The following is a 144,179-nucleotide window of genomic DNA, read 5'->3' as shown; positions in this document are numbered from 1 at the left end:
AGAGACAAGATGGGGGTCACAGAAGATTGGTTAACTGAATCATATGTGACCTGTTCTGACAAAACCACGAACAAGTCGCATTTTGACATTTCATGATTTGAATAAAATGTAAGCACAGGACAATAAGCTTCAAAATGATACCAACATTATATACATAGCATCGATACTTTTCAAAATATGGATAATTTTGTAAATGATACTTGATATTTTTGCCGAACTGCTATTCTGAGATATTGGCTAATTAGTTTCCTGCTTTACACAGGATTGAATAGGGATTATCATAGTTCAACTGTTAATTATTGATTAAATATTGCCTCTTTGTAATAAATACTTTCAAGGATTTGAAAGTCCACTTAGTCCCAAGTTCAAATACCATGAAATTAAAAATTCCAAAATTTGACTTTTTTTATGGGAATGTCATCTTTAAAGGCCTTTAACTCAAAAACATGCCTGGCGACTTGTTCCGGGTTTTGTTGGAGCTGGTCACATATGGCTGTCCTTGACAAATGGCTATAAAGTCAGCATTTTCCTTTTATGAAATAATTGAATGAGATAATTGGACAGTCAAATTCTCCTAAAAACAAGCTTTACAATAATATATTGCATCCCCATATTGCTAGTTAGAAAGGTAGTAAAAAAGAAATATAATGGCCCGAATGAAAAGCATTTAATTATCTTTCTAATCACCCATGAAGCATTTTGTGTGAATTTTACATCCAAATTAAAATCTATTTATTTTTTGTGAGCCATTTTATTTTACATGTAAAGTCTGGGGAGGAGGGGGGGGGGGCAAGGATTAGAAATGGATGTCAATATTAAAATTCTTTATTTTGGGCCAATGTAGTAACTGTAGATAAACTCTTTACACTCTATCATGACAAAATACATACCGACGAGTTGTTCCAATTCTTGTATTCTTTTCTCCGAGGTGAGCCTATCGTGATCACCCTTTTCCACTCTCTGCAGAAGATTGGCAACATCCAGTACAGCACCTTGATAGGTGACTAACCCCTCGCTAGCTATAGGCTCGCTCTTTTCTTTTTTATCACTATGTTGGTTTCACCCAATAGGCCTTGATTACCTGTAGGTATAAAAAATATGTTCAAATTTAACCCCATATGCGCTAATACTCTTCTTACAGTGCCCTTGATTGGTCAATTGCATGATATAATCATTTTAGCAACCAATCAAGATAGACCTTTTAGATCTCTTAGCATTTATAAATTATAAGCTTAATTCCCTCCAGCCCGCTCAATACATGATAGTTCCCTCTTTGCAACCAATCAAATTAGTTGTTAGAGGCTGATTATTCTGCCAGTAGTGCCCGGCTAATTTTTATGATTTGGATTTAGACAATGGGTTAATGTTTCCACTTCATTTGAAATCTGTTCACCCATGTGTAAAACCAAACATTTCAACATGTTGAGTCATTCTTGATCCACACAATGTTTCACATCAAACCAGGGAAGGTTCTGTCATACTTAATTACTTATGGGTTGTAGGTGCGGAGTATTTTGGAATTCAAAAGTTCAACTGTGTGTGAACAAAATCAGTTGAAATTGAACTGGTCCATGCATGTGGCAACGTTTCAACTGTCTATTGTATGCAATACAGATTAACTGAGAATATTTGACTTTAATAATTTAACAGTATTCAACTGAAGTCCCACATAAACAAAAGTAAGCAATGCGAGGGAAAAAGTTACAGATTTTTGTGATTTTATTAAACAAAGCAAACAAAAAACGCCTGTCAGATCAACCTGACTTGAAAGGTCCGTCCGTCTGTAGAACGTGGTTTGTTTTATTCATCCCCCAACAGCAAGAATTTATCAAAAATGTAAGCATCCTGCCATTTAGAAGCTCCATTTATTTAGAGCAGTCATCAATTAATTTCACAAACTATTTGAACCTACCTCTGGCAAGTTCCTCGTCGTTAAGATTTCCGTTGATCTCCACTTTGATGGCAGCTTGAGTGCTATCCGAGTCCTTCCTATCCTTAGGCTTATCTGTGAAACGTCTATAACTCCAGGAATCCCTTGCAATCACTTTCTGTATCAGCTTGCGCACCTGCAAAAAAAACCCCATTGATTATTGAAGTATTACACTGTTTACACATGGTGGTTTAATTTTTCATTCAACAAACTTAAAAATCAATTGGTTTGCTTATCCCCTCTTCCCTCCCCCCTCTCTCTTGCTTCCTCTCCCTCTGTCTCTCATATAAGTGAGTACTCCATTTTTACCATTCAACACTTCATACAAATCATGTAATATAATTTAAATATAATTTCACTCTAAATTTAATTAGTCTTTATACAAGTCTTTGGGCTTGATTGTCACAACATACAATAAAAAATACAGGAATTATATGACATTTTGTAACAATTAGGAAAGTATAGGAAGAGTTCAAAATATAGGCAAATTAGGATATACATAGCCGCTTGAAGCCCTGAATAGATTATACTTTGATCAGCTTGTAATCGGCAGGAATTATTAGGCTTTTACCACTCACGCGGAAAGTAGACCCATGTTAAAAGCGATATAGTTGATCTGCCTTGTCTAGATTTTGCGTGTTAAAGAAATATGTGACTTCAATTAATAATTTGTAATACTTTTGGCGAGATGTCAAGAGACAATTCTCCAAATAAAATATATTGATATTAATCTGTATGTTATAAGGCCTGCCGATTATGAGATGATCAGAGTATAGTTGCCACAATACACTCATACCTGTGCACGAGATAAGCAATCCAATGCTGTGAATGATTTCTTCACAGTCTCTCTCCAGAAGGTAACCACAGTGATTCTGATCAAAGTATATACATGATAACAGTAGTTGTGGATCCACTGTCTCTTGCTTTGCACGTCGCGCCTCGGTGGACGGAGAACGGTGCTTGCGTTCATCCTTCTTCTTCTCCTCCTTCTTTTTGTCTTCTGCAAGAAACAAGATTAAGGATATAAGAAGATTACTTATGTTGAACCAGTGGCAGGGCGAGGAGGGCAAATATCCCTCAGTCAGCGATCTTGGACCCCCAACAAATAGAAAATTTACAATTTTACAAAAATTTCATGATTTTGATCCCCACAATGCCACATGCCAACTTTCCTGGAAAATAGCTGGCTATGCAAGAGGAACAATTTGAGACATTTCTGATATAGAATTGGATCGATTGAGCCCATGGTCAAGCTATGACTTTTATTGGACGAGACAGACTAGACTTATATAGAGACTTATACAGTGAGACCAATAAATATTGGGCGTAAATTAAACCATCCAATTTTATCATTATTATCAAAACATAATAATGGTTCAATTTCATTTCATTTCATTTCATCTAAGCATTTTTACAATGTTGACCCCTGTGGTGGTCAAATGCAAGAATTGTATAACCGTATTTCACGGGTAGGTTAAACTGTGCTTTTTCTGAATCCTTATGACCAAAGGAATACTTAAGTTATTGCCTATGACCCATAGAAAACACCAAAAATAGGACAACCTCTTATAACATGCCATGTCACTTCCAAGGGCTTGGCTCCTGGGTAGTCAAAGCTATTTACCCCATTTATGGCTGAATAGCGCCATTTAGAAAAATAGTCTGTATTACACTTGGTGAATTAGTGGAAGCAAAAAAAGAACCCATAAACACACAATAAAATTCCCACAAACACACAAACAAAACCCAAAATGAAATGATTACGAAGTTTAAACCATGTTAAATTATTTTTCTTGCATTAACTTTTCAGTACAGTATGTAAAACCCCATTTGCTCTAACTGTGAAGGTTATTGAGAGATGGTAATATTGATAAAAACCAAACCACACTTACAATACACTTGATAAGTTTAAAAGCCAACAACTGATAAATTGCCATAATATTTGAACCTAAAATATTTAAATTGTATACAGCTAACCACCATGACTATGTGTGTCTCTTATCCTTGTTATGACTTCTTGAGTACTCCCTTGGAACTTGTGATTAGTGAAATCAACGAGGTGAACCATAACACACAAGAGTGAATGGATTTTACATAAGACATGCCAAATCAAGTGTATCAATTGGATAATACAGTTGCCATAAAATTATTATTGTATATTAAAACTTTTACTACTGTCTTATCAACCTAAAGAAAAATGTTGCACATGTAAGCTATATTTAGATTATGGCTATTGTCTTTTCAACCTAAAAAAATGTCCCAGGTACATTCGTAGAAATCATGTTTTGTTTGGCAAGTCGAATCAGGGGTGACCGTAAATTCGCCCAAACAATACAGGTATTCAATGTGACCAGTGAGCCAAACTTGTTCTTGCTTTGATAGTGATGTGTAGCAAAGTTAAGTAATAATACAATGTTACTCTCTGCATGGAGTTGTCATGACTCATGACTATGTTAGTGCCTTGACATAATATTGGGCTAACCCATTTAAAATCCATACTCCCCCTGTGGAAGACTGTAAAAATATCTTTCACAGGAGGAGTATGAATTTCAAATGGAATTAGAACATTAACCAACTCTTATTGGAAACTCATCCTCTATGGAAGATTCATGTTGAATCTTTCTCAGAGGGTGTATGAGATTCGAACAAAGCTGTCTAATATTAAGTTAATTCCATTTGAAATCCCTACTCCCCCTGTAGAAGATATTTCCAAAATCACAGGGAATGTGGAATTTAAATGGAATAGCCCATTCTGCTGGATACAGGTTAGCCAAACTTGTGATGTGTTAGCCCAATTGAACTATCATCCTGCGACTTATGACAACCACAATTTGGCAACTGTCAGCTATTTTGGTCAATTTTGTAACTTGAGTGGAAAATTGTTTCCCTCTTCAGTGAATTTTGTTACAAAAACAAGTCGCACATTTTTGAAATCAATTTTTTGAATACGATTAACAACAATATATATCATACAATTATAAGACAAAATTTGGACCCAAAATGCCCTCCGAGAAATTTAAATTAATTTTTTGTCTATCTGGTTTTCTTTTCTTCTTTTCCTTGATTTTTAAGCAGCTATATTCTGCACTTTTAGACCAATCAAATTGGACTCACATGCCCTCTAAAATATGATTGCCAACAAGTTGGATAGATTTTTGTTGATTTGTATGACTTTTCATAGGTCACATCAGCAGAATGGGCTAACATTCTCTGAGTTGACTTTATCTGGTAGTAATCGTGTGTAGACATGGTAATACCTTAAAGGCCACGCCAAATATCTGGAAATTTGCCACTTTTTTGTCTATTTAATCAAGTGGTATTCTTTTTATGAGGGCAGACTGGCAGAGAAGAGGCTAGACATGAGATTGACTGCACCATATCCCACAATGCAAATTTGATTCAGGTGACCTTCAAGCAGGGGCGTAGCCAGCTTTCTTGGTCAAGGGGGGAAAAATAAAATTTCAGGGGCACAGCTGAAAAAATTGCAGTTGCAACATGCAATTTTGTTTTTAGAGACTGTACATGTCTTCTAGCTTTCCAAAAAGGCTTTATTAGGACAATGTGCATGTGTAGCGTGCAAACATTTTGAATTTGACACTATTTTTGCCCATGATTGAAATGAAAATTGCTTTATTAGGACAATGTGCACGTGTAGATGATGCTAAATGATGCTAAAACCGAGTTTTTTGTCGCTGGTTCTGCCTACAACATCAGGCATCTTCAGTTAGCTGACATTGAACTCACTATTGGTTCATCAAAGATCACACCATCTACAGTCGTCAGAAACCTCGGTGTCTATTTTGATAGCACAATGTCACTTAATTCTCACATTGACAACCTTCGCGCTGTATTTTATTCCACATCAGAAATATCTGGCGAATCCGGAGATTTATTGATTCAGACACATGTCATCACACAGTTCGTGCTTTGGTCATTTCACGCCTTGATTACTGCAACGCGCTTTATACTCGTCTGTCATCTAAGAATATGAGCCGTTTGCAACGCCTACAGAACAGTGCAGCGCGTGTTATATATGCTGTTGGTCGTCGAACTGAAGCTGCGCCATTAATATCAAAACTGCACTGGCTTCCTGTGGCACACAGAGTAACTTTTAAGATCTTGCTTCTTGTGTACAAGGCACTTTATGATCAATCACCTGCTTATATTGCTCAAATGTTCTCTTATTATGTTACTGCTCGCCCACTCAGATCTTCAAATGATCCTTCACGTCTTACAATTGACAGATTTAACTCTGTTGCTGGAGAACACAGGTTTCCTGTTGTTGCTGCCAAAGCATGGAATGGTCTACCACAACACATCAGAGGAGCCTCATCTACAATCACTTTCAAGAAACTCTTAAAAACACACTTGTTCTGACTTTCTGGTTGTTATTGCTTATGTATATTTTGCTCATGTTATTTTTGTAAACGCAATGTTGCTTTGGCGAATTGCGTCCTAAGAAACTTTTGTATGTATATGTATGTATGTATATGTAGCGCGCATAAATTAAATTGAGAGTTGCCAAATCTGAATCATGGTCTGAAACATATGACACACTGATGATGATGGATGAATAATTGCATAGTTCATGCCTTTTTTTTTTACATATTATTGGCTTAAACAATGTAAAAAATAAGCACCCATCAAAAATAAGTGCCCTGAGCAGTAAATGGACAAATACAGCAATTGAAATGTTAACTCTCTGCACGTGGACGACGTCTGCAGACAAAAAAATTCAAAATGTTTTTAAAATTTCAGAATTATTCACTTTAATGACCATATTTGGAGTCAGCATGAAAAATGCATTAATGAGTACAAACAAACCCATTGGTTAAGTGGTTCTTGAGACAGCTCTTGATATTTTGAGAAATAATCTCAAAAACTTGGGTTTTTTGTTGTTGAAGCCTATGGCCAGCATGCAGACAAAGCATTAAGGAACACTTTTAATTACCTTCTTCATTTTCTTCATCTGTCTTGCCATCACCCTCATCTTCATCCTCATGTTCATCATCTTCATCTTCATCCTGTTTGGGTGAAAAATAAGAGACACATGCAATTACATTAAACCCCCAAGAAAAGCATTTGCATGAAAATAAGTTGAGCATTAGTAACTGTAATTGTGATATATAGTAGAGGTTCTATACTTTATTTTTTTTGAGGGCCACAAAGGGATCAAACACATTTCAAACATACGCAGGGATTGAGTTTTATGGCGCGCGAGTGCGATCGCAAACCATCGCATACCTTAATTCGCCTGTCCGAGTGTGATTTAATAGCACACCTGACAGCCCACCTTAACATTTCCAGAAGTGTGATGTATAGCACACCTCAATTCCTTAACTTCTTACTTGAAAAGTGCAATTTAATCGCACACCTGGCAGCCCACCTTAACATTTCCAGAAGTGTGATCTATAGCACACCTCAATTCTTAACTTCTTACCGAGTGCAATTTAATAGCACACCTGACAACCCACCAAAACATTTCCAGAAGTGTGATTTGTAGCACACCTCAATTCCTAAACTTCTTACTGAGTGCAATTTAATAGCACACCTGACAACCCACCTAAACATTTCCAGAAGTGTGATTTGTAGCACACCTCAATTCCTAAACTTCTTACCGAGTGCAATTTAATAGCACACCTGGCAACCCACCTAAACATTTCCAGAAGTGTGATTTGTAGCACACCTCAATTCCTAAACTTCTTACCGAGTGCAATTTAATAGCACACCTGACAACCCACCTAAACATTTCCAGAAGTGTGATTTGTAGCACACCTCAATTCCTAAGCTTCTTACCGAGTGCAATTTAATAGCACACCTGACAACCCACCTAAACATTTCCAGAAGTGTGATTTGTAGCACGCCTGTTATTTTCAAAACTCAATCCCCTGCATTCATGCTTGATGGCCAAATAAACTCTAGTTTTTCAAGGGTCAAATATCAGTGACTGGCAGGCTGCCTGGTTAAGAACCCCTAATTTAATGTAGCAAATACATTTATCTTCTATATTTTATTCAAATCACTGGTTTTATGAGCATGAATGTCAGATGGTTTTGGTAAACTCTTGACTAAAACAGAACGGCCCAAGTGCAATAAAGATGCTGAAAGCATAGTTGAACCATAACGGCCAATTGATTGATGTCCAGGCATTTCACAAGATTGAGCTTGAATTGACGAACACAATCTTTCAATATAAACTTATCATAACTATCACATGACCCACGTGTCTCACTTATCCCCATTAATGTTCTGAAACCGGAATTAATTGATGTTACCTTGTGGTCTTTGTCACCATCTTTGGTATTCCCCTTCTCGTCTGCCTTTCTCTTCTTGGCTTTAGGCTCATCAGACTTGTCCTTGTCTTTGTCTTTATCTTTCTTATCTTATATTAACTGATGTTACCTTGTGGTCTTTGTCACCATCTTTGGTATTCCCCTTCTCATCTGCCTTTCTCTTCTTGGCTTTAGGCTCATCAGACTTGTCCTTGTCTTTGTCTTTATCTTTCTTATCTTATATTAATTGATGTTACCTTGTGGTCTTTGTCAGCATCTTTGGTATTCCCCTTCTCATCTGCCTTTCTCTTCTTGGCTTTAGGCTCATCAGACTTGTCCTTGTCTTTGTCTTTATCTTTCTTATCTTTGTCCTGCAAAAAGTAAAAGTTAACATTAGAAAGAAGTTCAGATATGCTGGTTTGCAAATACCCATACAGGGAAAGTCTGTCAACTCATCATAGTATATTTGCAAAGCTGTTCATCTTGCTTCAATAAGAAGCTTTCAACTTATATTTAATTTAAGACCATGACTTGTGAGGTCAAATTAAGCGTAAATGTATATTGTTTATACTTACAAAAAATGTTGTTTTGATATTTTTGAGCATGTTTCTAGTTTGTGGAACATACAAACCATCTCACACAGAGCTATAATGATTGGCGAGTTGCAAATCTAGCGGAGGCTTCAATGCACCATAAAGACATTTTCTCATGGATGGTTTACAGTTGATACACATCATAAAGTAATAGGGATTTATAACAGGAACCCATCATCAGTTACAACTGAAAATACTTGTATTTTAATGCTCTGCATGCTGGCCATAGGTTTCAATACATGTAAAGTCCAAGTTCTGAGATATTTTATCAAATTATCAAGAGCTATCTTAACAACCACTGGACCAATACTAGGCTTGTTTGCACTTATTTTAATGCATTTTTCATGCTGATTCCAAACCTTCTAAATATAGTCATGAAAATTTATAATTTTGAAAAAAATTGAAACTTGTCGTCTGCAGTCGACACCAGTGGAGAGAGTTAAAAGGGTTACTAATAGGCCTTGACATTTGCATTTTAAAGGGTGCTTACTTTCAAGGTCAGTAAGCAATCAATGGCAAGGACCAAGGCCACTTAGTGTCACGAATGCTTTGAAAACTAAAGCCCAAGGCCATGTCTAAATGTAACAATACAATAATAATACATATGCCAGGGGTGTGAGTGACCTCTATTGAAAAAGGAGGGAAAAAAAAAAAAAAAAGAGGAAAAAAGAGGAAAAGCACTGAAATATGCTCAAAATGAAAGAAAAAGCTAAAATCAAAAAGAGAATTCAGCTTAAAAGAGGAGATTTCACACCCCTGATATGCCTAATATTGCATGTAACCACAAGGCGCTTTAGAAGATAAGGGGGGGGGGGGTTAATAGCTATCTTGGCACCAACCTGTCAGTGGTACCTAAATAGATTTAATTGGATATTCCAATTGAAATCCATACACCCCCTATGAAAGACATAACCATAATCTCCCAAACAGGGAGTGTGAATTTCAATGGGGTTACCAACCTGAATGGGTGACTCCCATGTGTGGGAGATTAAGGTTAGACTGCTGCCCTCAGTCGTCAACCGTCTGGATTGACGACTGAGAAAACTACATGGAAAAAAAGTGACGGATTTTGCAACAGGATTCCTGTGGCATAGAGCATGCGCAGTTGTGTCCAAATTGACCTTTTGATCGAGTTTGTTGTTTTTAGAAGTTCAGAGCGCGATCTTGTCACAGCGGATGCGGGTACAGCAATAGTCTGTGGCGCCGCTTAGTCAGTCGCGCTTCTGGCGCACAACTGAAGTCGCATTGAATAGTTTTCAGAAGTCCGTCATGATATTGGCTGTAAGATAATCAGTCGTCACTCCCAGAAGCATACACGGTACATGCGAAGTGTAGACGGCTGATTGGAATTAGTCTAGATTAAGGTCATGTCTTCCATAGGGGGCTGTATAGATTTCATCTGGAATGATGTAATACTAACCTTATCTTTCTTGTCGTCTTTCGTTTTTTCAGGTGCTTTCAATAGAGCCTTGTAAATGGCAAATGCAAAATCTCTCTGCAGCATCTCATTGAATAACTCGGCAAACAGCGACACCTAAATGAAAAAATTAAAAAAACCAAAAACAATTAGGCTATGTATGTTCAATGCGTAATGCGTAAAGAACATCAACAGGAATTTTGGACCCAAACTAAGTTAAAACTACATTCAGACCTGCCAACCTTTGAGATCACAAAACTGTATTCTGAAACCCCAAAAGTCGTATTTGAAGGATTGCTTCCTTTGATCTTTTTTGGAACTTTGAGTTGATAAAGTCAAAGCCATTTTCAAAAATTCCATTCTCAAACTGATCATGAAACTATCATCTTCGCTGGCACATGAATGGCGGCCATTGATGATTCCCAATTTCCCCTAAGTGGGGTGAGAATTATTTCTTATGAATTAGCATTTTTTGCCTGTGCTGTCTCATATCATATTCTCTTTTAAAAGGCACTGTATCCTTAACTTGCACGGAGTTCAATATCTGATACAAGTAAACACCCATAAATAAAGAGAGTCTGCACTTACGTAACCTGTCCTACACCAAAACCTGATCTTGTTATGACAATTTGATTGATAAGGTAGTGTGCAGAATCTTGTTAGCTCCAATAAATTAACAAAGATTGATACCAGTATATGAAAGTTGGTGCATTTTTAAAAGTTGCCCCTGCCGACTATCCCAAGTGCTGGTACAATCACACGGTAGACTGTAAAAACGCACCAGCCAAATTTGCACGCTACAGAGCCTGAAAAAAAGATCCCGCGAACCACAAATTGACACACGTATGGGCGCTGCCATGGGGTGCTGAGGTGCTAATGAACGCGTCGCCAGCACAAGTCCAACGCGATCAATAACGCGTATAGGGCGCATACAAGTGCGCCTACGCGACAGGTAGTTCCTGGATACGCGATTACAGGGTCAATGGCCGCTTCACGCAGTAACATACTTCTGAACTGAGTGTCAGGGGCCTGGTACAATGCACGCTTTATTCAATTGTCAATTGGAAATGCATGGATGAGCGATAAGAATGATGCACCACTGTGTGGCCGTGGTAGACACCAATGGTGGACATACAAGATATTGAATTGAACCATTTTTACAAACAGCTACTTCTAGCTTCACTAGCTTGTGGTCGTGGGTTGGAATCCCTGCAGCACCGATGTGTTGTGCACTTGGGTAAGACGCTTCACCTCACTTGCTTTGCCCCACCCAGGTGTAACGGGAGCTGTTAGGGGATAAGTACTGTCTAAGTGCGGACAGTTAAAGTTGTGCGCTTGTTGAAGCAGAATGATTCCAATGTAACTTAGTGATGGCGGAATAAATCATTGTTGAAGTGTGCTGATACTACAGTGTAGTGCACCAAGACTTATTTTTATTTTTACAATTGTGCCTTACCTCAAATGAATGCTCCTTATTGTCTTCAATACGATAGTCAGGAGGACACTGAGTGGCGATCAAGGCGTAGTCAAATTTGCCGCTTTTAGCTGTCGGTGATGGATGTACTACAATATTAGGATGCTCTGGCAAGGTATAACGGCGCTCCAGCTCACGCTTCTCTCGCTCCTCTTGCCTCTTCCTCTCTTCATCCTGGTAACAAAAAAAGAACACCACACAAATTATTCTTCAATCATTGCAATCCATTTTTTTAAATGTTGTGTTGTATTGTTGTTAGTGTCTTAGCTATCCACCCATCTGCCCATCATTTTAGACAGGGAATTTGCTCCTGGGATGGGCAAATTTAATGCCTTTTACAGATGCTACATTATAAAAGTAGGCTTTGAGAAAGGCTGTTGACCATTTTAGTAGACCAGATTTGCAAAACAAGGCCATAGCAACACATATTTGAACTGCTTGAACCCCAATGGGCTATAGAAGTCTGGTAAATGTTTTAAAGGTCAAATTAGGTCAGGCAATTTTATCAAAATGATGGGCAAATTTCAATTTCTAGCTAAGACCCTGATTGTTGTCTAATTCAACCATTGTCAAACAGAAGGAAAATTTAGCCCACTTTTTTGGGATGCCTTCAAAAAACAATGTAATTTAACTTCAATGGTATACTGAGTTAGTAAAAGAATAGTTACAAAGTAATTAATTTCAAATTTCAATCAATCAAATCCATTTTCATCAATGTTAACAAACATGAGGAGTTATTGCAACGGGTGTTAATAACCTGCAAAACAAAATAACTGAAAAGAGGAATAACATAAAATAACAATGTAACCAAACAAAAAAAAATACAATTTTATAATAAGTGATGTAAAAAATATCCTGAAAGCTCTCTTTATTCAAGAATTGATATAACAACAGTATGTAATTTCCTCCAAACATTTCAAAAAGTAATGTAATTTTAAGAACATGAAATTTAACAAAAATCATAATATTTAAAAAATAATGTCAAAAATTGCATCTGTTGATCATTTCAAATTTGAATATTTACACGTACAGGGTAAGAATCGCCTTCATCATCATCATCAAATCGTAATCAAACTGAAAGAAAGTCAAATAGCACTGGCATAAATGCTTAGGGAACAACCCAAAAGTTCGATGAAGCCCTATAAACGAAAGTCCTTTCGTTAGGGAGGGAGGGGGTCAAAAATTCCGATTACGTTTGTAAAGAAGTAGTTAAAACATCGGTCAAAGATGATCCTTTTTTGAGGATTTAATATATAATTGTAAAATTTTAGTATTTTCTGAAGTACGATATTGACATTTTACAGTGGTTGCTTCAAAATGATTTCAAATAAATATAGAGTGCGGTACTCGCAACTTTCAACTTGTAAGTTCATTTTTAAAGCAGCTGTACCGCACTTTGATTCTTTTTTACTTGAAAATCCAGCAAGTCCTAATTTTTTATGAAGAAAAATATTTCAAAATAAAATAGAATTATTGTTTCTTAAAGCGTGATCCTAGCAATGTCGCACCCTCCACAACCCCATCGACCATAGCGACGACCCTGTGCCCAATGAATACGGGTTGGAATTTTCGATATTTGACACTTACGTTAGAGGAGAGGGGGGGAGGGGGTTAGCCTTCTAATGAAAGGACTTTCGTTTATAGGGCTTCATCGAACTTTTGGGCTGTTCTCTTACGTTCATTCTTTGCTTCAATTTTCTCATTTCCATTTCAGGTTTTATTGGCAGTGCGTAAGTGTTTATATCTTTGCATGGATGCTTGGATTTCTATGTCTGACGAATATTCTTCCAAGGATTGAATATGCCTTGCAATGACCTTTGGCAGGTCCTTAAAAGGCCCAAAAAAGGTTTGTCTCTGCTCTCACGGGAGATTTGAAATGTAATATGGTTTGCGTTTTTCCCCCTGAATGATTTTTCAATTATTTTCGGACTTTTTAATGATTCTGCTGGATAATTTCTTATAAAAAAGAAAAAAAGAAAGAAGAAAAACAAGAGAAAAAGGAGGGGGAAAAATGTTTTTTTTCTGCATGATTTTATGAACATGCACTGTAAGGGTGACCAAAGACACACCTATTGTTTTTTTTTTTTTTTTTGCATTTAGTGAACACACAGGATGGTGTTACTAGGTTAGAAATAGCATTATAAAACACATCATAGACAATTAATGCACTTTAAAAACCGAAAGTTTTTGCTAAGGAAAAGTAATGCAAAACTACAGTTGGGCATTTTTTGCCAGTGGTTTAACCTAGGGGAGTGCATAGGTGTTCGCCAGCACACTCGCACTTCACATTTAAACCGGGCCCACTCTGCAATGGGAGACCGTCCTCGGTTTCTGGAGGTCTGCAAACGACTGCAAATGCATGTCTAAAGTATTGAAATACGCCCTCTATCGTATGTGGGATATAACGTCTGCAGTTGCTAGGTTAAATTTCACACACACAAAAATATGTATGTTGATCGAGATTGGATTCAGAGGACCACGTTTGCATAGTCCTAAATGGCGTCCGCATTCAAAAGCGTGCGCAAGTCAAGCAGTGTGCAAAGTGCAGTTCACATATAGGTGTTGCTCCAAGCTATTCTATATCAATCCACAATCTTATGAGTTCCACAATCTTATGAGTCCCACCGATTATGAGCTGATCAGAGTATAGTTAGAAATCAAATTAGTAAGTCTCCGCACTCTGCAGTAATTAAATTACCTCTTTAGTTTTCTCTTCATCCTCTTCTGCCTCCTCTTCTGCCTCCGCTGCGGCTACAGCTGCTGCTTCTTCCTGAGCCTCCTTCTCAGCCTCCGCTACAGACTCTTCATTTTCTGCTTCAGCCTTCAAGGTCTTGGTGAGACGTGCTATCAATTGGGACTTCAGTCCCTTGGAGTTGAGGTTGCGACATTCTAACTCATGGCGTAGCTCATTCACCTAGGAAGAGAAAACATGTATGTGAGTGTGGTTACTAAGGTACATGTAACAGACTAACATAAGTGGCTACATTTGGTATTTTAATGCCGGAACCAAAAGTATGTTATTTAGAAATAAAACAGCCAACACATATTTTCAGAATTTTGAAAATTGTCTCATCCATTCTTGAACACACCTATTAATCCACAAATCAAAAGGAAAGTACACAATTTATGCCTCATAGTTATCTTATCAATCGATAAGATGTTTGACTATCGGGTTAGAAACCCTGGTGGTGGTTTAATGCGCTATGTGTAAAAATTGAGTTGACTTGAAACTTCCTAGACAAGGAACCTACTGCTAATTGTCTTATTGTAACCTGAACGAAGGTAGCTGATCCTGGTTGCAAAGCCAATTGTGGAATATCTTGGGTGTGTGCTCTCCAAGCTGCAAAGTCTCTGTGTTGTTGTTAAATGTTTATGGAATGATATATGGGGCCATAGTGTCAGCGACAACTGTAAAGTGTGCGAGGCTTGTGGGTCAATGTCTACTATAAATCACTGCATTTTTCTAATCCGTGTTTGATGTTACAGTACATATCATTGATCACAAATCAATGATCATTGATCACAAATCAATGATCATTGATCACAAATCAATGATCTGTACTGAAACTGTTGTCAATTTACGACCAAGTTTCGTGAACCGGCCCAGTTTCCTGGAGGTCAACTCGCATCATAAATACAACCTGATAAACTCCTTTAATTTTACCTTCATGTTCTTAGGATCCAGCAATTTATAGTTAGTTGGTACCATGTCTGTGTTGCCTTCTCCTTCCACCTCATCAGCCTAAATAAGAAAAATAAGCCAAATAATGCATTAGGAACCACATAATGGAGCTACATGTCCCAAAGACAAGTAGTGTAGCAAGTTCTTAACAAAAACTATTACATGTAGCATAAACCTAAAGTTGAATGCTTAATCGTCCCATCTCAGAAGTTAAGCGGAGTGAATGATCTAAATGTGTGACATGCTTTGCCAGAACTTATTTTATGATATACACAATTGTTTTTATTAATATTTTAATTTTTGTTACGACAGAGTGATGCAAAGCATGCTAGTAATAATAATAAAAAACCAATGGCCGGACGCATCTAGCATGACGAAAGGACGCCAAGACAATATGGGGATTCCCCGCTACTGTACTGCTAGGTTAACCGTGTACAGGTTACCTGATTTCCTCCTTCGTGCTGGAACAAAAAGTGCTTTTTGTTAAAACTCATCTATCTTGGTTGCAAATCGGTTTGTATGTATGTATCTGTGTGTTTGTTTGTATGCGTTTGTGTATATCAGTGTGTGGACAAGGCTTGGGGTTTCTTCTGCTTGGGATGAACAAGGGAAACGATCGTCATGGAGACTCGGTACTAAGCGATCTAGGTGGAATTATTTACGAGAGTGTTTTGATCTGACGTCGTCACTGTATACAACAATGGCAGGTTGACCAGTCCACAGCTTTCTTTCTATATGGCCCAAACTTCTAATACCCCTACCCTTACTACAATTTGATTTTAAAATATCTTTTTCTAAAGTTGAAATCCTCTTCCGCCATGACTTTGTAGTGCGAGCTATTTATCCACAGACAAAAACTAAAGAGGCATAAAAACACAGTAAAAGGCAACAGAATGTATGTGTGTATATGTGTGACATGTGGGTGTCGTTGTTAATATAAATGGTAAAAAAAATAGCAGTGATGCAGTGCCTGTAATTCCTCTGCCGATGACGACGCCTTCTTCACCTCCCCGATGCTGGCCACTTTCTCCGCTAGCTCCATTTTGTAAGCTGCTACGGTGCTCTCCCATTCGACCCTGGTGGGTAAAAGATGCCAAACGTCCGGCACGAAAATAACGACTGTTTCGACACGGGCTGGCAGCACGCGGCCCTTGTGTGTCTCCTCGGGACGGTGATACCGTATCTCCAGGAACTGGTACCTGTCACAGAGTAAGGTTGGAAGGGTTATAGTTATCAATAGTTGGCATAAGCCAGACAGCCTTACATCACACGCAACAGATAATAGCTAACAGGACATACAATAGGATAGCATACTCACACACACACACATAAACTTCTGGGCTTTTTATTTCTTTAAACATTGCTCGCTGATCTCAATTTCTTGGTGGTTTTATGATGTACGAAATTGAATTGATAGCGTGGATGTTATGCAAACTGATTGGAAGGTCCTACACCATTTAGTGTAAACAAAATATTAGTACAGAGTATTAATGGAAGCATTTCTATCAACAAATATCCAAATTATGCAAATAATTGTGGTGCCTATATCCATCAGATAGATTTATATACATGTGCCCATATGGAGTGATCTTTAACAGCACACAATGCCATGTGGATGTGTCACCAACACACAAATATTGACAACGGAACGACCAATCAAAGGAATGACCAATCAACGAATGAACACGTAATGCTTTACTATCCTTGCTTCCCATTACAGAAGATACCAGCTCAAATTAAGAGAAGTGAAAAATACTCGCAAAACAACCAAACAACTATGGACTTGCTTGATGAATACCATTCACTAAGCTACATTGCAACAAATATCCTTAATTTTTGGGTGATTTGGGCTATATCAGCTGAAATCCATGCACCCCCTATGGAAGACATGACTTATTATCTTCCACAAAGGGAGTGTGATGGGTGACTCAACTGGAATAGCCCATTTGCTACCCTGTAAAGCCCAAAGATTGTATTTTATGCTCCGAATTACTTGTCGTTCTTGAGCTTAATGACAGCTTGAACAAACTGTTACAAATATAGTCGGAAAAGATATGCTTTAAATTTTGGTCGGTTTTGTTTAAATTTGACCCTGAACATGATCCCGCATGCTTTATAGTATTCAGTATCAATAATCCAAGTAACCTTCATGGATAACTATGAAAAGGTCATAAGCTATCTCTAACTACCCTCTGGGCTCTTACTATCTCTTAGCTTATTTTGCTGACACATAACTTAAATATGATATGTATAATACGGCGCAAGTTACAACTAGCACCGTCACAAATTCTGAGGAATTACTACGTTCTAATAAGCAAAGCACAGCATGTGATGAAAAGGAATTCGTCCAACTTGAGGAAGCTGATGATGAACCGAAAAGGAAGGGTAATTTTGTGAAGTGTTCACTTGCTATCTACAGGGGATGAGAAAGAAATGATGAAGAGGACAAACAAACAAACAAACAAACAAACACCTGAACAAGCAGCAACCAATAGGAGTAGAGACAGCTTGTCCACACTTTTACCAACTATGCTGGGAGTCCCTGAACAGCTGTTCAGAGAGTAACGACAGCGTGATGGTGAACATCATACTAACTTAACATTCAAAACAAACAAGTTCTCACCGATCAAAATGTGTTAGTAAATGAAAACCGACAGATGCGGAATACAATTATATATTGATATATTTACATGCCACGTACGATTTTCATGCAGTTGTAAAACAAACAGAAAATGTAAAATGATATCGACATCGTTTTGATTGTGAATGAACAGCACAGGATATTGGGGCATAGCACTTATCAGGAATGTTAAGCAGAAATATTTTCTCATTTGATAAAAAAACAAAACAAATAAAAAAAACAACATGCATAATTGGGAAAAAACATGTAGTTTTAACTATTAATGTTTACCCAAGTTAATTGTTTTTCTTCGCTTGACATTTTTGACCTTAATTTTGACATTCTTTTAATCTTTTTCTTTGCAGATTGCATACTTGCATAGCCATTGAGGTAGTACTGTTCCAATGTACATTTAGTAAGCAGGGTTGGTTAGTATCAAGTCATTATTTATTATTATCAATTTAATCAAATCGATCAAGTTTTGAGGCAAAAGTAATGGATTGCAGTTAAGGTATGCTTATATGGTCAATATGATATACACTGATACACAAACACAATGGTTTCTGTTACACAAAATTGGTTAACTATGCAAATCTATTTCTACTTACTAACTTGGCAACAGCCGGTGGGTTGCCAGACAGTTGTGTCTACACTACAAACTACAGTTCATACAAATAACATTCACAATGTCTACAAATACTTCAGGCAGAAACTAACATGCGATGCTCTATTTATACCATAATGATGTCTGCTTTAAGTTTAATTAAGACAATAACCTCAATCCCTCTTCCATTTTTTTACTATCTTTTAGTTGGTTATGGATACAATGTTTGGCCTAACTGGATGACGTAATATATCAACATATTTGTTTAACATTATTAACCACAAGGTGACAGCATATTTAGGATATTTTAAGAATAAAATTTGTTTAGATAAATACCTGATGTTGTATGCTATGCAGCCAAGAAGCTGGAGTTATCCATACTCCTTTTGTTTTATTTAACCTGTGATTTCATTGTCATTCATTGTTGTTACACTTAAAATTGAATACCATCTACTTTACGAACAGACCGGTTACATATCTAACAATTGGTATAATTTTGACAAAAAATGGTTTAACAAAAAAAAAATTGGTTTAACAATAAAAAAAAAGGTTTGATAATAAAAAATAAATAAATAAATAAGATAAGCAAATGGCAGCTCTGTAAAAACAAAGTTATAGCAAGTGACGATAACACAGAGAGGGAACAAATATTTTAGTAAAACATTAGCAAGAAAAAAAAGAGTCTACTACATACCAGTGAGTACAAGAGCTCAGGTCAATCCCTGTCAGCGCTTTGGTCGTTCTGCTTGCAGTGCGGATGAGCACACTGCTGTCGATTGGCGGGTCGAGCCCATCCAGAGAGGGCGACCATGGCCCGCCAATAGCCATGTCTTCATTTTTACCCTTTTGCCCGACGAGGAACTGAATGAGACGTGTAGGGTGTTTGAAATTATCCGAGTTAGAAGATGACGAGTCCTCGGCAAGACCACAGCAAGTTTTGAAGAGGTCTTGAAGGGACACCGAAGCCATCAGCATTACCTATTGGTGAAAGAACAAGGGATGTAAATGAGTAATAGGTCCATTTCCTGGTAATTAATCCATGTGGTGTCAAGCAAACAACAATTTTCATTAGAAAAGGTCATCATCTAAAGTGGGTGTCAAGAGAGGGAGCTTACCTTGAGTCTAGCGATAGAGAAAAGGCCACATGAACACAATAGTGAGCAATGAGGTTTCAGCTCATCATAGCTGACACTTTTTTCCCTGGGTTTCTTTAGTGGTCGCAACTCCACTCCATAGTCCTAACCTTTAACCTAATCTTGGCAGTCAATTTAGCGCAGTTGATATGGCATCAGACTTCAGTGTGAGCAGTCTTGAGTTCAAGGACCGGTGTGGTTGAAAAAATGTTCTTGTGAGAACAATTGACCAAACTTGAAATTCCCCTGCCTAACTGTACCTGTACGTTACTTGGGGAACTGATCCTAGTTGCGATGGTTATATGTGGGTTGACTAGGGGACTGCACCTATATTACGCTGCATCCCTGAATGCCGTTTATTTGTTTATAAGGTGTCTTTGGTCAGTGGTCAGCGAAAGTCTGGAAAGTGTCCAGAGGCCTGTGGTTGACATCATGCACCATAAATCCCCAAATTTATTTATTATTTATTTTGGATTTATTTATTATTAAACACAGCCCTGACCCTACTTGATTGGGGTAGTTGAAGTTATAATAGTGAATTGCCCTTCCTGCTATGTGTATTCTAGGAGGTAAAAATCTACAACCTCACCTTGGCACTGTACAAATAACTGGCATCAGCCGGCTCAGGGCTATTTTCTCGCTTCCCCAATGGCTCCACCTCCTTGTTCATAATATGAAATGTGCAAGGGTTGCCGAGCAGTAGTGGACGGTGCAGCGGAAATGCCTGCAGCCATCGGAAATTACTCATGAAGAAATCACTGGGAATGTACATGTTGGCGTAGCGTTTACGAAGTTCGATCACATCTACCTGTGGTCTGCTTGGAAAAGATGGTGAAAATAATAGCTTTGATTTAGACATATCATTCAGTCATTGTTTTTCTAAACACAAAACAAAAATCTGTTCAAATTAAAGATACAAATTTTGAGGGCAGCAAAGCAAACATATGGGGTGGGGCACCCAAGGTAATTGACTTTGGGGCCTTTGGTTAGTTTTTCCCACAACATCTTTGACTGTCTCGTTAACCATAAGAATCGTGTCAAAGGGCACTGCATACAACTGTATGTATATGGCAAAATTGAGATTCCTTCACATGTTATGCTCCAGAAGCTGTATGGAATAAATGCTATGAATTGACCTTTTCGGTAATTCCTTGCGGTTAAGACCCGAGCTATTGTCATTTGACATCACGCAGATGCGCATTGCGCACATCGTTTAGCGAATATTGTTACTGTGCATTGCAAGTTGGCGTGACGTCAAATGATGACATCTCGGGTCTAACCGCAAGGAATTATGGGATTTATCGAAAAGGTCAACTGAATACACCATTTAGAGGTTAGCAAACAAGCTATGTTCCAGGAGTACTTCACATTAGAAGATATCGAAAACATTCACTGAGCATACTTACATACTGAGGGATGTTTTGGCAATACTGACAGCATATCTGGGTACCAATCGTTTTGTTCTTCTAGGTGACCTCCTGGGTGACCTTTCTCTTGACCTCTTCCTCACAGGAGAGCGTTCTCTGCGATGCCTTTCAATTCTCTCGCGCTCGCGTTCTGCCTCACGATGTTGGCGCTCTCTTTCCCTCTCCCTTTCTCGTTCCCGGTCTCTGTCATCTCGACGGTCTCGTGACTGGTAACTTCCTGCAGTCTCTCTTCTCTGTCTTGGTTGGGTGATAGTCTGTCCTCTAGATGGTGCTTGAAGTAAACCTTGTCCTTGTGTACAAATGAAATGTATTTTTAAAAATAGAATATTTAATGAAATGTGTTGTTTAAAGTTTGTATACAATTGTGTATGTTTTGTCAAGCGCTACAATTTTATGAGGGATTAAAAGAAGGCATACCCTCAGTTCCTTGTTTCTTTTTTTATAGAGCATGTAGTACTGCAGAACCAAAGTTTAAATGATAATATACAAATTGACTGTTACAACAATTCTCATCTGCATATTTGTGTGATCAAACTTGCTTTTCACTCCCTCCACATGGGTGTTGACTGCAGACGACAAGTTTCATTTTTTTTAATTCAAAAATTTCAAAATTGTAAATTTTCATTATCATTTTTGGAATCAGCATGAAAAATGCATTGAAATAAGTACAAACAAGCCTAGTATCGGTTCAGTAGTTCTAAAGTTAGATAATGTTGGCAATATGCATGTTATCTTTGTAAACAGGTGATAAACTTGTACTTTGATGCTGCCCTTGTTTTTTGACTAGCCAAATACTTACCTTGATTCATACCACTATGACTACCAAGCTGCTGTCCCATCAATGACGGTATCCCTCCTCCAAGACCTGGGCTCATACCCTGTTGCTGTTGGCTTAGAACTGACTGACCAAGACCTGGTGGACCTTTCAGCAAAGGTTGATTCTGTTGTGGTAAGATCATATTTCAGAATTGATTTAGAAATGGAGGGCTAACTTGTCGTTTGTGATATGATCTGATCTACTCGGATCAAGTCAGAAATTATGAAAATCTAGTTATTACCATTTCTAACTTCCTCTGTACCTACGCTTTATCCTAGTTTACTATATGCCTGCTGCTTGCCGCTTTGCTGCTCTGACGACCATTTTGCTTCACTGCTTAGTCGCACCAGAAACGCTAGCTATGACCAGCGGCAGGCCGATATATTGACCACCGCTTTACCCAAAGCAGTACCACTCCGACATGAGAACAGGATACAATATCTGGCCAATGAGCACAGAGCAGTGCTGAGCAGCAACATTGGCTTTCATATTTATGCCACTGCCACTTTCAGTAAGTTTTGCATGTGTTTGCAAAGGATGGCTCATGTTTCCCACAATGCAACATGATAGCGTAACTTGGAAATGGCATATTACTTAACTTACCTGATTGGGTAAGACCTGTACACGAGTAGCATTCCATTTGAATGGCATATTGGGATTGTATGCTGCCTCAACCAGGACTCGTTCACCCACCGTGGGCATGACCCCTTTCACACAAGCCCTGCAAATATTGGAGAATAGTACATTTCAGAGTTGAAGTGGATTTATGAAAAAAAAACCCACTTTATTACATTCCCAGAATCCAATTAAAAGTACATTATCGTTGATGCACACATCACCACTGCACACACTGAAATGTGCATCAACGATGATATATTCTTGGTTAAATTTGCGAGGGCATTTGGGAGCTTTAGAATGGTCTACTATCATGAGTTTATGGAATGGCCTCAGTCTCTCAACAGTTATAAGCAGGGTTGTAGCTAGCCTAAGTACATTATCGTTGATGCACACATCACCGCTGCACATACTGAAATGTGCATCAACGATGATATATTCTTGGTTAAATTTGCGAGGACATTTGGGAGCTTTAGAATGGTCTACTATCATGAGTTCATGGAATGGCCTCAGTCTCTCAACAGTTATAAGCAGGGTTGTAGCTAGCCTAAGTAAAGTGTCACGTAATTTTACTATCCAATTCAAGAGTGCTGGCTTGGGGCACAATCTTTTTAGTGAACAGGAGTGATTTAGGAATAAGCTCCGGAGTATATAACTCCCCAAAAAAAAAATTTTATGATGAAAAAATCATTTTTAAAATAATATATGAAAATTTAAAAAAATTGTGACGGGCGGCCAGCTTCAGTCCTTGGCAGAGGTGCCCAGCGCTGTACACCATAGCTACAACCCTGGTTATGAGTTACATAAACAAACTACTATTCTAAACTTAGTAGTTGAGACTATGTAACAAGATTGAAAATTTATAAAAAGTGGTTTGGTAAAATATTCAAACATGAATGACAAAAATGTGGTAATTTTAAATCAGAACACACCCACACCATCTACTCTTAGATTACTTACGTGACTTGAAAGAAAACATCTTCGTCCACAAAACCAAATGTGTCATGCAATTTGGTGACTGTGCCGGTAAACACCCTCTGCTTAGGCTGGTTGGCTTGGGCAGATCGCGGGGCTGGATAGCTGACAGTCAGCTGCGGTGACTGGCTAGAGCCTGGTGGAAGCCCAGCTGCTGCTACAATGGCCGGCTGTGTAAGAGGAGCAAAAAAACCATGAACTTATATATTTACTTTGATCATTAAGGTAGTACTACATCCCTTGATAAATTTGTGACATTTTGCACACACACTGGTAACAAAGGTAATGTATATTAACAGGGTAAGGAATCCAGTTACTACACTGGCATTTCAGTGACTCAAGACAAGCGGTACGTTATTTATGATAAGAAAAGAGGTACCGCTGTCCGCTAAATTGTACCTCATTTCTTATCATGTATTTAATGAACCCCTTGTCTTAGATTCCTTGCCCCTATACATAACTTTTGTTACCAGTGTGTAGTTATTTTTTGAGAAAAATGCAAAATTAGTGACAAAATTTATTATTTAGGGGGTGTAGAACCAAATTACCCAATTCCAACTCCATCTCTATTTTGGTTCATTATAGTTCCACATTGACCTATGATATAACATGTTTGCATCCAGGGCGCCCTCTCTTGTTTCCCACAAGGCAAAATAATACAGAAGTGTCTATGGCAGATCACATTAATGCTCTGTGTACTGCCATTGGATTCAACATATAAAGTTGAAGTTTTGAGATATTTTCTCAAAATGTCAAGACCTATCAATCAATGCTACGCTTGTTTGTACTCATTTTAATGCATTTTTCATGCTGATTCCAAATATGGTCAAGAAAATGTACAAATTTGAAATTTTAGAATTAAAAAAAATAAAACTTGCCGTCTGCAATCGACACCCGCGTGTAAAGAGTTAAAATTAGAGAAGTGTCTATGGCAGATCGCATTAAAATTAAACTTAATTTTGTTATATTATTTCGCTCGCAGCACCTGTAGGCAAGTTTAATCATATTTTTGGTATTATTTGCATTGAGACCAAAGTTCATGCAATTTCAACCATTGAGACCAAAGTTCATGCAATTTCAACCATGTAGACGCATTGGTATTTTTGCCCTGCAGTTTTGATGCAAACAGAGGTGTAAACAGTAAACACATGCCAACTTGTCAATATATATATAAGTCAACAAACAGAAAATCAACCATTTATAAGCTCCTAACTGGTCACTCTTGCTTTAGACTGAATGTCAATATTCATCATACATCAGGTGAAGCTTTGATGTTTTGCAAAAGTTCATTCTACAAATCATATACTTTGAAAACTTGCTTACTTTATTTTTGTTAATGGTCATGTACGTTTTACAAAAGTGTTGTTGTTTCAGCCCTCTTTACAACATAACTCAAGAACCACAGGACCTACAAAAGTATTTCTGTGATATTTGAATTCTTCTACACGCACGCTATGAATAGAGCAATGCAATTTTTTTGCTAAAGCTCACTACCATTCGCAAGATGCTGTGAACTACTTTTTTTTCTGCTGCTTCGACCAACAATACATCGTATACCCTTAATATATATATGAAGCTGATTAATCTGTTTATATGCAAAGAGTTAATTTGAATGGCACAATATCATATCCATATGTGTCAAAAAGCTAACTTATACCCTTCATACACAAAAATAATAAAGAAAAGCTCTCCTTGCCTGTGCAGGGCGTGCTGCAGAGTAACTGATGGTAACTTGCTGGGCTGAATTTGGTGCTGAACTTCTTCCAAGACCTGCCTGGGCCATAGAGATCTAAAAGACACACATAAACAAGCAATACCAAAACTTGTAATACTTTGCAAAATCAATTTCCTTTTTTATAATTTCCCTGTAGAAAAGTACCAGCTACTAACAGCAAAGGGTTCCCATCATTTGGATTGTGGCCACATTTGAGCTTCATATAACCAGCCGTTCCACCTGTTCCTTGTCATTAAGGATTTGCCCTGTTAGAGGGGAAAAGGTACTGACAGAAATTTGTTTTTGTCATTTGTTTTATCAAATTCTACCTGAATTTCCCCCCATGGGATAGTCTATGCCCAATGCCCATTTCACCTTCTGAATTCAAATTTAGTGTCCTTTGAAAGATGGCGACACATAGGTGGGTGTATTGTGTAAATGTAATGCATGTGTACATGTGAATGTGTAGGAGCAGCAGCCCTTTTCTTCAGTAATAACTAATATATTGTTCATTTTGGCATGTCGGTACTTACCTGTTGGTTGACTTGTTGAAGCGCTGCCGCTTGCTGTTGCTGTAAGACCTGCTGTGACTGCTGTTGCTGCAGTTGAAATGCAGCGGCATTTGATGCAGCACTGGCCGAACTTATCTGACCATAAACAGCACCTGCACCAGCCAACATACCAGGAGGGGCTGCAAAAACAAGAACAATTGTCAATTTATGGGAAATACTAGCGATGTGCGGAGATGTGCCTGATGACCTGATCAACTCAGATCCACTTTAATGCCAAAGTCGGAATATTTCAAATTGGAAACAAGGGAAACATTAGTTGGGCAACAATTTCAACAAATGTCATAGGGACATATCATTCCCTCCCCGGCAACATTTACAGGCATATATTCACTTGGTGACAGGCATATTCACTTTATTTCCCAGCCTGCATTTTACATTTCTTGTGGTAGATTTCTACCATTTTGTGCTCTCAATATCATTTTAATGAGAACGAGACAGCTTTCAGGATAAGCCTCAATTAGCTAGCACCACATTCATTTATACATCTAGTCAGGGTTCGATTTACATTTTGAAAAACTTGTATAGCAATTTTAGCCAAAATATTATTTAGATGATGTTCTTATAATATTAGCATACATTGTAATATATTGCTATACAAGCTGATATTTGTGTAGCAGGTTGTCCAAAATAGGGAGCATTTTGCTCCACTACACAAGGTAAATCGAACCTTGCATCTAGTCATAAAATTAATTGAACAGAAAGAAAAGCTCTTCAACAAGGAGCCTCTTGTCACTCAATCCCCTTGGCCATATCTACCTACTACAATCAATATGTAATAGTAGGGATGACCAATGAACCATCAACTTGATTAGAACACTCCCATAGACATGCAGGGAGCTCAACTGTGCACTGCTTGCACCAGGGTTCCTGTTAAGGTTTTAAAATGTGCGTCCGTAATGACGCAAGTTTGCTGACGAGGTTGCAAAAACTTGCGTCCAGACAGATTTTAAAGCGCCCATCTGAAATTCACGATTATGACGATACACACGTACCCCGGGTCTACACCTCATCAAATGTTGATTGTTACAAAAATATAAGTGCATTTTCGCCCGGGTCTACACCTCATCAAATGTTGATTGTTACAAAAAAATAAAAGTGCATTTTCGCCGTGATATTCCATCTCCATTCGCTATGATAATTTTTCTCATGTCTGTGTCAGTTTTGGTCCGAAACGTGGTCAAAAACAGGTGCAAAAACATGAGCTAAGTCTGTCAATCTTGAGCAATTTTCGTTCGTACTTTCACTTCCGCATTTCTTTTTTAAATTAACGCGTTGTTGATGCTACAAAAACTAAAACATGCGCTGCCACAAATAATACAAAAAGTGGTTATCATTTTGATTTTGTCTTTAAAATTGCTTTTATTCATCGTAACAATAATACTAATAAAGGAAACCTAGATTATTTATGAGAAAATAAACTTAAAATATTAAAAATTGAATATTGTCAGGTTGTGATAAATAATTAAATAAACATTAACCGCACGTTAGCGGCACGTGCTTGCATATAAACAAATCAATCGGGACTTCCCAAGCCATCAAACAGGGATCGCTCGAAAGCATGCAAAAGTGCACGGTTGCCTTACGTTGCATTTACAAATATTGCAGAATTTACTTCAATTCTCAGCAGGTGGGTCAAAATTTTGGGGCTTTTATTATCTTAAAAATATAAAAGAATAAAATTTCTGATTTTTATCATCAATTAATGATAAAATTTGAAGTTTTGTCTCGTCCACATGCATGTGACATGGACGCTTAAAATACTTGATTAGCCATGTGAACTTAAGCGCCCAAATTTGTAAAATACGCCTGGACGCAATGACGACACTAACGGGAAGCCTGGCTTGCACAGACATTTCTAAATTGATCTCATTCTTTTATTTTTCAATATTTTTCTGTAAACATTGGGGAAGTTAATGCCAATTATCTTGCAAATTACAGCAACATAACTTATTTCATTTTCCTGTAAGTGCGAGTCAAAATTGGTCCATCGCCACAGTGCGCTTTAATTGCCAGTGGCTGAGTTCAGCACTGCTCAAGAAGGGCACAAAATATTCATGTCAATAATTTCAGGTGAAAAACGTGGCCTACTGAGCTGTAATTTGGCAGAGTTGCCAGTAATACCTCTATCATACTCTCTGTAAAAAGGTTAAAAAATTGAACAAGTAGATCTCGAGTTACAAATTAAATCACCAGCTTCCCTTTGGAATTTCCATACTCCTTTCGAATCATGCTAAGAAGACACCTTTCTGAACATAAATGTGAAGTTTCGTGCCCATTCGATGTATTTTTCACCTGATTTCAACCCTAAACGTTTTCTTATATTTATAGATACGTGTACAACTTGCTGCTGGCTATACCTTGTTTAGAACTTTCAAAAGAAGTACCTGAATGAGCAACCGTAACTGTTTCAAAATAGCCCGCGAAATTCATGCAGGTAACTCCGAGGTCATGTATTGAATTATTTTGAATGAGGAATACTACGGGAACCAGCACCTTTTGTTAGAAGTCACACATGAGCATGATGAGTGAAGTGGATAACCTCTATTGTTGTGAATGAGTCAATGACCTTCAATGACACTTAAGATTTAATTTGCATACGCCTACTAATTGGTCATATTAAACCCAATAACATTGACATTTTTGGTTGTGAAAAAAAATTTACCTGGACTTAGTGCAATTTTGATTTTGTGCCATATCGGCCATCTTGGATGATTTTTGGCAAATGTTCGCTAAATGCATGATTTCAATGCCTCGGTTTGAAAAAATAATTTATGCCATTGACTAGTAAAGTGTCATAAGAATCCTTTTTGATACTGTCACAATATGCTTGTTTGATGTTTGCATATGTTAAAATAAAGAAATATATAAAGGTAAATATATGCTTATGCCAATTTTGCTCCCAATTGATATTTTTGGACCTTGTCATTTTATTTCGCTCCAATGACCGGTCAGAATGGGAAACTTTGAAAATTCATAATTCGAAAAGTTTTTGACCGATTTTGACCATTTAACCACCAAAATACTTCTATTGGTGAGTTCTATCCAGAAAACAATCTTTTGTAGCAATAGGGGCAACATGAAATTTTGATGGTTATCCCTAGTAATAGTGAGACAACATACCTAATGATACTGCTGGTGAACCTCCTTGTGCTGCAGCCAGTTGAGACCATGGCGGATCTTTTCTCCCTCCACCGACAAACTGGGACATGTTGCTGCAGATTAAGAGATTTAAAATTACAATTTATATATTAGTGAATAAGTAACTAAATCATTAAAACTTTAGAACCAGTCAAATCTGCCTGGAAAAGTGAACACAAATTTACTTTCACAAGTAAACAGTGTCTACTTTGTTAACTTTTTGTTATCATATTAATCAGTAGATTACAGCAGATTTATAATAAATCATCATTAGAATATAACAAAATTTATCTCTAAATATAATTAATCTTTTCCGTGAGCACTTCCCCTTCCCTTGTCTTGTGGTTAAGTTATGTTGCTTTGTTTTGTTTTAATTTCATTTGATTTTAGGGAAAGGCTAACTTTCCGGCCTTTTTAGTCTTCCAGCCTTTTCCTCCATAAGTATCGTGTTTTGTATATTTTTTGATGTAATGCTTTTGATATATGTGACTCCTCGCCACAACTGAGCCCGGATGTCGCCAATCATCATTTTTGAGATATTCAACCAAAATATTCTGCTTGAAATTAGCTTTAAAATGATGTATATCATGTCTATAGTACTTGACATTTAAGTAGTGAAAATCAATAAAACAGTCAATAAATCCTTTCTTTCCTATTGTTTATTGTTAAGTTCGATGGAGCATATCTCAATAGTGGCACTGGCGACATCCGGCTCAGTTGTGGTAGAAGTCACATATGAACGTGACAGGGTCAGAAATTCGGCGAGAATCCATTCTTGCTAAGATTCTCGTCAACAAAATTACAAGAATTGCAAAAATTGGCTTCTTGTAATATCCTCGAATAGTCGCCCCCACCACTTTTTTCAACCAAGATGTTTGACAAATGTTTAAAATTGCCCACCCTGTCATATGGAACTTATGGCAGTCAAGTACTTCAATTATGTAGATACAGGGTGGTCAAAAATCTATCTATATTTATACAAATTTCTTCAAAACACCCCTTATTTGGCACTGGAGATGCAAATTTTTATGATTGAGATATGTAACTCTAGAGATGTAAAATAAGCTCAACAATCCAGTTTTGAAAGTTAACAGAGAATTCGACAAAGCGTTTTCGTAAAAATGCACTTTTTGGATCAAAATTGAGCGTGAGGGCGCTCTTTCAGATTTGTCGCAAACTTTCTATGTTTTACTAGTTTTTAGTTTACTTAAAGGCTTAATGTACGATTTCCTTCCAATTTTAAATTTGTCATTATATACTCAAAATGCTAAAATAATACTAGTAATAATGATCGGGAATGGTTTCTGTCCATTTTGAGCTGAAATAACGAGGTAACGTGAAAGAAACACTGCTTGTTATTTTGGCCGTTTAACACGCAGTTCTATGGTCGGACATAAAGTCATAATTTCTTGAATTATGACTTTATGTCGAACTTTGCTCTGTTTATCTACAAACACAACAAATTTGGCTGATTCCATTTAGGTGCAAGTTGTGACATGTGTAAACATTACAAATATGCCAAAAAATCAGGTTTGAAAAAAATTAACCAAATTCATATTATAAGATAAATCCCTATTCAAATGCATAGAGGTCAATGAACTTTATAACTGTAGCAACAAGTAATAGTAATTTTTAATTGTCTAATTAACAAAGACTGAGGCAGTGAATGCTAAACGTGATATCACTTGGCTGAGATCAAGTACAGAAACAAGTAGAAATCCATCAATAATGTTTATTGAGACAACTTGTATAAATCACCATTGTACAGCAATGTGATCCTCCGCCACATGAGCCACCCTGACTAATTATTAGACTTAACGAAGTTACAGTAATTAGTAAAAAGGAAAATCATAAATTTTTGTTTCAGAAATTGAAAGGCCAATGTCTAAGGAACAGAATATAATAAATATCAAATAAATATCAAGCTTATAATAAATATCAAATAAACAAACTACGTCTTGATGAGTAAGAATGCAACAAAGCCACCTTTTTTTAGATGCCCAGTATAAAAAACATGACCTTATCGACTGTCGTATGTGTCGCAGGTGGAAAAAACATGGTTTAAACCGCGGTCAAAAACAATTTTTGCCAGTTTTTGCCGGTAAAAATGGCAAAAACTAAAAAAGTGATTTATATACCGTATTTCGTCAAATAAACAATAAACGCTTATTAGAGGTCATTTTTAGCATGACAATTCCCGTTAAAATCATTAGGTAAGCTTAAAAGTCACGCTTAAAATGACGAAGTATGAACTTTTGACACTGACTTTTGGTTCACTTCCGGGTTGCCGATGCAGATTTTCGCCATTTATTGCTGCTATTATCATCAACCATGTGAGTAACTTGATAAGCTTACTACACAAGATAGCATGGAAATATCAGAATTTTTTTAACATCTTGGTTGAAAAAAGTGGTGGGGGCGTTTATTTGAGGGGGGGGGGGACTATTTGACGAAATACGGTAGTTCAGTTTTTTCATCTCAAAACAAATTATTAAGTTACAAAAATAGTTTCCTGAGTGTAACAAGGCCTGATTTTGTAATTATAAGTAACATATTAAGAAATTCAAGGCATGCGTTTTCATTGCTCAAGTGCATTTCCCCGAAATGTGGCATATTTCAAATTCAAATTTTTTTCGTTTTAAGGACTTGATGAGACAAAAAATGTGTTGAATGATTCATTAAAAATTTTGTGCTTTCTGTGTTACTTTTTAATATTTGAGTGACTATATGTGAGTTTTTGCCATTTTCGCCTGTTTAAGGGGTGGTTTGGAATGACAGGTGAGTCAGGGGTCAAAAACAAAATTTTTACCTTTTTGACCTCAGCACATGTGTATGTATGATCTGCCATACAAAAATTAAAAAACAATACCTCAAAGTATCATTTTTTAATGTTTTTGTCATAATCACGCTTTTCTACAAATTTCATCTGTTTGTACGGGGCGGTCTGTTGCCAGGTAGGCCTACATGACAGCATAGACACACGTTACAACCTTGAATAATAATACAGAATTGTGACGTTATATTCTTCTTAACCTATCTTAGAACTGCCTATTATTTCAATTGTTATACTGTTCTGGTTGGTTTATTGCATATACATGTACTGTATAGAAATTATGCAATATGACGTCGAGCATGACAGAGTCATCTTCATTCAAATAAAATTCAGGTACCCGTAAGGTACCACGGAGCAATTCGCACGATAATACAATAAAACAGATGAAAGGTATGAATGGTTGTGGAATCGAATTGCAGACCTGTCCCTCTGTCACCTTAGAACTGCATCTCGTAGGCAATGGTAGGTAATAAACCAACCGGAATGGTATAACAATTGAAATAACAGCATGTCTTGGTCTCAATTCAAGATGTGCAATTTGGACACACCTACCCGTTGGCTGATTTATACTTCAACAGTTCCTCAAAGCGATATCAGAAAAGCCACTATCTCATTGTTCATTGGCCCGCAGTATGCGCCGCCCCTGGGCACTCAACTTTAGAATTGATGGGTATATGTGCCTACAAGCCGCCAAGTAAGTAGGATATCAGTAATAAACGTTGGGTTTTTTTTTTTATAAAAAAAGGGTCATTATGTACAATCAAAATGAAAAAGGGTCATTGGGTATAATATTTTGAAAACTGAAGGTGCCTGGTCATCGGGTATAGTCGGCTTCAAAAGAGGGGCATATATTGACAGGCACATACCGTCACCTCTAAAGTTGATGCCCCGGTGCTCGTGATTATATTTTGTTCATGGCTCGGCTTTTAAAACTCCCAAACATCACAATAAGGCTATTGAAAAGTGTATAGAATAGCTAATGATAGACCGGTCCTCTGCGATTAGTCGCGGACCCGAGCGACAATATAGTAAACACATCGAGTTTATAACACAAGTGACAGAAGTCTTGAATTATGGAGGGTTTCATTGAACTTCTACCAGCAAAATATGGAATAATACTAACACAAGACACCAATCGAGATGATGATACCAGCCATAATGGAAAGCTTGTATTTGACCTTCTTATGAATCCAATTTCGTGGCGAGAAGTTAAAAAGGTAATGTATATTTCAAGAAATTTGGGTTCAAAAATTCCGATCAGCTCGTATCATCAATTCCGTAAATATGGCGTATAGAGGCACAACTTGACAATAAACTGAACTATTTAAACGCACTGGATACACATAAATTTGTGTTTCCTTGCTGGCGGAATAGTTGCAAAACTCTTTTTTTTATAATAGTTGAACAATTTATGAATTATGATTAGCAAAATAGTTAAAGGAAATAGACTTTTCCAACCATGTAAAACTACACTGGGTTGTTGACATGGTCGACATACAGTAAGGCATATGCATGTTCCTAAAGTAGGAGGTAAGTACTATAATTAATTGATTACAGTGCTCAACATACCAGCAAAAAGTCATAGGGTCATCAGAGTACAGGGACTTTGTGAAATACTGGGTACAAAAAAATAGTGCGTGAGCCGATATGCAACATCAAATATAAAAGCCGATTTACATAATTTCCCATGACCTTACAGAAGTGATCGTGCTCAAATATAAAACTATAGAGTTTGGTCCTTGATATGCACCATCAATTGTGTACTTGTGATCAATATTGCTAGGCAAACAATAACAGCAAACATGCCAAAATCCTCCCATTTCTCCTCCATTTACACACATATAAACCCATCCCTTAAACCAGGCAAAAACAGGTTTTTGCCAGTTTTTGCCAACGGCAACGGCAAAAACCGAACCCTGAGTAGAACCAGGAAGTATGTTTACACCGAAGTCGACAATCGTAACTTACATCGAAGTGATTTTAAGCTAATCTATCGACTTTTTTCAGCATTTTAAAATCTCATTTATATGATGAGTTTCAACACGTGTCGATTGTCATATTTTCCTTTTTCCCCCAACAAAGTGTTGAATTAGAAATCATGTGTCAATAACAGGCCTACTATTAGGCTTAGAGAAAAAACACAATTTTTGACCAAAATGCAAGATGGCAACTTCAAAATGCGAGAAAAAGCGTAGATTTATGCCCCAAAATTGGTGAAAATAAAAAAATAAAAAGTAATAAAATTGAGGGCAGTATTTATTCATTGACTATACCAAAACAAATAGCCGACTGGACTGTCATCAAAAATACAAATGTTTTGTCCTCATAAATCAGCTTAAAGGTCAATATACCGGTACTGCAAGGTTTGAGTTTGAGTAGTAAATAAAGAATATTACTTGTGTTGGTGCTTGATCCAATTTGCAAACCTTAAATGGTCTAGATATAGGTATGCAAGGCAAACCTTAGTCAACACATTTGCTAGTCAGCCAAATTCGCCTAGACCGGGGCCCAAACACAATACATATTACATAGAATTAGCAATTTAAGGGGGTACTACACCCCTGGGCAATTTTGTGCCGATTTTTGCATTTTTCTCCAAAATTATAGTGCACTGGTGACAAGTAAGATATGTATATTATAGGGCAGTGTTCGTTTTAAGTGGTAATCCGGGCGCCCTGACGGCCAAAATTGCCGCCGGATTACCAGAAATTCACTGCCGGTTATCCGGCGGACGCCCACATATTTTTCACCATTACAGTGTCTGAAACGATGTCCTACGATTCCTCATCAAAATTAATTTAAAACGTAATTATATCTCAGTTTTCCCAATCAGTTTTCCATGATTTTAAAGCTAAAATCGCCAACTAATTGAAATAGTAATTGTTCGATAAAGTCAATTTAAAATCATTAAGCTTACGCACGGTCGTAGTATGGAACATGATAACATCCATCCCGGAAGTCTTCAGATTTCGCTTTCACACCGCCGCATCCCCACATACCTAGTTTGGGCTCGATTATAATTAGTGTGCACTGTGCAGATTTCTTTTACTCCGTACTCGTACTGTGTCTTTGTGATTGTGTTATTATTTCGTTGACCTTTGGCCTGTTAGAAGGAATCTGTAAATGATACACTACACTGAACATCGCCCACGCAATTATGCTTGTTTGGAACTGTGCCTTTGAGGTTGTGACAGTTTGACAGCAAAAACGTTGTTTCAACGTCGCCTCGCACGTGCGTTGAGAAAAAGATGGCGAAGCAAGTTTCAATTCGGAATTAAGGGAAAATCATTGCTTAAATGCGTAACTTATGTGCCTGTTAAATATTGATTGTTTACATTACTTTTTGATACTTAAAATTTTGAGAAATCCCGACTTTGGGGGATAATATACGGATGACCAAAAATTTTGGCGGATGACCAGATTTCATGGCATGGTCATCCGGCGGATGACCAGATTTTTTTCCTTAAAACGGACACTGTTATAGGGGCAAGGACTACAACTACTGCACTGAAAATTTAGCAACTCAAGGCAAGTAGTTATTGATTTATTGATCAAATATTGGTTTTCCCTCATTTTTGACTGTAACTCCACAACTGTTGTCTGTGCTGAAATAAAATTTCCAGTGCAGTAGTTTTAGTCCTTGCCCCTATAATATACATATCTTACTTGTTACCAATGCGCTATAATTTTTGAGAAAAATGCAAAAATAGGCACACAATTTGGCATGGGTGTAGTACCCCTTAAAAGAACAGCTAGGTCAAGGAAACCTACATCCTCGTAGTATTACTTCACTTGACCCAAATATATTTTTTTTTGGTGATAAGACAATCGCACATGGAATTTTGATCGCAGTTCCACATAAGGCCATGCCCATGGGAATTGAAGTAGTAGATTTGTGTCCAGAACTTTTTGAAATCCCACACGGCTTTTTTTCATTATTCATTATTTCTAATTCTATTCTATTAGGCACAAACGAACTACCCCCATTCACGCTGTACAAAGTTAGAAGTAAAGGAGCCGGTTAGCACGCCAGGCACCACAAAGCATGCAAAGTGCATAGCATCGGAATTTTGGTGATGTAACTTTGCTACGGAAAGACTATGCTATGACAAAATGGTTTTCAGTTTTGGCTTTCTTTTCAACTTCAACATGTTCAAGCCAGGGCTTTAATTTGATATATAATAAAATAAAAATGATGCAGTTTGATGGCAAATTTGAATTCACCTTTCATACCTACTAAGGTATGCTTGGTGAATTCAAATTTGCCATCAAACTGCATCATTTTATATATCAAATTAAAGCCCTTGAGTAAACAAAGCCAAAACTGAAAACCTTTTTTTCAATATAATAAATAATAAATATCAAATAAACAAACTACGTCTTGATGAGTAAGAATGCAACAAAGCCACCTTTTTTTAGATGCCCAGTATAAAAAACATGACCTTATCGACTGTCGTATGTGTCGCAGGTGGAAAAAACATGGTTTAAACCGCGGTCAAAAACAATTTTTGCCAGTTTTTGCCGGTAAAAATGGCAAAAACTAAAAAAGTGATTTATATACCGTATTTCGTCAAATAAACAATAAACGCCCCTTGGGGCGTTACATTTTCCCAAGGGGGGGCGTTTATTAGAGGTCATTTTTAGCATGACAATTCCCGTTAAAATCATTAGGTAAGCTTAAAAGTCACGCTAAAATGACGAAGTATGAACTTTTGACACTGACTTTTGGTTCACTTCCGGGTTGCCGATGCAAAATTATAGTGCACTGGTGACAAGTAAGATATGTATATTATAGGGCAGTGTTCGTTTTAAGTGGTAATCCGGCCCTGACGGCCAAAATTGCCGCCGGATTACCAGAAATTCACTGCCGGTTATCCGGCGGACGCCCACATATTTTTCACCATTACAGTGTCTGAAACGATGTCCTACGATTCCTCATCAAAATTAATTTAAAACGTAATTATATCTCAGTTTTCCCAATCAGTTTTCCATGATTTTAAAGCTAAAATCGCCAACTAATTGAAATAGTAATTGTTCGATAAAGTCAATTTAAAATCATTAAGCTTACGCACGGTCGTGTATGGAACATGATAACATCCATCCCGGAAGTCTTCAGATTTCGCTTTCACACCGCCGCATCCCCACATACCTAGTTTGGGCTCGATTATAATTAGTGTGCACTGTGCAGATTTCTTTTACTCCGCACTCGTACTGTGTCTTTGTGATTGTGTTATTATTTCGTTGACCTTTGGCCTGTTAGAAGGAATCTGTAAATGATACACTACACTGAACATCGCTTCCACGCAATTATGCTTGTTTGGAACTGTGCCTTTGAGGTTGTGACAGTTTGACAGCAAAAACGTTGTTTCAACGTCGCCTCGCACGTGCGTTGAGAAAAAGATGGCGAAGCAAGTTTCAATTCGGAATTTGTTAAGGGAAAATCATTGCTTAAATGCGTAACTTATGTGCCTGTTAAATATTGATTGTTTACATTACTTTTTGATACTTAAAATTTTGAGAAATCCCGACTTTGGGTGATAATATACGGATGACCAAAAATTTTGGCGGATGACCAGATTTCATGGCATGGTCATCCGGCGGATGACCAGATTTTTTTCCTTAAACGGACACTGTTATAGGGGCAAGGACTACAACTACTGCACTGAAAATTTAGCAACTCAAGGCAAGTAGTTATTGATTTATTGATCAAATATTGGTTTTCCCTCATTTTTGACTGTAACTCCACAACTGTTGTCTGTGCTGAAATAAAATTTCCAGTGCAGTAGTTTTAGTCCTTGCCCCTATAATATACATATCTTACTTGTTACCAATGCGCTATAATTTTTGAGAAAAATGCAAAAATAGGCACACAATTTGGCATGGGTGTAGTACCCCCTTAAAAGAACAGCTAGGTCAAGGAAACCTACATCCTCGTAGTATTACTTCACTTGACCCAAATATATTTGTTTTTGGTGATAAGACAATCGCACATGGAATTTTGATCGCAGTTCCACATAAGGCCATGCCCATGGGAATTGAAGTAGTAGATTTGTGTCCAGAACTTTTTGAAATCCCACACGGCTTTTTTTCATTATTCATTATTTCTAATTCTATTCTATTAGGCACAAACGAACTGCCCCCATTCACGCTGTACAAAGTTAGAAGTAAAGGAGCCGGTTAGCACGCCAGGCACCACAAAGCATGCAAAGTGCATAGCATCGATTTTGGTGATGTAACTTTGCTACGGAAAGACTATGCTATGACAAAATGGTTTTCAGTTTTGGCTTTCTTTTCAACTTCAACATGTTCAAGCCAGGGCTTTAATTTGATATATAATAAAATAAAAATGATGCAGTTTGATGGCAAATTTGAATTCACCTTTCATACCTACTAAGGTATGCTTGGTGAATTCAAATTTGCCATCAAACTGCATCATTGGACATATCAAATTAAAGCCCGTGAGTAAACAAAGCCAAAACTGAAAACCTTTTTTTCATAGCACTTTCCGTAGCAAAGTTACATCTTGTCAAAGATTGACTTTCATCAAACAATGTCAAAAAGATTCAGCTAGCAAAATTCCCCAAAACAGCATTTCGGGGTGTTTCTAGATCTGAAGTCTCATTATGATAGCAGCTTTTTTAATGGAACTGCTATCAAAATCCTCTAAAATTCCATGTGCGAAAGTGACTTATCACCATAAAAAATCATATATTTGGGTCAAGTGAAGTATAGAAAACATATTTATGTAGGTTTCTTTCTTCGCCAGTTGTTTTAAATTTCTATGTAAAAATGCATTGACATTGTCGGCGAATTTGGCTGACTAGCAAATGTGTTTGCCTGGCATACCTACCTACTAGATATGACAGCGTTTAAGCTTTGACTTACATTTGGCGGACAAAATGGTGGAAACTTAAATTAAAGTGAAAGATATCCTACTTAAAAGAACTTTTTCTAGGGTGAAATTTTGTGTAGAAACTGAATTTGACATAAAAAATGCATAATTATCAACTTGAAAATTTTCCCCATAGCACTGTACAGGCATATTTGTGCCCAATATCATCAAATTTGAGCAAAAAATGTTGTTAAAAAAATAAGTCCTTCAAAATGGGGATGCTTAGGGCTAAACAAAAAACATGTTGCTCTAGAGAAAGGTATTGGTAAGAGCAACATGTTCTTTGTTTAGCCTTGCACCTCCCAGTTTTGAAGGACTTATTTTTTTAACAAAATCCATTACTTTTTTCACGACCTCAAAATTCTTAGGGGTGGGGGTAGCATATTGCAAGTTATTTTCTTTTCTGTAAATCTAGCTTACTTATTTGTTATATCACCATTTGGCTATTGAAATACTGAGCAAAAAGACACTTAAAACATCCCTATAGCTCATACCATTGTGGAGATATGGCATTTTCAAATCGAAAATGAGGCAAATATTATACTTTTTTCCAAATCAATTGTCACCCGAACCTTTGAGTTTCTACCCCTGCTACGAAAATAAAGAAATATATGGATCCCATTCAATGCTTTTAATATCACAATTGTACCCTTGTTACACAATTAGCATAGAAAATTAGGCACTATTTGATAGATTTCATGTTCATACACTCACAGGAAATTAGCAAGTCAAAATTTTTGTCACCCCAAAACGGCCATTTTCGCCAAAATTGGACCAAAAATGAATTTTTCTCAAAATCAGTGAAAAATAAGGGGTTTTAAGTGCCAAAATCTGAAAATATGTGACATTTTACCCATAATAACATTTAAGTAATCAAGAATTTTGACTGTTTTCACCCCTAAATACTTTTTTCACGGTTTGTCCGCCAAACATAAGTCAAAGCTTGAACGCTGTCATATATGTTGCGAGGCCGAGCGCTATGTGTACATGTACACAGCCATTCCCATGGCATGGAATGGCGGCCGAGCGCAGCGAGCAGGAAAATTTGCACAAAAAGCATTTCCGTACTGTTTTCCCAGCCCGCCTTTTTAGAGCGTTTAATTAAAAAGGCGCCCTCAAAAGTATAGATGCACATTGGTTGATTTGTAGACATACATGTGCACAACATGCTCCACTTGAACAGCATATATATACAGTATAGGATAAAAAGTTTGATTTTTATTGCACCCCTGCAGAATTTTGCACTTCACCTGCAGAGCTGCACAAAGATACTTCATTTTACTTGATTAAACGATATCCACATTTAATAGAATACACAAACGGGATAAAATAATCAGCCAGCAACTTACTTTTAGAGGATACGGTTTGCAGTTTTAAGGCACAATCTGGTAAAAAGGAAAATTTCAGTTCACAGATTTCCGTGAAAACAACACCATTTTGGGGATTTAGTGTTTCTATATCACACGCTTTGACTATACGGACTATGTATCTTTTCAAATAATTTTAAGTAAATATTTCAGTTTAAAGTACGTACATCTGCGTGTAAACTATATATCCATCGGGCTCAATTTTTTTGTCAAAAAAAAGCTTTTAATTAAATAAAAATGATATGTTTGAAAGAAAAACTTTTTGTTGAGAAATAAGAACACATTGTGGCTGGCTTTCAAAACATTTTAGGGAATTTTAAATGAATAAAAACTACTGGGAACCTATTTATAGTGCGCCCTCTTTAGTTTCCCGCGGAAAAGGTGAAAAATTGCATATTCATGAGTACAAAGGTCGTGTTTGTTTCCAAGCAACTTAGGGGATTGTTTACAAACCTGCATCGATCGAGTCACCTGCTGAGTGTTTTCTTCCCAACTGCGATTGCTCAATTGAACGTTTCTCTGTTCTTGCAATACTGTTTTGCACAACGACAACGTGTCAGTGATGTTCAACAACAGTGAAAAGCGATAAAATAATGAATTCTTTGGCGAAATAGGCAACATCTCATTGTAATATTTTTGTGGAAATTGATTCTCAAAATCAAGCTGCAGAACTGATTAGAATTGACTAAACTTGCCTTAAAAAAGTTAAACAACAGAAACCACAGTAAACAAAATGGGCGACAAAGGTGGTAAAACAGATATGGAAAGGGTTGGTGTCTTCACGGAGATGGGTTATGTGACCATTGGGGACAAGTATGCAACACCAGGAAGCAGTAAGTATTAATATTGTTTATTTCAATTTTATTACAAAATTAATAAAATGCCATGAATTGAATGATTGATTACATGTGCATGAAATGAACATATTCATCACAGTACTCAAATGGAGGTCTTGCTTGGATCTTGATGATAAAAACTCTGAAATACTCCTGGGGAGTTTGAACTGGAGGTCAGGATGTGTGGTGAGAGTGGGGTGGTTGAACACACTAAAAATGAACATGTTTTGAAGTGGAGAACATGTTGTTATGATTGTCATGATTGTTCAATTAAGTTGTTGCGATGTTTCAATTAAAAATTTTCAATGTTTTTCCAACAATGACGTGTATTAAAGGGGCACTTCGTGATCCACAGCCTCATCCCCCACTTTTCTCAAAAAAGTTGAGATTTTTATATCACTGGAAACCTCTGGCTACATAATGTTTATGTACAAAATATTTCTTGCAGATTAATTCGTTTTGCAAAGATATCGTGAAATTTGAATTTCGTTCTGGTGCACCAGAACGAAATTACAACGCATTGTCTATGGAGCAGTGTAATACACATAATCATGCATAACTCGCAAACGCAAAATCGGAATCAACTGAAATTTTGGAAATAGGCTTTTTTCGTGGATATGTACTGAAAAATGTCATAAAAAGAGGATGCTAGGATCACGAAACACTCCTTTAATGTTTTCGATCATCAAATTGTCAATGTATTTAACATGAAAAGGGAATTCAGTAGTACGGTACTGACTTTGGACTCATCATGTTAGAGCACATCACAATTTCGCAAACATTCATTGTAGTCAAATTTTCAACTTTTTTATTTGAATGTCAATGACAATGTCAATGGTCAATGTTTTCTTGACAATTGCAACACTGGTCAAAGTGTGCACCCTGTTTGTTTATCACATATAAAGGGTATGCACAGGGTCATGACAGCTCGCCAGAATGATTTGGGGCTTTTCCATGACGTGATATGATTTGGGCCAATCGGTAGGTAGTTCTCATGGGGTTAATTCATTGTTTCAATTTCTGTTCTTATTCATCAACAGTTGCATTCAACCAAGCTGCATCAAAAGGTAAACAAATGTTACCAGGTGGAAGCAAAACAAGATCAGCATTGCAAGCAGGTTACTTTGATGATAAATTCACCAGAATAATGGAATCTGAAGCATATACTGATCCAGTTAAGAGAAGGCGGCAACAGAGACTGAAAGAAAGTAGAAAGAATATTGGGAAAGCTTTCTTGCCAAGCAGTGGAACTAAGATGCAGTAAGTTGATTTTTTTTCATCTACCTTAATATCATATTTAAGATGTCCAAATTTAGTTATAATGGCATTTGAAGCTTTCGATTTTTGCAGGATCTTGATCTCTCTGCCTTTGATAAAGATCCTGCTAGCATCGAAAGTTCAGACCATAAACCAAATTTTAACTACTTTGTGAATAATCAGTTTCCGACAGCTCCTTTTAAACTTTATTTTAGAAGTTGTCAACAGTCAACATCATCAGGGCCTCAGCTAAACAATGATATAATGCTACAGTTCTTCAATCTTGTGTGTGCATATAAAAGTGTATATCTTTTATGTTCAAAGCCGTTCAATGACAACAACAATGACAATTTTCTGATTTTCTTAAAATAATGTTATTCCTTTTTACAGGAGTGGTTTAGGAAACCATTATGGTACATTATCAGGTCCAGTAGGTGCTTTTAGTCCAGTAAAAAAGGGAGGCAAACCGTACAAATCATCAGGAAGGAACTTTACAACAAATCCAGGCAAAAAAGGAACAGGATATGGGTAAGTAGATGAACAAATACAATGGTGCCGGTCAATTTTTTTTAATCAATTGAACTGATTGGCGAAAAAGGAGTTTTCATTATCAATTGGCCCAATTAACAACATTGTTAGAATAATTTCAGCACTCAAAAAAATTGGGGTGAATTATTTGCAATGCTCCATTCTGATTGGCGATTAAAGTGAAGAGATTGTGTAATTGACCAATCAGAGGCAATGCCAATGTTAGATCAACAGGTAGTGCTCAGGGGGTTAATAATGGGTGATAAAAGGAGACCTCATCCTTCCTTAGATATCCAAAAAGAGAATCAAGATCCATTTTATTAGCATAAACCCTTTTTCAAGGAATTGTCAGATGCCTCACAATTATTTCGACAGTATAATTATGACAAGTTTATTTACAATTAAACAGAATGGACTAAATTATGGAAAATACATCAAGTAATATTTATTTTTGATTAGAAATTACTTTTATGTTCAATGAATTTACTATGTTTGTCTTAATTTTGTTATTACAGGTATGGCAGTTTAACATTAGGTAAAGGTTATACATATTCGTCAAATCAATATGACAAAGGAAAAGAAATCAGGAGGGTAAGTACTTGTACTTTTTTTCCAATTTTTAAAACTAGCTTACCTGGCCATCCTTGAGCGTATGTTGTGATTTGTGTGAAAAGTATTAAAATGACCTGCTGTTGCAGTTTTGAATGTATATCTGGAGTATGAGAAGGCCACATGTTTACTGCATTTACGACAAAACTATAGGCTGTGTGCTGGCCACTATTTTTGCAGGGTTGCTGTGGGGTGACAGTGATTGTCCATGCATGATTAAAGGAGCATTTCGTGATCCTCAGCCTCATCCCTCCACTTTTCTCAAAAAAGTTCAGATTTTTATACCACTGGAAACCTCTGGCTACATAACGTAAAACTTCAAAAAATTTCTTGCAGATTAATTTGTTAGGAAAAATTTCACCAAATTAGAATTACATTCTGGTACACCAGAACAAAATGTCTGATTAACACATTTTGTTCTCTTTACTTTTCTTATGTTAACAGAAAGAGCAGGACATTAATAGGGCTGCAATGAAAGGTAGTGCATTCAAACTCAACATGGCACCTAAAGCATTATTTGATGGCAATCCCTATGCATCAGATAAACCTCTGCCTCCATTGAAGAAACCACCTACAGAAAAGAGGGATGTAAAACCATTCAGACCAAGTCATCCGGCTAAAGATGTAAGTATATTGTAATGAAACTGTTTTGCTTATTTTTCTCTTTTGGGGAAGATGTTTAAACTGGTTCAGGAATCATGTCTTGAACATTTTATATGAAAACAGTTGTGTGTTGGGGTGGGGTATCAAGAGGTGTAGTACCACCTTTAATGATTAGTCCTAGCAATTTTTTTCACCTCAAAACTTTTAATGTTTTTTATAATTAAAATTTATTTATTGTTGCAATTGCATGCTGTGTTAACTAAAGAATTATTATCCATTGCAACTTCACCTTTTAATAGAATTTGTGTAACCAATATGAACTCACCATTGCATACATATTGTTCTTATATTTTTCTTTCTGTAGATTGCTGGTGCAAAGTGTGGTACTTTTGACCCATACCCATCCCATTCTAATGACCCATACAAACCTAAAGTAAAGAAAGGCCCACCACCAATGAACTCTAGTGGCAAGACATTCATGCCATCAACAGGACCTAAGAGTGCACCCACAAATTCCATTGTTAACCAAACAATAACAAGGTAAGCAATGATCTGTTTTTTCTTTCCTTTTGATTAACCCTATAGACCTTTTCAGTAGCTGATCGGAAATTAGTTCAAAAAGTGGTCAAACAAAAACACTACGGCTATTCCATTTAAAACCCACACACCCCCTGTGGAAGATTTTTGAAATATTGTCCACAGGGGGAGCATGAATTTCAAATGGAATTAACACATTAACCAACTCTATTTGAAACTCGATCACCCTCCCTCTGTGGAAGATTGCGCATGCTCATTTTTTCCCATGTAAGGTCTATTACATAGGGTATGCAATAACTTAAAGACATCAGTTTATTATCTTTTATCTTTTTGGATCTTCCAAATTGGTATTTTTTCCATAAAAGTGATATGCAACAGGGCAAAACAATTCCTGTTTAGGGGCAATTTACTTCGTCATGTATGACTATAGGGCAAATACAAAACATTATTTGAAAACATTCGCAAAAATGTTTAAAAGGGTTGGTAAAAAAGATATAAAGCTGTTTTATAAATTTTTCAAAACTTTTTTGAAAGTTGCTGCAAAACATTTGAACATAACTTTACCCATAACTTTAAACATTTGCAAACAAATATTCAATAATATTTTGACAACAGCGTTTTTTTCATACAAATGATTTTAAAATAACCCCAAAAAAAAAAAAAAAAAACATTGGTAACTTGCCTCTAGTTAAAGAAAGTTGACACCAGCAAAAACCAGCACTTGGGAACAACCTTTCAAATTATTATGTTTTTTTCATGAAATAATCAAACTATAGGTCATGTACTTTAACATACCATTTTAGTTGAAATTCGGCCGCCACGGGGCATGGGGGGCAAATGCCCCCCAGTCAGAACTCTTGCCCCCCTGTTGCCCCCCAGAAAAAAACCCAAAATTTAAAATTTCCACTTTTTACGGTAATTTTAGGCAAACTTTGTTGATTTTCCCCTGAAATTCACTTTGCCCCCCTAATGCCCTCCCAAAAAAAATTTCCTGGCGCCGCCACTGTTAATAATTCATTTCTTTTCATTCTTCTATTTACAGAACCATAAACAGCTCAAATTTCAGAAGTATTGGTAAATTCTTCTGTTGTATTAATAATTCATTTCTTTTCATTCTTCTATTTACAGAACCATAAACAGCTCAAATTTCAGAAGTATTGGAACAGTGTCATAAAGGGAATTGAACGGCGCCAGTGTAACATACTTTGTCGTAATTGTCTATTGTCATAATGTTAGATGTCTGCATTTTGTAACATATTAAACTGTTATTGATATACACATGATATGTGTTATGCAGTTTTATTATGCTCTGAACTAATAGAGATGCCAGTCATATTCAAAAGCCAGTTGAAGAAAGCTAGGATTTTAAAAAAGTTTGCAATTTTTTCATCAAAATGTAATGTATAAAATTGCAGTGATATCTCCCTTTTTTAAGTAGTATTAAATGTTCATGGTGCAAGAGAACTTTGAACTGTCCTTGTTTAATTGATGTTGGTGCAGTATTATGGTGTCAATATTTTTAAGGTAGACAAAAGGAAATGTTTAATTTCCTTAGTGACATTTCAGGGTTCAAGTGATAGACTTGTGAATAGAGAATATCTTTTACATTTTCGTATGTACTATCTTAAAATTGTATATATCATTTTGCTTAATTAGGCTAATGAAAGTTGATTTTAAGTTGCCCATCACATATTTTCGTAGAATGGTGGGGTGACTCTTTTATTATCTTTACAGACATTTTGCAACAGATTGAAAACAGATTTGAGTTTCTTTTGATTTAAATGAAATCGCCAGGAACATGATGAGGATTTCCTTAAAAATTTCATTATTGACTACATCCTCTATAATTAATAAAGACAAACTGCTGATATCAGCAAGGCATGTCTGACATTTGAGAGTTAACATGGTTGATTATTTGAATCTCAAATCTCAATTGTCAGATATGACTTTTTCGTGAAAATAATGAGTTTTAGCCGAAATGAAAAAGCGATGTGGACGGGTGACAGGAAACTTTGAATTAATATTCATTAGCCTACGTAATATTATTGTGTTATTATAGCACTTTGTTCAAAATTTTCAGCATTTGCTTATTATGCAATTAATACTAGCTGACCTGTAATTTCTGTCACTTAATACTCTGCGTGCTAGCCATGCGCTTCAATGGGTAAAGTTTTAAGTTTTGAAATATTTTCTCAAAATATCAAGAGGTATCTTAAGAACTACTGAACTAATACTAGGCTTGTTTGTACTCATTTTAATGCATTTTCATGCTGATTCCAAATATGGTCATGAAAATTTACAATTATGAAATTTTTGAAGTTTTTAATTTTATTTTGAAACTTATCGTCTGCAGTCGACACCCGCGTGAAGAGAGTTAAGGCATCACAATGAACTCATACAGGGATGTAAATCTTTAGGAAATTTCCTGATTTCAGGAAATTTTGCTTCTGGATTTTTCCTGTACAAACTATAGGGAAATACACATTTTCAGGAAATGTTAAAGCAGTTTCAGGAAATTATGTCGGTGCTTGTTGTCATCCATGATCATAAGTAAACAAAATACTTTATTTCCCTCCAATATTTATTGGTTATATTGATTAAAAAAAGAAGAAAAATAATTACAAGAATAACAAAAGAAAGATACACCTATAATCATGTGCCCACAAAAGATATTTTTTATTAATCTTGTTATCGTGATCATTTGAATTCAGTATTTGGAATAAATATCTACATTGACTTTGGAAGAATATACAGTATAATATAACTATATGCAACTTTTTAAAAGATGTTAGACTTAATGTTTATCATTATCCAATGTATTATATTATTCAAGCCGTCCATTTTACCACAGTCAGCCAATAAAGTTAGCACTGTAAACTTCTTAAAGTTGTTTAAAAAGTAAATACATTGCAGAATGTGGCATATTGTAATTATGTTTTATAGATAATTATTACATAATGTAAATAGATGTACTTTTTATAATAAAATAATGTATAAATACATTTGAATAGTACATGTAGTATTTTGTTTTTGCTTTGGGCCAGGGGGTTTGGTTTAGGGTTGAGGATGTGTATGTAATTAAGAAATAAAGGGTAATGCATGATCCTTTACACAAAAATAATGTGTCGAGGCAGTAAAACGTAAATAATGGGTGAGGCGCAGCCGAACCCATTATTTAAACGCTTTTTACTGCCGAGGACACATTATTTGCGTGTAAAGGATAATGCTGCACCCTTTATTTCTATTCTATTACCACAAAATAGTGTGATTTAAAGAGAAAATATCAATTTTTTTGCCCAAATATTTCAAGTTGTTTACCTCAAGGTGGAGCGCATACACGTAGCCAAAGCGTATGCACATCCAATAACTCAACCTAACATTCCATTCTCCCCTATAAGCAGGTATGCACATACAATAACACACCCCTGACATTCCATTCTCCCCTACATAAGCAGGTGTGCTAGCTGTGCGCTGTGATGATAGAAGAACATAAAGTTCGTTGCCCTTGACACTTTATCGCTAATTAGTGGTCTGTCACGTGACGCGTTTCAACAAATCACAGTGCGCGATTTTGAATAATGGGTCGTGGGGGTAATAGAATATTCTACAAAGGGGCAGGGTGGTCTTTGCAATCATCCCCCAATGTTGCACACATGCATGTTAACCTCATGAAAATTAACCTGATATTTTGGCATTTGATTACAAATTTGGGTTGCACGCATTTGTTTAGTTTTGTGAGTTTAACATACTACCAGAACGTTCAGCCTAATGGCGCTTTTGGATTCTTAGAAATGTGAGAGCGCCATCCTTGTAAAATCTCAACAGCATTAAGGATACGTGTATGTTAAATTGAGCAACCTGGACATAATGCCTCAGAAAAATATCGTGACATGACCCAATACTTTAGGTCACTAGGTTAGTTGCTAGAGCAGCAAATGTTTTGGGGTTTCTTCAGGTATTCTTTCTCAAAGTGCCATTGGACTTAATTTGTAAATCGATTCATACGTTATACCGAACTCATTTTGGTAAATCTTTTTATAACATTATAATTTCTTCATATTTTTTTTAAATATTCTTCAGTTCAAAATTACACCCTTCTATTGTCTGACCCGTTAGCTCAGTCGGTAGAGGGTGCGCCTTGAATGGTGAATGGTACTTGTTCGAATCTTGATTTCTGCACCCACTTTTATGTGAAGAAGGGTCAAGAAATGTTTGTGGATTTTGTCCCCATTTTACGAACGAATATTGTGAATTCTTTTGAATTTAATTTTAATTTTCTTATTTTTTTAGATAAATAGGCACTGCGAACAAACGGCAACAAAAACCGCTGACAAAATTTGCTCCACCTGCTACCTATCAATGCGTGATATATTCCACTACATTTAACAGTTAAATGACCTTTGAAAAATAGAACGGCCTCAATGTTTCAAACTGTGTAACTACATTACTTTATTCATTTATGCATTATAAATGATCAGCTATTTTTTCTTTTCTTAAAAGGATCGAACCCAAGTAGATCAGACCATTGATCATATAACTATCAGACCACGAAGTAGTTACGTAACTCCGTGATGGTATCGGAACCAAGCACTGTTTGTATGGCGATCATTACGATCACGCTATTTTGCATATCAAAACGTTAGGGTACCATAAGCGCCGTTTATCGTTTTCTTATTTCATTCAATTACAACCATCCATTGGCATCAACAAAAATCAGACATTTTCTCAAAACATTTGTATTACTAAAATCATAACTTTGCAATTATTAGTCCTATATCATGCTTCTTTACACCAAAACAAACATGAGAATGTCCTGCAATTTATGATCGTATCGAAAATAATGTAGATTATATTGTTCACTCGCAAATAATTTTTATTCATCTTATTATCCTTCACCTATGCATTAAATAGTGCTTCAATTCCTGCCTGAGATCCGCGTTTTTCAACTTTTTCGCTGTTTTTCTACGTATTTTGACCATTTATCTCAAAGCATTTCAACGTCATGACACCATTTGTATACCTGCTTCCTGGTATCCAATTGGAGCTTGGGATGTTTCAAGCTTATCATCTAAGAAAGAATCTGATTTGTCAAATATCTCACTCGCAAACAGCGGAAAAACTAAAAAAGGAGAATTGAACTTTTATACAGCAAGTTCCCCAAATCACCTCTGCGTGAACCAGATATCATTGGTCTTTCCGCACTCTGTATACAATCCGTGCAGTGAGGCGGTTGGTATAGTGAGGTTTCAAAAAGGTTAAGACTGGTAACATGAGCCTGCACAGAACGATATGCACAGATTTCGGTTTGACCTTGTGATCCCTATAAACAGTGTTGGAAATAAGTAAGAAGTCGCAGTTTGCAAAGGGTCTATCACAGCTAAAACGTTTTGATATGGTATGCCTTTTTTGTGTACTGATTGTTTCGATCGTGGTTCATTACTTAAGCGCGTGATCCCGTTGACATAGTAACATTACGTATCTTCGATACCGGGCTTCGATACTGAATAGTTGTTGAGTGCACATAATATGGAAAGCCGTTGGGGTATTGTGTGCCTTCCAAAGCGCCTTATAACATGTTCTCATTGTGTTGTGGAATCCTAGCCAGTATTCAATGATAGCTATAGAGGCCTTGCGTTTATCGATTGGCTCCAAACAAAGGATTTGAACCGGTTTCTTCCCCGTGGCGCAGTGCAGTCCATTCAATCAAATGTTGTCATCAACCTATTTGATCGTAGTGCATTTTGTTATGTGTGTGAGACGAACTGTCGCGGTAGATGCAATCATGCTTTTGTTGAATGCATTTGAGTAGTCCGCCATATTTACGGGATGATACGTCATATGCACAGCCTCTATTCAGTTGGTCGTTGTATGATTTTGTTCGTTCACTCATTCAAATTGTATTTATATCATTTGAAGACTGAGCCTATTATGATACATCCTCCGTGGAACAGTTTCAAACAAATATAGCTAGGGATTATTGGGGCAGAGGTTATCTTTTGAATCCTCTTAGAGGGCTATCATTTTTTTCGGAAGGGGGGTCCCAAATTTACAAAAAGTCTGCGTCAATAAAATTGCGCACCCCCTATTTCGGCAACAAAAATTTTATGATCCCAAACCCCAAAATTGTTTTGAAATCAGTCTTTTGAATAAAATAACACACTTTCTGTGGTCATCGTGTGACTCCTTACATTTTGGTCATAAAACATTTTATGACCCCTCCTATTATTCTTTCCAAGACTTTATGACACCCATATATTTAGAACCCCCCCTTCGAATAAAATACCTCTTATGACCACTGATGCATAGGCAAGGACACTCGCGCGAATTGAAAGACTTGTCGCACGCGACAGTTCGTCTCACACACATAACAAATGCCTATACAATCAAATAGGTTCATTACAACATTTGATTGAATGGATTGAGTTACTCTAAAATGAAACGATAAAAACAAAGAATCATGAAAAAAGACACATACAAGATAAAATCATAAAATCATATAAACAATGTTAAAGATAAAATCAAGAAAATAGAGAATAAAATTTCCTCAAATCAGAAAAAAACATTGACAGACATCATAATCTGTCAGAAATTACTGCATGAGATTCGAACCATCAATCTTCTCCACAAGTTCTCTTTATCCTCGCACTATAGTCTAATGCTCTACTCACTGGGCCACAACGTATCAGGTGAATGATTACCGCATTATCATGAACAAGTTTGTTCGATCTTGTTCATAATTGTATGTGTCGATAGGTTTCACCCTTTAACTACACGTACCCTTAATGATCAGTGATAATAGTCGGCTTTTACAGGGATGGCGCTCTCTCATTTCCATGAACTCCATAGCGCCATTAGGCGAACGTTTACGGTAGTATCATATTTGATCATTTTACTTTCAAAATGGCAAATTTTAGCGCACTTCTTTTGTTCCACAAAACTTTATAGTCTGGGATCAAAAACTTTACATCGTCCTCCACTCCTCCCAATGTCAAATAGATTTGTAGGCCCATTATTTTACAACACTGCAGTCTAGCGGTTCTCATGAATTCATATTCATTATGGCATGGTATGGTGTCCATCAAATGAAAGAATGTGTCGACCACATCGGGTATGAAAGATAAATACAACTGTACATAACAACAGAGGGTGCAATGGTGCTACAGTCTTGAGAACAGATATTTTCTTATAAGTATACTGCTTAAGGAAATACATTTTGATATCTTAAAGGAGTATTTCGTGATCCTAGCATCCTCTTTTTATGACATTTTTCAGTACATATCCACGAAAAAAGCATATTCCCAAAATTTCAGTTGATTCCGATATTGCGTTTGTGAGTTATGCATGATTATGTGTATTACACTGCTCCATAGACAATACGTTGTAATTTCGTTCTGGTGCACCAGAACGAAATTCAAATTTCACGATATCCTTGCTAAACGAATTAATCTGCAAGAAATATTTTGTACATAAACATTATGTAGCCACTTGTTTCCAGTGATATAAAAATCTCAACTTTTTTTTGAGAAAAGTGGGGGATGAGGCTGTGGATCACGAAATGCCCCTTTAAACAATATTTGGATGTTTTCTATAATAGAAAATGCTTTTAAGATTTCTGAACAAAAATAAATTAAATTTGATGTACAAGCTAAAAATAAAAATATAAAAGCACACAAATATTATAATACCAAGTCCAATATATATCAAACCTGACAAACCATGCAAAAATATGCATAAAAGGATGAAATTTAAGTAAGATAAATCATGTGACTTTTTTTAAAACTTTCCATTATAATTAAAAACTACCCTGAGATAATTAATTCGTCACACACAATAAGGTTCTCATTTACCACAGTGGAATAATGATTTTCTTCTGATCTTTCCCATGAGAAAATATTACAACTTTTGTTTTGCTCTGGGTTAACAGCAAGGATTCCATGTTTGACAACTGTAAGGGGATGTCATTTTCTTTGGAAGGGGAGGGGTCATGAATATGACCCCCCCCCCCTATAAACCTGCCTAAACAAACTGAAAACAAATTATTCATTGCCGGAACTCCGGGGGGGGGCAGCCGGGGCACTCCCTTTGGAGGTGACGCGTATGTAGGGCTGTTAACCCGGGGCTGTTAAGACCCCCTTTTCAGCGTCACTGTCACCCAAAGAACCCATTTTTGTTTATGAACACATGGCTGTCACTGCCCAGAGATCCCTCATTTTTCTATTTGATCTGTCACCCAAAGACCCTATTTTTCAATTTAAATGGCAACTTTCATTTTATCACTGATTTTGTTACTCAGTCAAAAAAGAAACTAATTTGAAGCCATTTAGAACTAGAAATTCAATGTTCAGGGTTTCTGTGGCTCTGTTTTGGCTCTCACCCAAAGGTTCAATAAAGCCATGTTCTCACCCAATGACCCCTTATATTATTTTCACGATATTTTTGCTGAAAGAATTAATCTGCAAGAAATCTTTTGTACATTTAAACATTATGTAGCAGAGAGGTTTGCAGATACAAATGTATAAAAATCTCAACATTTGCAAAAATACCCCCCTATTCTTGGTGTAACAAAATTAGGACCTCTTATTTTTGGTCTAAAAATTCTATGACACCCCCCTGTATATTCATGACATCCCCACCCCCCATCCGAAGAAAATGCCACCGTTTACCCCCACCCCCAAGAGATTGAGTGCACTTAGACATGACATTGCCATGATTGCCAGACAGAAAAGTGAAAAGTTTATTGACTTGTGTTTATTGACTCTGCCAAGTCCTCTCTAGCTCAAAATACCTGAACTTAAAAGTTTTCAAACACATGAAGCTAAAAATGTTGGAGAAATGGTTGGGTTTAATAGGATGGCCTGATGGCATACTGGTAAAAGGGGGTCTTTAGCTCGGTACTTATGAGCTGCAAATCAATGGTCTTTCTCAGGTTGAAAATTGCCTGTGGAAATGAGCAATTTAGGGGTCTTAGATTCTTAAGCTGAAATTTCCAAAAACAGGTCTTTCAGGACTTTGTAGTTAAAATGGCCAAGTAGAACTGAGAGTATTTCACATTTTACACACAAATTGTGGTCATAAACTTTATTGCACAAGTTGCTGTGTGGCATGCACCAGGATTTCATTCCTTAAAGGGGCATTTCGTGATCCACAGCCTCATCCCCCCACTTTTCTCAAAAAAAGTTGAGACTAAAGTTTTTATATCACTGGAAACCTCTGGCTACATAATGTTTATGTACAAAATATTTCTTGCAGATTAATTTGTTTAGCAAAGATATCGTGAAATTTGAATTTTGTTCTGGTGCACCATAACAAAATTACAACGCATTGTCTATGGAGCAGTGTAATACACATAATCATGCATAACTCGCGAACGCAAAATCCGAAGCAACTGAAATTTTGGGAATAGGTTTTTTTCGTGGATATCTAATGAAAAATGACATAAATAGCCTAGAGGATGCTAGGATCACGAAATACTCCTTTAAATGGAAATTAAGGGTTTGTGAAATTCAAGTTTGCATTTTTCTCCTTCTTGGGTTTTGAGATTTTGTTTGTCTGTGGAAACCAGGAGAAGGAAAAGCTATAAAAAATATGACGGTCATTTATTTTCAGAATTATTCTTAACATCCCTTCATGATTCTTTTATTCGCCTCTACATCCGTTTTTATGCTTTATTCACCTACATATGTTCATCTTTTGATCATTTTTAATGTTCTTGTTTCATTCACCTTCATAGGCCTACACCCCTTTTCGTGTTTGATTCACATTTTCACCACCGTCACGTACCTTTTCACCAATGTTGTTGTTTTCACCCGATTTGCATGCACCATTCATAGCTATTCATAGTTTTATTCACCTTTGCATCCCTTCTTGTTCACAACTTTTTATCATTCACATTTTATTCAGCTTTACATCATTTTCTTGTTTTATTCACTTTTACCAATTGCAATAGGCCTCACTTTTGTTCTTTTATTCCCCTTTTCATAGCTTTTCATCACTTTTCTTGTTTATTTCCCTATCCTGCATATCCTTTGTCTTGTTAATATTAGGGGCTGTGCAATAATTATGAGCCCTGGGGAGGGTAAAATTGGGGGGGGCAAGAAATTTTGGCGAGACGAAAGGGGGGGCAAGCAATTTTTGGCAAGCCGAGAGGGGGGGGGCAAGCGATTTTTGGCACGCATTCACGGGGCACCTTTTAATAAAATGCTTTAAAAGGCTTAGGAAAACGGTACGGAAACGCTTAAATATGCAAATTTTCCTGCTCGCTGCGCTCGCAACATACATCTAGACCATTTAAAGCTTGGAATTTGGGATCCCAAAAATTTGGCATGTTCAAGAGGGGGGGGGGGGCAAAGAATTTTTGGCGGGCCGAGAGGGGGGGGGGCAAGCGATTTTTGGCGAGCCGTTCGGAATTTTACCCCCCCGAGGGGGCTGATAATTATTGCACAGCCCCTTAGGCCTACACCCCTTTTCTTGTTTCATTCCCCCTTTCATGCCTTTTCTTGTCTTATTCACCTTTACATTGCTTTTCTTGATTTTGTCATGTGTAAGAAATGTAAAGTGTGTAAATGTACTGTTATTTTTCTACTTCTGTAATTTGCAAATAATTCAATTTATTCAAATAAATATTAATAAACACACCCCTGACACACCCTCCAAAGCTCTGCGAGCCCCCTGTGCGAGCCTGTCAGCTGAGTCCAGTTGAGATTGAAGACTTGATCAAGTCTATCGCTTCCGGTGGTGGTGGCTCAACGTGCAATCAATGCATGTGTACATGGTCGATGTCATAACAGCGATCCAGCGAGACAGGTTTCTCTGTACTGCACCGTTGGGCTGAAACAAACAAGTGTTTTATCTTTGAACTCAATCAGAGAGTTCGTTGATCTTTCTTTCCTCGGTACATAATACTACATATAGCTTGTGCAATTTAATCGGTATGAAGATGGAAGAAGTCAAAGAGATTGGTGGCCAGATTCTTGTAAGTTTGTTTTATTTTCGCTTTTTTTTCTACATCAACAACAATACATGATCATGTAAGCTTAAAAATGTTAAGCTTTAATTTTACAAAAATTGTGTTCCCACGGTCGGGTTATTCCGTTCATTGCACTTACCCATTTCTCTGTCTGTCAAAGGGGACGCCAGGCTTTTGGTTTGTAGTACAGGGCCTTTCTTAGACTCGCTGAGTCTCATGGACGCCGTTCCTATGTCCATCAGACTCGTATTTCCCATTTTGGATGTCAATGGGAAATACACACTTAACGATTTGCGCCCGGTTAGAAACTTGAAAAAAAAATCTTTAAAATTTTATCAATGTATATAAAAGTGGTACCAACCTTATTGTGCTTGCTAATTTAAGACTCGGTTGAAACAAAATTAAGGATCGAATGCATTTTAGTGTCCAAAAGGCAAAATTATCGTCAAAGTTCTGCGAAATCGGCACCCTTGCGAAGGGTTCAGAATTGAATCGGGAACGAAAATATCCGATCTTTGCGATCAAAAACACAAAATTACAACTTTAAACATACTATTGGCAAAAGACATTATTACCAAACAATATAGAATAGAAAATTTGACATAATTTTCTCAAAATATTGAAGAAATTTGCTCACTAGACATCGAAAAAGTACGCAATCCAATTCCCGTTCAAACGCGTGAGAAACTGAAAGTGCATAATCCCGACTAGCCTTTCTGGCCTGGATTATGCACTTTCAGTTTCCCACAATCATGCATGACAATACATTAGGCGAGTGAAAGTCGATTCCGAGTTTATCGTCCCCCGCCCGCGTCACTTTTTGGACACCAAAAACACCGCGTCAAATTTTCAAAAATTCCAAAATAATTCATTATTTTCAAAGTATCGGTGTTTTCACCAGTTTTAGCAATTGGAAACATATATTTTTGTTTGTAAAACATATAAATTTATAACTTGGAACCAAAACCAGGCTCTTTTCTAACTTTTCTAGTCCCTACCCATATAAAAACATGTTTATAAATAACATTTATGAGTATGGCTTTAAATCAACACGCACTTTAGGTCAATAATGAAATCTGATGAAATAATGAAAAATGAAAAATGAAAAAGTCACCTCACCAACATGGGAAAAAAAAGGGACGATAAACTCAGAATTAACTTTCATCGGCCTTACATGTACATGTTCATGTTTGAACATGTTGAATGGGAATGGTTATTGTATTGCACACTTTCCACATGTTTGGGGAGCACATTTCTTCACTTCAGTATTTTGACATGTTGACGTTGAATGTTCTATTATATATTGTCTTTTGCCAATAGTCCGTTCAAAGTTGTAATTTTGTGTTTTTGACCGCAACGATCGGATATTTTTATTCCCGATTCGAATTCTGCACCCTTCGGCTTCGGCCTTCGCTTCGCAAGTTGTGTCCTTATTATAATTGTTAAAAAAAGTGTTGCTTTACTGTTAAGTTTACATTTTTTGCCAAAGATGAACGGCACTTGAGCGTGGGGTTCTGATTGGCTGATTCAATCGTCTGACAATCATAACATTCACAGACGAGGTAATCTGATTGGCCGAAACTGAGTTTATAGCTAAAATAATAGTTTCTCGATCATGAGACCTCAATAGGCACGCAATGACAATTGCATCGGCGTACAACGCCTACCACACACGCTTTGGGTAGCGCTGCATTTCCTGTGCGTGCACAATTGATCGCGCTACCTGCACGCTGTCGTGTTATTCCACTAAACTTGCGACATTACGCAGTGCACGCAGTACATTCATACTCTCATGATCGAGAAATTATTATTTTAGCTATGGTAAAAGTGTCCTTGAAACACAAAAAGGGTATTTTACTGCTAATTTGTCTTTGTTTTTATAAATGCAAAATAGGGTATTGGGGTACAAAATTGTTGTAAATGTCCTTGAAAGTGCGCGAAATAGGGGCTATTTTTGACTTCATGCATTACGCCTTTGAATGGTAAGTAACAACACCGGCGTCATCAGATTTTTTTGTAACCAGAAAAGCTTAATGAGTAATTTAAAGGGGGTACTACACCCCTGGCCAATTTTTTGCCTATTTTTGCATTTTTCTCAAAAATTATAGCACATTGGTGACAAGTAAGATATGTATATTATAGGGGCAAAGACTACAACTACTGTACTGAAAATTCAGCAACTCAAAGGAAGTAGTTATTGATTTATTGATGAAATATTGGTTTTCCCTCATTTTTGACTGTAACTCCACAACTGTTGTTTGTGCTGAAATAAAATTTCCAGTGCAGTAGTTGTAGTCCTTGCCCCTATAATATACATATCTTACTTGTCCCCAATGCGCTATAATTTTTGAGAAAAATGCAAAAATAGGCAAAAAATTGGGCAGGGGTGTAGTACCCCCTTAAAGGAACTGATTTTTAATTCACAGAAAATTTCTGATTTTGGTGCAAATTGGCTCATTAGTTCCCAGAAAAGCAAAACTATTTCTATGGCCTGAATACAATTATCATTTTACATGTTATGAATTTCAGGAGGTTCTACTACTGTACTTGGGTGAAGCCAGAGTCAAGGTCAACGACCTTTGTGCTGGTCTGGAGGCATGGCAGGTGATTGCGTTATCAGTGGGAGTCACATTGATCACTGTATGGTTCATAAATTTCCTCTTCCACCCTCTATATTGTAAGTAACCATGGTAACACAGATTATATCACACAAATATGAAAGTGCTACCCATCTGTGTAAATAAAATATAATAACAGAAGGGTTTGCTTTGAAACGTCACTGACAATGTTGTAGCCAATTATAAGACAATTTTCGGCTATAACAACACAGTTGGTTGTTTGTTTTTTCTCTCTTTCCACAGAGCACACACACAAACGTACATGTACCCTGTGCATTTATTTATCAAACATGATCTGAACATAACAACACTCATGGTCTCTTTTTAAATTCTTATGGCCATTTAGGGTTATATTTTCTAGGTTCATATAACAACCATTCCAGAATGTTGTATAGATTTCAATATATTTTCAGACTCTGTGATAAACATGCTGTGATTATGTACATATTGCAGCAATGGGGAAGCTCAATCATCCTATGGTAGGGGGCACCGTGCCACCGACCAAGACGGGGGGCACTGGGCCTGATTGGGTGACGGGGGGCACAAGCAATTTTTCAGCAATTTTCATATGGAATTTTCCAAATGTTTGAATCATGGGGAGTGCCCCTATGACAGTACGCCACTGTATTGCAGTTAATGTGTCTTGATATTGTTGTGTTTTTCCATATGTACAGCATTGAAAGACAGGATAAAAGCGACTGTGTTCAGGATAGTAAGAAGCCTTCCACCTGTAAAGAAATATGTAAGTATCGTATTTGTTCCATTAAATGCCCATGTCCCTATATAAGCGCCAACCCATCGACTTAACTAAATGTAATCCTCAATCATCCTGTGCAGGAACTACACAAGATTCCCTAGCATTATGTGCAGGAACCAATTACAAAAACATGGAACCATCTAAACAATTAAAATCAGTATTTTTGGCCATCATAATACTAATCATGGCATGTCCGTCCGCGCGCTATTGTGTTCGTGCGGTGCACTATTGCGTGCTCGCGGTGCGCTATCGCGGATTATCAACGGGAGTGTGCGCGGAGTACAGTGCTCGCATCGAAAAGTATTACAGTGTGACTAACATGTGCATCTCATCGGACCAATAGGCCTATTTTCAACACATATTTCAATACGGAACATGTGCATATGGCCTATTTCAGCAGAACATGACTATTTCCGGGATCATCCAGAATGGTTAACATAAAAATAATCAGTTATGGTAAGGCCTATAACCGCGTTTGCGTATCACGTTTCTCCCGATTGATTTCATTACTTTAGTAACGGCCTATATCCATGTCCAGATACTAATTTCGGGTCCTCCAATGTGGTAGCACACTGATTCTTTGTTTTATGCAAACTACGGAAGCCGGGTAATCAGCTAGTATAAATTATTCTTCAAACACTTTATTTTTCTTAGATTAAGAAGCAGTTGGATGAGACTATTGTGTCCATGTCCAAACACGCATTTGCTCTGGAAGCAGGGGATCATTACATCAAATCTCTACCAGCCAAAGGATCTACTGAGGATGAAGTTATCGCTCGCATTAATAAGAAATACAAAACTCTAGGTAAGTAAATGCTGCCGTATTGTTCTGTAACATAATATCTAAGTATATCATCTATAAAAGATTTATAAAAGTAATGGATTGCACATTTTGGTCCAATTTACAAAATTATGTCACACATTTTTGTGGTTGGTCACAATGGCTTATTTATTATGTAGAAAAGATGCAGTTTTGAAAGTTGCACTCTGGTCCATTCAACTCGCAAACTTTGACGTAGGCCTGTCCTGAGTTGAATGGACCAAAGTGCAACTCAAAACAGCATCTTGTGCAGTGAACCATTGTGACTGAATGCAGTAATGTGTGACATTGTGAATTGGACCATGTGTGTCATACAAAATTGGGCTACCAGTTTCAGTTTATTCATTCATTGACTATCTTGCAGTTTCAGTTTCAGTATTTTATTCTTTGACTCTTTTAGGGTATGCACAGTTTCAGTATTTTATTCTTTGACTCTCTTGGGGTATGTGCAGTTTCAGTATTTTATTCATTGACTCTCTTGGGGTATGCACAGTTTCAGTATCAGTATTTTATTCATTGAGTCTTTTGGGGTATGTGCAGTTTCAGTATTTTGTTCATTGACTCTCTTGGGGTATGTACAGTTTCAATTTTCAGTATTTTATTCATTAACCCTCTTGGGGTATGTGAATTCATACAAAAATTACAAAACATATTTACAATGTACATGAAAGTAAGTTGTTTGGCAACAATATCAAGGTCCAGCCAGGCCTGTAACCAGTTTTTCGTGGGGTGCGGATTTTCCGAATGCAGATCAAAAGTAAACCTTTATCCCCTCTACAATTGATTTTGGGATCCTATTTTTTGATAAATTTTACAGAAAGTTCATGATTTGGGGTATATTTATCAACATTTTTTTACTTTTTTTTGGCCCAATTTTGCTATTTTTTACAGACAAAACAGACATTTGTAGATTTATGGGGGGGGTGTCACCCCACTGCACCGCCCACCCCACCTGGCTACGGGCCTGGCTGGGTCCAGCATAATTCCCAAATGTTGTTGAATTTTACTACTGGATGACTGATTCACTTACCTTGTGGAATAGTGCATATTACTATGTCTATTTAATGCAAGCTGTGATCCATAATTCATTTAGATATTAATTTTATAACACTACAGCTGCATGTACATGTATTAAATATTACAATAATTTTTGGCTTTTAAGGCATGTCAGAGATTTCAGGCCATACTTTTTTTCCCAGTTTTGGTAATATATAAAATAAATAATGCAGTTTATTTCTGCATAGTAATACATGAATCTTATAGGAAATGAGTCATGGTAGCCACTGTCACATTTAGATTTCCATATGTTTGGCAGTTATTGAGTTATGACAAATAATAATAGGTCAAAACTATTTTCCCCTTCCAGGGAAAATCATGCATGTGAGGGAAAATAAAACCGATTACAATGAGCCTTAGGATCTCACATGAACCCATACCTTTCCCTGTGAGTGTGGGTTTTATTTTCTCAATATATATTCAGGCACAGCTCTGACTTGCCTTAATCTGGAATATAGTTGTAATAGTGATAACAATGACTGCTTTATGTCATGTGGTCCTTGAATTTGTTGTCAAAAAAAGGATGTCCTAAACCATGAACTCGAAATGCTGACTGTGCTTATACATGTAGTAATTTAAAGAACATAATAATTGTAAATATGTAAGCATTTACTGCTCTGCATGCTAGCCATATGCTTCAACATAAAAAGTCTTTTTGAGATTTTTTTCTGAAAATATCTAAAGCTATCTTAAGAACCACTGATGAACCAATAAAAGGCTTGTTTGTTCTCATTTTAATGCATTTTTCATGCTGATGCCAAATATGGTCATGAAAATTTACATTTCTGAAATATTTTAATTTTGAAAACAAAATTTGAAACTTGACGTCTGCAGTTGATACTCCCGTTGGGAGAGTTAAAGATGTTTATGATGCTTGTTGTTGCTTCTGTTGTTGCTGATTTTCATTGTTTGATATGAACAAAATTGGTCATCTTAATACTAATCACAGAGTGTCCGTCGGCGCTTATCGCGTTCAGCGGTGCTTTTCGCTGCGCGATATCGCATACGCTGGCGGTGCGATATCGCGTGCTTTCATGTGTGCTATCGCGGAGTATCAACTGGGTGTGCGCAGAGTACCGCAGCGCGCATCGGAAAGCATTACAGTGTGACTAACAGGTGCATCTCATCGGACCAATAGGCCTATTTTCAAGACATGATTAACATAAAAACCATCAGTTATGGTAAGGCCTATATAACCCGTTTGCGTTCACATTTCTCCCGATTGAATAAACGGCCTACATTCAGACACTACTAGAATTTCGGGCCTATCACGAGAACTGCCCAACCCGAGAACCGCGAAATCTAGTCTTATATAAGTGTCAAACATTTTGGGCACAAAACTACAGACATGGTCTTTAAGTTACCTTCAAAATCAGTGATGCATAAGACAATATTAATGGCCTGTTGTGTAACTCACTGACCCTCACTGGAATCTTGGACTGACCGCTCGAGGCCAGAGAAGATATCTTGCACTTCCCACAATGCATTTCTTCATTTCGATTTTCTGTACTGATTTGCTATCCAGTACAACATGGGTCAATAGTAACAAAAAGTATCTCAGACTCAGTACACCGGTCGATCTTACCGTTTCCGATGTTGATTAAGATACTTCTTGCATCGATCCCGAGATGCGGAAAAACCAATAGTCATTTTGTCCCACATAAATGAATAAATAACAAAAAACCCCGATCCCCTCGAGTGGACTCACCCATCCGGTGACGTCACACACGATAATCACCCTTATCCTCCTTGGTTTCTAGATGAGATAGACGTGTGGATTTTTCTTTACCAACGCTAAGTATCATTACGAACCAAAGGCGAGATATACAGTTTGTTTGTTACACCTGAGGTAAAAACCAACCAGTATAGTACGCTAGGAGATAGTTTGACGACATTTTTCGCTAGAAAAGTGACAAAAACGATCCAAAAACTTAGCTTGTATGAGTGTTTCCGTTTGTATACGGGACACACGTTTTCAAAATGGCCGCCCTTAGGACGCCATTTTATTTTTGTTCTCACGTAAAACAACTATAGCAGACTAGTAAGTTACAATAGATGTTTGTACAGTACTGTGTATACATGTATGGTGAGTGATTATCGCTATGTTTATGGTGTGCTCTATCGTTATATCTTTCAGTACGCGTCTGATGACGAAAGTTACTGCTAAGAGTTCGTGGGTTTCGAAGGACCAGCCTGACAAATCTATACCAAAAGGTTTTCAGTTTTTCATCCCTTTGTACATATATTTTTATATCATACCACTACATCAGCGCCAGCCACTGTGCGTGTGGGTCTGGTTATTGGGCTTGAGCTTGTGTTCGGGGGTAGTGCTATACGCTCCCGATTACTACAATGTCCAGGCCTTGTCAATCATGCCCTTCCCTTGTGGCAGAGTGGGACCCGCATCCACTCTGCTACACCCACAGGGATTGCTCTAAATCAAATAAGTGTGCTTCTTTTTGCATAGGCTTATCGGACATCCACTTCGAGGATTTAGAAAGTAGCGCTCGTTTGGGTCTTCGACACAGACAGAAAACGAAGACCAAGAAACAGAAGCCTACAGGTAAGATTGATATGGTAGGTACTAGCGCGGCCGGCAAGGGCCACGCTAAGGTAACCTCTGGGGCTCCGGTCCCGGGCAAGCAGGCGGACCCTCCGGGACTGCTAGCGAGCCCGAAGGCCTAGCAGCCAGCGTAAAGCACTGACTTAACGCCTAAGCTAGTAGCAGGCAGCAGGGCGGTACTTGCCCTAACAGGCGAGTACCAGTCTACCAGTGAGATCTCTAGCGAAGTTTCTTGCAGGTGGACACCCGTCTATTGCTGGATAACGAGCGGGTCTAGCACCCGCGAAGTAGCCGGCGACGGACAGTATGCCAAGGGTACCCGGCTTGCCTGGGTTGAATCTAGCATACAGCGTGCGAACGGACCTCCGGCTTGCCTCGGCCGGTCTGTAGCACGCAGCGTGCCAGTGGAACCCGGCTTGCCTGGGTTGATCCACGGCACGCAGCACGCTTTCGTTCCCGCAAGGGTCGAATGAAAACGTGCATGGGTTTAGCAGAGACGATACGGGGCTAACGCTCGGGTGTAGTCTTAGCAGAACCAACTGGGGTTGTCACACGGCAGCGTTCCATGGCGGGACCGCCGCGTGATACCCGGGGCCCTAGAATAGCTGCTGGCTGTGCACAGGGACTGGCTGGCGCATAGTACGGGGTTGGGCTCGCAGTCTCTCACGGGACAGCGACCCAAGTGCAAACGGTGGCAGCTACCGAGACGAGCTACGGCTCGACTTCAGTGGTAGCCACTATGCACGCGCCCATAGCTGCCGTGAGTGGTCCGCCACACACAGCGACCTTGGGCGAGGCTCAAGAGGTTAGGGTAGGTAGTTTGAACAGCCTGGCTGATCAACAACCCACTTATGTCCTCGAGAGCCAGCAGAGCGTGGGTGATCCATTACAGTCAATGGGTCGATTACCCTCTTATGATCGATCACTATCTATTCAGCGGAGCATGGCTCCATTGATTGATACTGCCTATTCAGGTAGCGAGGTGACTGATCGAGGGTATACACGCTCAGCTACCCGTGATACTAGGCAAGCTCCTTTTAGCCAAGGGACAGCCAGTATAGCGGGTACCCATACACACGGCTTGATCCTCTAGCGGGAACGCTGTGAGGCATGGGTACAGTGGTACGCAGCCGGAGCCCTACCGGGCACCTACGCTACAACCACGCAGGTACCGCAGTAGTACTGTTCTGGTTGCCACAGTCTCTGTGGCAACAGGGGAGGCGGTACTGGTACTGCCGCTCCATGGGGTTTCACTGGTGGCGGATCCTTTCAGGGTCAGCTACCGACAGGGTATGCCCCGTGGTATCCGCCGCAGGGTGGTTTCTTCCACGGTCTAGCACCGTGGCAAGTGCCGCCTAGCGATGGGCAAGCAGTACCACCAGCTGTTACCCAGGCTGGGCGGCGAGTGGCTAACCCTGATACAGCTCAGGGTAGGCCGCGACGCTGCTATGGCTAGGCGACAGCAGCGAGAGCGCGCGGATCCCGGGTGCTATGGCTAGCGTCTCGGGTCTGGCGGGAGTACTCCCTCTTCTGCTGGTGTTCAGTTGGCTAGCCACACGGTGGCGACACCTCCCTGTCCACCTTCAGATGCCCGTCGTCAGATCTCTTCCTCATCAGAGAGTGAGTCAGAGTCTGAAGGCGAGGGAAAGGAGTCGGAAGATGAAACCAGTAGCGACTCACAGTCTGATGAGGCTGTGCAGGTAGCTTCAGGTATCCTTCCCCCCGCTTCCCCGTGAGGAACTCGCTAGCAATGGTCTGCCTGCGGACACCGCTGAGGTGATGAGCCGTGTGGCCCAAGGTTTGGGCCTGGCTTTCTCTCAGGAGGAGTCCGTTCAGGAGGACCAGGGCATCTTTTCAGTAGGATGCCCAGCTAGCTGGCGTCCACACAAGGGTCGCCCGCACTTGCATTCCCCGGGCGGACCTCAAGGGTAGGTTTCAGAGGGCTGTCAGGCTCGCTGGAGCTTCGACGCCGCTGCTTGCACGCTTCCACTGCGTGTTTCGCAGGAGGACTACGAAACCTACCTCAGGGTCCCTGACATGGATCCAGACGTTGTTAAGCGCCTGCCGCTAGCGGCCAAGGCGACGGGTCGCTCTCTCCCCAGTGGGAGGAGGAGCTAAAGCTCATCGATAAGCGAGCACGCCGCTTATCAGAGTCTCTAGCGCCGCTACCACGCTTGCCGAGCACCTCGGTAGGAAGATAGCTTAACCACCACGGGCAACGCCGGAACTCTTCCATGAGGTTAATCTGTTAGCGGTGCTAACAGCTAACCTCAACGAGAGTTCTATGGGCCTAGCCCATAGGATGTCATCTCGCCGGGAGAATGCCTGTCTGTCCCTCCAGTCAACTTACGGCTCCGACTTTGCTGAAGCAATGAAGAAGTCAGACTCGTGGGACAGGGGCTACTCTTTGGACAGGCCTTTGCGCCACGGTAGAGGACCGGGCAAAGAAGGCCACCAATGAGAGCACTCTGAAGAAGTCAGAGGCTGCCCTGACCAAGGGAAGGGCAGTAAGGCAAGAAGAAGTCTTCTAAGCGTTCTTCAGCGCCAGCTCCGGCTTCAGCAGGACGCGCACCACAGACTACACCGAGCCGAGGCTACTCCAGCACCTCCCAAAAAACTGGGAAGCGCAAGAGTAGTGCTGGATCGATGGCAAGCCCCCTAAGAAGAGCCGTTCTTCTAAGGGTGGCAAACCAGATCGGTCCTGAGGGCACGGGCGGTCGACAGTCCATGCCGGCAGGTTTGACTTCCCACAGGGATTCCCCTGTGGGCGGCCGCTGACAGACATTACGCCCAGAGATGGCATGCCATCTCACCGGGCGCCTGGGTATTGTCAGTGGTCAGTGGGGGTTACAGGCTGGAATTTACCAGCCACCCCTCGGGCGCCTGCACAATTCAGGGGGCCACGGTAGTGCCGCCAGACGGCCCCCAGCGTCGGGCACTACTGTCAGAGGTCACTCAGCTTCTCACGGCAAGCGATTGTCCCGGCCCCCCCTTTCACCAAGGGGTTTTGGAGCACTTTTTTCTGGCTCCAAAGAAGACCGGCGATTGAGGTTCATTCTGAACCTCAAGCCGTTGAACGAGTTCATCAGGCCCAAGAGGTTCAGAATGGAGACTCGCTCGGTGCTAGCCTGCCCCATCAAGGGTATGTGGGCGGCATCGCTAGATCTCTCGGACGCATATCTGCATGTTCCGATCGCACCTCAAGATCAGAGGTTTCTACGTTTCAAGGTACAGGGTCAAACTTACCAGTTTCGATGCCTGCCATTCGCTTGTCCACCTCCCCCAGAGTGTTTACACTCCTGGTCAGGGCGGTGGCAGCGCACCTGAAGCGCAGGGGAGTCAACATGTGTTGCTACCTGGACGATTGGTTCATTTACGGACGCACCCCACTGGAGACACAGTGTCTCGTGGAGTTAGTAGTCCAGTGGTGCGGGACCTGGGATTTCTGATCAACGCCAAGAAATCCAATTTGGTCCCGACGCAGACACCACTATTCTTAGGGGCCCAGATCAACCTCAAGGAGGGGATCGCGCGCCTCACCCGAGAGAGGGTGACGAACATGGCGAGGTGTGCCCGACTCTTGGCCGAGTCAGAGGGAGCACCCGCTGTGGCATGGATGAAGGTTTTGGGCCTTATGGCCAGTATGGTAGACCTCGCACTGCACTGCCGCTTTCACATGAGGCCTATACAACTACACCTTCTAGCCTTTTACAGGCCCAGTCGTCACCCAATATCCCTCGCGGTTCCGATGTCGGAGATCGCGCGAGAGGAACTCTGGTGGTGGACCCATCAGCCCAATTTGACTCAAGGTGTCAGGTTTCCTGCACCAGCGGTAAGGCCACGTAGTGACGACCGACGCCACAAAGCTGGGCTGGGGGGCCACATCCACGGGACTCAGTCTCGGCCTATGGTCGGCCACGGAGACGGAGTTCCATATCAACCTTCTCGAACTTTGGGCAGTGGAGAGAACTCTCCAGCATTTCGAGAAGGTGATCGTGGGATCTCATATCGTTGTCCAAACAGACAACACAACCGTGGTGGCCTACCTCAACAGACAAGGGGGCACCAGGTCACCACGGTTGTGCCTGCACGCACTACGCCTGATAGGGTGGTGCAAGGCCAGGCAGATTACGTTGAGAGGAAAGGTGTCGGGACCTACAGAATGGTCCCTTGCTCCGCAGGTCGCCCAGACGATCTTCGAGGTGATGTACCACCCCTCGATAGATTTGTTCGCATCTCATCGAAATCATCAGCTGCCGGTGTACTGCTCGAGGGTCGCAGACCCACAGGCATTCGCCGTGGACGCTCTGTCCGTAGACTGTGGAGGAATGACTGCTTACGCTTTCCCCCCCGATCTCACTGCTCGCAAGGGTGGTGACCAAGATCGGGAGGGAGGATTGCAACGTCATTCTGATAGCACCGTTCTGGCCGAAACACCTGTGGTTTCGACTGATGGTGGATCTACTAGCGGCACAGCCGCGAGTACTCCCCGAGTTACCAAATCTACTCCGGATGCCCGGAGGAGAGGTACCAAGTCTACCACTAGAGCACCTGCAGTTAGCTGCATGGCCCTTATCAGGGAACGCGGCGGAGGGAGGCTTTTCATCAGAAGCTGCTTCTCTTCATCGCCGGGGTAGACGAGAGTCTACCCTCCGCACGTATAGTCAGCGTTTGGCTCCCTACTACGCATGGTGCGATGAGAGAATACATCTCCCACTAGAGCCCCTGTGCCTCTAGTGGCAGATTTTCTGACAGAAAAGTTCAGGTCAGGACTTCAGCAGGCAACGATAGCCAACTACAAGTCAGCCATTCTCTCGATTCATCGGGATTTGAAGACGGGTCGACTATCAATTCAGATGGGGCCCTAAGTCTTCTTCTCGACGGTATGATAAACGAAAGCGCCACCGAAAGGAAGGTGGTCCTCCATGGGACCTCAACACAGTCTTGGAGTATATTAAGGGTCCCCTTTGAGCCCCTGTCAAAAGCGACCCTTAAATACGTCACTCTTAAGGCGGCCTTTCTTCTGGCGTTGGCTTCGGACGGCGCTGCTCGGAGTTGCACGCAGTCTCAAGTCAGCCTCCAGATTTACTAACAACGGAGCGACGCTGTTTCTTCGCCCGGATTTCCTTGCAAAAATGAGCGAAGTACATTCCGACACTCGCCCCTCTTCCTACCCAGTATTGGGCAGGGTTCATCAATAGCCAAGACAGGTTGTGGTGCCCGTGAGGGCGCTACAGCACTACCTTGGCCGAACACAAACCTTAAGAGGGGCTCATGACCGCTTATTTATCACCCACGCAGAACCGCACGGTCCAGCCGCTAAACAGACTCTGGCACGGTGGTTGGTCCAGGTGTTGGGGGGCTCGGGAGCGGCAAAAGACGCTCGCCCCAAGGCCCACTCAACCAGATCTATCTCATCATCGTGGGCCTACCATAGGGGGGTCCCCATTGAAGAGATTTGTCAGGCTGTGTCCTGGAAGAACCCGTCGTCCTTTTCCACGGTTTACTACAAAAACGTAAACCAACGACCAGGCGATAAGTTCACCAGGGCTGTTCTGGGGAGATAACATGGTGGTTGGGTATCAGGTGTTTTATGGACAATCAGAATTCCAACATGGTAAGAACCAGTGTTTCTATTCTTAACCACTGCACTTTCAGTTCAGGGTTTTTGTCTGTTCACGTAGTCTTTCTGTTTCCGGCCGTGAGGGGGGGAAATAGTTTGACCTCGCGATTACCATGCTACCCACTCCCGATCCTTATCAGATGCTGGCCAATCTTGTACCTCCATCCGTCGGTTACTTGCTAGATCGATCTTTCAGATGTTGATGCAAGAAGTATCTTAATCAACATCGAAGCGGTAAGATCGACCGGTGTACTGAGTCTAGTCCCAAACAAAAATGTTTGGTAGACTCATAACCGTGCGATCTTACCTTTCCGATGTTGATTATCTCGACCCCGCCGCCTCTACAAGTTTGGCGAGTAGGGGCTGCCCAAGTCGGATAAGGGATGATTATCGTGTGTGACGCCACCGGATGGGTGAGTCCACTCGGGGATCGGGGTTTTTGTTATTTATTCATTTATGTGGGACAAAATGACTATTGGTTTTTTCCGCATCGGGATCGATGCAAGAAGTATCTTAATCAACATCGGAAAGGTAAGATCGCACCGGTTATGAGTCTACCAAACATTTTTGTTTGGGACTATTCTTGACCATTAACCCATGTTTAGCCAGTCTATTCTCAAAATGAAAACAAAGTCCCCTCCTGAGTGTTATGACTATTAGGTGATGTCTCATATTGCAAAGGATTCTGGGAAGGATAAGATATCTTCTCTAGCTAGAGGCCATACAGATAATTAAGGCCAATTTTAGATCAGCAGAGAGGAAAATTGATTTGACTTTGAGGTCAAACAAGTGAGATTAAATTTTACTAAATATTTACTGTAAAATGTAAAGTCGGAGTATATAGAATTTTGAGAAAATTGTTTCGTTTATTTGTAAACTGTCAATAATTGTTGTTAACTTATTTTGTTATTTTTGAATACTTTGATTTTGTTGATTTTGCATGGTTGGTAATACTTTTCACATCAATGAACAGTTTGAATAACTTTTGCCACTGAACCATTTACATAGTTATGGATTGGTTTATTGGGCTATTCCAGAAATTTTCCCCCCCCCCCCCCGCCAAAGATGACATTGGGATTTCCCACAGCTTTCCCAATCTTGCTTGGGAATTCCCATCAGGAAATGTCAAAAGAACATCCAATTTCCCATCCAGATGCACATCGGAATGTAAAAAATTGGGAATTTCCATAACTTTTTGGTGTAGATGCATGTATATCGCAATTCCCAAATGTACACTCTAAATATTTGGCTGGGAAATCCCATTGTTATATTATGGGTTGCTCGGGAAATCGCATATGATTTTGCGAAATCATTCATGGGAAATCCCACATTTTGTTTTAATTTTAAATTTGTCATCTTTGGGGTGGGTGTGTGGAAAATTTCTGGAATAGCCCATTATTGTTTGTTTTCATCTCCATAAAATATTGGGTCGAAGCATGCACAGTGGTAATGTAGTTGATTTTTTAATATCGACTTGTCAGAATAATTACATTCCAATGATGACATACGTGTATGTCAACATGAATTCATGGGCTATGAGTCGTCCATCAAATTTGTTCACATTTTTCACAAAATGAAAGAAATCTGTCGTAATAACAATTTTTTTGTTTTTGGTGACATTACCAAATGTATGTGTACATGGAAAAACAGTAGCATGATCGATAAGAATTATTATATAATAATGCCTTAACCAAGTAGTTAAGGCATAGGTCTTGTAAACCTGAGGTCCTGGGTTCGTTTCCCAGGCGGGATAACTTTTTCTACTTGTCTCCTGTATTATTTGCGATGGCGAACCTGGTGAAAAATTATGTTTATTGTATGTCTACATGTTGGAATATTTGTGTTGACAATGGCAATGATTTATTTGAAATAATCAGATCTAATCATATTGTATGATAACATAACATTAACATAACAGATATTTGATATTTGTAGTCATAGCTTCATCAACAAACTGACTTTGTTATTTTTGTACACAGACAAAGTAGACTGGGCTGGAGGTAAAGTGTCAGGAACTGTTTACAGTGGCACAGATGACCTGTCTCGTCTTTGTGCTAGGGTAAGTCACAACATCATCATGACATCTATTTCGATGTCATCTTTCAGTAGCTTTGACCTTGGTTTCAACAAGTTATTTGCATTTTTGTGAACTTTCACCATGATATTATAAAAAGCAACTTCCTACATCTGAATGCTAAAGATGCCTTGTGAAATTTGAACCATGGTAATGTGAATATAGGCTGGCCTAAATGCAAGCTACGCCCATTTATGAGATTGGGTTCCTTAAATTTGCATTGATATTCCTTCTCACCTAAAGCAAGTCCAAGGTTCAACCTCTCGCAGATGGTATTCTCCCGGCCAATAGCACAGCACCTTAACCCACTCGGCTGACTCTCCTTAATGCATATTTGAACTGTTTGCTTTCAGGTTTATGAGGATTTTGCGTGGTCTAATCCTCTGCATGTTGATGTCTTCCCGTCTGTAAGAAGAATGGAAGCTGAAGTCATTGCAATGTGTCTCAAAATGTTTAATGGTGGACAAAGATCTTGTGGAGTGGTAAGTGCTTTGTTTGATTGTATTATAGTATGTTTATGGAGGGCTGATAAGATTTTTTTTAGATATTGAGTTTTTGGCAGGAAATCACAGATTTTTGTGTTTTTTGGAAAATAAGGGTGTGTTTTTTGCCTCCAAAATCACATATTCTTAGCAGCCCTAGTTTATGGTATGAGGGACCAAAAAGATTTAAACAAAAGAGTACTTACTGGAAATTACCCCGTGCAGTACAAGACTATTGTAAAGCCGTCAACTTGGTCTGTCACACATGGAGGGCAAATTATGAACCTGCCGCATATTATCGGCAAAGCCCAAAATTGAACAGTAATTTGTATTTTAACATTGAGTGTTACAGTTTAAAAGGTATACGAGCATAGTACTAAGCTTACATTATTGGCTTAAATCATTAGATCTAGAACACAAACGAGTAATTTGAAATTTACTAGTACGGGTACACTAAGTTAAATAATCTGGAGGTACACTATTTAGCCCTCCATGATTGACACAAAAACATGGTGTTGTTGGTACTCTTTGGTTTTACCTTACTGTGAAAAACAAAAAGAGGAAGACAGTGGAAAGTATAGTGTTTTTTTGCATAGTACAGTCAATGATGCAAACACATCAAGACATCTGTTTGTGTATGATATCGCTTGGGGCGGCAATGATGATATTACAGTGGAAACTCATTATAACGAAGTTGTCAGGGACAGAGAAATTAGTTCTTTATATCCAAATTTCGTTATATCAGGGTTGTAAAAACAATAAATAACAAAAGAATTTTGTATCTTGGTTCTGGAAAAATACTTCTTTATAACAGGGTTTTTCTTGTATCCGATTTCGTTATAATGAGGTTTTACTGTAACTTGAATTCACCAACTACAGAATGCAAAAACCATTATGGGTGTTGTAAGGGATATACCATGTCAAAGTTTGAAATGAAAGATGTCACTCTTTTTTTCTTTATTATGGGCTTCTTCTTTTTTTCATATCAAAACATCAGTAAAACGTATTCACTAATAACAAGATAGTTATGAGACTGAAAAAGTACTTGATTTTGGTTGCTTTATGTAGATGACTTCAGGTGGTACAGAGAGTATTTTAATGGCAGTATTAGCAGCTAGACAAATTGCGTATGCAAGAGGAGTAGAATATCCAGAGATGTAAGTAGAAATCATGGAATAAATAAATTACCTTCTCAACAGGAGAGATACCCGAGTGGGTTGGATATTAGCATATTTAGCAATGGTATTGAATTCCAAGAATTAAAATTAAGAATTAATTCCAAGAATTAAAAGTGCTTGACCAGATTGACAGCCTCATCCCCAACTTTACAAAAGCAGATTTTGGTATCAGCAGTTCGGTTGGTCGGTATGACATCACTCGCGATAGATTGCTTCATCCCATTGGATGTTTTTGCCAGGATTTGGCTGTTCCATCTCGCGCATGAAGGGGACACTTACCGTTGTACTCAATGGGGGAAATCACAAAACATCTCATAAAATAAATACCTCTTGGTGAAACAATTCAAAATGTTTGATTTCTTATCATGGGAATAAACTCCCAATAATTTATAAAACGAAAAGCAAATTGAGTGTGTTCTATGCGGAGAAAATTGGCTGGAACTGAAAGGCCCTGTGCAAACCAATAGGTGTTTCGCAAGAGTGTCCCCTTTGAGGGTAAGTGCAATGGATGGAACAACCCCGACCAAGAGAATGATGCAAAAAAAATTTGAGGAGTGTTATTGATTTTCGAGATATGAGTAGATCACAGAATATACCTATTTCTTTCTCAATGTATGTCTTAAAATTATGGAATTTTCTATTTTTTTCAAGGTGTTTACTTTTTTGTTAATGTCTGTTTGTAGAATTGCTGGAGACTCAGTTCATGCAGCATTTGATAAGGCTGCCTTTTATTATCGGATGAAACTCATCCACGTACCTGTGGACCCTATCACCAGGAAAGTCAATGTTAAGGTGAGCTGAGTGGTTAGTAGAAGAGACTGGGCAGTTATTGAAAATGCAGGTTAAATGAAATAAGAAAGTAAATATATAGTGAGCTCAAGTGAATGTTGAGTAGGTGATTATATTGGGCTTAGATTATTTATGTTCAGCAATTCATGTGTTTATTAATAACTTTTAAAAGTTATGTTCAAAATATTAAAATTTTGAACAATATACGTGTAATAGTAAAAATATATCATTCGCTAAAATTTTGACTTTTCTATTTCACTCGGCTACTCCTTGTGAAATAGAAAAGTCAAAATTTGACCTCATGATGTATTTTGTACTATCACACTCATAGGCATGTAATATTTGTATAATATACTAGTTATCTCATTATAATAATTATATTTCTTATACTATTCCACAGGCTATGAGGAAAAAGATAAATAAGAATACTTGTATGCTGGTTGGTTCTGCACCCTGCTTTAATGCTGGTGTGATAGATCCTATTGAGGATATCGCTAAGGTAAGAATTGGTCAATGAAAGCGCATTGTAACATTTGCTGAGGAGGACACCCTCAATGTTTTTCAAAATTCTAATTTTAACATGGTTGTAATGTGCTTTGATGAACTAAAATACCATGCAAAAATCAAGGTACTGTGTTCAACTGAAATTTATAGTATAAAAAAACAAATTTTATTCAATATCAATAAATGTTGGCCCAAAATGGCTGATGTTACATGATTTTAGCAAAATTAAACAAACAAATCTCCCAAAACTTAAAATCTGAGTCGGTTTGGCCTGTAAAACAAGGTGTTTTTTTTGTCACCTAGTGGACATAAGTCTTTGTGCTACTAAATATAAGCCCAAAGCTATTTAGGAGCAAACTTTCATATAACAGCTAATGGATATGTCTTTGTTCCACTCAACCATCAAAATCATAATCCAAGGCTTCAAGGAACTCGCATAAATACCAAACATTTGTTTTTATCCACCATCAGCTTGGAGTCAAATACAACATCCCTGTGCATGTTGACTGTTGTCTAGGAGGGTTCATCGTACCATTCCTGAAAAAAGCCGGATTTGATGTGCCGCCGTTTGACTTTATGGTGAAAGGAGTCACTAGTATTTCTGCAGATACCCATAAGGTATGTTATGCAATGAAAAACTGTTCTTGTTGATGCCTGAAGGCAGGCCAAATGCATATCATACTCAGGCCTGTAAGATTTCTGCTTTTTAATGGAAGTACGCTTTTTTTTCATTTTTCTGACAAATTTCAATTTCCGCTTTTTTTAAACAATTATAACATCAAAAATCAAAATAGTGTCTGTGTACTTCTAATAGCATTACATGTCGCAGTAAAACAACTGAGAAATGAGATTAACGATGCTTGAAACGCAGGTCATAACATTATTGCGATGTTGTGGAGTGAAGGTCACACATTTTTTTATTCGATCCGTACACATTGTGTAATATCTTTGTTTAGAACTGCGCCCATCGGCATGATGTTAAATGGTGCCATGGTCCCTGTGGGGATATACGTGATTGTTCGTAAGAGATTTTCTATCCAAACCATCCATCAGAAGTGTGACATTTGATTTCATAAAGCTTACACTCTTCAATTATTTCCGGTGAAATACGCATGAATAGCATTGAATTTGTAGTTTGGTAGGTAATTTTCCCCTTTGTTTTTAAAACCCCATTCACAGGCCTGATCATACTAGCAGTCGCAGTGTATGATCTAAAAATCGCTAGAGATCAAACGCTAGTAACATTTTTACAATCGCTAGCGACGTAGTAATAAAGTTGTCTTCAAGTTAAGGGATCTAAAATGAGCGTTTATTAGCGTTTCGACAGTATTTTTTTGTGGGACATGAGAGCACCTCAGACCTATCGATTGCATTCTGAATCTGAAGCATGTCTTTCTGATATCAAATAATTTTCATTTTTGAAAATCACAATATAGTACAAATTTTATGACAAATTATAAAAATTTGATATTTTTCTAATTTTTGATATATAACAGTCCTCGAAGTAAATTATATAAATCTAATGATATATTCTTAAAGTGTATGTAGCAGGGAGGAAAAGCTGACGGTCAATTGAAAATTTTGACCTTTCATATTGAAGCTATGGATTTTTTTCCCAAAAGACCTAATTTTTTTGGTGTTTTGGGAAAAAAATCCATATCTTCAATACGAAAGGTCAAAATTTTCAATTGATCGTCGGCTTTTTCAACCCACCTACATACACTTTAAGTATAAATCATCAGATTTATAAAGTTTACTTCGAGTATTGTTAAATATCAAAAATATCAATTTTTAATGATTTGCCATAAAATGTGATTACATTGCGAATTTCAAAAATCAAAATTATTTGATATCAGAATGACATTCTTCGTATTCAGAATGCAATTCGATATGTCTGATGTGCTCTCATGTCCCACAATAAATACTGTCCAAACGTTCATACCCCTTCCCTTAAGTGCTTGCTAATTTGGTGCATGTTTTTCATGTATTTCTGATCATGTTATTCATTACAGTATGGCTTTGCTCCCAAAGGCTCATCAGTGATTTTGTATTCGGATAGGAAGTATCGTGAAAATCAATTCTTTGTTGCCCCTGATTGGACAGGGGGCATCTATGCTACCTCAACTATTGCTGGTAGGTACAATTGGCTATGCTATTTAAAATACACACTACCCCTGTGGAAGATTTAGCTTTTAAGCCAAAAAGTCTTCCACAGTGGGGAGTATGAGTTTTGAATAGAATAGACAATTGGGTAATGTCCATTTAAAATACTCACTCCAGTTGTAGAAGATATAGGTAAAGCCAGAATTCAGAAGGAATATAGGTTTTAAAATGATTAACCCTGACCAATTACTTTTGAAAAACATACTCCCTCTGTGGAAGATATTTCCCAAAGGGGTAGTGTGGATTTCAACTGGCTGGGATAGCCCATTGCCTTTTCTTGTAATAATAGATCTTAGGACTTTGCACACATCCAGAAGAGTTTAATGATTGAGATTGTGAGAGAGCGTGGCTCAGTAGTTAGAATTCTTGCATCTGGTGCAAGAGGCCCTGTGTTTGATTCCCGGCCATTTGAAACTTACAGGGTATTGACTTGGGGGAAAAAAGTCTGCATTTAGTTGGCGATATCTATAGATTTAATTCAGACTTCCGCTCCCCATGGTGCATTTAGAATTGGGTTAATGAAACATGAGAGGATTCTGTCCTTCGGGAGGGGATACAAAGTTATTGGTCCCTTGTACAGAAGAGTCAACCTTGAAATCAGGTATAGACACTGCTTGGCTACATAGTGATTTACATATAGATGCAATGAGCAACAACATACATGTGCATGTAAGTCCAGCTGTTAAAGTAAGAAATGAATGAAAATGCATCCGTATATCTCTAGTTGAATCAAAATTTGTACTCTACATTTATACATGTTTCAAATATCAATATCATTGACAGATTTGTTTTCTTATCACAGGGAGTCGGGCTGGTGCAATTATTGCCGCATGTTGGGCGACACTTATGTACATTGGTGAAGAGGGATATGTAAAATCTACCAAACAGATAGTTGATACAGCTAAATACATTGAAGATGGGTGAGTCAAACCAAGGTTTCTGTAAAACCTTTATCACACAGCTGTGACTACTGATAGTAGGAAGGGATTAATATTTATCCGCCCTAATTCTATAGAAATATCGTACGGAGCTGATGCTATGGTAGTTTCACTCACACCTGTTGGTCTGCCAAGATAGGGGCGGCATTTCATCCAAGTGTTCATTAGACTATTGCGCAGAATGCCGCATATACTATGACATATGTAAATTGTAGTGCTCTTTGAAGTTCATTACAAGAATGCAAGTATCTACCGGGGCATACTTTTTTCATAGATATGTATAATGTACAATGAATATGTAAACCCAGTCTGATTGTTCTCCTTGTTTCAACATCATACTTGTACGAAAGAGGATTGGTACGTTTGTATAGTTGGTGAACAATTGCACATTGTAGAAGACAATTTGGAGTTGTGCTACTGCAGCTTCGCTTTCTGAGGCCTAAAAAAATAATTTTTTTATTGTTTGATTGGCGTAACATAAAAAAAATTTGGGTAGGTTGGTCGGCAATTTTTTTTTTACTGTTTTTTACACACACATTTCAAGCTGTAAATTGTGTATGATAAAGGCCTTGGAACTTTTTCTTCTTTTTTTTGTTTAATTTAAATTTTTTAAATTTAAGAAAAAAAAGTCTAAGGTCAGGCCTATTTTTAGGGAATTCGGTCGGGTTACGCCAATCAAACAATTTTTTTAGGCCTCTGATTTCATGGCCTTAGCATAGTGCCAAAACTTAATTGAGGAATTATTTGGAGAATAAAAGATAGGAATTTCTTGTTTGTCATAGACAATGGACAGGTCCAATAATTAGTTTATTTTTTAGTAACTAATAGATATTAACCCCCTGAACACTACTGAACATCTAACAGCATTTCTGATTGGTTGATTACTTAAAATTCTTAAAATTGCCAATTATGACTAGGCTTTAAACTATCTATGGTCAAACTTGCATTTGCAGATTCCTTGATTGGTTCAAAATTGGACACAATATTCATTTTGGCCAATCGGCAGATAGTTCTCATAGGGTTAACATCAAACTCAATAAATAAATGATTCTTTGAGCAACATATTTTCCTAGAGGTAATTTTCTTTTTGTGATAGTTGCTTTTAATCCATTTCAGATGTCGCAAGATCCCTGGTATATACGTCATGGGCAAACCTGATACAAGTGTAGTAGCCATTGCTTCCAATGATATTGATATATTCCGTCTCTATGGTGATTTGACTAAATGTGGCTGGAGTCTCAATTCTCTGCAATTCCCATCAAGGTAAGAAGGATGGGATATTCAAGGTGAAATTCATACACCCCCTGTGGAAGACATGACCTAAATAATCTCCCACACAGGGGGGTGTAGAATTCAAATGGAGTCACCCATTCAGGTAATCCCATTTCAAATTCACATTCTCTGTGTGGAAGATTAAGGGCATGTATGACATAGCAAAGAAGCTTATACAATCAGCCAACCAAAATAAAACACTGAAATGCTTTCAATCCCATATCAAATCCAAGAAAAATGTTAAAGATGGTGAATTTATAAATATTTGTAGAAATGGAGATGTCATGCACTAGTACCCTAACCATTAGGCCACACTCTCCCTGGTCAAAATGCAACTGTTGGCTGTGAGTGAGTTACTTACAATTCAATAACAAATTCTTTTTATAATGAAAGACAGAGATAAAAAAGACTAGTTTCGTCTGGCGTCATCTGTCAATTAAACTCAAAAGCACGGTTTGTTTACAAGTGTCGTGATGATATGAGTTGCTGAACACAGCGGTAAAAACGGGCGCCTTATTGTTAATTTTGCACCTTCAAACATACAAACCATAAAGTTAGGTTTTTATAGTAGGATACTTTCTTTCGCGAAGGTACCATGTCAACAATGCCTAGAAAAGCTGCTTTTTGCCTTGTTAAAGTACATAATTTTTCGCCATTTACTGCTATTCCTTTTCTCTCCGATCGGCACCAGATAAATCGACCTTCCTTGTACGAGCTATTAACCAATCAAGGAACGTAGAGAATTTGATTGACAGTGACGTCAGACGCAAACTAGTCTTTCTTTTTTTTTATCTCTGTCTTCAATTATAATGCCATGAGAGTTTACTTTTAGGCCAGCTTGATAGTAGAGCAGCCAGCTGTATTTTGTTGCCATATTTCATGCACTGATCTACACGCTTCATAAACCTTTAAATAAATCTTAATTACCATGTTGGGTGGTGGGGGTGTCCCATCAGAATTGGCGGCAAAGATGGCTCTCATAGGTTTTGTGTAAAACCCAAGGATTTTTATAATAATACAACATTGAAATTGACAGAATTTTACACACAAATCCTATGGGATTGACACTTTGCGGCCTACAATTTTTGACTGGAAGTCACAATATTACCCAAAGTGCTCAGGGGACATGATATCCCCCTAATTACCATGTTAATCTTGTGATATCAATGTTTTCTCGTAGCTTCCACCTGTGTGTAACTATTCGCCAGTGTGCAGATGGTGTAGCTGATGAATTCTTGCAAGACGTCAGAACCTGCGCGGCAGAAATCATGAAGAATCCATCAGAGAAAGCTTCAGGATCGGTAAGCTTTGTCTCATTTGGTCAGCTGTTCCAGTTGAAATACATACACCCCCTATTTAAGACATGACCTTAATTGCACACACAAGGGAAGTGTAGATTTCAATTGGAGTCACCCATTCAGGTAATCCCATTTGAAAGTCGCACTCCCTGTGTGGAAAAACATAGGGGGTTTATGGATTTCAACCGGAATAGCCCAATATTTATTATTAATATGCGACTCGTTACAGCAAAAAGAACCTGTCGTCCACGACACACATCTCCTTTTGTGAAGGCCGACTATAATTATAATCCTACCATTAATACTATAACAATAGAAAGGGATTAGCTGAGATTATTGGGTGGGCATTATTCCCAACATCTTTTTTAAAATGTTGTGCAGTCCAGACATGCTGTAGTCTATATCACTAACTCCAGTCAGTGGCACTAACTTTAAAGTTCAGCATGTGCTGCATTGAATTAGCGTTGGTTGTTGCATGTACACATATGCCACTTTGATCGCGCATGTAAAAGTATGTACAGGTACCAAGTAATGCTAAGCTAATGCAGAATACGCTGAACTTCAAAGCAAGTGCTGCTGACTGTTTTGGTCACATTTTGAAGATCGTCGTATTAGTATGGTCGTTGGACATTTTGACCCGGAAAAAATTGGTAAAAAGCTGATTTTTGCACCAGACAAGCAGAATATATCATAGAACATCATATCCAAAATCCCCAGAAATCCCCCTTGGGGAATTTGTTTTAACCAAGATGGCCGCCAAAATGGCCGCCACAACATATAATTAGCTGTATCTTAGCTTCTAAAGAAGATATGATGATGATTTTAGTGTCTTTGAATAGGTTTATGAGGTCAGAGAATTCAAATTTGTACAAATCTAACACACTGATGTCTTCAATCACACTGAAATCCAAGATGGCGCCAAAATGGCCGCCACAACATATAATTAGCTGTATCTTAGCTTCTAAAGCAGATATGATGATGATTGTAGTGTCTTTGAATAGGTTTAAGAGGTCAGAGAATTCAAATTTGTACAAATCTAACACACTGGTGTCTTCAATTACACTGAAATCCAAGATGGCCGCCAAAATGGCCACCACCACATATGATTAGATATATCTCCGCTTCTGAAGCAGATATGATGATGATTTTAGTGTCCTTGAATATATTTCAGAGGTCAAAGAATTCAAATTTGTGCGTATCGAAAACACTGGAATTTTCATACTCACTGGAATCCAAGATGGCCGCCAAAATGGCCGCCACCACTACGTGTTATGTTTAGGTATATTTTGGCTTATGAAGCAGATATGATAATGATTTTAGTGTCTTTGAATGTGTTTTAGGCAGAAGTCAATTTTGTATTTATCAGCTTTTATCTAAAGTACTAAGTCAATTCTTCACTCACACTGTAATCCAAGATGATCCTCAATATGGCTAAAATCAAACATGCTTAACTGTATATCTCAGCTTCTGAAACCAATATAATGATGATTTTAATCTTTGAATAGGCTTTTAAGAGAATGTAGGTTTTAGATTTCAATGTTGCGATTACTTAAAACACGGACATAAGTGCTCAGTAACAATAGAAAGCTACCACCACATGACTTTCTATATCTCAGTTTCTGAAGCAAAAGTAGCTGTCTTCGACTTCATCTGCAAGTATAATCGCCTCAGCGTTTTGGCAATTTTCTCCTCTGTAATCTCCACAAGCTGTGACACATTTAAATCCCTTTTTGTGACAGGAACATCCGTTATTTCCACAAGGACTCCTGGAGGATAATTTACATTTGTATATCGTACAAACTTAAGCAAGCCTTTTGGTGCTGTATCTACATCCGTAAGGACCGGTGCTAATCTACGGTGTCAGAGAGTTTCAACCCCATTGATTTGGATCCAAGTTATTGTTTGTGAGCTTTCTCCAAAGTATGACCTGCAAAAGAACACTCAGACTGTGAAAATATGCTGCTCTTTTTAACTAGATGGAAGCTTTTGTGGATCAAGTGATGCTTTATTTGATGATACCATCGCCATGAATTAAGCGAACCGCAGACCGTTTAAAGAATCTTCTCCTCTGCCACCACATAAGATACTCTGATGCCATTTGTACCAATCTGTTCTAATGTCACCTCAGGATCGCTCATCTAGGATGATATCTGGTGCAATTCTTCTTATCTTCTGCAACAAACTTGTTGTCCAAATGTTGCAGAAGTGGAGTCACAACCACTCCATGCATGGTATGGATAAACAAGACCTGAGATGGAATGTCAATACTTCACCAACGTTGTTAATGTCTTGAACTTTCCAACCCACCAATATCAGCCATATTCTGTTCCCCATTGGCACTTCTCTTCCTTGTCTTGAACATTGAAGGAGTCTTGAAGGGTACATTCCACTATCAATGTGTCAGCATCTCCGGTACTATTGTGCACCATCCATCGACTCAGCAGCGAGATAAACTGGCATTTGTTCTTATCATATTCAGCTCACAGAATCTATGAAGGTTCTCACCATGACCAGCAGACCTTCCTCTCGAATGAGAAGAACAACAGTCAGTTTATCTCGCTGCTGAGTCGATACTTGGAAACCAATGGTCAGATCGTGCACAATAGTACTGGAGATGCTGACACTTTGATAGTGGAATGGAATGTACCCTTCAATTTGCAAGACAAGGAAGAGAAGTACCTGTAGTAGCAGATGACACAGATATACTTGTCCTTTTGATGTACCACTGAGACCAGACTATGGCTGATATCTACTTCCATTCAGAGAAGAAAGGGTCGGTGGTTTGGAAAGTTCAAGACCTTGTTAACAAAGCTGGTGAAGTAGTGAGATCCCATCTCTTGTTTATCCATGCATGGAGTGGTTGCGACTCAACTCTGCAACATTTGGACATGGAATTTCAGGAAAGACAAGTTTGTTGAAGAAGCTAAAAGAATTGCAGCAGATATCATCCTAGATGAACGATCCTGAGGCGACATTAGAACAGATTGGTACAGCTGGCATCAGATTATTTGTTGTCTTATATGGTGGCAGAGAAGAAGATTCTTTAAACGGTCTACGGTTCGCTTAATCCATGGCGATGGTATCATCAAATAAAGCATCATTTGATCCACAGCTATCGACAAAAGCTTTCACCTACTGAAAGAGCAGCGTATTTTCACAGTCTGCGGGTTGTTTTACAGGTCATACTTTGGAGAAAGCTAACAAACCGTGACTTGAATCCAATTTAAAGCAATGGGGCTGGAAACACTCTGACATCGTACTAGCACCGGTCCTTACGAATTTAGATGCAGCACCACATAGCTTGTTAAGTTTGTACAATACAATTGTAAACTTTCCTCCAGGAATTCTTGTGTAAATAACGGATGATCCTGTCGCAAAAATGGACTTAAATGTGTCACAGCTTGTGAAGATTACACAGGAGAACATTGCCAAAACGCTGAGGCGATTATACCTGTAGATGAGAACGAAGACAGCTACTTTTGCTTCAGAAGCTGAGATATATATTCACATGTGGTGGCAGCTATTTGGGATTCTATTGCGACTTGCACTTCAGTGTTTTAAGCCCGGGTTTTAAGTAATTGCAACAGTTCTCTGACCCTTAAAACCTACATTCTCTTAAAACCTATTCAAAGATTAAAATCACCATTATTGGCTTCAGAAGCTGAGATATTTAGCTAATCATGTTTGATTTTAGCAATATTGGATTGCAGTGTCAGTAAAGACATATACTTATGAAGATAAATACAAAATTGACTTCTGCGTCACCTAAAACCTATTCAAAGACACTAAAATCATTATCATTATCTGCTTCATAAGCCAAAATATACCTAAACATAACATGTGGTGGTGGCGGCCATTTTGGCGGCCATCTTGGATTCCAGTGTGAATGAAGACTTCTGTGTTTTAGATACGTACAAATTTGAATTCTTTGACCTCTGAAATATATTCAAGGACACTAAAATCATCATTATATCTGCTTCAGAAGCGGAGATATATCTAATCATATGTGGTGGTGGGATTTTGGCGGCCATCTTGAATTTCAGTGTGATTGAAGACATCGGTGTGTTAGATTTGTACAAATTTGAATTCTCTGACCTCTTAAACCTATTCAAATACACTAAAATCATCATCATATCTGCTTTAGAAGCTAAGATACAGCTAATTATATGTTGTGGTGGCCATTTTGGCGGCCATCTTGGATTTCAGTGTGATTGAAGACATCAGTGTGTTAGATTTGTACAAATTTGAATTCTCTGACCTCTTAAACCTATTCAAAGACACTAAAATCATCATCATATCTGCTTTAGAAGCTAAGATACACCTAATTATATGTTGTGGCAGCCATTTTGGCGGCCATCTTGGATAAAACGAATTCCCCAAGGAGGATTTCTGGGGATTTTGGATATGATGTTCTATGATATATTCTGCTTGTCTGGTGCAAAAATCAGCTTTTTACCAATTTTTTCCGGGTAGCCACTGTTTTTCCTCTTCAACGACCACACTATATGTACTTGTGGCCCTTGAACATGTTTAAAACAAAACTGCCAAGAGGTTACATAGGAGGTTTTGCTTTAAACATGTTCAGGGGCCAATGACACATGGGCTTTTTTTCCTGTCCAGCGACGAAATACAAAAATGTTGTACAGCAAAAATATTCAGATTAGGTTGGAGTGAGTACAAAATATATTTCTTAACAAGAATCCATGTTTGTTTTTGTTTTAGGCTGCTTTGTATGGAGCATCCCAAGGCATCCCAGACAGGTCGCTAGTGACAGACATCAGCAAGGCCTACTTGGATGTTTGGTTCAGCACAGATGTGTACGATGAGAATGACAAAGTAAAAGTGGAAGCCAACGGTACACACTAGTACTCAATGGTTTGTTAGGTAACCCAGCATCTAGGGCATTGTAAGAAAACATCCTAGTGTATTCACAGTTGTTTTGAAATTGAATTAGATGGGGTTACATTTTTTTCTGTCATCAGAAAACTACTCCCTATTCCAAAAAATACAGCACTAATTTTTTTGGATTAAAGAAAATATTATCCTGTTTTGCCAAATAAAACAGCTAAATCGTAATTCTTTAGTTAGTTCTAACTGGCAATAAAAGTCAAATTTGAATAGTTTTGCAATTTCAGGGGAAATGGGCCAAAAACATGCAATTTTGCACAATATCTTACAATCACAGTCACAAAATTGCAAGACTTGGCACAAGTCTAAGCATTCAAAATTTGTAGTATAATGAATTTGCGCATAAATTTAACATATTATGTTATTTTTGATAATTGGTTATAAACAATGTAACAAAATGTTTTTTCCAAAAATAAGAATGCATTATCTGAAACTAGTCTTAATACAAGTCTTTGGGCTTGATTGTCACAGCATATGAAAAACACCCAGAAAATGCATATTTTTGGCCCTCATTTGCACAAATTTGCCAAAAATTAAAATTTGATTTTTCTTGCCAGTTAGAACTAACTAAAGGATTAGGATTTAGTCACAGAATTATATTTTTTTAATCCCCCAAAATTAGTGCTGTATTATTCTGGAATGGGTAGTAGTTGATGAAAATAAGGGTGTCTAACCAGATTGTAGTTTAAATCCATACACCCCCTGTGGAAAACAAGGCCTTGATCTCTCGCACAGGGAGTGTAGATTTCAAATTGGGTCACCCCTTCAGGTAACCCCATTTGAAATTCATACTCCTTGTGTAGAATATTAAGGTCATGTATTTTATAGGGGGTGTATGGGTTTCAAGTGGAATATCCCATTAACAGCCTTTTCTCATAACCCCATTGAAATTATTGGCCTATAGTCTGTATACCTTCCATGAGTCAGTAATTTACGTATTGTTTTTTTATTGTTTATTGTATCTCTAAATGTAATGATGAGAAGTATATAAAAGTATACATTTTCAGAAAGGAAATGATGAAATTAAAGGAATCAAACTAGCATAACCGATTCCTGCAAAAATTAACATTTTTTGAGAAAATCTCAAAATTTGATTTTACTTTACTGACTCGAAGAAGATATACGGACTATAGAATGTTTATGTTTACTTCAGGCAGTATGAACAAAAACACAGTAGTTTGGTATTTACCGCCCCTGAAGTTGTGCACTGTTCTACAAGTCACTAGGATGCACATGTTTATTTCTAGAATCCAAATCACTTGATCAATTTCACATAAAAAAAAAAAAAAAAAGAATGTTTGGGTGATGGGCCTCAATGTGTGGTAGAAAACACTATGGACTATTCCATTTAAAATTCACACTACCCCTGTGGAAGATTTAGCTAAAGTCTTCCACAGAGGGAGTATGAGTTTCGAATAGATAAATAACTGGGTAACTTTTATTTGAAATACCCGCTCCAGTTTTGGAAGATGTAGGTGAAGCCATAACACAGGGGAGTATGAGTGCCAAAATGATTAACCCTGACCAATTACATTTGAAAAACATACTCCCCCTGTGGAAGATATTTCCAAAATCTTCCACATGGGTAGTGTGGATTTCAACAGGAATAGCACAATGTGTGCAATCTGGTCAGGCACCTTTAATTATGGATTTGGCACCTTTAAAATCTGAAGATGACAAATCTAAAAAAGAAAAGAGGCTCTACCAATTATACTCAGTTTGTTGTGAGCTAATGTTAATCAAAAGCAGGATTTTTATCAAGTTATAAAGTATAAAATTACATTTTGGAACATTTTTTAATTGAGTGATTTAATCCATTCTTTTTAATACAGAGATGTCACTTTTCCGGAAATCCCGATTTTTTGAAAATTTGACAAATTTGCCTGAAAAATAAATCCAAAATCAGCTGAAAATTCTGGTTCAAATACTGGAAAAAGTCACGAAAATACGGAAATTGTAGCAATTCCAACAAGTCAAAATTAGTGCAACGTTGCCAGTTTGATTTCAATATTTTTGGTTCCCGGTAGTTTGATGAGTCATTTACATTTTCGTGGCAATTGATAGTTTCTGAAACCATCGGAGCAGAATCATTTGCAAATGGCTGTGAGGGGCAAGAGCTTCGCTCGCTATGCTCGTTCCACTTCACAATAGTTCAGGATTTTTTTTAGCAACCCTGTGGCATCACTGTTAAAATCATATATAAATCTTAAATGACATCTTTAAAATATGTAGAAAAAAATGCACAATCTGTTAAGCGTAGTTCACTTGCACAATTTTAATGTGTACCAATGCACTGATATTACTTAGTGCAATCACACAAAGGCATGCAGCAAAGTGTCCTTTGAGGGACAATTTTTATACTATGTTACTTGGTACTTATTAAGCTGTAAGTGATGTAATAATCGGATTAACTACCATAGCAATAGATGAATACAATTTTGAATAGATCGCCCTGTACTACAATGCTCACGCGGTACCTATGCATTGAACCATAGATGTCAAAGATCTGCTGATCACTCGCACCTGTAAGATGAGTATCTTTGAAAAGAGCGGTATTGTATTCAATCTAAGATTGCAGACATACACGGGTGATAAGTGCAACCTGCTTGTAGTACAGGGCGATCTATTCAAAAAATGTATTCATCTATTTCTATGATAGTAGATCCGATTATTACATAACTTTGACAGCGTATTGTACTCTCTGATGCAATGCAAGTTAATGTAAAATGTATTACAGTATTTGTATATATTATGATAATTACATGCAAATATAATGCAAAATCTATGAACAAAATTGTGAAGTAGTGAGTTATGGTAAATGAATATGTGATGTTTTTTTTTTCAAAAGCAATATTTTTAAAAATATGAGTTTGGAGTGATCTGGTTTGTGTGCAAATTTGACACATAGGGCAGAGTGTAGGTCAAGTGTCGGGAATTTAATCACAGCATTGAATATAATGATTAGTCCATTTTCCTATATCTGTTATTATTTCTGTCTTACCTCCAAGATTTATTATGAGAAAGTAGAGTTAGCTATAATATATATGTATAATATTTAAAGTATTAATTTTCTATTTTCTTGTTGAATCATGTTTGAAAACATTATCTATACACACCCGTAATTAGAGCTCCCTTAAATTGATTTTACATATTATGTACAGGGTGTCTCTAAAAGAACTCTACCATCAGAGAATTTAATTTTTGAGTATTTTGGGCATTTGGGCTGTGGAGCAAATCACACATGGCTTTAAGGAAATAAAATACTAAAAAAGGTAAAGTTCTGTCAGAGTCACCATGTAGTTAGTTAACACATGATAATTGTGCAAGTGCTCTAGTGCAGACTAAATTAGGCATTCAACATGAAGCAAGATTGGGGATGACATGGCTATGTTTTCATTGGGCTATTGCAGTTGAAATCCATACACCCCATATGAAAGGCTTGACCTTAAGGCCAAAAAAAAAAATTGTTGTGTTGCCCTCAAGTGGGAAAATGGGAAATTTGGGTAGGACGGTCGGATTTTTTTTTTTTTTTTTTTATTTTTTTTTTTTTAAACCTTTAGTTTTTAAAAATCCCCTCAAATATTTAAATAATGCTTCTTCAATTAGGGGACATTTGTCAATTTTGACTTCTGGATAGCTGTTAGACATCAATTAAAGACTAGTCTTTCAATAAAATATTAATTTTAAGTGAAAAACATTGAGTTTTTGAACAAATCTGTAAAAATCATCATTCAAAAAAAAAAAAAAAAAATTGCACCCCTGATTTTTCAGGATTTAGGGTCGGACGGTTGAGGGCAACACAACCATTTTTTTTTTTGGCCCAGGGAGTGTAGATATCAAATGGAGTCACACATTCAGGTAACCCTATTTGAAATTCACACTCTCTAGAAGATTAAGGTCATATCTGCCATAGGGGGTGTATGTATTTCAACTGGAATAGCCCAAAGACCGGTTAATTTCTGTTTATGTTGTATAGAATGAAGTACAGTTCAATTTCCCTCAGTCAGCCATGGTGTTACTCATAAGTGAAAAATTTGGATCAGAATTATGTGCACCTCTGCATTGGTTATTTGAAGCAGGCCTTCAACTAACTTACGTGAAGCACCACTTATAATTTTAGTAGCCTTAATAGCTCCATTATTCATAAGAGCAGAGCGACTAATGGATGGGTGCAGGGACAGCATCCCTTGAAGGTCCAGAGAGGTTTTGAGTGGCTTAGATAGGCTATTTTTGCACACATTTCTATTTTTATATAGCACAATAGTACAATAAATTCAGATTCAAACATCAAACATGTCATAAGTTTACTGAGTGGAAGTAAATAATTTGTTTCATGAAAATCCCATACTGACATTTTTTAAACCTTCTGTCAGTGTACCACTAGGAATGATGCACTGTACCATAAATGATGCGTGAGTACTTCAAACAACTGCAGTGATGATCTTAATCCTCTCCACATGGGTGTCGACAGCAGACGATTTTTGTTGAAAAATTCAAAAATTAGAGAATTGTACATTTTCATGACCATATTTGGAATCAGCATGAAAAATGCAATACAATGAGTACAAACAAGCCTAGTTTTGGTTCAGTGATTCTTGAGATTACTCTTGATATTTTGAGAAAATATTTCAAACTTGGACTTTATATGCTGAAGCCTATGGCCAGCATGCAGAGTATTAAAACGTTTCAAATCTTAAAGATCAGGTGCTAAGGCTGTAAAAATTTTAACCTGGATAATAGAGAAGGCTGAATAAGAGAGATTGGATTGGAAATTCTTTTATATTAACACACTGTTCACCAAATGTATATGTATTACTCAGCTCTGTGTATTACTGACGCTTCAAGTGCCTGATGTATTTCTTGTCTAACATACTATTCTTTTATAAGCCATTTATGAGCCATTGTGAGTTTACATTAAAGTGATCAATGTGGCTTTCTTGCACAAAAAACATAATATCTTAATGCATTTCACTAAATAAAAGGGGCATTAAAAAGTGGTTATAAATTCATAATTTATATAAGCAAGATGAGTTCATAGAGCAGGTGCAAAAAAAACTAGAGAGTGCTGGGACTCATTGTAGCCCTTTGCCTAATACTGTGGGAAATCTGCCATATTGGAATGTCACTCATGGGGTCCAAAATTAGGTACGCTAATATGGTTCACAAATGAGTACAAGTTCTCCCCGTGTAATCTCTTTGCTCTGTGTAGATACTTCATAAATAAATGCTAGTAATCATCTCTGATATATGTACAAAGAATGTGGTAGATTAAGAATACAAGGTACACTTTCTGCAAGCAAATTATAGCCGAAGACAAGATCTCCCATTTCTTGGACAAAATATGTTTGAAAACTTATCAGTATAATGGTGTAGGTTATTTGAGTTGTACAATAGTCATTACTTGCAGTATTATAGTATTGATAAAATTAATTAAAATTGTATAATAGAATTCGCTTGTTTTTTCTTTTAAATATGTATACTGTTCCAGAATTAGTTGTAGGTGTTCACACTCTACAAGTTTCTGATATGGCATCGGTAATGGGGGTTGATTCCAGTTATAGCAGCCATAGGTTCCCTAGGTAAACATAACTGTGTTCATATATTGTAAAAAGGTTATAATGCGGTAATGATTACTGATTTTGAATTCATTAATGATAACCAGTGCTTGAAATAAGATGGGGCCCTTGAGCCAAAAGTGCGACAAAATCAGTGCATGCGCACCGATGGGCCTGCATGGCCCATGAAATGTTGTCACATGGTCAATAAGAATGTTTACTTCAGCTATATCAATTCATTGCATTGCATGTTGTTGAATTGCAAGTTTTCTTAAGTGTTAGAATGTTGATCATTGGAGTACATTAAATTTTTTGGTTTGGGCCTGAAGATTTCAAACCCAGACCCAAATGGCCCTTCAATATTTTTTTTACTTATTTCAAGCATTGATGATGACCAAGGTCAATATTGAAATTAGCCTAATTAGCCAAAATTGTTGAAATTTCTCAAAAATTGTGGCAATTTGCATTAAAATTTGACTTCTCATATTGTGAATATAAATTGATATATGGACGGGTCCACTTTCAAATTCTCAGCGGCATAGTCCCTACCCAAACCAAACTTAAGTACCCCAGGTATTATGTATCATGTAATGTATTCATTTAGTGTATAATCGGTACCAAAGAGATTATTTGTGTTCATATTTTGCAGCAAATTAATCTTGTAACATTGTGATTGTTTACAATTTGTTTTTGTGGCTCCAAGTAAAGATCAAACATTCCCATGTTCATGAGGACCAAAACCAAATTAGTAAAAAGTCACAGTTAGTATTACCCATGTTATCCAAATTATATATTCTCTGCCAAGTATATGTAAATGGTTTGCCTAATTTGAGAGTAAGAGAAAGATTGTTTTGAATAATACCATCAATTATTATATATATGGTATTGTAAAGGTAGGCATGTCCATGTGCAGATTTTTTTTATTTTACTGCTTAAAAGCAGAAGGGCACACAAATAGAAATGCTAATCTTAAGGGCTCCCGATGAACAAACCAAAACCAATTTGGAATTTTACATTTGGTAGTTACATACAATATAAAATTTCTCAGCTTTCACCATCTTGTCTAATGAGCTTGATCACAGATGTTACAGTCCACTGCTTCTCCTGTGAGACTTGACATCTGATGAATCCTTGTTTCCTGGAAATGATGTTGGTTCTGGGTGATATACGCAGTCATGAAACACATGGGGTTTTTTAAATGGAAATTAAGCCATACACTAGGAAAACAGATTTGTACCGGTACCTTTAAGTTTTTAATTCTTCAATAATTTTGCGGGTGAAACGTCTGTGTGCTTAGCAAGGAATACGAGTTGTAATACTACTTTATTTATTTTTAGTAAATTTATTTTTAGGACTATATAGTCTGTCTCTTATGTTGAGAGTAACACCATGTTGGATTTTGCAGTGGCAAATTCGAATCGCACATACTAACCTAATCCTGCGAGGTGTATGCACACATGCAGAAGGGCCACACGCTGGATGCAACTGCATAAACACACCGATTCAAATCTACCACAGAAAAATCCAACATTGCGTTACTCTTAACTTGAGTCGATACAGATTATTATAAGTGTCAGGTAAATTGATAGTAATTGGTTAAGGCACAGGTTTTGTAAACCTGAGGTCCTGGGTTCGATTCCCAGGCGGGATCAATTTTTTTACTTGTCTCCTTTATAATTTGCGACGGCAAACCTGGTGAAAATTATGTTTATTATATATAATTCCCGTCCATCATGCCATCGTTTTTCCAAGTTGATAGTAATTGTTATTAATTAAAAGACGCACAGGAGGATGCATTTCAATGTTTAAAATATATGGAACAATGTCAGGTTTTTTATGAGAATTTTTTTATTAAGTCTTTCCAATTGTAAAACTGATAAACTGCGCAAGTTAAAATAGAAAATGATAAAGTCCTTGTTTGATGTGATGGATAACGCTAGTATTATAAAATGTAAAAATAAATTCTGTGTTATTAAAATTGTAATTAAAAGGTAAAATTAGTTATATATTTATTACAAATATCTAAAATGTTGATTTTAAATAATATATGCTATCAAAATTCAAGTATACATTTCAGGCTGAATTTACCAAAACTACTACAGATGAACCATAAACAGGCAAAATGAGGATTGATGGTTAAATGAAGTGGGACAGACGCAACTGCTACACACATGTACAGATTATTTTACGGTCTTTCCCATAAAAACGAAGACATGCCATGCTCTATCGTGTATGCACAAAGGCACGCAACGCCTGAGCTATAGCTGGACTGTCTATTGGTGCTTGTGTGCAGTGCCATTGTGACAAGATCACTCTGAACTTCTAAAAATTTGTGTTCAAAAACAAACATAATCAACAGGTCAATTTGGACACAACTGTGCAGTCTCAGACCACCCGATTATGGTGGGAAAATATGACATTTTTGTAACACATAAGTTTCACTGTCGTCGACCAAGACAATTGACAAACGAGGGCATCAGTCTAGGCACTTATTTGGGGAGGGTGCTAATTACTTGAATATGGTACACACACAGGCACCGATAGGCAGTCAAGCTATAGCCTGGAGAGCAGTAGTAGCATGCCCAATGGCAACATAGCCGGAAAGCGTAGACGACAATATGTTACACTTTACACTGCATATGTTTGAATTTTGGTAGTGATGTGTGGATTTATTAAATCATATTTTTGTCATTTATTACAGCCTGATATGAATAAATTTACTCTTAATTTCATACCAAAAACAGTAAGTGGACGCAGTTTGGCGTCCATGTGTGAATAATTCATTGTCTAGAGGAATTCTTTGTAAGAGAAGAAAATTAAGATTTAAAATTATTTGTCAATATTCCTCTATGGTGGTTTTATTAAAGTTTTCATAAATTGTAATCCTTTTCCCCAATGACCGAAAACTCAAAATTTTCGCTTTTGCCAAAATTTTCATTATTTTGCATAACATGCACTTTTTGTACATTAGACGCATCTACATCCGTACGAGTGGATTATTTTGTACAATTACAATTTTGGGTGGAATATCAACCAATTTTGCCCGAAATTGCCGCCAAAAGTGGAAATTTGTGTTTTTTGCCTTAAAAGTGGGGATTGGGGGAGAAAATTCCCCCTCCCATAGTGCCGCCATTGGACATTGTCCCTTTTTTTAGGTGTTCAATTGGGAACTAATGATCCATCCATTTCCATTAGCCTGAATTCTATGCATATGCCAGGTAAATAAGACCCTGCAATATCTCACCCTTGATCTTGGTAATCAGGAAATTCCATCTTCCCCTAGCATCCGTAACCTGGGTGTTATTTTTTATTACTCCATGACAATGGCCGATCACACTACCAATTTGTCTCTGCATTACCATTAACTGGCAGCTGCGAAATCTCAATCGTATCCGTAAATACTTAGATACCGACACTTGTCATAACATTTTCCGCACTCTCATTTTAGCCAAACTGGACTATTGTAACTTACTCTTAAATGGTATAGATAAAAACACCTAAACCGTCTTCAAGTCCTCCAAAATAAGTCTGCCCGTCTTATCTTCAGGCAACCGAGTCGCAGTCATGCCTCTCCTCTTCTCCAATCTCTCCACTGGTTGCCTGTTGCCCAAAGAATACAGTTCAAGAGTCTTCTCCAGACATTCAAAGCATTTCACACTCAATCACCTGATTCCATCTCTTCTTATTTTCAACCTCGGACCCACAAAACATCTTATGCGCTTCGATCTGACGCTGCTGTCACATTTGAAGTGCCTCATTCCAAGAAACAAGCTGGCGATCGCGCCTTTTCACAGTGGGGCTGCGCCTTTGGAACGAGTTGCCCACCACTGTCCGAGGTCAAGAAAATATTACCACATTCAAGAATCTCCTTAAAACCCACCTCTTTCCCACTGATTAGCTCTTTTTCCTTTCTTGTCTTTCTCTCTTTTAGCGCTTTGCCTACTTTTGTAAAAGGCGCTTTATAAATCGCATTGTTTATGTTTATGTTTAAATCAATTGAATTTTGAACTTAAACCCAATCTGTATAGAAATTAACTTGTGTGTAATAAATGGCAACCTCTCAATGGTACTGTTCCGATGACCTTATTGGTGAAAACATTCAAAAATGACATTTTTATTTCACAATTTTTATTTGATGTTCAAAAAATGAAGACAAATTGCCATTGGCAAAGTATAATGGGCGAAACCGGTGAGTTTTCAAGGTACCCCTAACACCTGATTTATTGATAAAATTAAAAAAAACATACCGCATTGGATTTGTAATCGCTCGGGGACACAAGACAAAACTTTTTTTGGCCTAACTATAGAAATGATCAAATAATTAAGCTCTTTGGTTGACTTGCATGATATACAAATCCTTCACTCACTCAATAAGAAATAAAATAATACAGCACCCTTGACCTTGTCTTTCGCAGGCAATTTTACTTCATTTAAGTACATTATAATAGTGTAAAAATCAGAATTTTGAGGACAAATTGAGGGCGTCCTCATGAGCAACTTTCCAGTATTTCTTTAAAGTAAAATTATGGGGTAGATGAACTTATATGCATTGAAATAATTTCTAACATAATCCAGGGACTGCACTGCACAGCATGAAAGGTTATATTTACATGAACAAATACAATGGCCATTTACCATACGATATATAGTCTGACCTTTTGACATGTTTATATGTATATTGGTGTGTGCATGGGGCTGTATATTGGTGTGTAGGGCTGTATCTGGAGGTGTGCTTGTGCATGTGGACATTTTCAGTAAATGGAATACGAATACATGGATAAATACCTAGTTGGATAATAATCACCATTCTAAGTGTTATCAGTTGGTGAACTTACAAAAGTTTGAGTTCATGATAAGAGATATTATGGGTACAGGAAAATACAATCTTTAACTGTGCTTTCAAATATGTCAGTGTCAATAAAATATACTATATAAATAATGCTTAGGTAAGCTTATAGGTACAAAGTTTGTGTTTATAGATTACCAGATTGTAGGATACTGATCGAGCTATGACAGGCAGCAAGTATGATATGTGGATTTGACCTGTTGGATTTTCAATAGGTCATCTGAAACCAGATTTTATCACATGTCCTGTGTTGTCTATTGCTGTTGTGATTGGAACTGAGGTTTTGCAATATGGACTTTTCCAAAGGAGTACACAATATTTTTGTAAGTTTACTGATAGTTCTAATTTTTCATGAATTCTGTTTACAATTTAAATCAGAATTCTTAAATTTCAACTAAATAAATTGTGTCAAGTAAATCTGAAAATGTTAGCTAACAGTTAATGATTAAATTCCAGATTACTGAATTTTTACTTGCCTTTTAATTTCAATATTCCTTGCATCCATTTATTTATTTTGATTGATTGATTGATTGATTAATTAATTGATTGACATGTGTTTATTTCTTCATTCATACATTCATTGGACTCATAATCCGAGAGCTTGCTCGAAGTGCGTGGGTTCGATTCCCCGTCCCACCACCGTATTGCGCCCTTGGGCAAGGTGCTTTGCCTCGCTTGCCTCACCCCACCCAGGTGCAGTGGGAAGCTGTTAAGGGTCACAGTCGTTGTACTGATGGACCCTGCGCCGCTTGTAGGCTGCAAATATGGTTCCAACATACTCTAATGACGGTGGAATAAATGTAAAAGCGCTTTGAGGCTGTTTACGGCATAAAGCGCTTTATAAATATCTACATTTATTTTATTTATTTAAGAGAGATCCAGATAAGAGAGGTTAGACTGAATTGGAATGTTTTGAAAGTGATTTGTTCTTTTAGTGTCAAAAAAAACCCAAAAAACTCAAAACTTCTGCACCCTATTTGTTTCCTTGCAGGAAATCCTTCTGGTTGAGTTAGATGATGCCCGAGTGTTAATCAATGAGTCATGTAAACATCTCCAACCATGGCAGATCATTGCTTATACTGCTGTATCAGTAGCTACCATCATGTGGTTTTATGGATGGCTGTTTGATCCAGAAATATGTAAGTACATCAACTTCAGATTCCAGAAAATTGCAAAAGTTTTGCAAATAAAATGTGAATTTCATAAAGCCTTTGACCAAAGTTGACGTTGCCTACAATTAACAATCCCCTTTTTTGTAACATTTCAGTCTTGCTTTTTCTGATACAACCTAGGGATACAACTTATGTTTGTGTTATATATTTGATGTTCACTTAAATTCTCCATCAATAATCCCAGTGAAATTGTATGAAAATACTGTTGGATTGGCTTAAAAGTTAAGGATGAATCAATAAAACTGAAATCTGTAAAACTGAAGAAAACTGGTGTTGATAATTATGAAGTGCTGTTCAATTGCATGTCTGATTGTCCATATGGACAAGCTCCCTAAATATTAACCAAAATGTAGCATTTTACCCTTATTGTGTTTTGTAAAAATGCAAATTTTTAATTTTTTTTCCTTCTGATCTAGTAAATCACTAATAGAACCTTCCTTTAATGGCGATACCCCTGAGCAGTATCCGGAGCAGTACCAAATGGGGAAATCCCCTTTACTCCTTACCCTAGTCACCCCTTTATCAGTATCAGCATGTGCAAACCTTCAAATTTGTATTGTGTATTGGGTCTGAAAGACTTTTTAAAGGTACATACAACAATATCAGTATACAATGTATTTTCAGACTCCTTATTTATATAATTAGTTATTTTCCATATAATTATGTATTTTTGTGTAGTAAAAAAGCAGTTTTTAGGTCGTCCAAAAGAAAAATAGTAGAGCATTCATCATTCACTTTTCCTTCTCTCTTAGCCATATGGGAACGGATGAAGAAGTCATTCTTTAGAAGAGTACGACGTTTACCAATTATAGGGACAAAGGTATGTGCAATTCATCTTTGTTTTGACCGATCAGGCTCCATATTGGGGTGACAACCCAAACATGCATTTATTTTGAGACAGATATTTTGCGTTTTTGAAACGGTCTGCTCCTAATGTAACATGCAGTGTCTATAAAACAAATACTTTTTAGACTCTTCTTCTTGGGAAAGCACATATGTGACCGTACAGACGAATGAGCCGTAAATGTCCTCAATTGTATTCTGAGTTACAGTGTAAAATGGGCATGAAGGTCATATTCATAGGTATTTCAATTTGGTGCTACGTGTATCTCATTAAATGAGGTACACGTAGCACCAAATTGAGGTATCTATGAATACGACCTTCATGCCCATTTTACACTGTAACTCAGAATACAATTGAGGACATTTACGGCTCATTCGTGCTGTACGGTCACATATATGTAGAAGCAGGGGGTGTTTTGGATGTTCAACCGCCTCCCCCACTCTCTGGCTAAGAGAAGAGAGAGGAGAGGGGAAGAGGAGGGGCATGTTTTCAGTATCAGTATGGCCAGTAAAATGGTCAATCATTTTGCTTCATGTTCAGGTAAATAACCCAAAATGACACCATTAATCAACCATTTTTTGGATCTAGATTTGCTAAAATCTCAGAGCTTCTGAGTATTGCCACCACACCAGGTGCCTTGCACATTGCAGTTATCAAGTGTAGGTACATGGGATCGCTGGCTCCTCATCCTCCCATGAGGGAAAAAGAAGGAGAATAAAAAAAAGAAAAAAAAAAGAAAGAGAGAAAGGGTGAAATTGCAATTGAGTAGGTCTATGCTTAAAAGTGGGCAAATTGAAAATGCAATTCATTTAGTGTATAACATAAATAATATGGTACAAAACTGTAACAAATACTAGTATAAAATGGTGCACCATATGGCTTCAAATGGGGCTTCATTTTCAAAAATTGAGTCTACTTGGAGAATCCTTCTCAAATCTAAAACACCCCGTTGATAAACTTCTGGCTATGCCCCTGTGTAAAAAGTACACATCATAATACTAATCATGGCGTGTCCGTCCGTCCCTCTGTCCGCGCGCTTTCGCGTGCGCGTATCGCGTTTGTGCGGTGCGATATCGCAGAGTGTGCGCGGAGTACCGACGAGGCGCAGTGCGAGGCGCAGTGCGAGCATCGGAGAGCATTACAGTGTGGTTAATCGTGCAGGTGCATCTCATCGGATCAATAGGCCTATTTTCAACACATAATACGCCACACGTGCCGCGAGGCCTATTAGTAGCAGAACTATCCCAGCAAACACATGACTATTTCCGGGGTACAAGTTGGCCTATATGGGTAACGGGTGTTGGGTAATTGGAGATAGTCACAAGAACCACCCAACCCGAGAACCGCAAAATCTATCATAATACTAATCATGGCGTGTCCGTCCGTCCCTCTGTCCATGGCGCTATCGCGTGCTGGCAGATCGTGTTCAAAGCGGTGCGATATCGCGGAGTGTGCGCGAGTACCGACGAGGCGCAGTCGCGGCGCAGTGAAAAGCATCGGAAAGCATTACAGTGTGGTTAATCATGCAGGTGCATCTCATCGGATCAATAGGCCTATTTTCAACACATAATACGCCACACGTGCCGCGAGGCCTATTAGTAGCAGAACTATCCCAGCAAACACATGACTATTTCCGGGGTGCAAGTAGGCCTATATGGGTAACAGGTATTGGGTAATTAGAGATAGTCACAAGAACCACCCAACCCGAGAACCGCAAAATCTAGTTTTATATAACAATAACTTTTTTTCTTCTAAAGATTCAAGAGGAGCTAGACAAGACCAAGTCCCAGATAGCCAGTCAAATGTTTCCACTACCTAAAGGGCAAAGAGACATCACTCACTTACCAGACAAAGGCAAATCTGAAGAGGAATTACTTAACATGATGAAGGTTGATTATAAAGGCATGGGTATGTAATCGCATGTTTGCTTTCTTACACCTTGCACTTTTCATCTTACTTTTTTTTTACCTTTTTGCAGTTTGAAATGAAAAGGGTAATGGTCATAATGCGATTTGATCCCAGATGAACATGTTTTTATTTGACTATTTGAGGTGTGATAAAGAGTGGCTTTGAGCGGCAGACTTCTTTGCCCTCTCAGAAAATATTTTCAGGTGGGCTCAAGACAGAAACAATGAAAGTTTGTCTTAAATTAGTACTCTTTGCTAACTTTGACAAAATGCCCCCTTGGAATGCCCAGACCCAGGGCCCAGACAAGTTACGCACCTGCTTACTGATTCATGTTTTTACATGTATCAGTCTATATATTTTTTAAACCCAAAGACACATTTCACGATTAACACAGAATATCAAAAATTACTTCCATGTCTGATTTTTCCTATATTTTATAACTTCAAAATTAGTGGCCTGCCCTAGACATTCAGAAATTTTATGCCTCCACCGGAGGTATTATGTTTCCTGGTTGTCCGTCTGTCCGTCCGAGCTTGGGGGTGCAATTTCTCGGAACTGGTAAGATGTACAGTGATGCAATTTGGTGGAGGGATGGTCATTGGCGGTCTTCAAATTCCAGTAGGTTTGGTTAGTGGGTCAAGGTCACCCAAGGTCATCTAGTGGTCATCTGAGGTCAATTTAGCAAAAAACGTCGTATGGGCATGAACCCTGGTGGGTACTGTAAACATTTAGAACCAAATTTTGTGAAGGTCATTTTGGGGTCATCCGGGGTCATCGAGGGGTCATCTGAGGTCAAAAAACTTAAAACTGTCGTATGGGCATGAAACTTGGTGGGTACAGTCAACATTTAGAATCCAATTTTTGGACGGTCATTTTGTGGTCATCCGGGGTCACCCAGGGGTCATCTGAGGTCAAATAACTTAAAACTGTCGTATGGGCATGAAACTTGGTGGGTACAGTCAACATTTAGAATCCAATTTTTGGACGGTCTTTTTGGGGTCATCTGGGGTCAACCAGGGGTTATCTGAGGTCAAATAACTTAAAACTGTCAAAACTGGGTGGGTACAGTCAACATCATACATTTAAGGTTTAATTTTTGGAAGGTCATTTTGAGGTCATCCAGGCTCACCTAGGGGTCATCTGAGGTTAAATTACTATGGCCAGCTCCTAGTGAAATTGCACCGGTTAAAATGATACGCCTCAAGGTGGAGGCATTGCGGCCGACGCTTTGCGTCGCGAACCACGCAAGTCAAGAACCGCTCTAGTTCATATAGATCTATAAATGTTTTTTTGACAAGATAGCCATATGTACTTCGTAATTTTACCCGCCCAATAACAAAGTTTCGTGCTAAGTTATGTGCCTGCTGTCCATTCCTGATAAACACATGATGCGCCGCATGTCTAAAATAATAATGACTGCATTTGTCCTGCAGAAACTGTGGATTGGATGGGAGGTAAAGTGTCTGGGTCTGTGTATAATGGAGGACCTAAACATGACAAATTTATGGCTAAGGTAAGCGAAATATTCATTTTGATTCATTTGACTTTGATAGCTCAGCAGCAAAAAGACATATCTCCATTAATAGCTGATGTGTGTATGATTGCCTGTGATGTGCTTCTTGCACACAATGCACTTGTATGGGGATTAATTCACTCTACAGATTCATGCATAATCACAGGTAATTCACAGCAGGTAATGGGAAAATGTCTTTCTGTCTGAGCCATCAAGTAGTTTTCTTTCAGTACTTTGTTCAGAGTTTTGATTGTAATGGTGATTTTGAGCTGGTTTTAGTGTGTATACACATATTTTGATATAATTGTGTAGAATCGGTGCACAAGAGAGTAAAAATTTATTTGGAATAAATAGGTTATTAGAGAATTTTGAATTTCTGATGCTGATAGACCCAGTTTTGGAATTAAACATCTCATGGCAAATTAGATGTTTAGCTAAAAAATTGAATATTTCCTCCAAATTGTTACTTCAGAGAGAAACTTGAGAAAAATGGGAGGAAAATGTGTTGGTGTTTGTAATGAATGCAGGACATGCATGGTAAACTGGAGATCTGAAAACTACCAGATAAGGGCATTTTAGTACCAAAGAACTCATAATAAAATTATCTAAACTTGTTTGAATCTGTCAGGTTTTTGAGATGTTTTGCAGTGACAATTTGCTGCAACCTGATGTGTTTCCTAGTGGAAGAAAAATGGAGGCTGAAATAGTTGCTATGATGTGCAATTTGTACAAAGGAGGACCAAAAGCAAGTGGGACAGTAAGTATTACTTTCATTATTAGTAATTTATAGAATTACCCCAAGTGACCCAGGCCTGTATTAAATTTTATATGATCAGGTGGTAAAAAAGGTTGGCTAAGGAGATTGAGTCCAGACTTTGCATGTTTAAGATAAATATATAAAATAAATTTTAAGAGGTTGGGGGTGGGGGTGGATAGCCAGCAATGTACACCTTAGTCCGAGAAATAAGTAGAGGTATTAGGTGTATGATAAATTTACAAAATATCAATGGAGCATACCGTAAAAACTCGATAGTTAGCATATGTGTTTACTATCGAGCGCTTTAAAAACATGCAAACATGAAGTGCTCCATCCACAAGAGTGTTAAGGGTTTTGAGCAAATCATCGATACACATAGTTATATATGAACAAGTAAACCTGCAAATTTGTCTCAACCCCATAGCTCAGTTGGTAAAGTGCCAGACTTTGGTTCAATTTCATGCTGTCAAAAGTGTTCAATAGTAAGCATATATGCTGTCTTTTCAATATATTTAGATATAACCAGATCTCTACTTTGTTAGGATAGTAAAACATATTTATTTATAACATTCGGCCGAAGCCAGGCTAAACCCAATAGTGCTCAGAGGCTACTAAATTCAAGGGATGCCTCCAGATATGACGGGACAGGGATATGGGAAGAGGTCTGATTTTAGAAGCAGGAGGAAAACTGGAGCACCCGGAGAAAAACCTGCGAGGACGAGCATGGATCGGCAACCAAACTCACGTGTGGCACCGCGGGGAATTGAACCCGGGCCACAGCTGTGAGAAGCGAGCGAGAAGACCACTGCACTAACCCGCCCTCCCAGACCACTGCACTAACCCGCCCTCCCAAAATTAAAATATCAGAATGAATTATTGTAATTATGATTGAAAATGATTTCTCTCCATTTCTATATATAATCCAGGTGACAGGAGGTGGTACTGAGAGCATTTTGATGGCGTGCAAAGCTTACCGCCATAGAGCCTATGAGAAAGGAATCAAGCACCCAGAAATGTAAGTCATGAAAGAAGTGGTTATTCTGAGTATATATACAATTTCTTATTTCTCACCCAAGGGCTGAGAGCAAAATTGTACAATTGATTTGTTGGGAGTGGCCTTTTTTTCCTTGCTCTTTTTTCTTCATTCTGTTTCTTTCTAGTTTTCTCTTCATACAGGCTAGCATGCTTATATAAGCTTTTAAGCTTGGCTTGAGCATTTTGCTTGAGCTTGGTCCCATCAGGACCCAAGTGTGTGTCCACCCAACCCGAATGGTTAAACAAACCAACAATTTGTAGAAAGAAGCTACCATATACCAACCGTCCCTATTTCATATGGACTATCTCTATTTTTCCATATCAATAATAGTTGCGCTGTTGCATAATGCATGACTGGAGTTTACGCTAATGAATTGGGACTTTATTACGCTAGCAAAACCGAATAATTTTTGCCTATTATACGTCAAACAAACTTTATAAGGTTGCTAAAAGTATAACTTCCTGCTTACACTCTACATTTTTGTAATTATAATGCATGACTGGCGAACGCACTGTGAATTTACGCGAGTGTGAATTGGGACTATTTTGACACGTGCATAATAGAAATCGAATAATTTTTGCCTACTATATGCCAAAAAACTTTACAAGGTTGCTAAAAGTATAACATTCTGCTTATTTTTCAATCTTAAATAGTTTGATGCCAGAGAGTGCCCATGCTGCTTTTGTGAAGGCTGGACAGTACTTCAAAATGCCAGTAATTAAAATTCCAATTGACAAGAAAACATGTACTATTGATGTAAAGGTAAAAAAAATTATTTATTAAAATAAAACTCTATTTAAAATATCACTCTGGTACTTTGTACATGTATATGTGACACTTTCAGCCATGGAGGCCGAAGGTGGCAAATTTGAAATTGAGATAAAGGCAAAAATATGGAGTAAAAAAACAATAAAATTAATAAGAAAATAGACATCAAAAAACTTCATAACTTTAAAAACCAAATATGATTGACCTTTGGTGTGTTCAGTATATAATATAATGTTTGTATAAGGTGATAATTATAGTAACTCAATTCTTAAAAATTACTTCTTTGGCCTCCATGGACCAGATTGTGTCACATATTTATTATAATGGCAAAATATTAATAATGAATGTATCGGTTTAAAATAACAGGAAATGAAGAAAAGAATCACAAAGAACACATGTATGCTGGTTGCATCAGCTCCAACATTCCCTCATGGTATCACAGATCCGGTACCAGAAATAACTGCGGTAAGTGAGATATCAAAAAGCTACTAAATATGCTGGATCAAATCAAAAGATATTGTGGACAAGTATAAAGAAATCAAATTTGAGATCTTGCCACAGCCAGTATTAAACAAGAGCATTGGGCTGTTCCATTTAAAATCTACACTACCCCTGTGGAGGATTTTGGAAATATCTTTCGCAGAGGGAGTATGAAATTTAAATAGAATGAACACATCAGCAGCTCCATTTGTAACTCACCTTCCCTCAGTGGAAGATTCAGGTTGAATCTTTCTCAGAGATTGTATGAAATTCAAATGGATCTGCTAATGTGTTCACTCCATTTGAAATTTATACTCCCTCTGTGAAAGATATTTCCATAATCTTCCACAGGGGTAGTGTGGATTTTAAATGGAATAGCCCATTTTATTGGCTGCAGGTAATCATGAAATATGGCATGTAATTACCTAGATATACTGCAAAATGATGGTATACACCTATTTGCAAAGACCTTTGGTACTGCCCGATGTCATTACGTTTTGTTACCTGGAGAGATTTGATCATGTCTCACCTCCTTTTTCAACCAAATTGAAGGTAATAACTCTTGTAGTGAGGGATCAACATTTAACACAAATTGCCTTAGGCAAAACTCACTTCCTGAGAACCAAATACCACACAAGGTCATTTTTATGTAACTCATTGACTCATTTGTGTTATATACTGTCTCTAGCTATAATGACATCCTTGTGATATGGTCAACTCATTGACAGATACGAACCTCAGGAGGGAATTCAATTTTTGATCAATTCTCTCCAGGTAGTGAAACGTAATGTGGCGCAGTTTAGGCGTAAATAAGAAGTAGGGTTCTGATTGGCTATTATTGAATCACGTCATCATCACATCAGCACCTTATTCACGGAACAATCTGCATAGCATGGCATGATGCAGGCATGACCTAGTTCTTTTTACGCGATCAGTCAGCCAGTGCGGAAGGTGTTTGCAAAATAATGTAATTGATACATTTTGCACTCTTGGCTTGCTGGGATTTCTTTATGCTATTAAGTTTTACACCATCTTCAAGGTATTCAGAATTTCATATTCATATTCTTTTCCTTGGGACAATTATTAACGGACAGAATTTTTTCTTTTATATAATTAGTTAACCTAGATGGCTCAAGAAGGGATTGGTAATTAGTCTGACAAATAACAAAAATATGCCCTAAGTTTAACTAGTACTTTTCAGCAAAATTATAAAGTATGACATTCCAGTGCATGGAGTGCTTGCATGAGTGGATTCTTTATTATGTTTATGAAGGAATGAGATTTAATTAGGTATGAGTAGGAGTAATACAATTGAATACCTTTAAGGTCTAACCCAACTCCATCAAAACTGTAATTTTGAAAAGATATTGAAAAAAAATCATTATTTGGAAAACCATTACACAGAATTTTTCATCTTAGGGATTAATACAAGAGCATGTAAATATACATACATTCAAACACTTATGTATAATTTTTTCATGAAAAATCTTTTGTATGAGATGGGTTGGGCCCTTCTTCCACTAATATACTGCAAGTGCCAGTTCATGGATGAACAAAATTCTCGTTAACCCAATATTTGTGGAAGAAGGGCCCAACTCCATGAAAACCATGATTAAGTGTATGTGGAAGACTATTTAGATAGTGGATTTTGGCTCATCTTTCACACACAAGGAAGAACAGCCTGCTGGCAATGAAAAGGTGGGTCCTATTTTTGTAAAAATTGATTGTGCCCAGATTTGTATTCAAGTAGGTGCCTGAATGGGCAAGTGGTTTACAAGAAAATACAGTCAGATCTTATGTGATAGTTTGATAGTAATAACTTACAGGAAACTATCAATGCAGTATTTCACTGATAAAGTATTTTTTCATTGAGCTATTCAGTAGATTGGCACACTACCCCTGTGTAAGAGTACAGCAAAATTCCAAACCATGAGTACGTTTTTCAAATGTACTTGGTCATGATTATTCATTAGTTTCATTTTGACCCATTATCCCCTGTATTAGTACCAAAAAGTTTACCATACCTCCACAACTGGAGTGAGTATTTCAAATTGAAGTTACTGTGAGTACTACAAGTCTGATTATTAACGGACAGAATTTTTTGCATTTATAGAATTAGTTAACCTAGATGGCTCAAGAAGGGTTGATGTAATTAGTCTGACAAATAACAAAAAATATGCCCCTAAGTTTAACTTTACATTTTTCAGCTTGGCAAGAAGTATGCACATGGATTGCATGGGTGGATTCTTTCCGCTTATGAAGGAATGTGGATTTGAATTCTGAGTGTAATTTTGAAGCTTTACCAGGTCTAACCAGCATATTGCTGATACTCACAAGGTAATCTTCAAAAAAGTTTGAAAAAAACAAATCATTATTAGAAAACCATTCCCATTTTCTCTGAGCAAGGATTATCAATAAGTCATGTAAATATACAAAGAATTGGCAAACACTTAATAAAGCTATAATTTTGTTCAAAATAAGGTTTGTATGGGGTAACCCTATCAGTCCGAAACACCATCAGTCCGAACCACCATCAGTCCGAACCACCATCAGTTAGCCTTAGCGTTAGGGTTAGGGTTAGGAACCCTAAGCCTAAAAATTTCGGACTGACGGTGGTTCGGACTGATGGTGGTTCAGACTGACGGTGGTTCGAACTGACAAGGTGTACCCATTTGTATGATTGTGCAGATTTGGTTAAATAGTGGTTTCTAGTGGTTTACTGTAAAACTATTTTGCCAACCAGCTCCATGATTGATTGATTAGCTGATAAGGTTATAATATTCAATGCAATTTCATAAAACATCTCCATTGGGCTATTCCAGTTGAAATCCACACTACCCCTGTGGAAGATGTTGGAAATATCTTCCACAGGGGGAGTACGTTTTTCAAATGTAATTGGTCAGGATTATTCATTAGCTTTCATTTTGAACCCATTATCCCCCTGTATTATGGCTTTACCAATACCATCCACAACTGGAGTGAGTATTTCAAATTGAAGTTACCCAATTGTGTATTTGTATAATTCTTCCACAGGAGTAGTGTGGATTTTAAATGGAATAGCTCAATGTCATAATGTTGATGATCCACCAGTATCGATATTTTTTGTATGGTGGGTAAGGTTTAATCTTAGCATTAGTTTAGTTTTTCATAATATGTTTGGGAAAACCCCTTTCCTCCTGTTCAATATTGCAATCTATTGATTTAGTCATGCCCCAGAGAGACACCCAACACTGATTGAAGTGTGGAGGGTAGCAGTATTGCTTCATACCAAAGAAAACAAAATTTTAAAATGTCATATAACAGAAATTCAACAACTCTTCCTATACCTTTGTACAGGAGCCAACCGTTGTTAAACCATGATGAACACACCTTTACTGGGCGTGAACGCGAATAGCGAGATTCTACACGTTACGCGAGAGCGCCATCAAAAATTCCCATGCCTGGAACCTTTGTGCGTATGCCAGCTTACAAGTTAAATTCAGTATTTTTCAGGTAGCGGCCAAACATTGCCATTTTATTCTGTAGTTTTATTGCTGATATCAAAAGAGAAATCATCAAAGTTTTTGTAAGGCTGAGTGGCAATGATTTTCAAGCTGACATTCCTCGTAAAATAATCGTGAATTATACGATATTTAGCTTTTTTCGTTAGTTGAAAGGGATTCAATCTAGTTTCCCAAATTCATCATCGTTTAACAAATCACCCAGATGGTTTTACCGGGCAGCTAAATTTTAAGAAACCATTAATAAATCGTGCAAAAAAATCATTGATAAACGATGATGAACAACGGTGAAACATGATTGAATCCCAAACCCTCTTATAGTCATATTTTTAGACAAGTTTCCAACCACTTTTGTCCAGGATTTATAAGATGGGTGGCAACCCTTCAAAATGTGCTTCAAAATCTGAAAGAAATTATGACTGAAATAGAAATTTTGCTTGAAATTTGTAAATCGGTTCACCAATCACACAGTTTGTTTTTTTGTCACTGTAGTATGGTCTGTCACCAAAGGGAACATCAGTAGTGATCTATAATTCAGGAAATATAGTAAACAAAGGAAGGACAATAGGGAAGGACAATACTTTTTGTACAGACTGACTGGTGTGGAGGAATCTATTGTTCACCTACCGTACAAAGGTAACCATTATAGAATTGGTCACTCAGATTAATATAAGTGCACAAAATAATTAAGGTACCATTATTCACCCATGTATATTCTAAACAAGGACAAATATGTCAAAATTAAAACAAGCAGCCAATACCTGTATTGAGCTCTGATTTACTTCATTTGTTGAAAATGGTTGAGAATTAAAGAAACAGTGATTTACACTTAAGGAGAACAAAATCAAAACTTGACCTTTTATTGCTCTCAATGAAAGCACAGCACTAGTTTTAATGTAACTATTTAATGGAAGCACTGCACTAGTTCTCTTGTTCGAGAATGCTTTGTGTACAAATCATTAGGGCTGCAATGGAGCAAACAGCAACTTTTGAATTTGCATTTTCCTTGGGTTTTTGGATCATTGTGTCTTTATTTCTTGAATGATTTCAAAGAAATAGGTGTTAATCCAAGGTAAAAGATGCAGCTATTGCCTGCTGTTTCCAACTATCTGTCTTTGTTTAGGATTGAAAATAACTGGTACCTTAATTTTTGTGTGTTTTGCACTGTATTTTGTAAATAACCAATCAGTGGCACTGTAAGAAAGAAGTAGAGCCTATGGTGCAAAAAACTCACACTGAGCAGAGAACTGATAATCAGTGTTTTATCAACATATCTGACTTGTTTTGATCGACAAAATGAGCGGAAAGTCACCAGGGCTGGCAACTAGAGCTCATAGTGACTAGAAAATACTATGCTTTAGAGGTACTCATTTTGTAGGAGTACTGATGGTAGAATACATAAGGTTTATCACATGATCATTTTAACCAATCAATGAACAAGAATATATTAATGAAATATAATACTGATTAGACTGACCCAAAGTATTACTCAAATAATTGACTACTAAATTTGACCATTGATCTATTGGTCACATTTCTGTGCATTTACCAGTAATGTATATGACAGTTCTAACAAAGAATGTTTGATGAGTTAAAAATCGATAATATGTTACAATAATATCTAGTAGAAATATATTATCGATTTTACGTCATCAAACAGCGCCCGTTAGAACTTAAACCTTATTGGAAATAGAATGGCAATAGATTAAACAAACGAGATAATAGGCAATATTATACTAAAAACAAAAGTCTGAATACTTGCTTCTAAAGTTCTCCAATTGTGATGTCTATTTTGGGTAGCAAAACAATTTTTTTTGCTGCTTTATTCATGGAAAATTCTGGTATTGGCCCCATAAGACCAAGAATAATCCTAAACCTAATCCTAATCACATAACCCCAACCCTAACCTTAAAATTTAAGGGTGCAGGGTAAACCAGAAGTATTGAAAACATGTTGGGCAAAATGGGTAAACCAGAATTGATACCCATTCCTTCACTATCTCCCAGGAGGTGCTGGACATACTGCAAGTACAGTAGTAAGGCTGCCCCGGTATCCTCTTCCCATGTGATGGAATATAAAGGCATATTCTTTCACAGTATATGGCAGAGAGATTTGTGGAGTGGTGAAATCAGATTGTATTGTTTCATCATGGGAATCCCCACCCCCACACACTATTGCAGTCATGTTTAACATGACCATCCATGTACCAAGAAGTTGCAAAGGCCTTGCATATATTTATTTATTGGCAAGGGTGTCAGGAGCAGTTGTAGCAACATGTTGGGCATCATTAATGCATGTTGGTGTGATGGATATCGCAATAATGCACAAGCTATCATCCAAGCAAGACAGCACATTGAGAAGGGGTATGTAAAACATCACTATAACACATGTCCACACCTGCAGTCAATATTTGTTTATATTGAATGGATGTATGTATTTGTGACCATGCATGACAGTGGCGTAGATGCACATGCCCCCATCCCAACGTTCATTTGCAAAATTTGACCCCATGGGAAAATTGCCCAAAATGGCTTGTGCATAGCCCTAATATGACCCTGTGCCCCCAATATGATGACCCATGCTAATTCGAATGATCCACTTTTAACCATCTGAAGTCGCCAGGTATATAATCTGAGATATGGCTCAATTTATTTTTGGACTTTTTACCAAGCAATAGTCACATATGATACATCATTTTTTTAAGTTTATTTTTTGAACATTGTAACTAATTCAAAATTTTGCAACTTTACACCTGGTTGTCATATGCCCAATACAGACTAAAGGGTTTGCTGTTTATACTTCAAGTCAATTTTGCCTGGACTTTGGGGTATAGTTGAGTTTTTGTTTTGCTTTTCTTGCTTCTCTGGCATGTCTTAATAATGAAATGAGCAGATAACAGTTATCATACTTTTGAAGATTGAGCAATTGCAAATCGCCGAATTATGCTTCCATAATGGTCAAAAATGTGTCATGTAAAAATGGACCAGTTTGACAACATGCATTTTATTTGGTGTACTTAATTCTCTCCTTATGATATAAAATGGTATCTTAAAATATTAACTCTCAAGAAACTTCATTGTTCCATGGCCTTGTTATATTATGAGACTGATGAAATATAAGCCATTTTTGGCCATGTAACTGATATTGGACATGAGACAGGCAACTTGTCCATTCATGTTTAAAACCACTGGCAAATAAATCTTGATCACAAATATTATTTTGTTCCATTTACTTTTATTTGTTATAGCCTACTTGTTGATACTGTAAATATGACCATTTTAGCAGTACATTAATTTTTTGCACTTTTCGCTCATAACACAGCTACCACAAAAAAACACACTAATATGTTCTTTTAATGATATAGGTCTTGTAAGAATACTCAAAATCGTGATATTAAAAACAAGCAATATAGTTCATAATCGGCAAAGTGAAAAAATTACATGCACGGAAATTAACACTTTTACAGTATTATTAAATTATTAGCACTGGCCTATTCCAAGAATTCATATTGATTGGTTTTCTGGAGGTGCCCAATATTTAACAAAGTTGCTATAGTTTGATCAGCTCATAATCGGTGAGAATTGTTGAGGGTTTTACCACTACACCAAAAAGTAGACCCATGCTAAGAGATGTTCGTGATGGTTAAGCCAAAAGATTAAAGTACAAGTTATGTTCACAAAAGTCCTTTATTTTTTCTAAAAAAAGACAGATATGTACATTAAAACTGGAAAGCAGCCAATAGATGCATCTTTTTGCTCAATATTAAGACCTTATTCTGGTTGAAATTGTTCAAGACATAAGTGGATACCGCTGCGCCGCATCCTAAAACCCAAGGAAGATATCCATTATTTAAAAGTTGCAGTTTGCTGCACTAAAGACAAAATGCCCTATCATTTGATTTCTAATAAGAGATTATTAGCATTGCTTCCATTGATTCAATTAAAACTAGCGCCATGCTTTCTATGGAAGACATGCCTTAATCACCTTTACAGGGAGTGTAGATTTCAATTGAGTTCCCAGGTTTTAGGTCGCCCCATTTGAAATTCACACCTTGTGGAAGATTAAAGTTATGTCTTAGGGGTGTATGGATTTCAACTGAAATACATGTATTAACTGCTTGTTTTAATCTTTAGACATATTTGTCTTTAGGCCAAAAAAAAAAGAGGTTTGTTTGTCCATAACATTTTGCTTTGAAACAGTTGCCCCGGTCGGATATTAGGTCCAAAGCAAAATGTTTTTTTTACAGATATTGCACTTGATTACTGACGATGCAAGAGTTAAAATAAGTCAAAACACACAGCTTTAAATTAAAAAAATAACAAAAAATTTGCTCAAAGTTTATAACCAGATGATTTTACATCTTCCCTTTCCAAAAATGGACAAACTAAAACAATTTTTTTTGACCTCATTTAGGATATCACAATCTGTTCAAATATGGTAGCTGTAATCCAACTACGGCAGCCAGCTTTGGCAGTTTGTTGACGTACAACAATTCACGAAACGTAGATAAAGTATAGGACTTGAAATAATAATTTGGGATGCTTTTGGTGAGATATTAATGACAATTCTCGAAACACAAATAACTGATATGTAATCCACAATGTTATAAGGCCAGCCAATTAATGAGCTGATCGAACGATATGTATCAATTATTATGACATGGTGATACCATCATTTTGGGCATAAGGCAATTGGTAGCACAAAATGAAAGGTTAAAGGCACTTTCTGGTGATAATGTTGATATTCTAAAATGATACAATACAGAGAATCCATTATTTTGTTTTCAATTTGCTAATTTTGTAAAGCATAGACAATGTTACCTTAATTAATACCAATAGTAGTGCCATGGGGTAGGTGTGGAGTTGATATTATGATTTGATGGGGGCATTTAATTCCCCAAATCTCAAGCTTTGTCCCCTTAATCCTGGCCCCCATCAGAACAAAAATCACTGGAAATCACACTATTTTGGGCAAAAAAATCACTTTAACCACCTCTTTGAAACCCCATAAAAATTCTGGTGCCACCACTGCTTACTACATTCATGCTTATGATTTGTGTAGCATCATATGCAAGCACCGTCACAAGTATACCGGGTCATATCTTCTGGGGAGTGGGTAGAAATTCAAGCACCATCATCATATTACAGTATGCAGTAAATTGTGATTACAGTAAGAGTACCTTGCCATATAGCCTACTGATGAAACCCATTGGTCATAAGTCACACTCAGCCATTTTAGAGATCACGCCAAGTCAAAGTTGGGAAAGGGGTGATAAAACCTAATTTTGCATTTTTCTCAAAAAATAAGTTTTGGTATTATTATTTTTGATTCGGGGCAAGAATAATATGTTTACTTTGAAACCTACCATTTAAAACAAAGTGATTCATTTATATCTAAGAAAAACATTCCAAATCTAGCATTTTCTGAGTCACAAACCAAGTCCTTTAACTGTTTTTACAAGCCATTAATTCATAACTTTTGCCTTTTCTTTTTTGAGAAAAATGCAAAATAGTCCCAAATTTCCAATTGAAAGACCTTAATAGAATGTATCATGCCATGTTCCAGAAACATAATTTTAGGTATAATGAAATCTGAACAACTATCTAAATGATGACAAAAAGGTTTTACAATTTTCTCAGATTAGTGACTTATGTCTTGTTTTGGGAGCACATACTTGACATGATTTACATTGGTCCTACATTTGATATATATATGGAGGCATTTTAACATGACAAAGTGTACCATCTCTATGCTCCTATGCATATTAGATAATAATTGAACAGTTTTTAAAATTTTATTGTTTTACAGCATTACTGTCACCAAAGGCCAATTTGTTTGATAAACCCATTTTGCAAAAGACTTTTTCTCTTGGATATATCATTGGTGACAAAAGGCCAATCATTTTAACTTGAATGATAAACTACTGTACATGTAGTCATGTAAACTTGCTTTTCTTATTTGTTTTCAGTAACAAATCTTTTGAAAGCAACTATTGGTATATCACCCCAAAAATAAGTTTTCCCTCATTTTTGAAACTGTAACTCCACAACTGTTGTCTGTGAAAATTTTAGTGCAATGCTTCAAAAAACAAAAACTATAATTAAATCGGATAATCAAACTTGTCCCGTTAATGAAGATATAATCGGGAGAAAATGCACAAATAGGCTATAAATGGCAAATGGTAATTTTGGGATTTGTAAAGCTTATTTACTATTTTCTCCAGATTGATTGAGATTCACAGAAATCATATCTTTGTCTTTGTTAAAACCACAAGATTGAATATATTACCATTGGATCTAATACATTTGATATATATAGCTCATTTGGAGGACCAACCAACAAAAAAGCAAAATGACTAAGTCCAGCTAATTAATATGCAAAAATAATGCCAACAGAGGTAATGTATGAAATATGAGGATGCGGTTTTTTTTTGCATGTCACCCATAAAGCCCCAAATTTTTTCATTTGTAAACCCAAAATAACAATTCTCTTTGATCTATGACCAAAAGAACATCATTTATATTTCATTGGTATGTTAATTAGGCATATGCAAACTTGCTTATTTGTTTTTCAATAACAAATGTTTTTTGAACAACTAGTATTGTCAAAATGAACCTCTGTGATCTATTCACAATACAAGAAACTGCAGTTGTTGGGCAGAGCCAAAATATGGTGCATCATGGGAAATGTTTCACACCCATAGCCCAAGGAAAAAAATACATGAATACAAACACAGGAACACTATTAGGTTTAAATGTCGAGAGACCTATATTTATTGATTTATGCACACTAAAACAAATTACATAAAACAGGTCTTAACTCTTAAACTAGGCAGTGTTTAATTTCCTGCGTGAGTTGATAGTGATTTAGGAAATGTTTCACCTACCATATATTAAAAAGACAAATTATTGTGATCAATGAAATCATAACGAGGAAATCGTTTTTTGATTATGAATGTTTTCAAAAATTACCAACTTTGATCTGTGAAAAATTATGATTCATGTTATGAATCAGATATTATGATCAGAATTATTTTATGAATCAGATATTAGAGTAAATCAAATGACAAGCATCTGTCAGTCAAATTTGATAAAATTTTTCATTTAAAAAAAAATGGATTCTTGTCAAATGGGCGCAAACAATTAATTTGAATAGTTTGTCTTGTCAGAGCGGGGACATAATGAATTTGATAAGATTGCCTTTGATAAAAAAATAAGTTACTTGTCTGAAGTAATAAATTATGGCCAAACAAGTTTTGAATAATATTTTTTCTGTATGTCAGATATTTTTGAAATTACGAATTTTGATGAAATTGTGAAGAAATTAAGATTGCATAATATTCAATAAATTTGCAATGTACAAATTTCTATCAAAATTATGCCAAGAATACTATTCCAATTCAAAATTACTAAGACTTGAATAACGAGGTCACTGTTTGGGGTCAGGGATGATAAGTTACCTAAAATCAAACCTATTAATGTTGACTGTCTGTGGAAAATTATGTTTATTCTGTGAATAGGATATTCTCATCAAATTGAGAAGAAACGGGATCAAATTTGATAAGATTGCCTTGTCGATTCTATTAGAAAATGAATAGATTCTTGTCTAAAAATGATAACAAAAAAAATAAATAGTTTGTCTTGTCACCAGAGGGACATGACAGAAGCTTGTTAAAATGAAATGGGTATAATCTTGTCTAATAATGAGTTGGAGATCTTGTCAATTTGAATAATTACTTAAAGTAAAAGAAACTATAAGATTGTTATTTTGATATAATATACCTAATCAAAATGAACAGCTTGTATATCTCATCAAAACGAATATTTTGGTCACATCTTTTATTAAAAAATAATTGAGTAGGGATTCTTCAGAAAATGAATAGTTCATATATTTTTGCTGTCTACTGAAGATATATAGCAAACAAAATAAAAAGTATTGACCAGTTTCCTCCAATTTCTTGAATTAAAACCGAAGAAATAGTCTGGTGGGGGGGCGTGGTGTGAATGTGTGGCCTAAGAAAGTTTACTTTCATACTTTTATTCCAGCTTGCTATTATGTGACAGAAAATAATTCTCTTTAATTTCTCAATGGAGGGAGAGGTAATTTATTTTGGTATTTTCACACCTTTTATTAAACCATTTGGAAAATCCCTTGCTGACAGATAAAGATAGCATCTTTGTGTGTGTATGAAAGTTCCGTCACTCTGCTGGTGACCAGCCCGACAGGGCTTAAAATACATCAAGGCTGCAAACCTGGCAGAACTGAGACCGGAAACTTCCATAGCAAGGATTTGCAATTAATGGAATTCCAATATATAAGCGAATCGCTACTGAATTGCTGCTGAATATAGCAATGAAGAGGAGAGCCTGTCCTTCTCAATCAGCCAAAGGGAGTTTATTTCAGTATTTCAATACTTTTTATCAAAACTTCCTAATGGAAACTCCTAAATCATTTTTCCCTCCAATTTCTTGAATTAGAACTGGTGAAATGGGTCTTTTGGTGTGAGAGGAAAGTGTGGGGGTGTGGTGTGGGGTTGTATGACAGAAAGTTAATTTTGGTATTTTCATACCTTTTATCAAACTTTGAGAAGCTTGCTATCTACTCAAGATAGCAAAAGGAAAAAAAGTGAAAGAAAACATATCTTTCAAATTCATAAAGGGGAATAATCAAGAAAGTTTATTTTGGCATTTTCACACCTTTTACACCTGTTAGTAAACCATTTGGAAAATGAAAATCCCTTGCTGACAAATGAAGATAGCATCTTTGTGTGTGTATGAAAGTTCCCGCCACTCTGCTGGTGCCCAGCCTGACAGGGCTTAAAAAATATCAAAGGCCATAAGCTGCTCAGTAGGGCTGAGGCCGGAAACTCCCATAGCAAAGACATGGTATAAAATGTTGTGTCTCCTGGCAGAAAGTCTCAATATCTCATATTTGCATTCCAGAATGTAATGGTGTATTTTACACACAAATTAAAGTAAGATTTAAGAAATCTTGGTTGGTCTCAAGTAGGTCTGGTTCATACAAAAGCCACCTCCACAGGGCTCATTTGTTCTCAAAATTAAGAGCCTGTTTCAAACCCTACAATTAATTTGATCCCCACAGGGAGTATTTTTAAACATGACAGTTTGCAGCCTACAAGTGGCGCAGGGTCCATCAGTACAATGACTGTGACTACCCCTAACAGCTTCCCATTGCACCTGGGTGGGGTGAGGCAAGCGAGGCAAAGCGCCTTGCCCAAGGGCTTAACACGGTGGTGGGACGGGAATCGAACCCACGCACGCCGAGCAAGCTCTCAGATTATGAGTCCAAGGTCAGTAACCACTGAACCACCGTGCCCTCATAACATTGAATGTGGCATGACAAAATGATTTGTCCTGAAATGTGTCATGTGTATGCTGGGCCATTGTAAATTATACATCTTTGAATTCCCCTTTTTGAAATAATAATAAGAGAGATAAGTTCTATAGCAACCAATGCATAAGCATCTGGGCACTTTACCTTTAAAATACCAACAGCAAGCTTAACTACAACAAACATTTAATACAACAAAATAATATCAAGATTAAAGATGATATAGAATACAGTAAAATACTTCTTACACCTTGAATGTACACTATAAGGTAAAACATATTATATACAGGTACATACAAGATAAAAGCACAGTCAACTAGGTAAGCATTAACACAAAATGTGTTAATTTATGCATCGTGGAAAAAATCTTGAGCCATGTTTATTCAGTAATTTTATAGTATTTATAGCCAATAGGAAACCGCAATCCATATCTTGATGCTTTTGTTTGGGGTGGAGAGAATTCGCCATAGAAGTCGGATTAACTGCCATAGCAATAGAGGAATTCAATTTTTGAATAGATCGCCCTGCACTACAAGCAGATGGCTCTAATCACCTGTGTATGTCAGCAAACATAGAGTGAATACAATACCGCTCTTTTCAAAGATACTAATCTTACAGGTGTGAGTGATCAGCCTTTCTTTGACATCTATGGTTCAATGCATCGGTACCATGTGAACGTTATAGTGCAGGGCGATATAGTCAAAATTGTACTCCTCTATTGCAATGGTAGTTAATCTGATTAACTACGTCACTTCTACGGCGAATACACTTGTACATCTCTGATGTTCTCTTTTTATGTTTATACAATAACCATGAATCTGTTGAGTAAACTGGATATTTAGAATGGATATTTACACAAATATGATCATGAGATATATGTTACGTAAACAATAATATGCGATTTGCATAAAGAATAGGTTCCTATTTATATATGTGATGCAATCAAGCAAAATCAGTCGGAACTTGGAAATATTAGATTTTCAGTTTCTTATAGGATATTAAAAGCATTTACAATGCTGCATTTTGCAGAAAACCCCATGGAAATTGAACAACCAGTTCAAAAGATATGAGCAATTAAAGAGTTTCCAAAACAGGAGGAAACAAAAGGAAACAATTCCTTTGTTTGGCTCAAAATCACATTTCCGAGTTCCGACTGATTTTGCTTGATCACATCACATATTGGTTTTCACTGATCACATTGTCCCGTTTTAATCATCGAGCCAAACAAATGAGGTAAAACAAAGAAAATTGCTATTTCATTCCAGCGCCTATTTGATTTGTTTATTCTATTAGCTCACCAATCGTATGATTATTTGAGCGGAGCTTTACATACTAGCTGGGAAGATCGATGAATAGCGATATGCACACAATTAATGCTTCACTGATTCAATGATACACATGAGCTCGCATGCACAAGATGTGTTAGTCATCACTTGATCGGTGAACTTGGAATAAAACCGGAGATCAAGGCGTCGCTGTGGAGCAAAGCACATATTATGGCTTTAATCTGCAGTGTATTTTAGAATGGATTTCCCATTAGAAACTACCAGTGATCCATCAGGCGTCATGGACAAATCCATGCAATGTAATCCTCTGGTTATGCATTGTAGGAATTGGCCTGTAGGATTGTATTGGTGAATGTGGCCTGTGTTTAATATTTCCCACATATGCATGTTATCTCTAGCACCCACTGACATTGCAACATAAATGTTATCATTGTCATCACACACTATCCCACCTGGTAATACACGCTCACTTGTCATATCCTCGCTCTATCGTGGGTGTGAAGCTAAACCCATTGCCTGTGTTATCTACTGCTGATACCTTACTGTACACTGAACCTGATGGACGGGAATGAATCAGGATTTGATTCTTGCTATTGACAACCATGCTTGCACCATAACCTATTGGGCATTTGATCTTATTGACTACCCTACCATCAAGACATGTATGAATTGTGATAATATCCCTCAAACTATCACCCACCAATACCTGCCCTTCTCTATCTATGGCAAGACACTTATCCTTAAAAGATGGGTCAATATTTTCATCTGGTGTGAAGCAGTGGAGGTAATTTCCTTCTATGGTAAACACATGGACATATCCACATGAATAACTTACAACAAAGATGTATCCTAGTGGTGATACACATATGTCATAAACACCATTCATTTTCCTGTCAAAGTCTGTTTCAGTTGACACCAGTGGCATTTTGCATTTGCCATCACCATCAAGGAGAGATAGTTGTCTCTTAGAAGCCATGACCATGTCTCCATTTGGACAGTAGGCAGTGTGACAACACAGAAGTTGTTCCCCTTGATGTTCAGGATGGATTTCTCTCTCTAATGACCAGAAACCACCTAATGCTAGGGAAAGTAAAATATAAAAAAATGTTGTTTACGTTAGTTATTATTATTATCATTATCATTGTCATCATTATCATCTTTGTCATTATCATTCAGATAGTGTCACTATCTGATCCGCTATAGGCTTTCTAATAGGAGTGCATCATTATGTGTCGACCTATTTGTGGCAGGGGTTCAAACATATGGTAGTTTAACATGTATACATCCTGCCCTACTCCCACTGAACCTCTGAGCTCTGTGATATGCGAACTACACCAATATGTACCACATACACATGACCACATATCTTACACAGGGGTGTGTCTGTGTTGTGTAATTAGCATGGTATGGTAAAGAATGCATTGTACATAATGAAAATGATTTTTGCATGTGTGTGTATTAAATATACTCATGTGTATTGTACCCATGTTATGTGATAAGTGCACGGACATCGTGTGTGTCAAAATTATTGTGGCACACACATTCATACTTTCTAATGCTGAAACCTTTATTAGCATACTTTGTGCAGAGTATGATATAATTAGACATGCCTGTTTTTTTTCTTGTTAGAAGTTGTTATCAATTACAGTTTTTTTTCCATATATCTAAATTTACAAAATTGTGAGATTTTGCATGATGAGGGTATCAGATACAGTGTCACCTATAAGTGACATTATTATGCTCAGTTTTATTTTTATAAGAAAGTGATCTTTTTTGTTGCCAGGGGTAAATATTATTAATTATAAATCAACACTTAATTATTACTATGAATTTTAAATAAAATCACAAACATCATATTTTCTTTCTTGAAAAGTATTTTTATTGTGATAAACTTTGTTCTAATATTTGATTTAATATGCACGTAATTACTCTACATACCCTTTACAATTGATGTAATTGGTGGCCGTTGTTTGGGATCTTTATTCCAGCATTGCTGCATGATATCTGACAGATCTTTAGGGCAGTCGTCTGGTATGTATGGCTTGGCTCCATTGCCAACTTCAAAGACCACCCTGTGCCATTCCAAGTGTTGAAATGGTGGTTTTCTTGTGCAGATGGCTAGTAGCAGCATCCCATAGGCCCATATATCAGCTGGTCTTGAGTAGACAGCCCTTCCACGCTCATTCCCTACATGAATTTCTGGCGCCATATAGCGATAAGTTCCCTTCTGACTGGATGTTGTCTGAGACTCTTCTATCTCACGTGCAAGACCAAAATCACACAACTTCAAGAGGTTGTCTTGAAAGAGAAGGCAGTTTTGAGGCTTAATGTCCCTGTGCAGGTAGTTGAGTCTGTGGAGATATCTGATTGCAAGTGCTGACTCTCGTGCCCACTTTATCTGCAGCTGATATGGAAGAGGCTTTAATGGATCTTTTAGGTAATCATGCAGTGAACCATTAGGTGCATATTCCATCAGAATATGATGAACACCTGGGATTTCACAGATTCCAACTAAGTTAACTATGTGTGGATGATGTAGTCTGCTTATGACTTCAACCTCTTTCTTTGCTAACTCATAAAGTACTGTTTTGCTTGCAGCTTCTGTGTATCCTTTGTAGGGCTTTTTAAATGAGACGCGTCTGACAGACCCAAATCCGCCTTCTCCAATGGATTCATGGAAGTTAATATTACTAGCATCCAGTTTATCAACTGAAGCACCCATCTTGATGTATCTGAATTAAAAAAGTTTTAAAACAGTAATAAGAATCAGTGACGTAGCTGCCGGGGGGCAAGGGGGAAATTTCCCCCCGACCCGAAAAAAATTCACGGATTTGGGCCCCCGCCCCCTCCCAGTGCAGAGGAAAAAGATAGAGAAAGGAGAGAGGCGGAGAAGAAAGAGAAAGGGGAGAGAAGTGAGGGAGAGCAGATGATCCATCAATAGGCGCACACAGTTTCATATACTTATTCAGTATACCCTGTAGATCCAAGGATAGTAATAATTGTTGTTGACTTCTTGAAGGCAAACAAATGGAAAGGCGCTGAAATGCTTATTGCACAAAACACCTGCAAAAAAGCACCTATATGAGCAGAAAATTGTAAATTGGACAAGTAACATAAAAGGGCCAACTCAAAGAAAAGTCAAACAATTGGGTCCAGAAGGCTGTGTTTGACAAGTATCTTGTATTGCGCCGGGATAGCCACAAATTTGCAGATTTAGTCATTTACTGAGCTGTTTCCAATGTGCGGTGTCAAATTTTGATATAATTATTAGACCTACTCCTATCAAAGTGAATTTCCTTTTTTACTTAAAATATTATATAATGTTTGTATTTTCTCCATAAAAAATAATTTTGGGAGCCCGAATAAGGCAAAATTCTAATCAATATGCAAGGGTAAAAATGAATTCAAATGAAATTTTTTGTGCTCTTCACACACATATATAAAAAATAAAATTATGAGAACCACTTTATGACCGAAATTAGTAAGAAAAGTGCAAATTTTTCTCACAGAGCACACCAATTTCCCATTGCTAGCCTATGTTTCACAAATGCAAAACTTATAACCCTTTGCATTATTATTAATTTTTAAATATTAATAGACCATCCAAAAAGTAAAAAAACTAACACAAATAATATACTGCAGAAATGGGCGATTTCGTCCCTCCTTTTCCAAAAGTGTCTGAATCCTAGACAAAGAGCTCCGAAGGCAGGATCAAATGAAGGGTGAGAAATTTTGGTTTGAAATTTTCAGGCAAATATGGACATTTTTCCATCTAAAAATGAACATTTGTGGGCAATTTTTTTTTTCTTTTTTACTTCAGACCTTCTTTGATTAGTCGATTAATAGGGTGGTGGGGATGGGTGGGTTGCACCACTCATGACCTCACCTACCATGTCAGAGGCTCTGGAAGTTTTAATATTGGGGGGGTCAATATGAAGCATGCTTTGAGGTGCAAAATGCTGAAGGGGCTGAATGCAGGAGGGGTGGAAGCTTTTGAAATGCATACATTTTACATAAATTGTACCTAACATTATGAATTATATCTTAAAATTATGAATTTTACCCTAAAATTATGAATTTTACCCTAAAATTATGAATTTTAACCTAAAATTATGAATCTTACATTAAATTATGGGGGGGCTAGGGTACTTCCCCCTCAAAAATTATAAAAACTAGCGGGTACCCGCGCTTCGCGCGCCCCCCGATAGATGAGTAAACGGGAGCAGTTAGTAAACGGGAGCGGTTAGCATAAACGATGGAAAATGGTAATCATGACAATTGGTATCGATTTAACAGCTCATTTATTAGGGCCTACTCGGTCAGTGATGTGGTACAATTTGTTGCCTCCATTTTGCAAACGATTTCCTTTAGCATAATCTTTTGCATAATTTGTGTACCAAACACCCTTTTGACTTATTTTTGCTTTGTCTTTCCTTTTTTCTTTCAGTTTCTCTCTCTATCTCTTTCCATTTCTTGCTTTCCTGTAGTGGCGTGCGCAGCACATTGAAAGGGGGGGTTGTTCAGTTCCCCCGCATTGAGTCTGATTAGGAGTGTAAAGGGCAAATTTTTTTCCTTGAATCCCCGAATGACCAACAAAAGTGGGGGAGGGAATTGCCCTCCTTCCCCCCCTTTTTGCGTATACCACTGCTTTCCTGTTATTTCGTTCCATTTCTCTCCTTTTTATTTTCTTGCTTGTTCCCTTTCTTTCTTTCTCTCTGTCTCTCTCTCTAGCTCTTTCTTTCTTTCTTTTTTGTGTCTGTCTTTTTTTGTCTTTCCCATTCTTTCTTTTCGTTTCTCTCATCCTTTCTCTTTCTTGCTTTCATTCATTCATTCTTTCTTTCTTTCTTTCTATCTGTCTTTCTTTCTTTGTCTTTCTTTCTTTCTGTCTGTCTTTCTGTCGTTGTCTTTCTTTCTGTCTGTCTGTCTGTCTTTCTTTCTTTGTCTTTCTTTCTTTGTCTTTCTTTCTTTCTTTCTTTCTTTCTTTCTTTCTTTGTCTGTCTTTCTTTCTTTCCTGTATATATATGTACATTTGGGTTTCTGATTAACCTCATATTTGGCCATACTAAAAAGTGCCCATTTTTGCGGTTTTTTGTGCGAATTTGTTCCACTTTTGCACGCATGTATGTGGCCGTTTCTTTCTTTCTTTCGTTCTTTCTTTTAAATTTGTTTCTGTTTCATCAAGTAGGCCTATACTATAGCAACATTGGGTTTCAAGAAGGTTGAGTTACATAGGCGTAACTTCAGGTGGTGGGGTGGGGGAAATGGTAATTATGGCAATTGGTATCGCTTTTACCAGCCCAATAACGCGTGTTTGCATATTGGAATTTGACCAAAACACAAATCCATTTTGCGTATTTTTGGTAGGCCATACCTTTTTTTAACTTCTTTCTTGTCACTTCCCCTTCCTTTCTTTCGTTCGTTCATTCGTTCTTTGTTTTCTTTGATCTCTTTTCGACACATCCTTCCATCCTCACTTTCTTTCATTCCTACCCTTTCCCACCATTTATTTATTTATTTCTCACCAGGGCTCCTTGTCTTTAAACCTTTCTTTCCTTTCATTTCTTTCTTTCTTATTTTCCTTCGTTCTCAGTCCTTCTATCTCTCTTTACTTTTGCTCACGTCATTTCTTTACTTCTTTCTCATTTTCCCTCTCTGTATCTTTTTCCTTCTATCTATATCTCTTACGTTAGGTTTTTCTTTCCCTTTCTCCTACTCTGTCTTTCTTCCTCTCTAGGCCTACTCAAGTTATTTTTAAAGGCATCAAAACTCAAAATTTATTTTCAAATTACAAATTTACATACCTTTAAATCAGTTGCGTGTAGCGTGATATGGACAGGCATGTGCCTCCGATCGATCTGAAAATTTGAAAATTCCACAGGAAAATTGCCGAAAAACGGCGGCCATCAAGCCCCCCCCCCCCCATGGTCGGTGACCCCCCTCAATATGATGACATAACTGCTTAAAATCTTCTAACGGTTACAGCATTTACTGTCGCAATTTTCGTACCGTCTTGAGGTTGACGCGGTCTCGCTCGCTGGGTTGCTATGCATGTGTGCGTATTAATGTGCGTAGGCCTATAGCATGGCAACGAAATGACGGGCTACCATTGGTTGATCCACCAAATAAATGCAAATAATTATTTGTATTTATTAATTTATCTATGCAATTACCATTCATCTGGAAATGCTAGAACTTATTTATTTATCTATTTATTAATTTATTTGTCATCTATAATCTCTGACATGATACCGATGAATCGATCAGTTCCTCTTCAAAGTATCGATTATCGGCAAGTTCCTCTTTAATAGTATAGATTATTGGGGGTGCCAGTTGATTGTGCAAGTGTCAGAAGCAAATTCAATATTTATTTTTATTTATTTATTAAATACACTTTATCACTGGCACAGAATTACGAAAAATATATAATATAATTGCACATAAGTTACATCAAAAATTACACAATATTATGAAAGGAACAATATTTGTTTTAAAAAGTCCAGTGAATCCACTCTACAGCTCCAACACAATATCCGATCAACTTTTAATTTGGTTTGGTGATAGAATATGGTAGCTTTTTGTGCTGTATAATGTTTAATGTTATTTGCATATTTATGAATATTAATGAGCTTATTTGCATATTTTGCCTACATTATAACTAGAACAAAGGTGTGTAAATAATAAAGGTAATTTGTAAATTTATACAAGTAATAATTATGCAATTGAAGTCATTAATATAAATATGCAAAAACACTTGACACAAAACTATAGACCACTTGGCATCTGACGTCATTGCCCGGCAGTATGCGCGCGCATTATGGCAATTTCAATTGTTCTTTGCCCTGCAGTGTGCGTACGCATCGTAGTCTGCTAAGGGCACGTGCATTTTAAATCGCCCGCCACATTTGATATAGTACAGGAAAGCCATTGAACAGTGTAGCGGCTCGTTCGGGCATATCGATAGACGAGTCCCTCGCCTTTGTTGATAAACAGTGATGTCAAGTGGTCTATACAGTACAAATAACCAGACAGCCAAACAAACAACCATTCGGCTGGGTGCCGGTGATATGCCTAGCATAAGTCCCACATAAGTGTGGAGACCAAAAAAAAATGCATTTGGAAATTTTTATGTTTGAAATTGTATTTCACATGCAAACACTTACCTTATTTTCTACTTCCTTTTATGATAATTTCAAACTTAACCAATCTGGTCCATTGCTGTGGTATACATTGAAATTTGAAGATAGTGTATTTGTATTTTTTTGTAATGCGCAATGCTAATTTTCTGGTATTGCGCTATATTAAGCACGATTATTATATTATGTTAATATGTTATGTAGTGTCGCCCAAATGTAACCCTGATCAATGGCTAAAAAATTCTATTGACAAATATCCCCCAAATCTAAAACTTATTCTACATTTTGGTTCCAATAGGTGTGATATATTTCTCCATTAAGTTAAAAAAGGAATTTACTTACTAGACTTCAATGTTGTATGTCCTTATTAGTTGGCAAAGACATGACTTATCAACTCAAATTTAACCCAATTGTGTGAACAAGGTGCATATATGGTCGAATCCAACCAAAAGTGTCCACGGGCCAAAAATAAAAGTCCGAAATAAAAATGTCTCCACAATTTTTTCCTTTTGCCCATTGATTGATGACGTATTGGCCTTATAGGAACCAAAAGTGCCATTACTAATCTTGAAAAATAAATCCAGGACGTGTGATAGTAAATGTGATATCAAAACCCAATGTTACCTACGAATACCACTAGGATGCTTTCACTATCGCAATACTAATCAACCTAAAACAAATGGAATATTCCCATTAACGCTTTTTTTTTTTAATGTAGACCACAGGGTGTCAGGAAAATGCTAACTCAACCAGAAAATATTTGTTTTTATTTTTATAACGCGACCAATATGATATTATCAATTTATGCTAGTTTATTTTTGAAAATGAAGTTTAGGTCAGTTTCTGTATTTTACTTATCAAATGAGTATGAATCAATTTACACATTGTATAAGAACGAGTATGATATATGTTTTCAAGAATATCAGGAATTATACGCATACACCTAACGTTTTATACAATGAAAAGGTGAAGAAACCCGGGTATTCGTAGGTAACATGAGCGATTTAACAATATCTATATTGAGTTTATAGGTTTAAATTTTGCTATTATGGTAATGAATTAATAAAATGGTAGTTTTTAGATCCCTTCCAAATGAATAAATGCTATTACCTTAGATCAAAAATTTTTGATGCTTTTAGCAAGATTTTGACCACTTCATTTTGATATACAAGTAGTTAATCAGCAATTTTACATAACAAATAATTGTTGAATGAATCCGTATATGGGTAATAATAGTGTCCTGGGGTACCGCTTAAAGTTTTTGACAATTAATTTCCATTGGTAGGGACACTTCATTACACATGTCATGTATTATGTTGTATTCGTAAGTAACATTTCAGTATTTGTAGGTAAGAATTAGACTTTTGGTGGATATCGCAATCAAAACTTCATTTTATAAAGCACTTTGAATGTATTATTTTCTTTATATGCGTTTATTGATACTTTAGACCCTATCATGTATTAATAATGTCGGTTCTACAACGGTTGAAAGAGGATTGAAGTAAGAAACAAAGGCACTAAAGTGACTTTAATTTGCTTAATTGCACACAAATTGCTTAAAACCGTTATTGCAGACTTGTGAAGTCCATCTTGGAGTCAGTTACGTCTTGTGGCCTTTCGTTTGAGGGCAACTACAATTAGCTTTATACCAGGGTCCATCAATGTGTTGTCTAGATCATGAGACAATGAGAACAGTCGTTTTTCCATGGTATTCGTAGGTAACCTTAGCGAAAACGTCAAAAGTTACCTTCGAATAAATCAATTTGGACACAAATTACTAAGAAACCAGAAGGTCGGTAAACATTTAAAATGAAGCACACATGACAGTTGACAAATCCAAGTAGTTATCCCCTTCTAATCTTCTTTGAATCTGATTTTTCTTTCAAATGAGCAGACCGTCGTCTATTTCAGTACATATTTTTCACCAATTAAGCCGTATTCAGTTTTGCATGGTGGGCATGTATGTGAATTCGCAACTGTCATTGACATATGATTTGATAGCAAACATACAGGCCTTCGTTATGTACCAATATGGGCATTGGCATGAATGGCGGTGTTTCACAATACTGTCATGATGTCAAAGTGTATTAAGTAGGTAACATTCGGTTACCGAAATTTACCTACTGAATACTTGCTTTTATTGTTGACATCTCAGAAATATTTAAACGCAGGTTATTGAAACTTGGTAGAAATAAAGAGTGTATTACCCTGCACCTATTGCTTAACTATTGTTTACTATTCTCTCACTTTGTGGAAATGGCACAGCTTTTAACATGTATTCGGAGGTAATGCATATTTTTTACCAAACCTACCTTTGTGCCATTTAGAATTTCTGGCAGCTAAACACAATAATAAAGATGTCCGAATGCAATGCATTTCAGTATTGGACATATCAAAGCTTGTATCAATTGCGCATTTATTAGTGATTTCCATTTTTTACAGATATATCTAGTGCTATGAAAAATTGTATTCGTAGGTAATGTAAAAAAATACCACTCAAAAAATTATCACAAAAAATTCATAATTATGTACAAATAAGTGAAAAATTGAACAGTCAATCTTTGAATACACACCTTTCAGGAAATCAATTTAGATTCAATCCAATGACTTCTTTTCATAACTGATCTAGATGTTGTTAAAAATACCTTAAGAAATATTTTGAAAAAATGGGTAAAAATAGCATGTTTTGGGGTCTCTGTGTCTAAGTTTTTCACAGAAGGGGGTCTTATTATATATAGCGCGAAGCGTATGATCAAGGCGAATAAACACAATACAAAAACGAATGCCAATTGATTAATACTTTTAAGTTATGGCCCTGAACATGCCGTGTACACTTTTCGTTGGATTCGACCATATGGCAACACTGAGTTTGTTGAATTTGATATTCATTTTATGAAGGTGCCTTTGACATTGAGACTATTCATGAGTTGTCTCTTTGTTCCTCAATCACCTGTTTGCAAATGGGCTCGCTGAATTGGAAATTTCCCTGCTAGTTTATTTCCACTGCAGGGGACCATTTCACAAAATTCTAAAAATAAACTGCTTCCTATTATTTCAATATCTAAACTTGCTAACTCATATCAATCATGATCATGTAAATTATACACATCTGGAATTCCCCATGTTTTGTTAAAAGTGAGTTTATTGAAGTAGCTATTAAGCTACTTGCAGTTCGCCATTATGCACTATTATGTGGGAGAGCCTCGAACTGGCAGCATACATGAAAGGAAGAATTATGTAACCTTACACAGAACGTTATGACTAGTTCAATTCCCATTCATGTATGCTGCCAGTTCGAGGCTCTCCCGCATTATAGTGCATAATGGCGGAACCGCAAGTAGCTTAATAAAAGTTAAAGGATACCTATTTGCCTGTCAATTTAGAATGATTTAAATAGAATTCAATGAATTTCAGATATTATGCCTGATAGTAGGTATGTCACAGTGGCTGCACAATAATTCTGCCACACTGTGCATGCAAGCATAACAGTGAATTGAACAGGGCGCGCTTCAAAGTTGACCAATTTTAGAAAACATCATGTCAAAAAATGAATTTCCTCATAATGCTTCATTTATCCAAAATGTTTGAATTTTTAATATATGGTGTGTGAAGACTTTCCGAGGCTACCATCGGGTCCGCAAAAATGAAATATTGTTTTGTTTAAGAGCTACTGCCTGTTTTTATGGATTTTTGAAGATCACTCATAAATCAGTAAATATAGGCCTATTGAAATAAAGGGACCTACCACCATTTAGCTGAAATATTAATCTTTCTTAGCATGTAAATTATTTCCGTCGACAACGAATGAAGCACTTCCCTTGCCTTGAGTAAAACTAATTAAAAACAAAACATTATCAAAGAAATTTTTAGGGAGTAATTTTCCAAACCACAATAGCTCTAAGCCATTGTGTGTGTCCAAGGCCATACTATTTTTGTATATGCGATACAGTAGAATGGCTGTTCTTTTTACCATTTGTCTTCCCGTGTTAATCCAGATAACAAAATGTTAATTTAAAGTCTCATTGCAAATGAATTTTTATTTTTACTTTTCGGATTTAGCTTTGAGCAATGGTGACACATGCCATGTTTACAGAAAAAAATGAAAATTCTATTCCAGACATCGTCAAAATGTCAAACTTTGTATTTTTTTGTCTTATATTTAAGTAATTAACTGCAGTTTCTTTAATTAACTGCAGTTTCTTTATTCAACATCATAACAGGTTCATACTTGACAAATTTATGGTGAATGGATAGACTTTCATTAAATATTGAAAAACCCCAAAACTACTCATGCCTAATTTATATAATAATATCATGAATACATAATTAGCTGTAATTAGCTAATTTGCATAATTAATTACTTTTTGTGTATTTTTTGTTATCAATTGAAATAACTTTGTATACATATGTGTGCAAAAAAACCGCACCCTGATATCATGTACGGTTTTCTACTTGCATCAATTTTGCATATTAATTAGCTGAACTTAGTCATTTTTTCACCTTTAATTTGTCTGCAGATTGGCTGAAATAGCTAAAATAGTATATTTGGTTAATTTATTATAATTATTCAATGATAGATTTTTAAATTTTGTTTTCTTTAACGAAGTACGGAAAGATAGTATAGGCATTTAACCTGTGATAATTAAATTAACGCTGCTTTTTCAAGCAAGGGTCCAAATAAACCTTCAAAATCTCAAAATGTGCCAATTTTTTCATTATAGCCATTTGTGGCAGGTTTTAATTCCATTTACGAGCATCTTAAAATTGACACTACATCACAATGCATTGACCGATTTCAATTCCGTTTTTTGATTTTTGATTCTTTAATAAAGCTCATTTATGTAGAAACATTAAATAACGTGTTTCTGCTGCGCTTATTTTTGGGGTGATATGCCTACTGATAGTAAGAACTTTTGACACATGGGAGATATTTATATTTTAGGGATCGTCAACATTACTGAATATTGTAGGCATGAATGTAAATGACCATGTTTGATATTAAAATTGAAATGTTTAAAAGAAATATTTGTTCATTTGAAATATATTTATTGTGTACAATTGAATAAGAATGCAATATTGACTAAACTTTTGAGTGAATTACAACAGAGGTAGTGTTTATCAGCTCTTTTCAAAAACTTGCTATTTACTCGGGATAGCAAAAAGGAAAAGTGAAAGAAAATATATATCTTTCAAATTCTAAAAGAGGGGATGATCAAGAAAGTTTATTTTGGCATTTTCACACCTTTTATTCAACCAGTTGGAAAATCCCTTCAGCTGTCTAACTTTCAACTTCACATTTTAATCATCGGATTATGCTATCTACCACTTTGCCCTTAAAGCAAGTAAACGTGCAGGTAAACTTTCTTGATCATCCCCTCTTTTAGAATTTGAAAGATATATATTTTCTTTCACATTTCCTATTTGCTATCTTGAGTAGATAGCAAGTTTTTGAAAAGAGCTTATATAAAAGGTATGAAAATACCATTATAAACTTTCTGTGGTCATACACCACACCCACATAGTCCCCCTCACACCAAAAGACCATTTTATCAGTTTTGATCTATGAAATTGGAGGAAACCAATTTTTTTTGTTATTAATTTTTCTGCTATCTTCGGTAGACAGCCAAGGATATTTTCACTGGTTTGATAAAAGGTGTGAAAATGCCAAAATAAACTTTCTCTCTCATCCCCCCTTTTAGAATTTGAAAGATATTTTTTCTTTTACTTTTTTCTTGTTATCTTGAGTAGATAGCAAGCTTCTAAAAGTTTGATAAAAGGTATGAAATACCAAAATAGAGTGCCCCACAAAAAAATGGAAGAAAAAAGTGCCTCTCTGACAAAAAATGAAAGAGAAAATCTGAAGAGCAAAGGAAAAGAAAAGTAAAAGGGGCAAGGAGCCCCTTTTCCACCAAACAATATGTATGTATGATGCAACTGCAATATTTTTCGTCTGTGCCCACAAAATTTTACCCCTCCCAACCAAGAAAGCTGGCTATGCCCCTGCCCTGATGATACTGGTGCATCATAAGTACAGCTTGTGGCTGTTTATTCCAGAATCTGATTTGTGATGAAGACATTTTGAAGAGTTAAAAGTTTTGCTCTTGTTACATTGTAGACAGTTTTTAAAATTTTTTACCCAAGCAAGGTAAATTTAATCTCACATGAAATTTTCCTGACTCATGAGCAACACTTCAGCACTGATGATGGCTAGTTCATAGTATACAAATATATACTGCCATGAAAGGTTCTGGTTAAAACTATGGGCCCGAGGTGAGATCAATACAGCCCCGAAGGAAAATAGTATTAATTGATCTCAACGAGGGACCATAGTTTTAACCAGAACTTCGAATAAAAGGCAGTATATATTTGTTTTATATACTTCATTAATATGTTCTTTGTTCATTGATTGGTTAAAAGAAATTTATTTGACGTTTTGACTCTCCAGCTTCTATCCTGAGTGAACAGCACGACCAATTTAAACACAACCTATATTTTGCCCTTCAAAAAAATCGAATAGGCTAAAATTGGGCTAACCAATTACAGCAGCGTGAAATCACGCTATGGCGGTTTCGCGTGCCTGAACACTTCCGTCGCATTGAATGCGTGCACGCGGAAGGCATGGTCAAAAGTACTATTTACGGCTTGGAGGTACTATTTACAGCTCATCCGGGACATTGAAAATACTATTTACGGCTTAGAGGTACTATTTACGGATAGGTCATGTGATCCACTTTTAACCAATCAATGAACAAGAATATATTAATGAAGTATATAATACTGTATGACATATTACAGCTAATCAGGTCATGTGATCTGAGAAATTAACCCAAAACCTCTAAAACCTCTAAAAGTCGTTCTCCAGGTCCCGTTGTCTTAAAAGGAGGTAACGTAGAGCGTGTGTCATCATACAAGTACCTTGGCATCATGATAGATGACAAACTGAACTGGCATAAACATTTTGATCACATGGTTAAAAAACTGAACTCTCGCATGTATTGTTTCAGGAAACTGAATTTCTTTCATGTTAATTCTCGTATTCTCGCTTTGTTTTATGATTCAGTTGTAGCAAGTGTTTGGCGATATTGTTTACTTTGTTGGGGAGGGAACATTACCATAGGGGACAGACAGAGGGTGGAAAGGGTAATTAAAGAAGCTAGTAGAATCATAGGCTCACCACGACAGGCTTTCGAGACAGTGTATACTGATATTTTGTTGAAAAAGCTCACCGATGTGATGGAGGATCCCCAACATCCACTCCACCATCGCTTGTCATATCACCATAACTCAAAATCTGGTCGTATGCAAGTGCCGCGTGCAAATACAGACAGGTACCTGAACTCATTTGTTCCTCAAGCTATTTTTTATCATAACTTGAAGTACCGTCGTTAATTTATGTTTTCATTCCATTTCTAGGAGTACCCTTGAATTACATTTTGCTTATAATAACTGTTTTTGTATAATGCTGTTCTCTAATATAATGTAGTTTTATGATCTCATATGTGCATGTAATTTCCAGAAATGGATTAATAAAGTTTAACTTAACTTGACTTGACTTGAAAACCCTTGACCCAATGAACCTTTCATAAGCTGTTAGTAGGGGGTGGTGCTGTGTCTTTGTGGCAATTGGTTGGGAGGCTGCTATGTGTACAGTATCCTTGAAACCTCATTGGTACCATACCACTAAATCGTCGGAACATTTGATGTTTTGAAGATCAAATTTCTGTGAATTGAACATGAGGCTGAAAATGCATGATACGTTTCATAGCTCATGTTATGTACTTGCTTACTCCTTCTCCCTCCCTGGAAAAGCTTGGAAACAATGTTGGAGCGGACATTGAGCGCAACCACCTTTCAATATTTTCAGCATTCAACATGGAATAAGAGGAGCAGGGATGCATGAAATAAACAAAATGTCCAAGCTTTTCACGCAGGATTGCAGATTCAGTGTCCAAAATGTTGACTTTTTTTGGGACCAAAGTGGATTTTGATCATCTCCTACTGACAAGGATGCTCATTTGTTTTTGGAAACGTTTTTTTCAGAGATTGTAGTGATGCAAGCAATTATTTGATCATTTTTAAATTTTATGTATTTTTTCTTTCTTTCTTTCAGGTTGAATATGTGTGTAACTCCATTTAATACATCCACTGAAATATCTGATAGTTATGTCACTGATGTGAGAACAGGTGTGGCTAAGATCATGCAAAACCCAACAGCCAAAGCTGATGGCATGGTAAGATATAAGGCAACTAGAAAACCACACCACTCCACGCCATACATAAATTCTCCCAGTCACATTTCCCCAATATGAAATTTAAAAAAAGTAAAATTTTAATTTTAATTCTTTGGCAGAGGCGGGGTTCGAACTCACGGCTCACCGCTTTGGCTAGTATCACGTATACCATACGTCCAGCGCCTTAGACCGCTCGACCACGAAGAACTTGATAGTGCCATCGTGAAAATTTATACCTATAATATTAATAAATCGCAACTTCATTTCTGCATCATATTTTGGAATTTTATCTGCTTAAAACATTAATGTGTATTATAATAAAGCTACCATTATTTATATTGTTGAATTCTCAAGCGCATAGAGACAATTAATACGAGGGTCCTATGAATAGGCCTACATACACAATACATAAAATCGATTTTGATATCGGCCATGTGCTCTGCTGTGCATGTGGTTTCCTGCAGTGGAGGAAGTTGTATTACGAAGTGCATCCGAACTCCATTTTGAAGCAAATGATTTTGACAAGGCATTGGATTGTTCCAGTTTGCATCCTAAATCCACATTAGACCCCTAATTTTATTTACAAAATCAAAAGATTAGATTATCATAACAACAAAACAGTAATCTTTTGTCGGGTCTAATGTGAAAATTACATTAAAAAAATGTAGTTTTTACAGAATTAATTTTCACTTAATTCCAAAAAAAAAATGGCGTATATAAGATTGAAATAAATTCTCTACCTTCAATACTAGATCAATTGTGACGCAAGTTGTTATCAAAAATTGTTGTGATAGATGTACAGTTAATATTCATATTATCCATTACCTATCTGATGGTACAGTTTTTACACAGAAAATATTTATTTGAAAAACCTGCCACTCGGATTTTTCCGGAAAGGTCACAGGGTCGCCGTGACCTGTGCAATAATTAAAATTAAAATTTTTCTTATTCTAACAGCAAGCGTTTCTAGAATATATTATGGCGAAATGTGGTGTACAAGAAAACCTAGCCTGGGACACTGGCCATTGAGGGCACTCTTATTTCACCAATTAAAAAAGTCTTAAACAATCTTAATCAATCTTAAACTTGTGTTAGTTACGTGGTCCTCTCGTCGAAATATTGGTTCACGGGCCCTTAATTTTCTTGTTGTTTAAGGCTCAAATCAATAGTTGGTTAAAACTTTTAACCAATAAATGCATATAGCACTTTAACCAGCTTCAAGTATAAGTGCTTAACCAACTAGGTTGTTTAAGGTCTTTTAATCAATATTTGCTTAATAACTCTAAGTAGTAGATAAAGGGTGAGAAACAGACCATTACCATAGATAATCGGTGTCTTGTTGAGGTATGGTGAGCATGTTAGTCGCCGGAAGGCGAGACCCAAGGGTCGAGCCCCGAGCGACTACAACATGCAACCATACCTCAACAAGACATCGATTATCTATGGTAAATGGTCTGTTTTGAACCGCTTATCTTATATATCTGATGAGCCAAAATAAACGAATTTGTTGTTATGGTTTATTCATTTTCCAAAAGACAAACTGGAAAAGCTGATATGATTATCTTGTGTAAGTTTAGGGTTTTCCAAAATAAAAACACACCGAGACAGTGTAATATTCTTCCCGTGTGTCCTGCGTTCGAGTCTCTGAGTCTTATCAAGTATCAATTGCAAGTGATTTAATCAAATCAATACAGCATTGATTTTAACGGAGATTCTATTCAATTCATTTGTGGTCCTGTCCCACTCGATAGCCTTATTTAATTCTTATTATTAATTCTTTATACATATTCGTAATATTAATAATGAATATGTAAATAGTTCAAAGGTCAAATTACCAAAGTGGGTGTGTTTTACCTAGACATGACGGTAACTCATTTAACACCATAGAATTTATATTTATCTTTAATATACTTATAGAACAAATGTCCTGAACCAAATCAATGCATATTCCTTGGTACCCTCCTCGACCTATTTTGGTTGGGGTTAGGCCTCAGATTGTTGTAGTTTTTCTACATCTAGTCTTGTGGCTTGTAATGTACTGCATTTTAGGTGCAAAATATCCTTGGTTGAACTTAATTTGTAAGACCTCATGGCTCTTGTTTTGTTACCTACTTTGTCGGAATCTGTGTTTGTTGGGAGAGGGGGGACAAAGGTAGATTGACATCCTCGTCCTAATTATACAGGCTTTAAGAGACATAATACAAACTAATTTGCATTATTCAATAAAGGTGTTTTTGGTGTCATTCAATACACACAAGTATTGTCATTCAATACACACAAGTATTGTTTACCATCTTCATTTAAATCTAATATGCATAAACTTGCATAATAATTTATGCTGATCGTGTAAAATATATTAAACTTTGATGCATTTTAAGTTTGTTGAAATGTCCAAAAGTCAAATAATGTGGCCAGTGTTTCTAAATATGAACATGTACTTCTCCTGTTCAAAATTTATTGACCTGACCAAGATTATCTTGACCTGACCAGATTATCTTGACCTGTCCAGATTATCTTGACCTGTCCAGATTATCTTGACCTGTCCACATTACTTGATATAATCAACAGTTGACCAGACTTTGAACAAAAGAAATACAATAGATAATGGAACAAAAGAAGAGGGCTAGACGTATATACTGAGATAATGATTTATATGTTCTATTTTATCTAAGGATTGTTTAAGAAATACAACTGCTTAATCAATGGTTGTATTGGATTTAATTATGATTGGGACTTTCTTTCTTTTTTTAAAAATTTTATACTGAAACATAATTCATGATAGATTTGAAGTCATCAGATCTTGGTCAACTGTGAGATTCGTTCAAAAATACAATTTCATGCATAAAGTATTTTGGTTTTTTTTTTTTTTTTAACCCGCTATGTATCTATCAATGTATCTGTTTATAAAATTATAATCTAGTAAGCTTTTCTCTCTCGCATGCATTACGATACAATGCTAAAATACAATACATCAACGCTAATAAATTCACACACTCGACACGGTATCCAGCATACCGATACTTCAATGCATCTCGTCTACATTGTAAGCTATTGTGCGTATGCCCAAAACTGAACATCGCGGTACACACATTGGTGATATACATGTACCGTGCATGTAGAACAGTACAGTACAGTATCGCTAGAATGTCAATCCCAATGACGTTGTTAAATCTAGCAAATGGACGCATCAATATCCATCCTTTATGTCTCAACGATGTCTATGCATAACTTATCAAGCGAATCTCGAGTTTGGTGCAACCTGATTGACTCAAACCTACCTATTTGAGCGAAGTTTCAGTAGACCATAAGCAGCACGACCAGCATTCACTCGTGGCCGCCATTTGCTTTTGTCATTTTAAACAATAATTGGTTAAAATTCTGTGGCGCGAGATGTATCGTTAAACAGGTAAAGTACAATTCCACTATACATTACACAGTTTAACGCCTTTTAACGTAACAAAAAATAACCACCTTTATACACTCGAGTTTAACAGTCTTTTAACATACGTTAAACTTTGCAGATTAAGCGCAAAATCACGCCTTTGACCATTAATTGTTTAAAAATCTTAAACTTTTCTTCTTATACTTGGCGACTGTTAACTGCCGGAACAAGAGTGGGGCTGTGCAATAATTATGAGCCCTGGTGGGAGGATAAAATGGGGGGAGATTTTGGTGAGCGAAAGTGGGAAGGGAGCCATTTTGGCAAGCCAAGAGGGGGTAGCAATTTTGGCACACATTCATGGGGCACCTTTTAAATAAAACGCTATAAAAAGGCTTAGGAAAACAGTAAAGAAACGCTTAAATATGCAAATTTTTTTTTTTGCAAATTGGGGTCCCCAAAATTTGGCATGTGCAAAGGGGGGGTGCAAAGATTTTTTGACAGGCTGAGATGGGAGGGGGCAAGCAATTTTGGCGGACCAAGAGGAGGGGGCAAGCAATTTTTGGCGAGCCATTTTAAATTTTACCCTCCGGGTGGGGCTCATAATTATTGCACAGCCCCTGACCAGGGGGTATTATGTGTGACCAAAGATTCATGTTAAAAAGAAGTCTTTTTTCATGATCACGGTACGAATATTATCATGAATATATGGTATCTAAAACAAGGAAATTTATGAAAAAGGGAAAACTTGCACTAATAATGTTATAGTCAACATCTGTTAATTTGATAGGAAAAAATGCAGATACTGCACATTTTAATAAATGTTTAGGGTCCTTTGAGACAATTGTCAACAGAGTGCAACACTATCATAAGTGCAGTAGAATGCAATAGCTGCCATTTGCAACATTTGTACTTACTTTTAACCAATAACACCAAAAACACCCAACTACATGTAAAGGTGATATCTTGGGGTTAGTTTAGTGGCCATCAGGAAAGAATACAGAACATCAACACTTTATAATGAGCATGATCAGGGGATTTTGCTGCAAACAATAGGTGTTTTACAAAAGGCAGCTATTATATTCTACTGCACTTACGATAGTGTTGCACTCTTCCAACAAAATGTAGCATGGCATAAAGGTTAAAAGCTATGAACTTTAGGATTTTAATCAACTAGGACAGCACTTAAAAGTGTTGTCCCAGTTGTTATGACGGGTTTTAGAGTCAAGAAAATGAATAATTTACTTGTTTCTAAGAGGGTAAAATAATTTCAATGCTTGTTTTGGGTAGGAAGTTGAACTAGTTTTTTTTCTGAAAGAGGCTATGACCCTAAAAATCATTGAAAATCTGAAACATCCCCATGGAAACATCTGGTAAAAATCTGATAAACCTATTTTGAAAATGTTCAGTCAAAATGAATCCACTTTAGGCTTTAAAAAAATGCCTTTTTAATGTCATACAGCTACAAAAAAATCTTGGTCAGTCAGGCCAATAGAACAGGGTGTTTTTTGTCATCTAAACAGGATTTTTCATTCCACTTCATCTGGATTGAGAGCACTTCCTGAATAGGAGCAATTCCATGCATCATTTCGCAACGCGAAGTTTGCATATGCAAATTACTGGAAATTAGGGTGGTTTGGAATAGTTTCTCCTACCTTATAATCATTCATTTGCCAAAATAGTTTCCATTATGCTATTCACCTACACGTTTGGCTGCTGCATTAAAAAGAAATTCTTATGCAAACTTTGTGTTGCGGAATAATGCGCTTGTAATTGCCCATAGACAGAAACCTTGGGCTTCTAACTTCTTGCCAATGTCTATCAGTCAGGGTTTTTTTTTTTCAAATGATTTTAAAAATCACCATAATCTGTAAATATTTAAAAAAAAAAAAACAAATCTTTCCTGAAATTTTCATAATTTGGTCAGCATTCATTTCTTAAAATCTGTGTGGGTCGGGGCCCGCAGAGCAGGGTTTTGTTTTTTTGTCGCCTAATAACATTTTTTTTTATTTACAGGGAGCCATCTATGGATCAGCTGAGAAGATTCCAGACAAATCAATTGTAGATGATTTTGTCACTGGTTACATGGATTCATACTATGATACAACACAACCTACCAAAGCCTAAATAAAGACTGATGACAGCATGGGGACAGCTTGCCCCCTGTTTACCTCCCAAATGAGTTGACAATTTGTAAAGTGGAACCTTGTTAACACAAAATTGTCAGGGCCTCAGAATTTTGTGTTATAAAGTATAAAACTTAGCATTTTGTGCTATCAGGAAGTTGTTACGGATTTTGTGTTATTCCACTGTACGTGCTTCAATAAATGATGGCCATTTCAACCCTAATTTAGCCCTCCTGTTGATGTTGGCATATTTGTGAAATTTCAATTAATCCTGTTACGTCAAGTCTTCTACAGCACCTAATTTACGGCACGATCTTCTCCATGGGGGAGTTACTATAATTATTACCTTCTACAAACATTAGGCTATCATATTCTGAAAACACCAATGGTTTAACATACTTGGTTCTAAAGTTCTCAAGTTTTGTAATGTCTATTTTCTTTTGCAATGCTCCATAGTTTTGCCTTTATCTCAATTTCAAATTTGCTGCCTTTGGCACCCATGTCACAATTTAGTTCCATTCTGTATATCAAAGGTATGAATGCAAAACTTGGCCAGGGTCAGTCTGAGATAAGTTATAAGAGACCGATACGGACACACAGTTGTGAATTAGGCGTCCTTATACCACCATAATTAAATGATCTTGTAAAGTTTTTTTTTTTTTAATCGCAGGAGCGGATCACAATTATTAATTTGCCTGAACCAATTGAAGAAACAAATTATACATGCATGTATTTTGTAGCTGACAGTTTTGTCAACGAACCACTGACTTTTTGAAAGATTGTTGTGATGATCCAACAGCTGATGACTGGCAGGAAGTTATGTCACATCAGATGACAATATTAGTCTTACTTGCAGTCTCCAACTGTGGATAATGAACATGACTCCCGATGGTAGATTTCCTTGTCTCTGTCTCCAACTCCTCACCCCATCTGATCCATTGTGCTCTTTTATCACTCTCTAAAATTGTTGACTTTCCACTGTATGCAAGATGAACTTCCCGCCAGTCATCAGGTGTTGGATCATTACAAGAGTTACAAGTTTGAAACATTTAGTGGTTCACTGACAAAACTGAGCAAGGAAATAGTAAGATTTTTCAACTGGTTTTGACAAATTAAAACTTTTTCATATGGAAGATACACATTTTTTTCCAAAAAAGACTTAATTTTTGAGGTCTTCAAGGAAAAAAAATGTGAAACTTTAATACGAAAAGTAAAATTTTTTAAATGATCATCGGCTTTTCCTCAAAGCTACATACACTTGTAGTTTATATCATCAGATTTATATATTTTACTTTGAGGACTGTTAAATATCAAAAATATCAATTTTTAATAATTTGCCATACAATTTGTATTATATCATGCATTAAAAAAAATCTTACATCATTTGATATCTGAAGGACATTCTTTGTATTCAGAATGCAATTCAATATGTCTGATGTGCTCTTATGCCCCACAAAAAATTTTTTTTTTTTTGCAAAGGTGGGTGACCGACCCCTTAAAAGAGAATTTTTCTATCACTGGACCCAACACATTTACAAGCTAAAGAATTCTAAATATTTTATTGTACGCATAAAATTGTATGAAAATATTAACAAGCTCCATAATTATTAACGCAAGAATCTGTATTGACTATTTTCATAAAAATAAAATTGTGTACTTGTTGTATACAGAGGAAAGAAGAAGAATACTTATTGTATATAACTGGTAACTTTATGTGTCTGCTGCCTTGGTGTAAACATGATAGGTCCCTCTACTCATGCAGGGGTAGCGCCAACAACATGGGTTATGGGATCATAGGCGCATTCTTTTAGCTTTTGGCGCAAGATATTTGTTTCTATTATTTCAGATCCATAGTTTCACAAAATTTCAAATTTTTGACCCTTCCGTTTGAAAACCTAGCGCTACCCCTGCCTCTACCCATTATGATAGTGGTAAGCTGATCACAGTAGTAGTTTCAGAATATGCTTTGTAATTTGCAACAAAAATCATCATCTAGGAAAGTAGTGTACATATTCTACCCAAGTATAGAGCGTCTCATCTCGAGTTGAGAGCAATGCCATATTACACGGTTGCGCCGCCAGCATATGAACAAATCGCCCTTCAATGTGTGTAAACGCCCTGCAGGATTAACCTAGTGTCCCGAGGGGCCACTCATGTATAAAAGTTGTAAGCATCCGCGTGAATTGACTTTCAAAAATGACCCCAAGCTAGGATGTCGAAAATTTGTCAACAAACAAGGATTTTACTCAAATAAAAACACTTAAAGCGAGGAATAGGTTTGAAATTTACCCCTTAAGGATGCACACAGGATCACTGAAGTGTTACATGGCCAAAATTGAGTTTTCATCACTAATGTCATCTTCAAACCGTATTTTATCTTGTCATTAATAGATTTTAAAGAAATCTTAAAATTTGAACCATAAGAAAAGCTATTTTAAAGACCCTTTTTCATTAAAAATTCGTCAAAATGCAAAAGCAAATAAATCATTGTTTTCCCGCAATAGATCGCGTTCTCGTACAGCTAGCAAAGACACGCACACATGGTCAACTGGATGGGCGAGGTGATTACTGATTGAGGCGCTGGAGTCGTCAATCGCGATCACTACCGTATTTTATCGTATTGATCTCTTCTAAGGTAGGTAAGGCTTGCACCATTGCATTGAGAAACTGCGGGCCGACAGACCACCACCGTCCCCGTCCCAGAATCAGTAGACCTACTCGATAAATGTCGCCAAAAAAGTGCTGATATAGTGGTATAAGTTTTAGGTTTTTTATATGAACATAATAGTGAATTTTTTTTTTTTTTTTTTTCAAGTTTCATTCTGAACTTGAAAAGATAAAATTTATCTGTAAGAAGTAGTTACCCGTAAGAAGCCCTGTAATGATGGCGCAATCTGGTAGATACGATAGAAAGCGTAGGGCCCTAAATATTTTGCTAGTAGGCTAGACTTAGCCCGTATAGTACATTATTAGGCTTATTATTTTATGTTTAAAAATTTGTTTTATTTCACTCATTCATTCATTCATTTCATTGTTATTATTTGATTTACCAAGGTGGTGTAGTTGAATAATATAGGCCTATTATATTAGCTTATATTTTATGCAGTCCCTTGGTTCGGGAGCCTCTGCGGTCGTTCAGTCTCGTCTTCAGTTTGAAGACCATAAAAAATAGGCAAGCAGTTACTACTGGTAGGCCTATATTAGATACCTAAAGGACCCGAATAATGTTTCAAACTGTTATTAAAACACGGATTTAAGATTCGTTTTCAAACGTTCTCTACTCCTGATTGACCATTAACGCAATGTCAAAAACGTTGACATTTCAATAGGCCTACATCATGTCGACCATCTAGGCATAGGGCTATAACTCTATGTCAAAAATGTCGATATTTGAAATCGGCATAGCGAGCACGCGTTTATGAAAGCATTTTCATGAATGTTTTAATGCTAAATAATAATAATTTCAAAGCGAGAAATATAATCGAAAAGCATAAATTCATGCTTTTTTCATAACCCATTTTAACTACATTTCCATTAGTAGGCCTATTAGGTCTACCATGCCATGATTGCGATAAAAGCTTTTGGTTTTACAACAATGCCTTTTTATTTGCAATGTTTTTCCGGATTTCAACTTTCACGTTTTCTGCATACTTTAAAAGGTAAACTGCTTTAAAGCATTTTTCGTGAATGTTTTCATGCAGTGTTTTAAAATGCTCTTTATAGCATGATGCCTATATAGGCCTACGGTAGGCCTACTGCATAAACCACAATCTAATAAATTTAAAGCCATAAGTGTTTCGTTTTCTACTTTTGAAATTCGGTTTTGTAAATGTAAATTTCCGTGTTTTTCAGTTTTCTTGTGACCTCTCCGTGTTTTGCCCGTTTAACATATATATAGGCCTAATTTTTGTCCGTTTTACAAGAAGTTTATTCAAGACATATTACAACTTTTATTTGATTGAAAACAACAACAGACACACTTTTTTAAATTTTTGTTGTTGTATTTTATTCACTTTTTATGCAACTTCGATATTCCGTAAAAAGTTAAAAATAAAATATGATAACAACAAAACAAACGGAATATTGAGTAATGCGACACATCAGAATCTTTTAAAATTTTACTTGGGATTCCCGTGGTGTAGGCCTAGCTTTAACAGGCGTTAAAATGCCTATCTAAGTATCTTTGGCGCGGACGGGCTGCTGTGGTGCCTCTCAAGCACCAACTAAAAAGAAAAAGCAACGAGTAGTAACAACATTATGTTTGCGGTTCCGAAAAGGACAATGAACATAAAAATGCAATATTTGTCAACACAAAAAAAAAAAAAAAAAAGAAAAGAAAGAAAATCACCAAAAACATTGCATTTTTAAAACAAAATTATGAAAATTAGTACAAAACAGAAATCATAATTATCATGATTATGTCTCAATTTATTCTTCATTTCATAAAACTTCCTGATTATCTGCTAAAATAATTGCTTGTCAGTTATTCTATGCTAATTTTATTGTTCTGATGTCCGCAAATTTTAATACAGAGCGGGATTTTTTTTTATACGGAACTATTTGAGTATTTGTGTTGAATAATGCCACGAACAGGACAAAATTGTGCTTAAATAATCATGGTTTCATTCGCGGCAACACGACCATGCACTGTGCAACTTATTCGCGTAACCTGTCTGTCTGTCCGCGCGACCTGTCGCTCCTTAAACGCCGACGCGACGCCGCGGCCTTGCCGGAAGCTCTGCTGCACCATGGAAACAAGACTGCAGTCAAATAAAATGGCTGCACCATGTGGGTAAACATCTGCCGAATGTGCACGGATAATTTTGTCATATTGTATATTTTACCTTCTAAATCACCAAAAATTGCCAATCTGCTGCAGTTGGGCGCCCTTCTCATTTTCTAACTTGACCAAAGCGTCACAAGTCACGGATTATATATTTATCAGGCATGAGACTGCACTTTCCTAAAAAAAACTGAAAATGCGCGTGAAATTGGGCAAAAAGTACCAAAAACAGGCTGAAATTAAATAAAGTTGCGTTGCGGAAATTTTGACTATAAAAAAAACTGAATTCAGTTTTTAAACTGAAAATTCTCATGCCTGATTTATGGAATAATCTTCAAAAATGGACCTAAAATGGGCTGTATTTTTCTAAATCGCGATTTTCGGCAAGTTCACTTTTTACCACTTTTAACCATTTTTGGTCCGCCATAGCGTCTAAATGAAGCATCACTGAGGTAAGTTTTTTATGCCTCCACCGGAGGTATTATGTTTCCTGGTTGTCCGTCCGTCCGTCCATCTGTCCGTCCGTCCGAGCTTGGGTCCAATTTCTCGGAACTGGTAAGATGTAAAGTGATGCAATTTGGTGGAGGGATGGTCATTGGCGGTCTTCACATTCCAGTAGGTTTGGTTAGTGGTTCAAGGTCACTCAAGGTCATCTAGGGGTCATCTGAGGTCAAATTAGCAAAAACCGTCATATGGGCCAACTGGTAAAGATGTATAGTGATGCAATTTGGTGGAGGGATGGTCATTGGCGGTCTTCAAATTCCAGTAGGTGTGGTTAGTGGGTCAAGGTCACCCAAGGTCATTTAGGGGTCATCTGAGGTCAAATGAGCAAAAACTGTCATATGGGCATGAGTACTGTAAACATGGGCATGAACCTTGGTGGGTACTGTAAACATTTAGAACTAAAATGTTTGAAGGTCATTTTGGGGTCATCCAAGGTCACCCACAGGTCATCTGAGGTCAAATAACTTAAAACTGTCGTATGGGCATGAAACTTGGTGGGTACAATAAACATTTAGAGTCAAATTTTTGGACAGCCATTTTGGGGTCATCCGGG

At 37.2% G+C, this 144,179-nt stretch overlaps 5 protein-coding genes across 6 annotated transcripts in view; 3 read left to right on the top strand and 2 right to left on the bottom strand.

Annotated features, from left to right (window-relative positions):
* The window catches only part of LOC140170949 (cell division cycle and apoptosis regulator protein 1-like), a 46,824-nt gene extending 6,649 nt beyond the window's left edge, over positions 1-40,175 (bottom strand). The window contains 22 exon segments of the mRNA XM_072194143.1: positions 891-1,061; positions 1,913-2,066; positions 2,727-2,742; positions 2,744-2,930; positions 6,882-6,954; positions 8,333-8,442; positions 8,510-8,573; positions 10,216-10,329; positions 11,669-11,860; positions 14,385-14,600; positions 15,351-15,428; positions 16,339-16,567; positions 19,287-19,570; positions 20,315-20,540; positions 21,132-21,441; positions 21,952-22,093; positions 22,573-22,690; positions 23,545-23,729; positions 25,256-25,348; positions 25,807-25,964; positions 28,966-29,057; positions 40,058-40,175. Of these exon segments, the coding sequence (XP_072050244.1) occupies positions 891-1,061; positions 1,913-2,066; positions 2,727-2,742; positions 2,744-2,930; positions 6,882-6,954; positions 8,333-8,442; positions 8,510-8,573; positions 10,216-10,329; positions 11,669-11,860; positions 14,385-14,600; positions 15,351-15,428; positions 16,339-16,567; positions 19,287-19,570; positions 20,315-20,540; positions 21,132-21,441; positions 21,952-22,093; positions 22,573-22,690; positions 23,545-23,729; positions 25,256-25,348; positions 25,807-25,964; positions 28,966-29,053 (3,208 nt within the window). The 5' untranslated portion in view covers positions 29,054-29,057; positions 40,058-40,175.
* A 351-nt stretch (positions 40,176-40,526) lies between these two features.
* LOC140171623 (cilia-and flagella-associated protein 96-like) lies at positions 40,527-47,437 on the top strand. The gene is made up of 7 exons (XM_072194910.1): positions 40,527-40,908; positions 41,952-42,171; positions 42,559-42,696; positions 43,212-43,287; positions 43,750-43,929; positions 44,273-44,448; positions 45,574-47,437. Exons 1-7 carry the CDS (start codon positions 40,809-40,811, stop codon positions 45,617-45,619), a joined length of 936 nt encoding a protein of 311 aa, XP_072051011.1. The 5' UTR covers positions 40,527-40,808; the 3' UTR covers positions 45,620-47,437.
* A 7,768-nt stretch (positions 47,438-55,205) lies between these two features.
* LOC140171621 (sphingosine-1-phosphate lyase 1-like) lies at positions 55,206-85,317 on the top strand. The gene is made up of 15 exons (XM_072194907.1): positions 55,206-55,417; positions 57,941-58,088; positions 58,704-58,771; positions 59,441-59,591; positions 70,828-70,907; positions 71,276-71,404; positions 72,473-72,561; positions 73,266-73,374; positions 73,772-73,870; positions 74,347-74,493; positions 75,888-76,008; positions 76,841-76,958; positions 78,093-78,239; positions 79,429-79,549; positions 84,269-85,317. The coding sequence occupies exons 1-15, from the start codon at positions 55,376-55,378 to the stop codon at positions 84,410-84,412; spliced, it is 1,713 nt and encodes a 570-aa protein (XP_072051008.1). The 5' UTR covers positions 55,206-55,375; the 3' UTR covers positions 84,413-85,317.
* A 9,420-nt stretch (positions 85,318-94,737) lies between these two features.
* On the top strand, positions 94,738-139,964 carry LOC140170948 (sphingosine-1-phosphate lyase 1-like). The gene is given in 14 exon segments (XM_072194142.1): positions 94,738-95,178; positions 95,847-95,994; positions 96,780-96,847; positions 98,629-98,779; positions 100,213-100,292; positions 100,921-101,049; positions 101,976-102,064; positions 102,739-102,847; positions 103,220-103,318; positions 105,541-105,551; positions 109,084-109,133; positions 109,136-109,196; positions 132,714-132,834; positions 138,230-139,964. Coding segments are annotated over 14 exon segments (1,260 nt in total). The 5' UTR covers positions 94,738-95,145; the 3' UTR covers positions 138,341-139,964.
* On the bottom strand, positions 116,520-125,277 carry LOC140171622 (uncharacterized). Of its 2 annotated transcripts, XM_072194909.1 has the most exons (4): positions 124,946-125,277; positions 124,631-124,685; positions 119,409-120,202; positions 116,520-118,550 (listed from the first exon to the last, which is right to left on the bottom strand). In XM_072194909.1, the coding sequence occupies exons 3-4, from the start codon at positions 120,190-120,192 to the stop codon at positions 117,937-117,939; spliced, it is 1,398 nt and encodes a 465-aa protein (XP_072051010.1). In that variant the 5' UTR covers positions 120,193-120,202; positions 124,631-124,685; positions 124,946-125,277; the 3' UTR covers positions 116,520-117,936. The 2 variants fall into 2 exon arrangements, with proteins under 2 accessions (XP_072051010.1, XP_072051009.1); XM_072194908.1 differs by lacking the exon at positions 124,946-125,277 and having other exon boundaries at positions 124,631-124,925.
* Positions 139,965-144,179: the final 4,215 nt, after the last annotated feature.

The sequence above is a fragment of the Amphiura filiformis genome, chromosome 15, assembly GCF_039555335.1.
Source record: "Amphiura filiformis chromosome 15, Afil_fr2py, whole genome shotgun sequence".
In the NCBI taxonomy this organism is placed as follows: domain Eukaryota; kingdom Metazoa; phylum Echinodermata; class Ophiuroidea; order Amphilepidida; family Amphiuridae; genus Amphiura; species Amphiura filiformis.
This window is presented reverse-complemented; position numbering and strand designations above follow the sequence as displayed.

Bases quoted from the DNA above. Each gene is read 5' to 3' on its own strand.
- LOC140171622 (XM_072194909.1), bottom strand. From the start codon at position 120,192: ATGGGTGCTTCAGTTGATAAACTGGATGCTAGTAATATTAACTTCCAT. The intron at 118,551-119,408 runs GTATGTAGAGTA...TACTTTCCCTAG, and splicing joins AATTACATCAATTGTAAAGG to CATTAGGTGGTTTCTGGTCA.
- LOC140171623 (XM_072194910.1), top strand. From the start codon at position 40,809: ATGGGCGACAAAGGTGGTAAAACAGATATGGAAAGGGTTGGTGTCTTC. The intron at 43,930-44,272 runs GTAAGTATATTG...TTCTTTCTGTAG, and splicing joins CAAGTCATCCGGCTAAAGAT to ATTGCTGGTGCAAAGTGTGG. The intron at 44,449-45,573 runs GTAAGCAATGAT...TTCTATTTACAG, and splicing joins GTTAACCAAACAATAACAAG to AACCATAAACAGCTCAAATT.
- LOC140171621 (XM_072194907.1), top strand. From the start codon at position 55,376: ATGAAGATGGAAGAAGTCAAAGAGATTGGTGGCCAGATTCTT. The intron at 58,772-59,440 runs GTAAGTATCGTA...TATTTTTCTTAG, and splicing joins TTCCACCTGTAAAGAAATAT to ATTAAGAAGCAGTTGGATGA. The intron at 76,009-76,840 runs GTAGGTACAATT...TTCTTATCACAG, and splicing joins TGCTACCTCAACTATTGCTG to GGAGTCGGGCTGGTGCAATT.